This window comes from Citrus sinensis, chromosome 6 (assembly GCF_022201045.2).
Source record: "Citrus sinensis cultivar Valencia sweet orange chromosome 6, DVS_A1.0, whole genome shotgun sequence".
NCBI lineage: Eukaryota > Viridiplantae > Streptophyta > Magnoliopsida > Sapindales > Rutaceae > Citrus > Citrus sinensis.
This window is the reverse complement of record NC_068561.1, coordinates 24,404,204-24,507,404: the sequence shown is the minus strand read 5'-3', so window position 1 is coordinate 24,507,404 and position 103,201 is coordinate 24,404,204. Positions and strand designations below refer to the sequence as shown.

Genomic DNA, 103,201 nt, shown 5'->3' with positions numbered 1-103,201 from the left:
TTAAAACAGTGTTTATAGCTTTATTTTTATCTATTTCAAACTATCTAGAAACATGAAAATGCAAGATTTGGATTAAATAGGTCAACACTCGTGGATTAAATAGGTCAATTCAATTGTTTTTAATTTGTATTTGTTGTTGTTATCACAAGGGTACCCTAGTTATTATAATGTGGTTTTAGGACTTATTTAATATTAATGGAAAAATATAGGTTAATTGAGAAAATTAAAAAACTTTGGGTATCTGAAAGTTATACCCACTTTAGTAATTGCTTCTCTTCCAAGGAAACGAAAAAGGGCAATCGGCCTTTGGCCAAGTGCTGAGCTGTAAGAATTCAATTCCTCCTTTAATTGAAGAATAATTAAATAGAAGCAATCTTTTTCATATCCTATTAAATATTTCCCAAATATTATTGATGATAGAAAATCTTAGAGCTGGCAAAATGGGTCATCGGGTCGTGTTCGTGTCGTGTCAGTTTCGTGTCGTGTCAAATTTAGGTCGATCCAAATCCGACCCATTTAATAATCGTGTCAAAATATTGAGACCCAAACCCGATACAGAAAAATAATCGGGTTACCCAATAACTCGTTTAATATCTATATATTGAACAAAAGTTACATCAAATATTTACACACTATCATGCATACATACATACATGCATAATTTATCGATATTATAAAATATACATATCTACCAATATATTACACATGTACACTATTGAGGTTTTAATTTTATATATATATATATATAATATTATATATCAATATTATAAAATATACATGTCTATCAATTTTTACACATTTACACTATTGAAGCTCTAAATGTATGTAAAATTTTATAAATAAAACATTGTGTTTATATTCACCCTTTTAAAGAATAAAAAAAAGAAAACCATCTCTAATATTTGAGTTTTAATTATAAGAATATGTAAATTATTTTAAAATAGAAAATATAATCGGGTCATTGATCGGGTAAATGGGTCAAGAATTTTAACCCAAACCCGACACGGAAAAAAATCATGTTGACCCGGACCCGACCCATTTAATAATCGTGTTAAATTTGACGACCCATACCCATTTATTTATGTCGTGTTCGTGTCGAGTAATCGGGTCGTGTCAAATTTTGCCAGCTCTAGAAAATCTGAGTCATTTACAAAATATAAATGGAATAAATATCCCTCTATTATTAGCGAGAGTAGAAAAATTAGACAGTGCTTATTAAGATTTAATATAAACTAGTTCTAATAATAATCTGATTATAAATATCAATAGTCATTTAATGTACTATCAGTAGTTATCTAATTGTAAAGTATTAAAAAAAATTAATATCTCAAAAAAAGGGGAAAGAAAAAGAGATTCTCCTTGTCTCTTTTTCTTTAGATTTTTTTAATATTTTTTGCTCCTTTAATTAACCATAAAGTAAGATAAAAATAAATGTAATTATTTATTATTTATTTTTAGGATTAATTTGATAAATTAAATTTTTATTGTTTATTTTTAGGATTAATTTGATAAATTAATTTTTATAAATAATTATTAGTAAGATCATTGTAAATTTATCAAACATTGCTTATAGTAAGGCTATCATTGTAAAAATAATGGAAATATAAAGACATGAGTGTCTCATATTAAACAGTAAAAGTGTTTTTAGGTATTTTTAAAAATATAAAAACTAAATAAGCACTTAACCCAAAATATGTAGATTAAACAAACATTTATCCTAACAGTCATATAACTAATAAAATAAGATAAACAAAGTAAAGTTGTTCGAACTGAAAAGATAGAAAAATAAAAATTATAACTAATATATATATATATGGTAAGAAATTTGAATGCTAAACTTATTAAAGAATGGATATTAATTAATCTAACTGGCATAATCCCTCGTGAGTATAAGAGTTTAAATTATTGGTTGACAGCAAGCATACTGTATTGGATTATATTTTAACTTAAATGTGATATGGGGCCTTACGCTTACATAAATGACCCCTTTCATTGTTCTTATAAATTGGCATTCATCGTTATTCTTATAAAACTTCAGTTCAACAAAAATTACAGTTAAGGCTAATTAATAATTGAGAACATGATTATTTGGATCCACCAAACTATTTATTAAATTCATCTTAAAAGTAAATTTTAATTATTAAGATATTCTTAAAATAAATTACAATTTAGACATTAAAATGTAGTTTTAAAATAAAATTACTCCTTAAACCCATTTTACATTCAACTTTATGTTATTTTTCTTAAACCCTAAATTGATACTCTTTATTGATTTCCCTTGGCTTTCTCGTCAATATTAAACTCGAGGAAGACAAAGGAAGAATCAATTGAAGGAAATACTGGAGACTTTTCAGATTGAAATACTAGATATTGGATTTTATTTTCATTAATACCAAAGTTTTTTTGGCAGACATCTAATTATGTTCCTAGCACAGCCGCTTTGAGTAGCATATACATCCAACTTCCAAATAAAAGACAGTGATATAATTATCACTTCTTTCCCAAAATCAAGTAGTAGACGACTTGACTAGGGCTCTCCCTTTCTACCGTTATTAGCTGCTCCAGCCATTTTGCTTTGGCTTTGCTTACCGCACTTTGCAACTTTTGCTCCAAAATATATAATTGAGAGCATTGTTTATATTCTGTATAATCTTTTAGTTTTCAATTTAATAAATCTAATCATTTTTTTATTTTAAATGAATTTAATGAGTAAAAATATATATATTTATAATAATTGGGTTCAATAAGAGTACATTGGGCGTTTAGGTAGGTTTGTTAAGTAAAATTTAAAATTTCAAAACTTAACGGTGGGTTTATTTACTAAATGGGTGTAGCGAGTAATTTAGTGTGTTCAAATAACCTCACACAAGAATTAAACACACTTAATTTTTTTGGACAAATTACTTGTATTCATAATTAATCTTCCCTTTTCTAATTTTCTATATGTCACTTCCTATCTTACCAAAATAGATTGCAATCTATTGTTATTTTCCTATTTGACTAAATTTTTTTCACTTAAAATTACTTTCAAATTATAAATAAAAATATGTATAATTTAAGTCAATGATTGACATTCATAAATTTATCACTTAGAAAAAATTTTAATTTGTGTGTAGGATAATAATAAAATTAACAAAAAAAAAAGAAAAATAGTAGATTATTATTTTAAGTTTTAACACTAAAAATAAAAATAAATTAAAAACTAAAAGAGTATATTAAAAAAGAGAGGATATTTTCTGAAATAAAATAAATGTAACTGGAGACTGGAGAGGGATTTGATGAAGTGACCAGCGGGGTGCCAATAGCCCAACACCTAGAAAAATATATTAGCCCAAAATTGAGTGTGTTTGAAAATAAACAATAGTCTACTGTCTGTTGTAAAAAAGTTGTAAAAAATGTACCAACGCCAAGGAGCCGCCCATCTGTATTATCCTACGCCCCCCCGTGTCTGAAAAAAAAAAAGAAAAAGTTAAAACACAATACACCCCCCCACTACATTGAAAATAATTTGTTTATTTTTGTGGGGACTATTGTACAAAAAGTGGGGTGAAATTATTAGCACCACTCATAAAAAACCTAGGGGTAAGAAAAGCCAAAAATGGGGGCGAACCAGCTCACCAATCACAAGTAATTCCACAATGCAGACGACAAACAAGACGTAGAACTTTAAAAGTAAGATATTACTCGTTAATTGTTACAGAGACTAACAATCTTTACAATTATAATTATTTTAAAAAAGAAATGTACAAAAATACAAGTGATGGTAGTATTTAAGTTTCAACTACTGTAGATCACTCATCGATTAGATTATTAATTTTACAGTTCGTAAAATTACTTATTTATCATCCAATAAATGCGTTCTCAATTTTAATAGTAATTATAACAATAATTACGATTATAACTACAACTATTAATTACAAATAAAATTATAGTTATGATTATAATAAAATAACAAGATAATAAACTTCGGCCATATAAACATCCCCGTTAAGCCATAACATTGTGCAATCCACAAACTTAAAAAAAAAAAATCATATTTGTTAAATATAAAATTCAATTTTCAGGTTCCAATTTGGTATTTTTTTCCCTCAAAACCAGAGCTGATTAAGGAAAAAAATTAACTATTTTTTTATATTGAAGCAGTGCCATGCGACATGATTTAACAGAATGTGATAAAAAAAATTTTTTAAAAAGGCTAAATTTTGTAAGATAATTTTTAAAAAATTCATAAATAAATGAAGGACTGGACTGAGAATTTTGGTACCTATGCAATTTTGTTTTACTTTTTTGTTCTATTCTTATCAGTTCTTTAGATTTCAGTACCAAACCAAACCAAATCTAAATTTTTGGTTTCGCCTAATACCAAACCAAATCGAGCAGTTGCCCACATCTAATTAGCATTTAGCCGCCAGCTTCATTATTACTAATAACAATAACATCTACAACAACACCAATAACAACGACAATAATAAATTAAAAATATCGTAATTGGCTGACGAGTTCAAGATGACCTGTTGTTTATGGGTATAAAGACAAACGACAAGCCTTGATTAAACAGAACAAATGGCGGATGATGCCCCTCTCCTCCTTATTTGTACAACCAACATGCCTAAATAGTATGTGTCGCTACATACACTGATGAACCGCGGTTTACATTTTGATCATAAACCACTCGTCCATATGTTGTCGTCTTTTTTGGTTCCATAAAAACGACTTATCGTTTGTGTTGTTGAATTCCTTGTGATTTGAATTAAAGTAACAGATTGCTCATTTTCTAACAGTTATGTGGAATAACAATCTTTACAATTGTAATTGTTAAAAAAAAATACACAAAAAATACAAGTGATCGCAGCATTTGAGTTCCAACTATTGTGGGTAACTCATCTATTGGATTATGAATGTTAGAATTTATAAAATTACTTATTTATTATCCAACAGATGCCTTAAATTAATTATAAGAATAATTACAATTACAACTACATCTATTAGTTACGATTAAAACTAAAACTATAATTATAGTAAAATAATAAGATAATAAATTTGGCCATATAAACAATCTATTGTACCATAACATTGTAAAACTAAAATCAGCAAACTTCAAAAAAAAAAAAATCATATTTGTGGAATTTGAAATTTGATATTTTGGTTCTGGTTCAGTATCTTTTTCTTTAAAACTAGAACTGAATCGGAAAAGCTATTAACATTTTTTAATATTAAAATAGTGCCAGGCGGCATGATTTAACAGGATGTGAGAAAATTAAAAAAAAGAAGAAAAAGTTAGATTTTGCAAGATAATTTTAAAAAATAATAATTAAAAAAAAAACTATTTGAAGGACTTGGAACGAGAGTTTTAGTTCCAGTTTGAATTTTTTTTTTTTTACTCTACTCTTATCGGTTCTTTAAAACTCCAGTACCTTTGTGTTTTAAAATTTTGATAATTTACCAATAAATGGATAATTAAAAAATAATTTCTTTTTCGGTGAGTCTATTATAACTATCAAAATAATCACTAAATCCACCGTTCAAAGGATTTTATTATTATTATTATTATTATTACTAAGACGTCCCATAAATATATTACAATTGTAGAAATGATAATGTGGTTAAATAACCAAAAAAATTAACGCTTCCCATCTTGATTTCGTTTATATTGTTCTCTTGGTTTGTTCAATGGGTACTAATTGGATCATGTTCAATGGGTACTGAATTAATTAGAATCCCAAAAAATAACAACTTAAAGCATGTTCTTTGTCAATGAAAGAAGGAAAGTGCAACAGGAACAACAATTGTTTGCTTGCTTGACCTGGCCTTGCTGCTAAGTTTAAAGATGATACAATTTGAATTTTATTTCTCACGTGCTACTGGAATAAAGATTGAAGGTAGTTGAAATTATGTAAAATGTTCTTCGTAACCCAATTTCTTATTTATCGGGTGGGTTTTTGGGTCATGATTTCTATATACATGTTTGAGAATATAATAGTGTAAATATATGGCAGAGAAAGATTTTGTTATTTGGTGTGATTTATAAAAATACATTCAAAGCTTAATGGGGCAAGAAACAACGATGGAAAAAAAAAAAATGAATATGAGAGTGAAACCTTTAACATTTGTAATGGTGGAGACAGATTCATAAATAATCGTAGAGAAATAGAAAAGATGATGAAGCCATGAAAAAAAATTTGTATAAATTATAATAGTTTTATTCAATAAGGGTATATAATAAGTATTAAGATATAGGTTTGTTAAGTAAAATATAAAATTTCAAATTCTGATGATGGATTTATTAAGTAACTGAGTATAATGAATATCTTAATGGGTTCAAATAACCCCATTCAATTTTTTGTTTTTTTTTTAAGTCAACAAGGATTTCAACCCACCTCGCACCTTTTGCACGGCCTTTGAAAGCGAATATGCTAAAATGTAAATCAGTGGGGGTGACAATGGTATTTGAATTTAATTTGTTTTCAAGAAGAAACAATGGGATCCAAGGTCCACGATTTTCTTTTTCCTTTATAAAGAGTTAAGATCTATAAGTGCAAAAGTTTTGTCCACAACAAACGGATAATCAAATTATATTGTAATAATTTCATTATTGAGTGCGTTTTACATAGATATAGCATTTTTTTTTTTATATTGAATGAGTAGTGTACAAATATCAGAAAGGATACAATATCCTTACCATACTTTGTCGAGTTATTCTTGAATTAAAGCATACAATTAAATCAAAGCTTAATTAGTTTGATTTCATTTTTCAAATCCTTTCTCAAATTCAAGATTCCGATAGTGGGTTCAGCAGAGCACCAAGAAAGAACACAGCATTTGATGTCTCTTCCCTGATCATGAACATTAATGGATGATCTGCAACAAAGCTTGGAATTGGATACCTTGCACATTGCGCTACCGCTATAACAGCATTGCTCGCAGCAGCTTCAGTGCTTTCTTCATTAACTTCAATAAAAACCTTATGGTACATTTTCGCACGAAATGTCCCTCTGAAGGATCGACCATTTCTGTAATCTCATTAACATCCTTGAAAGGAAGATCCAATCCCAGTTCTTTCATTGTTTCTGAAGCTTCAAACTCAAATGAAAACTTGAATTTCGTAATCCAAAAATCACGCGGGTCCTCATATTGTAACTTGAATCGCTGATTGAAGAATCCGGGACTGGACTTAAACCTATTTTCAAATTCTTCAGGTCATGGAATGTATCTGGGAGAAAAAAGTACATGGCAAATTGCCTGCTACCATTTTGGTATGGAATTTTCAGGATTTTGTGCCATCGAAGGCGACGTAAAGATGGGGTTGCAGGTTCCTGGCTAGTCATGAAGGGAACTTGAATAGTTTGGCCATTGAGGAGATGGAAATGTTTGTGTTCAGTTCTCTGAGGCATCAAATTTTTTAGCCAAGCTTCTTTGAAGTACAGTGCATTTGCAAGAATGAGAGAGTTTTTTTTCCTCTCTTCCTTTAAGACAGTCTCGTGGGAGCAAATTTTTATCAGCCCTTTGGTTGACTTCTTGGCCCATGAATTAATTTCATCTATCACTTGATCAGTCCACAGGAATAAGAGCATGAAATGAAATTTAATTATCAGAGACTACACTAATTATTCTATATAAAGCTTGAAAGATGGCCAGAGATGAGAGACTTATACAGTAAGAAGTCAAATGAAGATGCAGTCTTCATTACAACTAATATATTCCTTTTAATTATTAAATATTACGAGGCATGCATCATTAGCCAATATAATGTGCAAAAGTCAAAAGGAAATGAAATAGCAATACCTTATTCACGAAGTGCTATGGCTTTGTACACTTCGTTGACAATCTCTTCAAAAGAAGACTTCAGTTTGAGACCTTCCTTAATCCAAACACCACTGATAAAGGACAAGATCGGACCTCCGCTGAGTTTCTTGAAGGTAGAATTTACACTTTAGTATTTTAATTGAAGGTGCTTGACTAAGACATGTGTGTGTGTGTGTATTGGAAGTCACTTGGAAACATGATTACCATTACTAACTTGCTAAGTAAGTATGATCTCGTATGATCTTTTTATTTTTAAAATGTACATCGTCTGTTTCGTAATGGAGCAAGGGGCTCACATGGAAATATAAGGTTCAGTCTAGTCCAGTCTAAACTACCACATGGACTGGATTAGAAAAATGTTTAGATCCTATAAGAGGAATCCAGTGTAGTTCTAAATACTGCAAGTTCTTACAAGAAAAGCTAGCAATCCTCTTTGGAAAGGGACGTCTTCAGAATCAGAACATGCGTGGGTGGGTGATTAGCTGGTCCCCGGCACTACTGCTTCACTTTCAAATGACCCATTAACTTAATTCCTCAACATACTTTCTAATAAAGCGATAATTGCTTTGCAAATTTTAAGCTTTGAAGGTGGTAAAATTAGTATTTTCTCCTGATTTCAATACTCTGCTGCTTTTAATTAAGAATTTTTTTACCACGTGTATTAATCTAGGTATATGATTGAGATTTATCTCTTTTAAATGTTGACCTTGAAATTTACTCGGAAGAATCTCATATCAGGAGGGATCCTGGGCTAAAACTGAAACATTAGCACTAGCTTAATTACTATAAGCAGAGACCTTAATCTTATCTCCCCGGATTATAATGCTGCAATTAAAAAGCCCACATAATGTGACCACAATCAAATTACAATGACAATAATGAAGGAAGAATTTACAGGGAAAGCCTGTCAGATGACTAGAACTCCACTTTATTCTAAAGTAAAATACTCCCGTGTCCTACTTTTTTTCAAAATATTATAGGAAACAGGCACAGAACATAACGCCATAAAAAGCCTTAAAAATGGGAAATTTGAATGGTTTATTAGAGAAATTATACATGGACAGACATAGGATTCAATCAAGGAGAAGGATTCTTCGGAGAAGAAGATGCTGGAGGAATTCCAGGGGAGAGAGGCGGGAATGGAGGCAGAGGAAATGGAAATGGTGGCGGTGGAGTTAGTCCTGGAACTGGTGGCAAAGGAATCAATGGAGATGGCGGTGGCAGCAGAGGGTTTGGTGGAAAGAGCGGCGGCGGCTGTAAGGGGTTCGGTGGAAAGAGCGGCGGCGGTGGAGTTAGTCCTGGAACTGGTGGCAAAGGAATCAATGGAGATGGCGGCGGCTGTAAGGGGTTCGGTGGAAAGAGCGGCGGCGGCTGTAAGGGGTTGGGTGGAAAAAGCGGCGGCGGCTGTAAGGGGTTCGGAGGCAAAACCGGAGAAGGCGGCTGGAGCGGGTTCGGAGGAAGGATTGATATCGGGGGCAGAAAAGGGATTGGGGGCAATGGAGGAATATCGAAAAGTCTAGGTGGACCTAGCTTCTCTTCTGATAGTTTTGTTTCCCTGGAAATTTCCTCAGGTTTTTTTTCGGGAGTCTTTCCAGGCATTGGAGGAAGGAATGGGAGTCCTGGAAGAGATGGCAGAGGTGGAAGTTGAGGCAATGCTGGCAGTCGTGGTAGCTGAGGCATTGAAGGAAACTCCGGCATTGTTGGATCTTGAATTGGAGGTGGAAATGTTGACGGGCTATCAAATGGAGGAAGTGAAGCTTCCTCCGAGTTTAAGGATGTAGAATTTTCCAGGCTTGGTTTTTGGTTGCATAGGTTTGGTTGCTTTAGTGGCTTGAAGGTGAAAAATCCTGCTGAAAATATGTGAATCCCCTGCTTTCTTGATTTCAGGTGAAGTGAAGATGAAGTTGCTGTTGATGCCACACCACAATAAGGCTCACTGCTGTTGATTAATTTCACCGAACATCGGTTGATTTTCTTGACATGTTTGCTAACTGAGAAAGGCAAATCAACTTTGAACTCTCCATGCTCATCAGTCTTCACTTCTTGGCGGAAACTTGGTTTTGAAGTCTCATCTTTGCATTCTACAGCAACAGAAGCGCCTGGAGACAAACACCATCAAAATTTCAGCCCACAAGAACAAAAGAGAAACACACAAAACTGTAAAAAGAATAAAAAAAAAATGTGTAAATGAACCTGAAATGAAGTGGCTGGCCTTTGAGAAATTATCCTGGAAGCATGTGTCGCAGTACACAGTACCAACGACAACAGCAGATGGATGCCTCTTCTCATGATGATTGCTTTCAGCCTCCAGGTTACCAATTATGAAACTGAGAAAGAATATTAAGTAAAACCAAGACATTTTCATTCTTCACTCTCGGCTCTGAGAAAGGTTGAGCATACATACAAGTTTCTTTTTATAAGTAGCCTAATATAAGCTTTTCTCCAGCTATGAGAGAAATAATTATTAACCCTTTAAATTGTTTTGGCCTCTTGAGGTAACAACAAGCTTATAATGAAGCTGTATTTATAGCCAGACAAACTGAAGGGCTCTTCAAGGTATTCATGCAAAAACCAGTCAACTGCAAATAGAAAAATTAGGAGCCGTGAATTTTAGGTTTACTTGTTAATTATCACGCCAAACAGCTCAAAAAGAATTGATAGGTAAATTTGGAGACTCAGCAGTCATATTATTACAATATGCTTTTGTCTTTGATTTTGGTTTTACATTTCTTGAGTTTGTTCCTTTGTTGGTATCCAATTAGCAGTGGGGGATCGTTGGGTCCTGTTGGTTCACGAGACGTGTAGAGTAGCCACATATTTCATGTGTCCAAGAGGCTATGACGACTAAGATAGAAACAAATTTTGAGAATGTGTTTGTTTGCTTGCCGAGGCCTGAGGATTTGTTGCTTTTCTCATTGTAAAAACTTGATTTATTGTCATATTTTCATTCTATCATTATGCAAATTAGCTATTTATTGACATAATTTCTAAAAACTATAGCGTCCTCCTCAATATATATATATAGAGAGAAGGTTGTTCCAATCCGGAATTGTCTGGGAGGGAGGCTGCTGGCCTTTGGATCCAAAGGCCACCTGTGGTTGCACATGATGGTTCCACCATGTGCAGCCAACCGAAAAAAACAAAAAAAGGAATTTGGGGCCGTTGGATCCCGAATGCTATTCCAAATCAGGAGTCCCAAATTAGAACATCACTCACATACATACAAATATACATATATGTTATTTTTCTAGTGCGATCTCCTCTCTCTCTTTTTTTAATTAATTTATTTATATGAATATATTTTTAAACTGTGTAGTTTAAGAAAGTTAAATTTTTAATGTTGTTAAACTGTATAATTTTATAGTGCATTAAAAAATAACTCTATTAAATCGTACGACTTAACCGCATGTCTACATTAAAAAAATATGAGAATGACCGCATTTGAGAATGATTTTATATATATACATATAATAAAACGAATGGGATTTTAAAGAACTTTCATGGTCTTAAATATAGAAATTAATAAAGGGGTATTATCTATCTAAAGTGTTGCTAACAAATAATTAAAGTTACATAATTTATTGATGTTCTAGAATACGCAACAAGAAGAATCTTCGACACATTCTTTTTTCCCCCTAATTAACAACTTCTGAGGACCAGAATTTTGAAGGTAATTTAATATTTCTTGTTCTTTTTCTTTTCTTTTTCCGTGTACACATTTGATGACCTATTGCCAATTAAGTTGGCAACTAGAGTCATGGGATTCGGATTTCCGGAAAGTTATTGTTTGACGATACAGCTAAAACGATTTAATTAGCATTTTCACATGATTTTGCTGAGTCCCTCCATTCCCGTAACTTTCCTAAATCACAATTATTGGTCTGACTCAGTCAAGATTTCATCACTTTCACTACACAATGTGATCATCTTGCATATATCATCATGACCGCTTGGAATGTGATATGATAACATATATATGGTCTAGAGCAAGTCCTTTCGTTTAGGTCATTAAGACAATGGCATTGCCCTTTTTTCCACATTTGAAAGCGTAGCCTTCCCCTTACTGATGGGGGAGGGCAAAAAGTTAACTCGATTGGTCTCAAGTATATGCGACTCAATTTAACACAATCTAGTTGAGATTCGCAGAGGTTGAGAGTATTTCGGCTGATTAATTTATCCGGAAATGCTGTTCATTTTCTCTGTTTGTGGAAACAAACAAGACCGTGGAACAAACCAATGGAATTGCCTAGAATAAATTTTTGCCTCATCAATCATGCTCTTATCTTGTTAGTGACAAAAATGTTCATTAAATTATTTTATTTTTGGTTCATATTTATCCATCTCCTCCATCAAGACCGACACAGTTTGTTTAATTAGTTCCTATCGGAATTGCCACCTTGTCTTTTAATGCACCGATTGATTCCGAAAATATTAGAAAAAGACGAAGGAGAAAAGACAACTCCAACATTAAGTTTGCTTCGGTCGATTAAAATCGTAATCTGTTAAGTTAATCGATTATTTTATTACAACAACCCAAATTCTCAAAAGTTGTAATTTGTTTTTGATTTTTAGGAAATACATGTACTTCAATTATTACTTCTGCTAATTTTTTTTTCCTAATTTTAACGTGAACAAAATTCAAACCTATATCTCTTATATCAAGTTTTTAAACTAATCAAGTACTCGCAGTCTTTGTAACCGCTTGGGCTTAGCCTAAGTGACTAGAGCAATTCCCTCACAAATGTGAGGGAAGGGGTTCGAGCCTCCGCAAACGCATTGCATGGGCTTAATTTAAATGTCCTTTCTTTGAGCTACAGAGCTTGAATGAAGGCATTCTTTCTCCTAGGAGGGGAGTTGACGTCCCTCGAATATTTGAGAGGGTTAAAAAATCTGAGCGGTGCCATATCAGCTTTGATGTCAACATGTCTCAGTATATATCTATATGATTGTACATATCAGTTATATTCTCATATAATATGAGTTGTAATTTGAGCAATAGTCTCATGTCACAAAAAAAAAAAAGTACTCGCAGTCTTTGTGGACAATCCAATATAGTTGTTCAATCATAGATCTTGTGATCTCCTTAGGCGAAATGAACTAAAATAATCTTGAATTTTTGGACCTCTGATTTAAATGAGGTGAACGTGATGGTGAAAGAATTGATGTTTCCTTTTGTAATCTTATTTTTTACGTAACGCATCATTTTCTTCACGGGTGCTACACAGACAGACATGTCATGTGATGATTTTACACGTGTCTATCAATAATATGTCTAATGCTGAATCAACTGCAATTGTTACTATCAAAAAAAGGAAAAGAAAAGAAAAGAAAACAATTGTTGAATTGTATGTGCCAAATTAAACCGCATAATTTTATGGCTTCATACGACACAGAAAGTGACTTATACGGGCATTTACGTTTTAGCAAGCATTTACGACGGTCGAGATCACTGTAGTTTAAAAAGATTTTAAGACGATTCACCTCAGCGCCATCGTTATTCATTACAAGTTTACTCACAGCAATCTCAACCATCTGTTGTGCCCAAGGTCTAATTCTAGTGATAAGAAATGATTTTTTTTCTTTTAAATTTTGGTTTCAAGTTTAATCTCACTAGTGTGCATCCGTGCGTCAATAATTTTTTTTTAAAAAAGTCTCATTTAAGATTAAAACAGGCTGGACCCAAAAATTTAGTTTACATGGAATAATTTAATAATGAATTTATTCAATATAAGGAACCACAATTTCAACTCATGGGGCATCTCAATTTAGTTCACGAGGGCAGTGGCACAGTTAAATTCTCCAAGTCAACGACTCATTTGATATTGAGGTGCTATGATTGTTTTTAAAAATAATGTATTACAATCTGTTAACATTAACAATAAAAAATTTACTGATACTCAAATAATTGGAAGAAAATCTTCGTAGCAATTATTGACAGCTGTACAATTTTATGCAATATCAGCAAAAGTGGGAGAATTTTCAATTTTTTTTTTTTTTTGAAAAGAAGAAATTTCGTTCTAGTGGAGGGATAGCGATAGAGATAGAGATAGATTTATTGGAAAGGAAGGTAATGAGCGTAATCCTTCAAAAAATGGTTAAAGCCAAAGGGTAAAAAAGAGGACAATTTATGAAAACAAAAACAAAAGCATGCAACCAAAAGAATACAAAGGAAACACTGCACCAAACCAACAGGACCTGTAACTCGAAAAATCCCAAGCATCATCTCACAAGAACCGCTTCGTGGTTTCATCTGGAGAGAACTAGCTGGTCAAGCACCATGCGAAATCATCGCAATAAATCTGCTACAACATTTTTTTTTTGTCTGAATATATGCCTACGTAAAACAGAAACTTGTTAGGGACATTTTTATATACGCTTTCATTCAATCCTGAGATTTCGCAAACTTCAGGGAGGGCAAAAGAATCACTCTCCAACCATATACATATTCGTATGCAGCCTCTATCAAAGGCGTTTTAATTTAGTGGCTAGAATCAGTCATTGCCGTGATTTTCGTACAATAAGCCAGCGATCTTAGCATAAAAATATGATAAACTTTTATGTAAGGGGTAAGGTACGTAGACTGAGAGCTTTTTCCATGGCTAAAGAGCATTGGTTCAGGACTTGGCTAATATTGAGAGAATTGGCAGTCTTTAACAAGAAGCTTTCAGTATATTACGTAGCGACCAGGCTGTCACGGGATGAGTGTAATGCGCAACAAATTCGTGCGGCACTTTTCAAACTAGCTAAGAAAGAACGCTTTTGCGAAAATGTTAGAGAGAAGAGAGAGCAATATGGCCAAATATAATTTTATTACTCACAAAAAGAGAAAATACAAGAGAGTTTTTTATTGTTAATGTCTGGTCCTATCAACATCAACATAACATAACTTTTGAGGAATAACAGACGAGGAACGGTGCAGTTGCAAAATTAAGCGAGCAAGAAGGAAATAAGACTGGCTTCTAACTAAAAATGTGAACAAAATGATCGAAAATTGTCCATGCAAAAAAAAAAAAAAAAAAAATTGTTATAGATTATCCATGTGGATATGCAAGTTTAAAAAAAAAGAAAGAAAGTATGTAACACAATCCTTAAATAAAATTCTTATTGAAGTTAACTGTTAACACACATGCTTATTAAGCAACATTAACTACAATTTTGTATAATGATTTAAGTTTTTCTCTTTATATGGAGAAAAGGTGGTGCGCCCGTCCACTAAAAGCTTGTCATTTAACATATGTGATGGATCTCACAATAAGATCCACAAATTAAATAATGTAATCTAATATATTTTTAAATGAGATATTATCATTTTTCCACCAAAGGTATTCTGACACATCATGTCAGTACCACGATTTGGTAAAACCATCAGTTTACCACCAAACGTTTAAACTATTAGCATTTTCCCATCATTCCGTTAAAACTCAGTTAATATGCAACGTAAAATTCATAAAAGGTCAATTTTACCTCTGGAGCGTAAAAGACGATTTTGCCCTTTAAGAAAGAAGAACAACAAATGATGATTTAATTACAAAATTCATAAAAGGTTAATTACATGATCTTTTAAAAAGATCAATTTTACAAAAGTCATAAAGGGTAATTTTTGCCCTCTAAGAAGGAAGAACATCGAATGATGATTTAATTACAAAATTCATAAAAGGTTAATTACATGGTCTTTTAAAAGGTCAATTTTACAAAATTCATAAAGGGTAATTTTTGCCCTTTAAGAAGAAAGAACAGCAAATGATGATTTAATTACAAAATTCATAAAAGGTTAATTATATGGTCTTTTACGCTCCAGGGGTAAAATTGACCTTTTATAAATTTTTCGTTACATATTGACCGAGTTTTAACGGAATGATAGGAAAATACTAACAGTTTAAACGTTTGATGATAAATTGATGGTTTTACCAAACCGTAATACTGACATGATGTGTCAGAATACTTTTAATGGAAAAATGATAATATTCCTCTTTAAATTAAAAATTTATGGATTCTACTATGAGACTTATTGAACTTACCACATAAAAAGTTCTTAATAGGCGGATGCACCACCTCGTGCCCCAGATAAGTTTCTCTCATTTATATGAGTTTTGGCAAAACTCATAGATGTAGAAATATCTAGTCCCACGATTATATGATCAAATTTATGCAATGGGTAAGTAAAGAAATGACCATCTTCTTTCCGAGGACCAATGCTGCAAAGCAGGGCTAAAATGCGCTAAGATCATCCTGGAATCAAGTAATTGCAGAATCGGAGCAAAGTCAACACTTCCTGGAACATTGTAGAGACTGATGGAAGCCTATTTTGATAATGCATAGTCCATCAGCTCTTGAAACGTTCCATTTTCTAGTGGCCCAATTGATTTGTCCACACCACGTGCTCGGCGGTTTACTGAGCCGAGAGATTCTTCAAAGGCTAAACAGCACTGGTTCAGAACTTGGTTATTGGGAGAAATGGCAGTCTTTTTAACAAGAAGTTCCCAGTATATCGCGTGGTGACCTGGAGTTGTCTTTGTATCCGCATATAGCTTGTGTCTTCCACGAAGTGGTGTTGAATTCAAGTAGCTGTTGTGAGGTATCCTGGACTGCGCTTTGTAATTCAGCTTCGTCCGTTTTGTTAAATTGAATGCTAAGTAACACGTTCTTTCTTCCGACAAAATGGAACTGCGGATTTGAGTTGTAGAACCCAGTGACCAGGAGGATGTCACCAACTCTGTATCTATACAAGCCCGATTAAGTGGTGTCATCGATTGCCTAGCTAGTTTGACATCATCAAGGTCAACCAGCTTTGGCGGCTGGGAGTCAGAGTCAGGTTCTTGAGGAAGAATCTCGAAATAGGAAACCTCCGATGGCTTGCACATTGGATTAAGATTTAGGCCAAACCAAGATTCTGGCGAGCCGTCCATGACAGACGCAAATGGTAACCCGCCGCTATAATAATCAAGCGGAGGAATATACTGTGCCATACTTCCGGTGACAATAACGTCAAGATAGTTGGTGTTTGGTCAAATTCTTGTAATGGTTCCTCCCCAATTTTCCGTTGAACAATCCGTTTTTATAAATTCGGCAAGTTCCGGTCCAGGCTTCAGAATCTTGGCCATGCAGTCCCTGATTGAACGCTCTGTGATTTTCTGATTCAGTGTGTCGGTTTCAATATCGTTAACTAGAACTTGCCAGTGATGCTGGAGAAATCTGCATAGCTCTAGCATTAAACCAGAAGCGAAGATAGCTCCAAGAGCGAGAACCTGTTGGCATTCCAACAGGTCGCAAAACATTTTTGTATACATGCTTTGAAACGAGTCAATGCAAAGAAAGGCTTCATTTGGGCTTTAAGTGGTTACTTTTGTAGTATCCGGTGAGCACCGGGCGCGCCAAGACGCTACCTGGGGTTCTTGTTTCGTGTCTCACGAACAAGAAGTATAGGCCTTGGCACATGACTGTTCTATCAAATAAAATAAAAACACACCCTTTCTTTAAATAAGAAACAAATATATGCATTTGCATGCTCATAGATATCAACATACACGTACATAGAGCACATCAAATATTACTAACAGGAATCGCACACTATCCCGACTTTCTTCAGTTGTAGGTACAATTTGGTTCCCAAGCAGAAGTCCCTGAACTGCAAATTTTTACAGGAATTATAAAACTTTTTCCGAGATTGTCCATTTTACTACTTATCATTTTTAAGCTTTTTTATTTCATTATGGCTACAAATTAATCGAGTTGAATACACACACACACACACAATACACATCCTATAAAGAATTCAGAAATGGGATGAGCACACAAGATTGGAGAACAATCCCCATTATCTATGCAATGAATTTCAGGCTTAAGATCCTCATAAGTAATCACCGGGAAGTTTCAATTTTAACGTCTCTCTATCAGTATCTCCATCGAGTTTGTACCGTTCGAGGTTGAGCCTCAACCTCGGCGTTTTTGGTCAAGATTTTGGCCAAAACCTTCTCTTGAACTGCTGCAACATTTCTTGTCATTTCCTCGATGAATTGTAAACATTTTGTGTCATTTTCAAATGCTGGCGGGTTAAGTGGGAATGAATGAGTAGAATCAAATGCCATTTCAAGAGACGCAAGAGAGACATTTATAGAGATGCTTATGAATTATTAAACTTGTCGAGGTTTTGATCGATTCAAGATCAATAAAGAACTTGGAATCTTGAACTGATCTTTCGAGATCAAACACTGATACAAGCTACACAAGGATTGAAAACAGACACAAGCTAGACAATTTGCAGGAAAATTTGAGGAACTTTATTCATCACTAACTATCACACAGTACTTGACCAGCCAATATGCAAAGAGGAGAATCATTTCTTTACATCCAAACGAACAAGGTACACAATGAGGTAAAAGCAAAACGGAATGGCCTTTGTTTTTAGTACATGTTAACTCAACTCAACCTGTTGGCTGTATGTGATTCAATTATTGCTGGCTTGTAATAATAATGATTAAAATATCATCCTTGTCCGCCGCATAATGAATTGACAGTTGGGTGGGAAAAAGGGAGAAACGTTATAATTAATCCAAGTACAGCGTATGGTTGAGCAGTAGAAATAAATTGATCGAACATCCTTGCATTAAATTCATTAACCTCATTCTGATAATGAACACTTTGCCTTTTCAAGGGAGGGAGATTATCTAATTCGAACGCCAAAAAAACCCTTAACATCCGGAGCAGAAAGCTTAGCAGGTTGGATTAGAGAGAATTCAACAAATATATTAAATAAATAATATTCAGAAGACACAGAAAGTGTTATTGTTACTGTTGCTGAAGCTGAACATCAATCTGCCTTTCAGTTTTGTCAAACAAAATAGAATCAAACTACAGACAGAAAGCCTATATGTAGTCATTTCACAAGACCTTTTCAGCTGCTGAAATCAAACCCCCAACACGAAAACAGTGTAGAAGAAACGAACTCATGGCCCCAAGGACTATAACTGACTTATGATACAAGATCATTTGGAAGCAATAATCATTCTATACAACAAAATTAGTATGGCAAAGATGGATGGGTCTGGTTGCACTCGATGGTATCCCACTTCCCAAACCTGCAAACTGAATTGAAGACACATCCTCAGCAGCTGCTCTACACTGCTGCGAGCCATTTAGTCCGTATTTGTTGTTTTCTTTATTTTTTTTTCTTTTTGTATGCACAAGAAAGTGGTATGGATTTTCTAGGCAAAGACGGTACTTGAGAAACATTCTGTCATGCTTAATGCAATGAAGACACCTTTCAGAGGAGCTCCTTATCGTAAAATGCAAGAAGTTGCTTCACATGATTATGCCAAGCAGCAACATTTTGCCCATCAACTGTAACCCAGTCAACAACAGTAGATGCTGGTTGCTCCCACCACTCATCGAGCTGAAAATTAGATAAAAAGGAAAAGATCAAGGTTAAACATCATCAGTACAAAAAAAAAAGAAATTCTAACATTGCTCATATTAGTACGTCCAATATTAAAGTGATAACTGATTCTACATTTTAGATCTAGCTGACACTCACCAAACCCCTAACATATTTGCAATCTTCCAAGCTTTTCTGAGCATTCAAAACAGCAGTCTTTAGTTCAGGCAACCATTTCTCCATGACAAGTTTTTCTTGCTCATCAGCCAAATTCAAACAGTAATTAGTTGTCCTGCAAGGTGAAATAAAGATGTATAATAATCTTATCAAATTCTTTTACATGACATTCAAATCTGTTTGTGGTTTAGAATGCACATCTGTTTCTGTCTATGAAAATTTCAGACTTGGATGTACAATCGTGTGTGGGAAAAAACAAGAAACGAATACACGTCTTAACATGAAAGGCAGAAACCAAATTAAAGAACAGAGATTAACATAGAACACGAACCTATTGCCAACCTTTCCATAAAAGAAAAGTAGATTGGACAAGGTTTTATGGTCAAAATTGCTTATTGACACTTTTTTTTAAATCATATTGACTTTAATGAAGGCAAACAAACAACTCGATAAAATTTAATCAATCTTCATAGTCTTTAAATAATTAAGTAAAACCATCTCCAGGATAAATCAAGATGCTTTATCATCAAAATTACCTTTCATACTCTTGTTGAGCACGGTATGCATGATTTAACAAAGTATGACCACTTTCAACAAGATCCTGTCGTATATGGACCAAGTTGATAGCCTTAGCCAAGTCCTCCAACACACTAGCTTCAGAACCACGAAGTTTTAAGCAAAATTCCAGGGACTCTAACACAGATGCTAAGCCAGCATCTGAACCCTCCAATCCTGTAATTATAAATTCCAAGTCATATAGTGGACATTGAAAAAATAATAATAATAATAAGAAGAAGAAGAAGAAGAAGAAGAAGAAATCCACTTAAAATCTTAGGAAGCAAAAATATTAGATAAAAACACTCCTATATATAACTTAAAGCAATCTAAGCAACTCTAATGCAGGAAGAGTGCTCAGCTTAGTGAACTAAAACTGACCAGCTGGATACTGAAGAGCAGCTGAAATACGGCATATAGATGGAATGGCTGATGGATCTCGAGCACCAGCTCTTGCAGTCAATATAGAGGCATTCTTTTCTGCTGCAGCAATAGCTTCAGGTCCTGTAGATCCAGTAGCACCCATGGCCTCCAAAAGTGCCTGATAGGAAATTAAAGGAAACATGAGGTCAATATAGGGAAGCAGACTTGACATGCAGAAATTTAATATTTGAATCAGGGTGTGCAAATGAGTGCTCAATGAGGTCTTTGCAGTTTCGACATTATCAACAAAATGAAATGCCGATACAGCAAAGAAATTACTGAAATGAACAAAAAAAGGACAGAATTTGCAGCCTTCTAGTGAAGTCTGATAGCCAATACAAGTAAAATGTCCCTAGAGAGAACAATTATTCAGGAAATATTTAGATCGCTTAATCAATGAAACAATCAAAACCTTTTATCCAGTTAAATTAAAAGGAAAGAGGAAGCTGTAGCTACTTACTACAGTCAGCAATCAATCAAGATCAAGCCAATAGGTTATACAGTTGTCATCTTACAAACCTGTGGGGTTGATGGTAGCATGTGGAGGCTATTGTCAGGACTTCTGTAAAAGGCAGAAACTTCATTATCAATTAAATCTTTTGCACTATTTGAAATGTCCACAACAACAGTGCATGCTGGAATGATGGTGCTTGATGCATACTCCCTAGCAGCTAAAGGCTGCTGACTCCAAAATGCAGCAGCATCCTAGAAGGACATTGATACCATAAAATAAGTGTCGTTTACATACAAATTAAGAAAACAAGGGGAACAAAAGAAATGACAGACAAGCACCAATAACAAGAAGATTAAAATGATATCCATCACATCACTGGATATATTAAAAATATGTGCTGACCATATTAGCCTTAAGTAAGGCAGTATATATTGTCTCAAGTTCAGATCTGCGGGAATCAAACTCTTCAATCTTCTTCCACTTTTTTTTCAGCGAATCCTCAGCTTCTTTCCTCTCAGCACATAATTTATTCAAGCGTTGTATTTCAGACATCACAGTATTCAGGCTAGCCCTCAATCCAGCAGCTTCTCGCTCCTTGGACCAAACATCCAACTACACAGAAAAGGAGAAGAAAATAGTCAAGTCACAAATTCAACATGCACACAACAGCCAACAACCATCAGATGGACTTTCAAAGGCTTGAACTTTTAAGTATGAGATGGATGAGACGAAAATTATATGCACGAGCTCCTAAGATCAGCTGATTGGAAGAAAAGCTGTCATAAATCATTAACAACAAAACTTTACAAATGAAGAAGATTAACAATCTTCAGATGAATAGATAGCATTGATTGCACAAAAGTTAGTCTATGATGCAACTCAATGCATGAAAAATTTACCTGGAACTGTGAAAAATTTACCTGGAACTGCCTAAGATTGCCAACATTCTGCGATGTGGCTCCAACAAGCGAGTGTGATGAAATCGCATCCCCATTTCCATGTAAGCGTTTTATAAGCTTCTGACACAAGTTCTTAGCCTCTGCAGCTTTATTGACTGCATCTTCAGTAGCCAAAAATTGCTGAACATGTGCTTTCTAAAGACAATATATACTAGATCAATTTAACAACCCCACAAAGATAAAAGCCAAGCAATGATAAAAGCATAAGGAGTGAAAGACATGCTGAAAAAGTTAAACCCAAGAAGACCACCCAACTAGTATCCATTCAGGAATTCAGGTTAACATACAACAGTTTGGCTCCAATTACTCCTTAACCACATTGACATTAGCAACTGTAATGGCCTTAAAGGGGTAAAAGAAAATATGAACTTCACAATGTAGAAACATGACAAGTAGAGTATTCAACTCCAAGTATCAAACAGAAGAGATCAATCGCATGATGGTCAATGAGACTTTACAAAGAGTAGAAGATATATTGGCTATTCAATTGCTACTCTTGAAAAAGAATAATACCTGTCTTTCAAGAAGCTGATTCTGAGTTCCTCTAGAAGGTGCATCCACTCCTATCTTCCCATTACCATAAAGTTGATAGTTCAATGGAGAGGTTGCATCAGAAGAAGAAACATCCATTACTGTGTTGTTCTCATACTTGTACCTAACAAAGAAATTAAGAATAGTCAATTTCACCCCCCTCCCCCCGAAAAAAAAAAGAAGAAGAGTACTTTTGAAGAGTAAAATTGCAAATAAATTAGCGAAACAAGTTAACCATCTAGGAAGGAAAAACAGTTACATAAACAAATTCTCACACAAGATTTCCTATTAACTGCACAGTAATGAGATATATCTTCAGGTTGGATAATTCCTACGACTTAAGGTAGGGCAAGATTACATCACAGTCCATTTAAATAAAATAAATAACTACTAAACAAATGCAGAATATGATCAAACAAAGACAGAAACCAATGGAAGTTCTATTTTTTGTGCAAGCTACTGCAAGTTTTGATAGAACGAATGAGATGAAGCCTAATTTTCAGAAGGTGGCACTGAGAGTAGCAGAAGTAAGTATGACAAGAGATGAGTGGAATCATACCTTAAGGTTTCTGCATCTGCCCTAACATCAATTTTCTCAATTTCTCTGGAAATCAGAGTTTTCAGCCGTAAAGTGTATGCAGTGATCGCCTGGAGCAACTGGGGAGGGTTCTTCAGGCAATTGACAATAACAGTTCTAACCTCGTCAGGTATTTCACCCTCAAAATCAAAACCCAGCTTCATTGCTTCTAATTGAGGATTCAAATGAATACCATTTCCTTCATAAGCTGGAAATGAAAAGCGTACTTTATCAATGATATATGCTGCAAGAGATTCGCACGCCTTGCGAATATTTCTTTCCCGAGTTGTTTCAATAAGAATGACATCATCGGCAGATTTAGTGCCTTTAACAGTTGAATAAACAGCTTCCTTCTCACTATTTGCAGTGAAGCTGCTTGCCACTTCAACAGAAGAATCGACACTCGCCCTTTGAGCGTCCCTTGCTTGATTAACGTATTGGCGAAGACGTTTATGATACTCAGCAAATATTTTTGCTGCTTCATCAGACTGTTCATCATAAGCTTCCAACACCACCTGTTTATGCCTGCAGTATAAGAAGGCATACATCAATACAATTCACAATACAAAAACTGGGCTACATAACATTCTTGCAGAAATTAGATCTCTTAAATAACTTTTAGCTAACAGGAAATGAAGGGATTTTTGGTTTATCAAATTATGTGTATGACTATCCAAACTGGTTATCCTCTTCTAAGGGGTTAATAGCTCATGAAAATTAATTCATACAAACTCTTTTTGTCTGGTTTTCACAAGTTGGCATTCAGTCTCAAGTCATAAACCTAAATCCAAGCAACAACTGCCATACTTACCCAAAAAATGCAACTGAATTCACATCCCAACCGTGTGAACTTTCTTTGGCAAAACTAACTATGAGAAACTAATATAATATACTAAGATTCAATCACCCTACATGCCCCAAGTTGGAGTAAAGCTAAAACAAGTTTGAAGAACCTCAATAACTCTTCAGGTACTAACAGACAAAAACCAATAAAACACATTTCTATTAACCAAACATAATTAGAAGAACCATTTTGAGAGAAAACAACAGAAAACATAACATCAACCATGAAAGCAATAAGCAAACAACTTTTGCATAGAATGCTTGAAGTCCAACAAACCTATAATTTGCACGCTCATCAAGCATTCTCTTCCTCTCAGCTTCCTCCCTTGAAATCTCCAACATTCTAGCCCTCAAATCCTTCCTTTGCCTCCTCACAATGTGCCTCAACCTCTCAACTTCTTTTGCTGCCATTTCTCTCTCATTCAATGCCGCCTCTCTACTCTCACTCCCACTCGCGCTCTCGCCCAAACCCTTATCCTTCCTCCTCCCTCCCCTACGACTCTTACTCTCCTCTTTCCCCAAATTCACCAAATTGCCACTCTCCCCACCACCACTACTACCATGTACCATTATATTTTTCCTTATACTCTCCACTGTTTTCTCTGATTTCACTCTCTTTAACAAAAACCCCCAAATGGGTATCATATTTCCTCGACAAATCTTTCGAATTGTATCCGCATTCGGCGCGTTTGCTTTCATACTCGTCGAACTGTAGGACCCCAGTGGTCGGTACCCCATTTCCTTCTGAAGCCACTCGAGTATGGCCTCTGGTTGCACTGCCGACGAGCTCGACGAGCTCTGCATTGTTTTAAAACCCCAACAGACGAAATGCGCGATCTTTTTGTCCTTCTATTTTCTGAAAACCCTGAATTTGGAAGCTGAAGTTCTCATTGTGGAAGAATCTGGTGGTTGGGCTTTCAATTGCGAATCCCTAATTCGTAAATCTGAAGAGAGAAAATGTTGAACCCAAGAATTAGCGAGAGAGAGGGAGAGATGAAGCAGTCGCAGATCTGATAATTTGGCCGGCGAACGAGGGAGGACAAGACGACGACGTAATGATTTTGTTAAAAAAAAAAAAAGAAAGAAAAAGCAAATTCAAAAAAAAATGGAGGTCCCGCTCACAGAAACATTGATAATTTGATTGATTAAATTTTGGATAAATATCATGCAATATTTTATAATAATATTACGTCATATGTACACTGGTTTATTTTATCAACCATGCGAGCATATTGCACATCGATATAATTGAAGCATCAATGTTGATCTTTATGTAATTTAGTAAACTTGAGGCCTAATAAGTTTTTTAGGCCCTTCATCCCCACTGGCGTACCCATAAGATCAAATAACTAGGAATTAAATAATCTGACATAAAATATATAAAAAAAATTATAATTTCAACTTATTGTTTTTCTAATATTAGTAGTATTTTTTTCTTATATGTCTTAAGAAATTAAAACTCTAAGAAGACAGTCTATTATGTTTTTTTCTTTTTAGATAACATATTTTAGTTTGATGGATTTTTTATATTATAATAATTTAAGAATCTCAATAGATAAATCTCGAATCTCGATCGATTGTTATAATAGATGAATAATATATAACAGTTGCGAAGATCTCTAACATTACTCTTAACATTAAATTGGGTTTTTTTTTTTTGGTTAAATCATATCAAATATCGAATTAGATCCAAGGCCTCATATTTAATGCATACAGCTAGGGTTTGATATTTAAATTATGCGATTGGACTAATAAATTATAAATAGACGAGATTTGTGTAATTTTAAAATAATTTTTTACTTAAATTTACTGTATTTAATCAGTTTAAGGGGGTAAATTTGTGATTTCGAGTATGTAGATAGAGAATGTCTTATGAATTTTTAGACACCTTTCTTTATCTGTTAATGACTCCACCATCATTTATGTATCTTAAAATTTAGACTCGAATGATTAATTAAAGAAAAGAGCTCGTAAACTGCATGACCAATCCTTTGGATACGGATAGATAATCATTTGATTTTTTGCTTGAAAGGTTGGTTTATTTTGATATAATTCAATTTTGCTAGCATTTCTCCGTAAGGCAAGCAATCGATTTCAATTAATGAAAAATGCGGAATGTAATTTATAAAAGCATAACATGAGTTAGTAACTAAATAGCCTTAAAGCAAACATACAAACTAATTGATGTTGATGGGGCCCATAACCATTCCACCAAACGATGTCTGACCAAGATTACCACCAATCACTTTACTGAAAGGTGTAAGCCCACGTCACATACTAGCTTCTCACTGAAGCCATCGTTTAATATTTTATATTAAGATTAATCATTTTTTCCCCCTCCTATTTAGGTCTTGTGGGTGCTTTCCTATTGAATTAATGGCGACTTATTTTAATTTTATAATCGCTTTTCTCAAATTAAATTTTTACTAGTCTTAATATTCTTTAACATCACACATTGGAGTACAAGTTTCATAATAAATACACAATAACTCTGGTTGAAAATTGAAGCTCCACCTAATCTCAACCATCCATCTGAACAACTAGACAAGAGATATGAAAATAATAATAATAAATAAATAAATTGGTTTTAAAAAAAAATGTTAGAATTTACGTTCGAGGGCACGGTTAAAGTATAAATGCCATTAGAATTTAACCCCATTACACATAATGAGTAAACGGCGCAATTTGGCCGACCAAAGGATCCACTTTGTCTATTAAATAGGGAGACTAACTTTGACGACGAAGGCTTTGATGGAAAAAGCCAACCGCATGGTCCATAAACACAAATCACAATACACAATGGTCACCACTCACCAACCACTTAGAATCTGAAAAATATGAATTAAAAAAAGAAAAAAAAAGAAAATTTCATTATTTAAAACCAAAAAAAAAAAGAAAAACACAGACGTAGGCCAGAAAATTTGGATTCTATAACTTTTTTAATTCTCACCCATTTGAGCGCGGTGGAATTACTTTTATTATATATTTATTTTTTGGAGTGGAAGTGAAGAATTTGCATTCATTTAATTTGAGTGTTTACTTATATATTTTAAAGGAGGAGTGAGAATTTCATTTTATAGGCCCTATCTATTTTTGCAGTGGGGAATGAGATTCTCACTTTCACGAGGGAGGTAGGAGTGAGAATTTTTTTTTAATTCTTTTTTTATTAAATTTAATAAAATAAAATTTTCATATTCATTTTAATAATATTATTATATTATTTCAAAATTACATTTATTAAAAATAATAATAGTAAACTTATTTAAATATAATATTATTATATTTATTTAAAAATAATACTTTATATTGATTCTGAGTTAAAATTAGTTAAAAAGAATATTATTATATTCATAGAGAATTAATAATATCACTATATATTATCGTTATTTGAAAATATAATAATATTATATTTATTTAATATTAATAATCAATAATAACAAATAATTTATTCTAAAAAATATTAATTTCGTACTATATTATTTATAATAATATTTTATTTGTGTTGCTCTTAGTAATAATTTTTAATTTACATAATTAAGAATATTAATAATAATTATTAATTTACAAATATACCAAAGTATATATTTTATTTTTCAAATATATTGTTTATTGATTTTGTAATTAAAAACTATAATTCTTTAAATTAGGATAAAATTATAATTTGAAACCATTTACTTATAGTTTAAGACAAAGTAAACATATGAATTAGGTTCTGATTATGATTTTATACTTCCATTTCAATGTAAATAAACAATTTACTCTCATTTTCATTTCACGCTCACAATCTCAAGATTTCCACACATAATTTCCACATCAATAGAAAATATAAACGCTGCATTTGTTTCTAGACGTTTAATTTGACTTTACCAAACCTATCTATCTTATAAAGAAAAAAAAAAAAATTCTTACCCATTCCAAAATTAAGTACCTCAAAACTCCGTATAGAAACAAACAACATCCCACTGTAATTTTATTACAAATGTCAACACATCTGTCATGGAAAGTATAAACTTGTTCAAATTGATCAAATCAAGTCAATGCACAAAGCCAAAATTTCATTTTCTATCCACAGACACACAAAGCATAATATAATAATTTTACTAAACTTATTATGATAAAGGCCACCGTCATCTGGTCTCTTATCTTGTGTTTATTGCATCCTTCATAATTTTTTACCTTTACATAATATTTAAAAGGAGTAAAAAAAAAATTATCACTAAAAAAAAAAACACATAATTGGTACCATACAACACAAATTTAACGCAACCTTTATAATATCATAATAGCATGATAAAATAAAATAAAATAAGATAAAAAAAGTCATGTAAAAAGATTAATATTTATATTGATATTATAATTATTAATTTATCGAGATATCTTTTGATATTATTCATGTAAACCTAATTAAAAATCTGGTCGGCATATTTTGGTAAAATTCATTTAACTCGATTAAAAAAAATTGCCATAAAAATGAGGAAGAGGCTTTGAAACAAGGTGTATTACATTAAAAAAAAAAAAAGAGGAGAAAAAGAAAAAAGAAGTAACACTTGTTGTATAAATAAAATTTATTAGATTAATAAATACAATAAAAATAATAAAGTTGGATTGATTCCATCACCCAACCAAAGCGAAATTCAAAGGGGAGGCTACAGGGAAAGGGGGTAGCGTCACTTCAATTTATGAAGCATTGAATTGAGATGATTCTTAGCTTTTCTCGCCGAACAATCCAACATAAATTTCAGATTTTTGATCATCCCTCTTGAGACCCAGCTCCCTGCCTGCATAGCTTGCTCTTAGTGTTAGGTTCTCCGTTTCTGTCTCTGTGCCCACAAACCAAAAAAAAAAAAAAACAATAAAAAACAAAAAAGTTTTTTATTTTTCTCTGTCAAGGTATTTCTTTGCTCTCTCTCTCTTTAAATTTTATTTGTCTTCGAATTTGTTGATTTTAGATGGGGAGTTTTTATTTTGTTTGATAGATTATGGGGCTATCGCAACTGGATATCCTTTATTTTTTTGGATAATCTTATTTACTGGGTTTTTTTTTTTTTCACTAAGAACTTTTTGATGATTGATGTGGGGTTTTTTTTTTCCCTTTTTGTAAAATATATATATTTTTTCTTTTGATGGGTTTTTCGTTTAGGGCGATTGTGAATTTGTAAGGGTAATCCGTCTGCGATGGATACTTTGTCAGTGTTGAATTTTAGCTCGTGATCACAATAGGAAAGAAACTTTTTTCTACTCTTGAAGATAGGTATTGAAAGGAAGAAAATTTGTCACTTTCATGCCAAAAATTGTAAATTTTGGACAAGTGATTTTTTTTTCTTGAATAAAAATTTGTTATTGCGACAGGGAATCTTTCATTCTTTTTGCATTAATTTAGGATGTAAGGTATGGCGACATCCTTTGACTAGTATGAGATTTTTTTTTTCTTCTCAAAAGTTAACCTTTGAATGCTGATTAATGAAGAAATGTAAGTTTAGATTGCATTAGTTTGCACTTTTAGCTGCATGGGCATTTGTTATTTAAGTTCATGAATTTCTTTTGAGAATAGTTTGTCGCATGCTTTTCCTTTCTCTTATTCAACATGGTTGTTTAATGTGATTTTCTTGTATATTCCAGGTGAATATACCACAAAATTATTAGTGCAGTTACGAAGCTAGTTCAGCATTTGTTAACAAGGGAGGGAGGGTTCTAGTTCGCGGAGCCAGTGAGACTTCTGCGAGCTCAGTGTCCTCTCTCATTGTATATATTGTTATATACTAATTGCTTCAAGAATTCTTTCTTGATGCATATGCTCAGTGGGGCTTGATCTTGCCAATGAGATTGGACTATCGCCGTTGCGGGTAGAAAGGAAGATATTAAAGTTTACAACAATGGGTTCTGTTTGCTGCTGTTTTCATGTGGAGGATTTTGAGGATTATATGAATCCAAACAGTTCTGTATATAGGAATTGCATGTGTCTCAGCTGCTTTATTCAGCATGTTTTAAATGTGGTATGTCTCATGCATCTTTTACTTAGTCTCGTTTTTCGTTTAAGATTTACTTTCTTCAATGTCGGTTTAACAGTTTGTTACAAACTTATGTTGCCATAATGGGCCTATTGTTGAAACTGTCAAGAGTTCTTTCCCATGTGTGAATATATGCGAACTAGACTACTAGTGATTAATACTTTTTTCTGTAAGTTGGTTCCATGTGACTATTCTCTGAAGATCTTACTCTATCAATGTTTGTGAGGACATATGACTATGTTTTTGGAGTGACTGAAGACCTGTTTATAATTCAGTTCTGATTACTCAGTTCAGGCACATTTAGTGCAAGTGTCTTTTGGATTTCATTGCAAAACTTTCTAGATCAGTATGATTATTTTCGCCAAGGTGCTTGTATTTTGTAAGCAAGGATGACACGCACAAATAGAGAATGAGCAAATTAGTTTGTGAAAATTTGAATTATGTATTGTAAAGATTATTCATGAAAGTTTAATATCCATCATTCCCCTGGATGATGTTCCTAAATTTCACTTCTCTTATTTCTTTTTTAATTGTCTGTAGTATACCTCATTATTCCGAAGAGGGGATGTGCATTCTGTCCCTTCATCCATACAGGGGGCAGCATCAATGACTTCTACTGCTTCCCTTGACAATTCTCTCTCTGATATGTACCGATCTCCTCCGAGACCCTTGCCTTATGATGCTGATCCTAGATATTTCCGCTTGCAACATGAAGGATTGGTTTCAAGGCGTGAGAAGGGTTCAAGCCAATTCCATGAGGAGTCAGAACCTCTAAGAAGTGACAATGATGTGGAATCGGAATCTTTTAGTGCAGGAGACAAGTGGAATGATTCATCCTGTGAAGATGGATCGAAAGAACAACGTTCTAAATCCTCAGTTACGCTTTCATCGGCAAAATCAACAGCTGGATTTGCGTATATTTATTCTCCATCAGAAGATGAAGATGTCTGTCCAACATGTCTTGAAGGTACATTTTGAGTGCAGTTTTATGCTTTTTTTATCGCATAGGTAACTTTGTATAGCATGTAAATAACTAGATTTTCCCAGGTTCACTGGGAGTCTGGGCCTTGACATGCTGCCAGACTATTTTGGTGACTTCCTTCTTGTCTGAGTACAAATGACTCTAAATTATGCAAAAAGTTAATTTTAATGATTGACAAGCTATTGTAAAATGAGTCCATATAGCGTACTGGTTTCAGTTAATTTGAGTAACTTAATTGTACCTTTTTATATGCAGAATATACGCCAGAGAACCCCAAAATAGTGACAAAATGTTCTCACCATTTCCACCTTGGTTGTATTTATGAATGGATGGAGAGAAGTGAAAACTGCCCTGTCTGTGGCAAGGTAATCAATCCCTTGTGCTTTGTTTCTGAATCCTTGAGGCTGTTCGTATTGTTCATGATAATAATTTATTTTGGTTTCTTATTATGAGATTGGGATCTATGCACTGCATAAAGCTCTAAACTTCATTCGAACAATGTTTTTCTTCCTTTGTTATTCAAAAGCATCCCAATTCAGGTTATTGTTGTTTGTTTACCTTTTTTGCATGGTTTAGTGTCAACTGATGTGTTAATATTTTGAATTGGCGAGGAACATCTTATTTTTAAGTTTCATTTTGTTTGAATTGAGGTGTAGCTATATAGAACTGTCTGTCCTTTTTATGACACTGAAGCCCTGCTTTGGTGAATAATGGAGAAATTTGATCTATGTTGTTGTTTATTCAAGTCAATTGCCTTTCTTTCCATGTTCCTCTCCCTTTGTCCTTTTTTTTTATCTTTTCAACAGCACTCACAAAAGTGTAGCCTTTTGGTTTATGTGATTTTATTTTCTAATCTTTAAGATTCAAAATCTGGAGATTAATTTCTTCATTTTTTTTTTAGCTTTGCTGAATTCTTTGGCATTTGGCATTGCAGTCTATTGCTAAATAATTTAACTGATGTTATTGGAAAACCAGAAGTATTTACTATTAGTTTTTCAGTTCCTACTTCCTAGCGGGTTTTGACTTCAGTATCTTATATCTGGAGATGAAGAATATTAAGAGAAAATGTGTTGAAACATTCAAATGATATTCATATTTCTTAGTGGCATAAAATGTTTTGTTATCTAAAGGTATTGTCTAGGGCACAAAAAAGACGTTAAAATAGTTCTAAGGATTTTTTAAGTGACCTTGCATTCAGTTGTTATGAACTAAAGTTTGTGTCAGTTTCTTAAAATGGTAAGCTTGCTAGAGGTCTCTCTTTAAACTTCCATCATTTGCTTTGTAACTGGGGAATGCAAGAAAGTCAATATTGTCACAGTTTCTTCTAGTATTGTTTGGCTAGTTATGAATCTACTACTCATTCTGTTTACTAAAACATGGGATTAAGGTTTCTGGCCCTGCCATTTTATCATTTTTTAGTATCTAATTGCGACAACATTGCATTTAGTTAAGCAGAAGTGGCAAGGTTTACTTCTAAAGCTTTCTTCATTAGAATGAACCATATTATCCTGTACCTTTTTCTCTGATTATTTTTACTAAAATTTCATCTCGTTGACCTTTTCGTAGGTGATGGTTTTTGATGAAACGACTTGATCTTTCAAAGGTTTTGTTCGTGGATGGAACCAGCAACAACTGAAGGAAGAATGTTTAAATCAAAAGAGACCTGTAAATCCATTTGTGAATATGAAGTCATTTGTGTCGGCTACAGTAAATACAAAAAGTGTCATTCAAATCATTGATGATTTTCCCCTTGTGTTACTGAAAATCTGGCTTTAGCCTCCAGAAAAATAGCATTTTACATTGAAGTGTGAGTGGAATGAAGAGAAACATGATTTTAGTTGTGGTATATTTGTCTTTCCTGTGTCTTACATGACTCAGATCTCATGGAAAAAAGTAAAAATAATGTTTATGAAGCCGAGTAGTCTAGCAGATTAGCAATGCATACCATATCACAAATGATTAGACCCCCCAATCAACAAGCCTTAACTTTTATTTCATCTGAACATTTGTTATATAATTTACAAACCAGTTTCAAGGTATTAGAACACGCTAGCATAATAAGAGAGATTATGGTTTTAAGCCGACAATCCACAAAAGCAGAAGCATCCTTATTGAAGACTGAACATAGAAGCTTCATGCTGCAAGTAATTTCAGTTAGCAGCAACTTGAAAAGCTCTTAGGAAAACCTCCGGGGGTTGACCACCGCTCAACTCATGCTTTCCATTAAGCTGCCAAAAGAAGATTTTCTCAGAGAATGGAACTGTGTAATTCAACTAAAAATTTAGTTGATATATTTAATCTTTCACTTACCACAAAATGAGGAACGCCTGAAATGTTTGCCGAGTAGTTCTTCAGCTCCTCATGAACCTAAATTGAAGCATAATTAGCAGGTTCAGTTCAATTTAGTAGCATCAGATGACTTCTAGTACTCTAGAATTGCTGATGGACGAAAAGAGGATGGGCTAAAACCAAAGGAGCAGAAAAGAAGAAAAAGAAAAATTACCTCACTCAATCCATTGTTGGGTTCGTCAAGAAATTCTGCTGCCCCTTCCACCCCAACCTTCCTAGCGCATTCAACAAGAAATTCTCTGCATCCAATCATGACTGTTACTGACCATTGTTGTGAAATGTAATGATGCAGCACTTCATCACCAAAGCACAGTTCAGTCACGAGTCCCCACTCAATTGAAGATTGATAGCAAGCTTGTTTCAGTTTTCAATCTTGTTCTTCTTTTCCTTAGGTTAAAGTTGATATGAGTGACATACACTTACAATTGCTTACAACTTATTGTAACTAACTGTGCTACCATAAATAGCAATTATAGCAGGCAAAACAAATCAGCTAATGTTGTTGTGTTTTTCATTTTAGGTGAGTGAGTTCATGATTTATATTCACTAGAGACGGGAAAAAAAAAAAAAAAAAACTCGTCCAATGAGAAGTAAGCACACTTGTCACCAATGTATTTCCCCTGGGTGAAGTATCCAAGGAACAATTCCTCCGCAAGATTGTGTTGCTTGTCAAGACCCTGCTGCCCAGCGAGATATAATAGCCTGTGGCTATCTAGTGTATTTCCTCTGTGCATATCAAAGAAAATGTTAGTGGCATCTCTATTGAATAGCTCTTCTAAAGCTTGCTAGTGTTCCACAAATCAGTTTATATATGAATAATAGGACAAATACTTCAAACTTACGTCAGTCCGGACATGTTATATTCCAACCCAAGACCCCTAAAAACCTGCAAATTTCAGAGCGAAAAATAAGAAATAAACCATCCAAATCAAATGATATACATCGCCATTGGAAATGATTCCAAGAGTGATTATGAAAACCTCAGTCATTCGAGCTATGATCCCTTGATTTTGAGATCCAAACTTATTCTCATAAAAATCTTTCTTGTTAACCCCTTCCTTAGGTGCAGAAGGATTCAGGAAAAAAGGATGCCATCTAATCTGCAAAATTAGCCCCAGAATAAATCAGACCACAAACACTGAATAGAGGATGTGTGGGTGTCCATGTGAGAGAGAGAATGGAATGAACCTCAAAATCATATTGATCCTTAGAAGAAGCTATAGCTTTGTCCAAATTCCTTTTTCCCACGAAACACCATGGGCATACAGTATCCGAACTGACATCAATTCGAACAAGCTTTTTCCCAGCACTGCTACCTACCGACTGAGCCATGATTCTTATGTATCTGTTACCTTTCTAAAATGTCAGTAGTAACATCAAGCACAAAATCAAACGATATAAAATTGTTTTCCCCAAATTATATATCCCCAAAGCGTCAATACCCAAAAAAAATCTTATTCACCAAACAACACAAAAATAGAAAATTGTAGAGTGATTTTACACCATTCATGAATAACTGAAAAACTAATTCATAAAAATTGAACAGAAACATGTGGTTAATTAATCTTACAAGAATGTTAATCAATCACCTATCTTTCTACAGCACATATCAATTGAAGGATTCTCATAAACTAAAGCCAAACAACATGTTTTAAATTTAACCCTTTTTAATTCCAATGCAAAATAGAAACTAAACCAAAAATTTTAAAAATAAAATTGAAAGGCTTATTAAAATTTGCAAGTTAAAAAGAACATACCTGGATGAACAAGCAGGGATCTTGTGACAGAGATGAAAGCCATAGCCGGTTTTAAAATTTTTATATTTGTAAAATGAAACGAAGGTTGGTGAAAGGTTGACCGTTGACAGTTGAGAGTTAGCAAGATGCTGCTACCCACCTACGCACATAGACAAATTTACCCAAATAAACTTTTTGAAAAATTGTATTGAAAACGTTTTATAATTTATAATTGAGCAATAATTTACAATTTTTTTTAGAAGAGAAATAATTTAAATTAGATTATCAATTACAGTCTTTCATAAAACTGCTTGCAAATGAAAACAAGAAGAATTTTAGTTTAAAAAATCAACAAACTTGTTTGAAAATCATTTTTGAAAATAAATTAACAAAAAACAATCATATTATTGTCATACTCTAATTATAAACTTATATTGGCATTATTTTGAATTGAGCAGTTTATATATTTCCTTTAACAAGTAACATAATAATAATTTAGGTTTAATCTCCCCTATTCACACAAGAAAAAATTGAATTTTATACATAAAGATAATTTTATTTAAATATTTTTTAAAACTATTATTATTTGCATTAAATATTCATACTGATTGGTAGCACAATTTAGAGGGAATCACAAAAAATAAAATAAAAAATTTTCACATACTCTGTTTTTCAACTTCTAGATAATTCTCTCTCAAGTGGAAGAAAACTTCCAGGTAATTTTATTATGAAAAATAAATTAATTATTCTTGTGAAGGGTAGTCTCGTCATGGAAAATTGATTGGTGAGTGGGGGCAGTCATTTATATTCACCGACATAATGCCCGCCTCAAAACTCCCACGTTCACGGAACAACAGAAATACGTTTGCTTTCAAATATTTTCTTCACTTTCACTCAATTTCCAAGAATCCAACTCCATAAAGTAATAATAATAATAATAATAATAATAAACAAACCCAGATTCCATTTCATTTTCATTGCTTCAAATTCAGGTGAAAGTTGTTTGTTTTTTGTTCATGGATGTGCTGATATCTAAATTTTATTAAATTAAACTTTATAATTTGTTTTATTTTGCCTTTCCGATTGGCGTAAACAGGGATTGATGGTTTGACTTTGAGGTTGCAAAATTTCTTTTCTTTTGCATTTTTTTCTCCACTTTCCTGGCAACCAAACAGATATAATTTCGCAAATCTTGAACCACGATTCTAGATTTCTGCTGCATTTCTGCTCTAAATTTGCTCATAGCTCTTTAGTTTGATTATTTCGTGATTTCAATTGTTCAAAAAAAGGAAAAAAAAATTGAAGACAGTAGCTCTTTAGTTTGATTATTTCGTGATTTCAATTGTTCAAAAAAAGGAAAAAAAAATTGAAGACAGTTCAGCTACAATTTAGTTCTAATTTTCTGGGTAAACATTGAAATTATCATTTGATTTTATTGGTCTTATCGCTCTTGTTGGTTGATTGTGCTATAGGTGTATATATTGAAAATGGATATCAATGAAATTATTGGCGAAACAGCCCGTCCTGTGGATAATATACCAGCAAAGAGTGCAATTTATGTGTGGGGATATAACCACAGTGGCCAGACCGGTAGAAAGGGGCGAGAGCGCCAATTGAGGATTCCAAAACAGCTCCCTCCTGAGCTCTTTGGGTGCCCAGCTGGTGCTAATTCCCGTTGGTTGGACATTGCGTGTGGTCATGAGCACACTGCTGCTGTGGCCTCAGATGGGACACTTTTCACTTGGGGTTTGTCCCTCTACAAATCCCTTCTTACATAATATGTTATGTATTAAATGTCTGTTTGCTTATGTTGTGTGGGCTTCCTCTATTGTGGTTGCAAAGCTTTTACCCTTTTTACTCTGATCATGACAGTAACTGGCTTAAAATTTCTTGGGAATATGTTATTGCTGCTGCCATGGATTTGGATGGGCACTTTCCTCTCAGGGTTTCTTTGTGTTGTTTGATAATCTTTTATGTTGAGTTGTTATTGCCATTTATATCCTGTCATGGATACGACTTGATTAAGGATCATTTCTCTAATTATTATTAATTACTCTGTTCTGGATTGTTAACAGTTGGCTTTTGAGATACTATTTGTTATGGTAATAGTTGTAAGAAGCAGAACTGTCAGCAGTATGCTTCCTAGTGTTCCTTTTTCTTTTATTGCATATGCAAACAAGCACATTTATGTATCTGTCCAGGTGCTAATGAATTTGGTCAACTGGGCGACGGCACCGAGGAGGGTAGGAAACACCCTGAGAAAGTAAAGCAATTGCAATCAGAGTTTGTGAAATCAATATCTTGTGGAGTACATTGCACCGCCGCTATTGCAGAACCTCGTGAAAATGATGGAACCATCTCAACAAGTAGACTTTGGGTTTGGGGTCAAAATCAGGTTGTGAGGTTTATTTTACTGAATCTTTATGTCTTCTCAATTTTTCTGTAGGATAATGTTGGATGGAAAATTCTTGTAATTGTTCAACTTTTGCTGTTGATTTTATAGTCAAAGGAGTGGTGTAAAGGCAGAAAATACATGTAGACTTAGGATAGTCTGATGGTAGAGATCGAACTTGAGATCAATCACAAGAAAACAAAATCTTGTGAGTGTTTTTATGGCCATCAAAGTAACCTGAGAAGAAGTAGAAGAAGGAAGAGAAGAATGAAGATGAGGATCTAGGCATCGCTACTTGATTCTTTTAGTAATTGTAGCTACCAGTTCTTGAAATACACCCTTTTCTAGATTTGCATCATACCATTCAAGTGAGAGCTTAAGAAACCTGTTAAGAGTTTTGGGAGACTTCTTATTGTCCATATCACACAAACTTTAGGCTACCAAACAGGAAGAAAAGCCATATAAAGATCACATGTAGAAAACCAATCGGTCGTCTAATCAAAATTGAGGAACATGAGCTGTTTGTTTGTGAATTCCTGAAAATTTGGAAGCTATCTAAGTCCTTCCCTAAAAATTTAGAAGTTTAAAAAAAGGAATCAGAGGCATCCGCTTTTGACTGGGTGAACCTAAATATGATCCTTATATTAAACTAAGAACATCTTTCCGTGGCTCCACTTAAGCTTATTTTGAATCTAGAAAATGTTTATGGATGTTCACTTTTTAATATTGTTTTGGGCTTCTTTTTCCTAGCATGGAGTATTAAATAATACTTTCTATTGATATTTCTTGTGCTGATTCTTTTGACAGGGATCAAATTTTCCTCGTTTGTTTTGGGGAGCCTTTACTCCGAATACGGTATGTGATGGATTCTGGTATTGAGCTTTGGTTGATGATAACCTACTTGAATGTTGAGGTTAAGACAGGAGGATTGAAATGTAACATCTAATGCACTCTGAAAAAATAGAAATTGTAATAGCTTCAATTCTAATTACCAAGTTTTATGGGTTTAGGCCAGTTTCATGAGGTTTTTGATTTGTTGGTTCTCATCAAAGACAAGAAACAGAAAAAGGAAAATCCTTAAAATAGCTCTTTTAAGTTTTGTTCTGGCAATATGATACGGTTGTTTGTTCTTAATTGAATGTACATTTGCGGTTGCTTCTTGATTTTTCTGTTGTTTATTTGGTTTTTTATTTGACCTCCACTGTGTAGAGGCAATCAGGATTCTGCTTTCTATTTTATTGCAGATTATCCGTCAAGTGTCCTGTGGTTCAGTTCATGTAGTGGCTTTATCAGAATGTGGCTTACTACAAGCTTGGGGTAGGTTTCGTCTAATATTCAAAACTTGTAACTGCCTCGAAAAAACTTTCATTGTAAAAATTAAATTGTAATTCAGCTATAACCTGTTCTCGTAAACACCTATCTGCAGATGATGTTTATGTTTATTCAGTACTCATAATAAGTAGATTGTATGATTCAGGAAAGGAAACTTGAGGACTCATTTTGGAGATGATATTTGTGCTTATGCACTTCTATTAATTCATATATTATATGCTCTAGGAGAGGATACTAAAGGAATTTTACTTGATTCTTTTGGTCTAATCAGTGTCTTATTGATCTTTCTATAAATCAGGCTACAACGAATATGGCCAGCTTGGCAGGGGTATCACTTGTGAAGGTTTACAGGGGCCTCGCGTAATAAAGGGTTATGCTAAATTCCTTGATGAAGCTCCTGAGCTCGAGAAGATCACTCAAGTGTCATGCGGGGAGTACCACTCAGCAGCTGTATCTGAAAATGGCGAGGTGTAAGTTATCTGAAGGATTTATAACATGAAGATAAGTTCAACATTTAGGCATGACAATTGTGGTTATCCGCATGGCACACAAGTAAATGTTTTTGAAGGTTTGGGAAAATCTTCTTATGGGAATCTCACATCTCATTGGGAGACTGGATGCAACAGAAATGGAATGCATTTGGATATGCAAGTCTCTGTCCCACATAGCTTCGTCATTCAATGGAAGCATGCATATCCATAAATCGTAACTATTTGAAGGAATTAGTATATATGCCACTAACTTTTTATTTCTTTTCCAAGTCTGAAAGCTTTTAATTTTTTTCATTGTTTATGGTTATTTCTGGATAAGACTCTTAACTAGTTATTAAAGTTTATACTTCTATTGATGCTATTTAGTTTAGGTAGTCAAGTCTCGTGTTGAAAACAAGAGGTTTAGGGTTCGAACACTACTCAAATGGGTGAGAAAGAGATTGGATTGCCAGTAGGCTAAAAAGGGGGGTAAAAAAAAGGAAGTTTATATTTCTAAGATTCATTTAATATTATAGTTTTACTAATTTGCCTGGGTGAGATTTAGTTATAAAATTCACTTGCCTACTTTCGATCCAACAGGGTCTGATTAGTCATTAGAGATCGATAATGTTATCTATAAACTATGTATGTCGTGATGGTATTCTAGTTTAGCAAGTAGTTTCTAATTCAAACTAGGTCTTTGTATCATTGTTATACCAATTCCGTTCTAGGTTTAACATTCATTAAACTGCTTAGCATTTGGAATGGTGGTATTCTAGTCCAACAATCTGTTCTTGCATAAGCTATGCGCAAAAATGATTGTGGTTATTTCTTTAACAAAATTTCTATTCGTTGGGTATAAATCTCAGAAATATTTTCATCACTGATGAAAATCTGTTCTGGAACCTGCAGCTATACCTGGGGGCTGGGGAGTGTGGGTCAACTTGGACACTGTTCCCTTCAGTCTGGGGATAAAGAGTTACTGCCAAGGCGAGTGGTTGCACTTGATGGAATCTTTATAAAGGATGTTGCATGCGGTGGTGTACACACTTGTGCCCTAACTTCTAAAGGAGCTCTTTATGCTTGGGGTGGTTGTCAAGCAGGGCAGTTGGGCCTTGGCCCGCAAACTAGATCCTTTTCATTCATCCCCAATGAATCTGATACTTATTTTCGTAATATCCCTATTTTGGTAGTGCCAAACGGTGTGCAACTTGTTGCTTGTGGACACTCTCACACGCTTGTTTATATGAGGGACGGAAAAATCCATGGATGGGGTTACAACAGCTACGGTCAGGCAGCTAATGAGAAATCTACGTATGCTTGGTATCCATCACCGGTTGATTGGTATGCTACTTTCTAATTATTGTTCTTAACATTTGCAAAATAATTTAAACCTTCATATTGATGCAAGTGCGTCATTGCAGGTGTGTTGGGGAAGTGCGGAAACTAGCAGCCGGTGGCGGCCATTCAGCTGTGTTGACTGATGCATGTTCCTTAAAAGAATTGTGCGAATTTAGGCTTGCAGAGAGCGTTACTTTATCAAATGCTTCTGAGATTGAGGATGTTGCATCCCGGACAGGATCAGAGGCTTTGGCGCGCCTTTGTGAGAGACTGAGGTATTAACTTATGAGGCTGTGGTTTCTATCTGACGTCTGCACCACGCCGGTGATTAGTTTATGGGCCCTTGCCTAATGAATCTTATGCATGTACAGGGAGCACTTACTTCATGGCGACGAATTTGATTGTGATGATGACACTAGGAATGGGAACGACTGAAACACAACTGAACTGGATTTGAAGATCATTGAATTGATTGTTCGTTCACATCTTCATTTTTAACAACCTGATTAGGACTGTAAAGCTTATAATCATATTTATTCAAACGACGAAGGAAAATCCTTTCTAATTAACCACTATCAAGTACATTTGATCACCTACTTAGGAATCTGGAAATGACAGTTAAAACAGGAACTTTATCTATGATGGTTAATGCGAATTATATGCAATTTTAATTTGGACATTAACATTTCTCAAGGTTTTATACCAAGCATAGTTTATTTTTTATGCTTTCATACCCGACGTCTAGATCAATGTACTAACTGATAACCCAAGACTCTGTGTCGACTCAAGACCATGGGCTGTGCCGGCTAGGCCTAGTTAATTTCTCTAATGGCTAGTCCATCGGTACAGTTGTTGCATGTAAGTACTATTCATAGACCAGTGTGCATGTTAAGAGATGTTATTATATAATTGTGTTTGAATGTTACATTCATCTCATTTATATAATATATATAGAGAGGCTGGCTGACGCCTTACACTGTTGTACGTAGCATTAGGGATCAAATTGCTTCTCTTATGTAAGCTAACCAAAATCACCAATGCACACTTGATGATCCGTACTAATTATTTGTTGCAGATGATCCATAATGCTTCTTAATTGTTCTCTCTATTGTTCATGAGTGATTTACATGGTCATGCATCCACCAAGGTACAACTGTGCTCCTCATATTCTGCCTAGTTTGATTCTCATCGGGCTCATCAATTACGCTTCCTCTCATCATCACCTGGATATTGCCCCTGCATTTATAGTGACCATCATTTTAAAATTCTGCATTTTCTGATGTATGATATGCATTATAAATTTGTGCGCGCGTGCACGTACACGCGCTTTATTTCTTTGTGTGTGCCTGAGACCGAGAGTGAAATATCAGGAAGTAAAATACCCAATAGTCAGAGAAGGAAATGTTGGCATGAGGGGTGATGAGTTTTGTGCCATCTGGTTCTGCTGCTCAGTCAGTGTCCTCTCTTTTTCCTTGAGCTGTAATTGTGCCTCGAAATAATTAATTTGATCCGTCATGTCATTAGATGAAATTTTGATCTTCAAAACGCAACATAAATTAATTTGTAGTGAAAATAGGTACTACCTTCTTTGCAAGCATGTTGTTTTGATCCTGCAATGCCCTCTCCTGTAACAAACTTTATTTGTTATTATGTTCATTGTTGTACAGGATACTGTCAGAGATTGTATTGTTTATTGTAGTAAAACACAAGGAGCTACAATGAGCTCACCCTTTTTTGTAGATCAGAAATTGATTCATGTGTCAGTTGGTTCTGCATATATAAAATATTGTACCCAGAAAGATAATGTCAAATATATGGTGTATGTTCAACACAATACGAAGACATAAAAATGTTGAAGAGCATTGCATTGAATCTTCACCTTTCTATTTCGAAGGCGCTTAAGAGAAGTATCAATTTGCTGCTCCAAATACTGAAGCTCTCGAAGGCTTAGTGGTTCCAGGTCTCCTCCCATGAAGTTCCTGCATATACCACATCATTCTGTTTTACATAATTTCATTAAGAAAATTTTCTTAAAAGAATTTCTATCTACAATCTTGTTCATATGAAGTGGGGTTGGTTACCTTATATTTTTTTCCAATACTTCAATCCTACTCTTGAGATTGGGGTATTCCAGAGACCAGCATCCCTATGCAGCATTCGAAAAAGTTAATTTTCAAAATATAACTTGTTTACCATCAATTCTTGATGTCGCTTCCCAAAAAACAAAATGTAATACTATAGACATTTGTTTACCATTAAGTTTTACTCAAACTAGTTCATGAATAAGGTTGTTTGAAAACTATTCTAAAAATTGTGGGATTATCTCCCAAAAACCTCCATTACAAGTACAATAAAGAAGAAGTCTCCCTCGAAAAGAATGGAGCATGTACACGTACAATATATATGTAAACTTGTAAACATGGTTTCACATATTTGGAGATTAAAGTGAAGATTAGATGCTGCAATAGTACCTGGAGTTCAGCGTCATTTGTAACAAGCTGTTGTTCCACATATGCATTTCTCTCATACCGTTCTAGGATCCTCTCCATGCTGTCACAGAGAAAACGTTATAAACATTACACAACAATTACTCACCTGAAAAGGAACCTGAGTTTTCGATTTTATAGATTCTGGAAAGAAATTGATAAATGGCGAAAATAAAATTTAAAATCTAATTAAAGTACTTATTAGATACTTAATAGCTCAATATGTAAATAGAGAATTTTCAATAGTCTCAGTGTTGTAGTAATACATCTAAATATTTTATTAGAACCACAAAGTCAATGCACACGTGACAAAAATTTGTTAATAGAAGAATTGCGCTGCATCAAAGAATTACAAGGAAAAAAAAGGAGAGGAAAAAAAAAAGAAAAGAAAAAGAAATCTTATAACTCTACGATAAGAATCATCACAAGATCGTCAAAATTAGTGAGATATATTTACAGGAATAAGAAATATCCAAATCTTCTAACTCAATCAAAGATTATTAATTAGCCATATCTTGTTTTGTAAAACACCCGCACACAGACATATATATCATAACCCAAAACCATGAAAAGATTTCTTTCCATTTTTTCTTTGATTTTTGTGTGTAATAGATCAACCATAATGCTTCAACAAAATAGTGAAATTTATTACTTTCCCACATTGCATTTTCTTCACTCCAGATGTATGAGATAAGTACCTCTTTGGTGAAGCAAATAACTAAACAAGAATGTAAAGATAACTGATATCCAGGCATTGCAATAGCAAGTATTATAATAAGAAGCAGGTTTATAGTGTAATGTTGAATAATCATCTAAATCCAGAGATCATACATTACCAATAGGAAGGAACAATGATCTAAAGATATAATAATCATTCACTTTGAGCAAAGAAGCCCTTTTACCAACCCCATATATTCTGCAAATGTGCATGGCAGCATGTGTATATATATATATATATCTTTGCCTAAATTTCTCAATATTGAGTCCTATAGCATAAGCTAGTTGTTGTACATTTATATAAAAGATCACATTTTTCTCAGCAATATAGTAATATAATTATATAAATTTTTGTACAAATTGATGTGATATAGTTCAATTGGTTGGATTAAATAGTTCTTGGACCACATTATTTATTTTTGTTATTTTGTATTTTCATCTACCAATGAATTTAGGCTATATCAATTTGTGCAAAACAATTTTGTATAAGAGTTTGTACCTCTATCATCACTCAAATTATTATACATCAAATTTTCAGGATTGAAAAGGGTTTTAAAGTAATTTTTTATTTTTTTCTTTATTTATTCTTTCATTTTAATCCAACATTCGAAATTTGAAGTTAAAAGTAGTATATACTATAACAATTCTACTCAGCTACGCTTAAGACATTCACTTATAATAAATGAATGGTAAAAATTAAATTTTAATTTAGATCATAAGATCGTAATTCCTACCATTACAATCTCATGCGTGTACGTACATAGACAAAAGTAAAAAAAAAATGCACACTTGCATACATTTAAGGAAGAATAATGATAGATTTATATATTTTTGTACATACTTACTTTTAACAAGTTGACGTCACATAAATACATTAGTGAGATAAAAATATAAAATAATAAAAGTAAATCATGTTGGTCAGGAGTTATTTTATCCAACCAATGTATTTATGTCACATCAATTTATACAAGAGTTTACACTTATACTATTACTCTTCAAGGCACAAAATCTAAAATTCTAAGTTATTTGACAAGAGCTCAAAAATATTACTTAAAATCAAATCTAGGAGGCCCTCTTAAGTAGGATACATACGTTTCAAAACCAAAATGAGACTTAAGAATACTTAGTTATAGGAAACCTTAAATTTGATACCTTTTGCTGCCTATTTATTTGGAAATTAATTAGTGAATTTCAATTCAACATTCCAAGTTAAGTCTTAAAAATTAACATAATGAGAGATTGTGCACAAAATTAAGTGGCGGTGAAAGACTATGATGGAAATTACAAAAGTAGGATCATTATATGATGGTTGAAAATTATGACCTGCAAAGGCCTGAATAGGAAGGAAAGCTTTTTATAAATTAACTGAACATAAGATGTGTTTAAAAGGGATAAAGATTCAGTGCTGAACTGAGTTTTTACTGAGCACTGAATCAATAGTTGTTAGGTAAGAGAAATAAAAAAAAATAAAAACTCAAAATAAATTTTGATCATTAATTCCATACTCAGCAAAAAAAAAAAACTTCAGCACTGAATCCTAATTCATTTAAAAGATCTTTATAGCTAATGATAAAACTTTTGTTGTCATAGAAAATTAAGACATTTAGAAAATTAAGACATTATATTATGAGAGAATTAATTTCAATCAGTACATATCACTATCCCCAAATAGTAAAGAATGTCGAACAATACAAACCTAACTAAATTGGTGAAGGCATATAGAAAATTAAGAAAAATCATTGTTTCATAACTAATTAAAATACTTAGATAATTTTGACATACATAATTAAAAAAATCTTCAGTATTTTTGGTGTGTTGCGCTTCCTCCATTTAATTTTTGTTACATGTACATTTACTTTTTATGATTACACGTGGTAATATAACAAGAACTGAGAGAAGGAGGATAAACCACAATTATCCCAAGGTTTTCTCCTCCTATCTATGGAGCTAAGCTACCAACTGCCCTAAGTCCGAAGTTGACTTTTTCAAAAATATGGCAGCACCTCTTGGTGGAAAATCTTTATAGATATCCTGCCACATTATCATTGTGAGAGGCATTATACTTGATTTCACAAATATCAATAGATTCCACAATCCTAGGTCATAGACCAGTAGCAGATTTCTTGACACATGCCCCTTCTGCCTAAGAGAAAATTTAAAGGAATCCAATTTCATCAAATCCCATATATAACACAAAGCTCCATGATCGATCCTACCATATTGTTCTATGCAATCAATCAGGTGGTTAACCAAGTATCTAGCTCAAAACAAAGCACTGATACACCTCTACAATTGCAAGTAAAAGTACTCAATGAAGCTATAAAAAAAAAAAAAAAAACACTGCAAATGTGTAGTGACTAGTGACATTGGCATGAAACATCATGAACATTGGCATATAGGAAAGGACATATCAAGAATGATACCAGAAGTTTGTTCTATGTTTTATTTTTGTTTGTATATGTTTCTGTTTGAGAGTCAAGAGAGATACACAAAGAAAATTCAAAAAGCTCAAACTTTAAAATATATAGTCGAAAATATGATGAATTTTGTGTAATGCAATGCCTGAACAGTAACCTAATAACTAAATGGCCAAAATGGGGAAAAGGGCAAAAAAAAAAAAAAAAACCCGAAAACACACATACATACACACACAAAGCGAAAACATGCAACAAGAACAATAAAGATTGAGTAGAGTGTTAGAATTCATTAGAAACCTTGATTCAGTAGAGTACTCATAAAGTTTCCCTTTTGTTGAGAAGACAATCAAAGCAACCTCAGCATCACATAACACAGAGATCTCATGAGCTTTCTTCAACAAACCAGCTCTTCTCTTGGAGAAAGTTACTTGCCTGCTAATCTTGTTCTCGATCCGCTTCAACTGAACCCTACCTCTGCCCATTTTGATCTTTTTGATATTTTCTTTTTCTTTTAAAGGAGAAAAGAAAATCTAAAAAAAGATCAAAAAAAGAAAGAAACCCTAATCCTGCTTCGCCTCAAGCTCTTTCTTATTGTAGGTTAACGAAGGTAAGTGAGAAAGAGAATGAAGTTATGAGTGATATGTGCATAAAAATGGAAAATTATTAGTGGGTTTCCATTTTTGTGTTTATGGAAGTGTTTTTGCTGTTGTATGAAGCAAAAGCTATTTGTGTTTGTGTATATATGGGGAAATGAAAATTATAAGATGAATTAATGAGGAAACGCATTTTTATTTTTTATTTTTTTAAAATTCTTATGCTATGAACAGTGTGATGAGTGGAAACTGGAAAGTGGTTTAGGTAAACCAGGTGGTATTTCGAGTTATGTGTTGTCGAGTTGTGATGGGTGGAATCGTCCAAATAGTAGTTAATGTCTCAGATAGAGCCGCAGATTTTGTGGTGGGATTTAAATCCGTACATAAACCTGCAGTCAAGCACTAGTGGGGCCAATTAGGGTCTTCAATGTCTGTCTGGTTATGGTGATTGGTGATTGGTGATTGGTGACGGGTGACGGCTCCTCATGCTATTGGCCTTAGCTAAGCAACTCGTTCTGTGTTGAGCAGATCGTGTTTGCATGACTAGACATTTTTCATACGAGAAAAAATGGCAAACAATGGTCGAATTACGATGGTGTAGGCTGTTGGGTCTTTATCCATGCCTAAAATATAATTACATTACTTATTTTTTAAAAATATTTTGTTCAAATCTACTCATATTTATTCTTAAAAATGTGAAAGCCTCCTACAACCGATGATCAATTGTTCTGGTCCAACATATTTCAGTACGGTACTTGAGTCCTACATGCGTGACATATATGATGTATTATTAGTCAAGTTTGAGCGTCTTAATTCAACCGATTAATATTTTAAAAAAGGATCAAAATTACTTTAAATATGTAAAAAAATAAAATCGTTTCTCATTAATACACATGAGGAAATCAATATATTTTCAATAAGAATGTAAAAAGAGATTACCATCCATGCCAACTAGGAGTATTTAGAATCCAATCCAATCCGCTCAATTCGTCTGATCCTAAAAAATTCGATCTGTAGATTGGTAGATTGAATTAGATAGGAAATTGAAAAAGCGTAGTTAATGAATTGAATATAGATTTACTTCTACAAATCCGTAAAAATCCGTAAATCTGAAAAAAAAAATAAAAAACACTTATTTAATTAAAAAATAAACCTTGTAAATGTGGCATTAGTGCTTACTAATAAATAAATAAATTAAAATATAGTTACATTAACACCATATTATATCTTATTCAATAATAATATAAAATATAAAATAATTAAATAAACAAATATAGATTCCTAAACAATTAATTTTCATGTATCTAAATAAATGAGATTTTTTTCTTTTCGGGGTGCTATATTTTGAAATTTTGAATGTATGTTCTAGTTTTTTAAACAATTAATTTATTTAAATCGTATTCAGTTTTGAATTTGGTCAGTAGCAAAATTATTTATATATTAATTGTTTTATTTTATGTGGATTGGATGGAATTAAAAATTCTTAATCTATAAAACAAATCTGTGAAATGGTGGATTAAATATGGATTTGGTCAAATCCGCATCCGATCCACAGACATATAGACTGAATTTGGATTGAATTTTCGTCAATCCGTGGATTCGATTGGATTAAAAATTTATAATCTGCAAAATCGTGGATAAGATATGGATTGATGTCCAATTTACAAAATTCAATCCACGAACACCCCTAATGCCAACTAATGGGGTGGTTTCCTAGACACATATTCATCTATTTTAGAATACATAAGTGATTATCAAATAAATATTAAGAGTTCTTGTAATTTAGGATTTATGAGTGGGCTAGATTCAAATGGGTGTAACTTGGAAGTTAAGGTCATTTGATAATGATTTGAGTTGTTAAGAATTTGTGTGCAATATGTGCATGCATATTAGTGATTGTGTATCATTATTAAGATATAATTGTTTTTATATTCTTATTTAGCAATTACTCACATTTTAAAATGAATTAAATTAAAAACCGTCGGTCATTACCTTGAATTCTGCTCATGAGAAATTAAAATCAAGCAAAAAATCTTAGCACGGATCTTAACTATAAAATTAGAATGGGAGATTTTCTTTGTCTTGACATGTTTAATTACAGCTTACGACATTTTGGTTTCATCCATGCAAGTCGTGTTTAATTATAGATAAACAACAGTTTATCACAAACAGCCATGATTTCATATAAAAATTTTGAGCTGAATTAGTTTGACAAAACCAGACGTCCATTTTGGTCCCCTTTTTCCATTATTGGACCAGCATGACAAAGCTTTGTGATGGTGATTCATATGATGCATTAATTTATTATTTAAATTAAAGGTAAAATCAAACCTAAAAACAAGAATAAAAATAAAATAATTAAAACATCATAATCATGAAAATGAAGTACCAATGGTTATCCTAGCTTTCATACGATTAAGGAACGGCTAGCTTCACTTGAGCTGACAATTATTAAACGTGTTTGTGGAATACTTCTATTTATTGCTTTTTGAATTTTCGGAGGTGTGCAAAGATTTATTTAATATATACCGGTTGTTCAGTTTCATCTTTAGTTATATAATACAAGGCAGATTTCACGGATATAATTAAAAAAGGATGCATGATATGTGTCGATCGACCTTCCAAATCACTAACGTGTGGAATACGAATTAAAAAAAAAAAGAACCATATAAGTGAAAGTTTAACTCGATCCTATCCACATAAATCACAATCACTTTATATAAATATATCGAAATTTTTCTTGTAAGAAAATCTTGTAGTTTATAAGATGATGATTAACTTTCACAATGCTGTGAAACTTTTTAAATGTTGTAAATATAATTTCACAATATTGTCAAATTTGTTACAACACTATAAATGTATTTTTTCACATTTTTTACAATGCTATAAAAGGTTCCACAACATTGTAAAAGTTGTTTAGCAATTTTTTAAAATAAAAAATTTCCTTACAAGGAGCTCTCTCCACCCTCCCATGTATGTGTGCGTGCGCGCACGAATGTATATAGTTGATACTTCAAAGAAAAGATTAAAAAAAAATTATTTAGTTTATAATCTAATTGATATGACATCTTTTATGTTATTTGTTGATTGAGTGATGTTAATTATTAATAATAAAGTACATTAACGATGTATGGATGACAACAAGTAATTGACGATGTACACATCATCTGAGATGCAAAAGTAAATATCCTAAATGAGTAGGTATATGAATTGTGAAGGCAAACAAATCTTATATATTAAATGGAATGGAGATGGGTGGATCTTTCCTTTTTTTTTTTTTTTCTTTTAAGGAAAAAAAAAATCATTCGTTTTCCTTTTGAAATAATAAAGAAATGATGAATTCAAGATGGGATCCCAACATCCACAAGATGGAATTCCAAATCAATTTAAGAGATGCAATTTGATAACGGGTTATCAAATATATTCACAAAATCATCAAAATCTGCAAATGAAACCTTGTAATAATAAATCCAATAAATTTATATCAAAATAGGTTGCTGGCCAAAATGATTTATTTCTTATATATAGGATCGAAATTTAGGGATGGCAAAAATTCCCACGGGGACGGGTACCCTTGGGGATTTTTCCCATTCGGGGAGGGTACGGGGATAATTTCATACCCAATTTCTTATTCGGGGAGGGGACGGGAAAATTTTTTTACCCAATTTCTTATTCGGGGAGGGGACGGGGATGAGGTGGAATCCCCATCCCCTACCCATTTCCCCATTTTAATTTTTAATTTAATTTATTTTTTTTAAATTACTAGTAAATAAATTATAAAATTATAAATATTTGTAAAAATAAAAAATATCAAAATATTTATATTATTAAACTTTTAGGCCTAATTAACTAATTAAAGTCCTAAATTTTTATTTAGGACATTAAAAAGAGCGAGTAGATTCTATTAACCCAAAATTTTTTAATTTTAATATTCTTTAAATATTTTAAACTTAAATCTATTTTTTATTTATTTTTAGATGTTATAATTGCCCACAGCGAATCACAATTTTAATATCTACTCTAATCTAATCTAATCTAATATTTGCTATTAATTTGCTCCGATTTAACTATTGTGTTTATAGTCCACATTTATAAAGTGCCCACACCACCATTGAAAAAGTTAATTTTGAATCTAAATTCGATTTTATTTGTAACAATTTTGTATTAGACTATTAATTTGTTCATGATAGTTTGTAAAAGAAGTTTGTATCCTTTGCATTCTACGTTACTTACTAATTTAATGTATGTGACTTTTGTAATGGATATTAATGTAAGATATATTTCGAACTTTACTTTTATTTGAATTTTTTATTTTAATATGATTAACTCAAAATCTAAAATAAAAAAATGTATTAGTTATTCGGGGATCGGGGACCCTCGGGGATCCCCTGTTATTATTCGGGGAGAGGATGAGGATTCTCTCAAGTAATTCTAACGGGGACGGGAAGAGGATGGGGACATACGTAAAATATCGGGGATAGGTACAAGGAAATTGGTCCCCTCCTCTCCCCTCTCCATTGCCATCCCTAATCGAAATCAATTTTGTTAGCAGCTTCTATTGGAAAATGGACACACCCCATGTGTTTTATTAAATAATGGTTACGGCAATGAAGCATATAATTCAGTGGTCCATCCTAGTACTATAGAAATTATATATGATTTATTTTTGGTTAACGGGATGTTTAGTGGCTTATATATACAACGTTATTTAAGCTGCAGAAGCTTATTTTATGGTGGTCCCCAAATTACTGCCAAGCAAATTTATATTTTATCAATTCTATTTTGTACCTTCTATCCCCAAAAATAATTAAGTTCACGGGGACCATAATATATCATTTGGCTTTATTGTACTAGATTATTATCTAAATTAAGCTCACAATGGGGACCATTTTATGAGCGCTCAGTGACCCCCTTATTTTTCTTATTTTTCTTTTTATAAAATAAAAGATAGAAAAATTGGGCTGGGGTAAAGTTGTTTAATCGTTTTTATCAAATTTTCTTGATTATTGTGCATAGGTACGAAATTTTTTATTCTCATAAGGGATGTGCTTCTCGAAAACAAGATAACGTTTAAACTCTTGATCCCACCTTATTTTGTTCGTAAAAGAAGGGAATTTCTTTATTAATGTTGCTAATGGAAAGACAAAAACAACTTATCCAACCACGTCTGGCACCTTTAAATACTAACTAAAATTTTGAAATAATATAAAATATCCATATAGAATATGTAAATATGTAAAATCTAAGTCCAAAGGAGACATTCAACTCAAAAATTGTAATCCCTAGTTCTCTTAGGTTTCTCTTTGTGATCTACACTATATTTGTATTTTAACCTTTTCTATTCTTGGCCTATTGGCATTCACAAAGGTTAGTATGCATATATAATGGAATTCATATTGGTGAAGTAATCAAGAAGTTATTAGCGCGTATTAAAGTTCAAAGTGTGATTGAGGGTATTGCATTGATCTAGGTAACAAAGTGAAAATACTACTGTATCTATAGAGAACATAAAACAAATATTATTGGCACTAAAAATGGCCGGGTCGCTCTATGCATAAACCTCTTCAATAAAGATTTTTGGCTCATTAGAACTCCCACGAACTTTTAAAGATTATTATCACATATATATTGCTGTTCATCTATAATTATTCTCTATTTTATTTTTGTCATATATATATATATATATATTCTTGATATGGGAGATAAAATTTATAAAATTTCGAAATATCAATATCCCACGTTGCTAAGAAAGTGAGTACAAACCAAATATGGCATGGTGGCATGGCAAGCTCTTTAAGTAGAGATCCACGCACTCTAAACCAAACCAAAAGAGGAGCCCATTCTTAAGCTCTCAGTTTTATTCAATTTTCTTCATCCTTTATTTCCTTTGTACCGTTGAGGTTTATTATGCTTAGAGTATAGCCATTGATAGTAGTCATTTTATCCTAGATATCAAACCCGTCTTAGTTTGATCTTCTTGCACCAGGTTATCAACCCTTGGTTTCAAGGATAGCGCTATCAGATCTTTAATTATTTTCCTCTTTGTTGTTGTTCGCTGCTTGAGTCCCCTCTTTGGTGTATTACTCATATTTCTAACATATGTATGTTTTTGTTCTCTATCTCTCAACCAAACATAATAATAAGCACATTTAATTACCAGAAAATTAATACGATGCTCTTGCTTGCATCAAACTTTTACAATGTAATATTCATTTCTCTCTAATATCTTCTCTTTAAGCACCGATAAAGAATCTTCAATTTGGAGGGGCATAATTATCCTCCGTTTTTTAAGCATGATTAAGAAATGAGGAAATACGGTTTTAGATCCTTTCTTTTTGTACGAGATATTATGCATCACACGATTGAAATGGAAAGATTCCAGGCCAAGTTGCACCCAATTGATCATTGAAAAAGTGACGGTGAATAAAACTAGCTATAGTGTAGAAAGAAAAGAAAAGAAAAGAAAAGAAAGATTCTTCACGTACGTTCTTAAGAAATAATTGAGGCTAAATAACTAGCACTTTTTATAAGATGATGATTCGGGTCTATCACCAACCAGTACTGACTATGCCAGAAATTTATACATATATACAATTAAGTTTAATTATGTCCATCTGCAGTTCATGTTCTGGAAATTCTTACTTTTTTGACAAAAGAAAAAACAAAATAAAATAAATCCTCTTGAGGTAATGATTATGCTTATGCATGTTTATTTATTTCATTAATGCAACAATTAATTTTGTAGAACGTGTATTTCTTTTAAGATACAGAAGCAATTCATGTCTGTCTGTTTCTGTGCTTTAGATGCCATTGCCATGCCCGTTGCACTTTTATATATAAAAACATGCACATCTTTATTCTTCATAGCCCTAGTTAGTGGTTAATTCGAAAGTGCTTATACAAAGGAATTTTGTGCGAGGAACATTTTTTAAGTGCTTGCAGTCAATGAAAATAAAAAATAAATTATTAGCAAAAATGGCAATAATCAATTCTCAATGCATTTGTTCTCTGGAATCTTCAATCAAAAAAATCATATACAGTAATGACTCTTGCAAACTTAAAAGATTGAAAAATTAAAAAAAAAACGTTTCAAAATCAATAGCAATTAACGAAGAAGACATAAATTTTACTGCTGCTGATTTGATGGCGCTAACGAACATAATACAAATATGCAATTGTGTGGCGCAAATGGACTGATTAAATTCCCAGTCATAGCCAACTGAAATTAACTAAAAATAGAAAGGCATTTTCTCTGTTCTTGCTTTAGGTACGATGAGCCAAATGAGGCACATGAAAGTGAAATTTCAAAGCTCTTTCTTTAAAAAAAAATAAAAAAAATTGAAATGTGCTTTTTTTTTTCAATCATAAACATTCGGAATATTACTTACATTGGGACTTAAGGTCATACCTTAATAATCGTTTACTAATCAGTAATCGGAAATGGACAAAATTATGATGGACTGAAACTGTAATGGGCTAAAATTAGAATGAGAAATGAGAATCATAATATATTATTTATTTTACCTATTTGAATGTAAATTAGATTGAACTGTATTGTTATTAATGTATTTATTTTGTCTTATATTCGAAATGAATTGTTCTAAGTTATTAAAATAATCTTAATTGATTATTGTTATTATTTATCATAATAATTATGATTTTTATTATTCATAACAACAACAACAATACTACTAATAATAATGATTATTAATATTGATAAAATTATTATTATTATTATTATTATTATTATTATTATTATTATTATTATTATTATTATTATTATTATTATTATTATTATTACTACTACTACTACTACTATGATCATTATTATTGTTATTATTATTTTTACTATACTACAGAAAACTTAAGAATAATAACAATAATAATAATATAATATAATAATATTATAATTAAGGACAAATTTAGAATTATAAAATTTGGATGAGGGTAAAATGAGGAGTTTAAGGAATGAAAACTTTCATAGGAAATAAGTTCTCGGTCCTTAATCCAAAAAAATACGTGGACTCCACATATTTCATTCCTATTCTCACTTCTAATTTATCAAGTAAATATTATCAATGATTTTCAGTCCAATTTCGGATTCTCCAATTCAGAAAATAAAACGCACAATAAATGTTGGGGGCATGAGTTCTCATCATTGTGCTTACGACTTGCATATTTTTATACTATCAAATTTGGATCATTTAGCCCGAAACCTACCCAAGGGCTGCACGGAATTTAATGGGCCTAGTAGTTCTTATTTTCTTCCATAGATTTTCATGGGTTCACTTATGTTCTTCAAATTAATTGCAATTTGTTTCGTGCATGTATAATAGTATTTCATAGGGACTCAAATAAAAATATAAAAAAAGAAAAAGAAAAAAAAATGTTGCTCGCGTTGACAAATAATAAAAAATTATTGAAATCAAGAAATATCAGTGCCATCAATTAACCTTCGCAAATCTTTATAAATATAGAAAGTACTCTTGACCCAAATAGGTTATCACTATCAAAATCTTTTTCATAAGTCTCTCATGACAGTCCTAATTTCCTATCATAGGAGAGGTCTACATTCGGTAGTTTTCAAATTCTAATAAGATTACATTCTGTTGGCCATTATGGCATTTAATAATGTATACGTGGAAGAAAACCCTGTGGCAAAAACCATTGAGATTATGACATATAAATTTGCCTAGCATTGTAACTATTACATTGTGCGCAAATGATATAAATATGTTTAACGTCAGTTAATTGGTTATTTTAGTTAGGATTGCTTATTTGATCTAAGATCACAGACTTTGTTAAAATTGGAAAACCTATTAGACCAAATGGTGTAATAGTATAATAGTATTATAATATTGCATAATATGGTGTAATAATTTTTTTCGAACTTTAACAAAGTTTAGAATTCTTGACTGAAAATTTTCTAGTTTAGTTAGTTAGTTATCATGCATATATGGCAATATTTATCGTCTTTATTTAATAAAAATGTGAGGTGGAACAATAAAAAAAAGAAATAAAGGAATAAATTGAAATTTAACCAAATTTATGCATGATTGGTTATAGTCCAATTCACAAAGATTACACATGCTTGTTACCTATCAGAAAAACCTACATTAGTAGGCATGTACAATTTAATGAATCTGAGTTTCCATTTCCTCAACTCTTTCCTTTTCACAAGTCTATGCTTCTGCATCTCTTATTTCACAGTCTTGTAATTCTATCATAGTTGTTCCTAATATGTCAATCATTCAAGACAGCAGCTCTGCATATATATTCTTCTATCAATACTTTTGTTTCAAGTGTAGGAACTAATTCAAATATCTTACTTTCACCTTCTGTTCTTATTCAACATACTACATCACCTGCTCAACACACCCCAAACACATCCTTTACAGCAGCTCAACCTACTCCACCTCAACAATCACCTCCACATGCTAAAACATTCATTCAATGGTTGCAAAGTCTAAAGCTGGTGTGTTTAAGCCTAAGACCTATTTAATTGTTTCTCAAGACCTTGAACTAGCATCTGTCAAAATGTTTTACATGATCTAAAATGGAAAGAAGCAATGCAGGCTGCGTTTGATGCTTTACAAGAAAATCAAACCTAGGTTTTGGTTTCTAAAGAAGCTGCACATAAAATTATTGGTAATAAATGGGTGTTCAGAATCAAGTATAACCTTAATAGTAGCATATCCAAGTACAGAGCTAAACTTGTTGCCAAGGGTTTTCATCAGACTTCAGGTGTAGATTTCTTTGAAACTTTAGTCCAATTGTTAAGCCCTGCGAAATCAGAGTAATCTTAATCTTATAGTGTCTTTACAACATTCTCAAATTCTTTAGATCTCAGTATATGTATATATGCTTATAATCAACAAATACAAAATAATAATCATTCTTTATTTTCTCCGTTTTCTCATATTTTCTCGGCATCCAAACACTATAATTTCAGTTCTTAACTATATATACATAATATAAGCAAAACTGAAGCACCATCCACTCCGAAATTAACCAAAATGAAGTCGACAGCCACCGTGTACTTGCTCTTCTTCTTCTTCTCCTTATTCCTCCGTCATATTAACACTTCATCCTCCATATCAATATCATCATCATCATCATCGCTTTCAGTTGTCCCGAAAGAAGCCTTTCCCACAAGATCCGGTTACCTGCCGGTAAGCCCCGCAACGGGCTCAGCCATCTTTTATGCTTTTTATGAAGCGCAAACACCCACTTCACCCCTCTCCCAAACCCCGCTTCTCCTTTGGCTCCAGGGTGGCCCTGGCTGCTCTTCCATGCTGGGTAATTTTCTTGAAGTTGGTCCTTGGCGTGTTACCCACAGGCCTAACACCACCCAACAACAACTTGCCCTTGAACCCAATTTGGGTTCTTGGAACCGCATTTTTGGCATTGTTTTTCTCGACAATCCCATTGGAACTGGTCTTAGTTTTGTTGTCACTAATGATGAAATACCAAGAAATCAATCTTCCGTTGCTAAGCACCTTTTCGCTGCCATTAATGGGTTTATTGATTCGGACCCTTTGTTTAAGAACCGACCAATTTATGTCACTGGAGAGAGTTATGCAGGAAAGTACATTCCTTCAATTGGTTATCACATATTGAAGCAAAATAAGCGTGTGCCAGTGTCAAAAAGAGAGAAATTGCATGGTGTTGCTATAGGTAATGGGTTAACAGACCCTGTAAGTCAAGTTGCTGTTCATGCTCTGAATGCATACTTTATAGGTTTGATCAATGGCAGGCAAAGAGTTGAATTGGAGAAAGCTCAACGGAAGGCAATCAGGCTAGTTAAAATGGGGAGTTGGAGTAAGGCAACCAATGCAAGAAATGGGGTCTTGAATTTGTTGCAAAACACGACAGGTCTAGCCGAATTGTTTGATTTCACTAGAAAAGATCCTTATGCAACTAGTTTGGTGACTAGTCTTTTGAGGATGGACGAGGTTAAAAAGGCCTTTGGAGCTAAAGACACTATAACTTTTGATGTCTGTAGTAATGTTTTTATGAAAGCATTGCATGAAGATCTGATGAAAAGTGTCAAATTCATGGTAGAGTTCTTGGTGAAAAACACCAAGGATTTGTTGTACCAAGGGATTAAGATCTGAGGGATGGTGTAGCCTCAACTGAGTCTTGGATGAATACATTGAAGTGGGAAGGCATTGAGAGTTTCCTGATGGCTGAGAGGAAAGCTTGGAGAGTCAAGCAAGCGCTTGCTGGGTATGTGCAGAAATTTGGCAACTTAAGCAACGCTGTTGTTTTGGGTGCTGGCCATCTCATGCCAGCAGACCAGCCACTGATTTCTCAGACAATGATTGAAGATTGGGTTCTTGACAAGGGTTTGTTTGCAAATCGTAAAGAGAATTGAAGCCTTTGATTTAATATTAATGTTATGTATCTATTCCACTGAATTAACTTTGATGCTTTACTTACAATTGTTATATGCCATTAGCAAATGCCGCCCCCATCTCTTGAAGGCTGTTCTTAATAAATCTCTTTCTTTCTTCTCAGACGCAGTAGCTTTCCTTGATTCAGTTTCACTTTATATCCTGTGAACTCCTTATGTGTATAAGTATTATTGGCGTGAAAGGTACTGTGGTAATACAAAATGACTATTTTTCCAAGAGATTTCTCTATGTAACTCTGGCTGCAAATGCAATCCTTCAGCATAATTTCTCTGAACAAGATCCTTGTCACTTATAGACTTTTGTACAAGAAATTAAATTATGATAAAAACTATCAAGTACTCACTGCATATAAATGACATCAAGAAATGCTCAATTCTCAGAAAAGATCAAAATATAAACATAATCAGGTCTCATAAATAAGTTTGCAGATAAATATCAGTGGCTTACAAAGCCTTAATTAAGGTCCCAGGATCCTCCACAATTGATCAGTCACTGCTGCCATTTATGTTAATATGGGATTACACATATGCTCTTGAAATCATTTACATATTTCCAAACATCAAGAAGCATCAATTTCACCCTGCTGCCACCTGCCGATACCACAAAACTCTCACAGCATCCATCCTGGGATGAAACCACTCACTTGTTGAGCATGACTTGTTGCAGTCATCTGGTCTGAACATGAAGGATTATATCTGCACACAAGAACAAATCAAAGAAATTTTATTTATAAAAAAAAAAATTGGCAGCAGATTAATGAGCACTGAGAGTGAGTATATAATTAAATTTACCCAATTTGCAAAGTAGGATTGCATTCAATAGGCTGGAATAGTCCTTGAGTTTGAGCATGCTGAGGATTATAACCTAGTTGCTGCTCACCGCCTTCCCAAGAAGGTCGAAGCTGAGTCTTTGCATTGATTTCATCCAACTGCCAGGATAATTTTTTAAAGCATTACTGAAATTTATTGTAAGCAAATTTGCTTTATGTATAAATCAGATTAGATGGCATGGGTATATCACGTCACCATTTCTCCAATTTACAATTATGTCACACAGAAAAAGCAATCTAGCTAATCATAAAAATAGCTAATGAGAATTAAGAGAGCAATACAATGTTACCTTTATTGTCAAAGCTCTGTTAGTATCTAGTAACAATTGTTCCTGAAATGGCATATTTAGTTAGTTTTTTTATAGGGGCACACAAATGTGAATCATTGACAATTAATTTATTTCAAATTCTTGTACCTTGTTTTGAAGATCAGAAAGCTGATCAAGCATATACTGTGTCTGCACAAAATTTTGCATACATCACAAAATAAAACATACAATGTAAAAAGCTCAATGAGTTTTGATACCCAACAGACCGAAATTTCTACCTTGTAACAGTTGTATGTTTATACATGTTGCAATTTTTTCATCATTGGACACAAATCTTTTAATATACTTTTCCATATATACTCAACACTTAAGTTTTAGTGTTTTACTTTACACATTTCAATATTTCTATATCACACCTTCAACTTGAGAAATTATTTGCCTCCAAAAGTTTCCAGTCCAAAGGATTGTAATATCATAATATGCTAGCTCTTACGTTGTGGCAATAAAAACTACCAACATTTGTAATATCATAAAGATGTAGCTAAGATTATTATGAGCTACGTCGTAGAGGTGAACACCCAAAAAAGAAAAAAAAAAAGTTCACATGATTCGTGTCACATAAATTTATTATTATTATTATTGGAGGAGAATGTTAAATTTAGTTAATGTTCCTTCGGACTATGTTTGTGTCAATGTTTGGGGATGTGTGTGTACAGAAATAAAAATCGTCAAAATTACATGCAAGTTGTTCATGGTATTTGAGACCAATTACCAATCATACGTATAAAACTTGGCATTTACAAAAAATATGGTATTTATGATTTATATTTTTCTTACCATGAAAAAATAGTACCACAATGCAAGTCTAGTAATAATATGGGGAGAATCTTCATTATTTTTGCTGCTAGAACGTGAAGCAAGATAGAGTTTTATAGAAATTTTTAAATAAATTTGGCGGATCGAGATTAATTTTATCCTAGAAGTTCAGAATAAATCATATGAGGAATTGAGGATCTTAATTCAATCTCTTAGAACATATACATAAAAAAAAAAAAAAATCACCTCCATACTCCAGTCATATTTTTACAGGACTGACCTACTCATGGAGTATATATAATCCAGTAATATTTATATGAACTTTTAATTATTTTCTTGCTTCATGAAAATTGAGTTAATTACCTTGGTGGAGCGAACATGCTTCAAGGATGACTCTAGCTGACGCTCAAGCTGCTCCAGTTCCTTTGAGTTGAGAGGCCCCAAATCCTCTCCAAGAAGATTCCTGCAGGCACCCCCAAAACAAAATTCATTCTCACAAATCAGAATATTTCAGAAACATTTATATATGTTTAAATCTTGAGAAAATGAGAAGGAAAAAATAATGATCATAGGCAATCAATCATTGAGGTTATAGATATCTATGTGTGTATATGTACCTCTGAGTTCGCTGCAAGGACTCAAATCTTGTTTTCAGTTTCAAGTACTCCCGGTAGCTGCTCTGTTACATGGTAATTTTAGAAGTGTAAATCACAAAACTCGGAAATGTGTGTGTCAGGAAAGATTGAAATTAATGAGCAGAAAACTAACATATATATACGGTTGTGACATGTATATTATACTGTGTATTTGATGTGAAAAATTTTATCATCATATGGCATCTATTAAATCACATTACAGTAAATGTGGCTGTTAACTAGTTCAATTAATAAAATTTCTGCAAGTGGTACTAGAGGTTTTGTGTTTGAAACCTGCTCACATAGATAGAAGAGAATTTAGTAGTATTCGTGCATGTTAAAATATTTATACATATATAAATTTCACATCATATCAAATACTAAAGAATCTATTTGGAATTAAAGTGTCATAGCTTTTTACTCACAAATACTAAGAAATGGAATCATTATATAGCAATTATAAAATACAAATAGCCCCTAAGTGCCACTATATAGTTTGATATCATGATGCAAAATTATTCTATCAGTAATGCTACTTGCTAAACATCACAAAATTTATTTAAAAAGTCGTATCACACAAATGAAGTGAAACTATGCACTGTATTTGTCTCCATAATAATTATCATTATAGCTAAGTGGTGGTATACCTCGAGCTCCTTTGCTGGCTTATTGACTTCCACTGCACCGTAGCTGCATTTCTGGTACCTTTCAAGGGTCTTGAGCATGCTAAAAACAAAGACAAAAATAGACCAATTTTAATTTACCGAAAATTACTTAAGTCATAAATTAATTAGTGAGTCCCTCCTTCTAGAGGAAAATAAATTAAACAACAGCTAATAATAGTTCTTTTTAAAGCAGAACATAAGAAAGCCTGTAGACATATATATCATCATTTTACAACAGATATATCTGCTTTTTGTTTTTTGGGTTGGTGGTTTATAAATATTGTGATTCTATTTTCAACACTCAAACCAACAATTTTTGTTTACATTCCAAGAATAAGAAAAAGTGCATGCATGCAGGAGTTTGAGACAGAGTGCATAGAAATCAAATACATCTAGCAGCTGCCTCTCCCTGTGATCACTCAAATTTATAAGATTGTGAACTTCAAAAGAGTGGGAAAAAGAATTAAGGTAAGACAAAAATAAGACGAAAGGAGTATATACATATATATGTATACGGCAGAAAAAGAATCGAAAAAAAAAATCAAGACTATTATCACTTAATAATTAATATGAAAAGATCTTAATTTGATGAGATGCTGATGATCCAAAAAGAGGGAATAAAATTTGTCTGACCCTTTGGTAATAGTTTCATTCTATTTTATTTTATTAAAAAAATAATAATTTAAAAGTTCCTTGATTGAAAGATGTACCAAGTTGGATTCTAGACTTAAAAGGTGTAGTAACTATCCCATGGAAGTCTGATATTTTTGTAGGCATCAGAAAAGATGTACAAGGCCATGATTTCAGGCTTTTGAGCAAAATGCCCTCTGTCTCTCTCTCTGTCTCTCTCTTCACTGTCTCTCTCAAGATCGACAAAATTGAGCTAGTAGTTAGCTTATTATTTGGCAGGATATAAATATATTCAATCAGAGTTTATATAAATATAAACAAAATTCAAAACCCAGATTTCTTAGAATGAGTGAAAAATCAAGTTAATTTTGAAAAGAAACCTCTTCTTTTTAAAAAAAGATGAAACAAGTAAGTACTAGAGCTATGTGTTGCGTGGGAATAAAATTAAGACGTATCAATTTAATTGCAAAAGAAAAATAAAATAAAATATGACAAAGGCCATAAGATGATGAATGAAAGAAAACAGGTAGTAAGTTTAATTGAGAACTTGCTTTACATGAATCACACATAGTATTTTAGCAGATCACAAGAAAACTTGATGATGAACCCCAAAAAAAAAAAAAAAAAAATATTGATCATCACCGCACAAGCAAAACGAAAATAAAATCATAAGCTAGTAAGAGCGCAAAATTCTGATTTCATCAAACTAACCAAATTAACATCCCAAAATAAAATATTTTTCATTTCAGAAACAAATAAAATATAAATTAAAAAAAAAAAACTTGTGAGAGTATAAGGAGCTTGTTTTATTTCTATGAAATTAAAAAAAAAAAAAAATCTAAAACTGTTGAACAAAAATCTACCAAAAAAGAACAAACAAACAGATCTAACACATCAACAAAGAGAAATTAAACACATATACATACGTACACACACATATATACATATATACACGCGCACAGAAACAGAAGAAAAAAAGGGAAGAAATAAAGAAAATACCTAGAGCTGCTACAAAACTCGTAGAGCTTGCCACGATTAGAGAAGATGATGAGAGCCACCTCAGCATCACAGAGAACAGAAAGCTCATAAGCTTTCTTCAACAACCCATTTCTTCTCTTAGCAAACGTCACTTGCCTGTTTATCTTGTTCTCTATTCTCTTCAACTCAACCCTCCCTCTTCCCATATCCTCTATTTTCCTCTCACCTAGCTACACTTTCTTTCTTTCCCCCTTTTTTTTTTAAAAAAAAAAAAAATTAATTTTTCTTGTTCTTCTTACAAGTTAATTCTCTCCTTATGTTGGGAAGAAGCTCAGCTTTCTTTCTAAGAGTCAGTACTCAGTTGCATCCAATTATGTGAAAGATATAAGATTGTATTGGACACTTGGAAACCCTAGAGAGAGAAAAAAAAAAACCAAAAATAATATTTTTTTTTTTTAAAAAAAAAAGAGATTTGAAGAGAAACCTTTTTAAGTGAATTGTGTTTGTTTTTCGTGCTTTGTATTTTGATCTTACACTATAAATGAAATCGAAAATGAAATAATGAGAGAGAGTTTAGGGTTGTTGCTCTTTCCAGTTTTGTATAACTTGCTCTCATTCCACTGTTTTTCCCGTTTCGTAACACCTCTATTCCCCCACTCGCTTCTTACCAAAGCCCGTGTCCTCAAACTCTTTCGTTATTTATTCAGATTAAAAAGTGGAGCATGTCAGTCAAACAATGAATGAAAATTTTACCAACATTGTCTAAATTTAGAGCTAGTTTATAAATTACGTCCTTAATTAAGTAAGAAATATGGTAGATTAACTGCGGTTGTTTATTGCAATTGAAGATGTTGATTGATATACTCTTGTGTCATATTCTAGAAAAGATAATGTCTGTTGCTATAAATATCATTTATCGATCTAATCAATTAAAATTATCTTGTGCAGTGTTATTATTATCCAAAATGCACTATTTCACTACTTTACCTTATTATTATTTTAATTTAAAAGTATATCTATTCATACTTCTTTTGAATAAATTTTTAAGTTGGTTTTCATATGAATTTATTTGAAATTTTAATCAACACTCTTAATATTTTGTAGAGAAGAATTACCATTTACCATGATATTATTATTATTATTATTATACTAATCTGATTAAGAAATGGTAAAGAGCTATTTTTATAAATTTGACCGCAAGCCATTTGGTAAAATTTTCCATGAGAATGGACGGTGGAAAGGCACGAAGAACTAGCGCGTGGGGAAAAAAATTTGAAGTCTGTAAATTTTAGTGTCAGTTTCTAGTTATCTCCAGAAAAGTCAGAGCGCTGACACCAACCTTAAAATAGATCTATGGACGTGTCGACTGTACATTGGCCCCATATCTCTATCATGCAATTTTTTTTTAATTTTTTAATTATTTATTTTCTGACCAATTTTCTTTAAATTGCTTTCTGATTATATTTCCTTTGCTCTAGCTGTGATGCCCCTCCAAAATTGTCTAAAATACATAGTTTCATTTTCAACTACATGTACTAATTTTCAAACAGTAATTTCGAAATAAGATTAAGAAAAATTTGGATGTATATATGAATACGAGTATGTGTATAATTATGCTTAAGTCGACCCATAATTAAATCAAATTCAGATACTTTTATGGCAAAAATGTCCAAATTCCATTTTTTTTCCAATAAAGTGTTAACATTAATTTTTTTATTTTGGGTTTTATAATTTTAATTACCACAGATAATCAGATATGGTCGAACTCATCATCGATCAATCAAAATTATCGAGGGTGAAACAATAAAAGATGAAAAAGTTGAAAGTTAACAAAGATTTTTAAAGTGAAGGGGTTTTTGAAACATGATGGGATAAATTATTTATTTCGAAAAATAAAAATGAATTTTTTATTTAGACTGATCATCTCATTTTTTGTTGGTGTCCTATCACGTAATCACTTATTAAATTATCATTATGAAGCATAATAAGCATTCTGAGTTTTACCATCATACACTGATACACATTGTTCGACAGAGAAGAAAATTAAGTCCTCCTACTATCTTTTTACTCCTGGAATCTTTTTATCATGAACATAGAATTTATACTTTACTTGTGATCCATGATAAATTAATAACAATTAAAACGTGAAACATTGCATTATAAGAGCAGTTCTCTCGCCAGATTATTTTCACCAAAATAATTAACAAAATTATTTTTTTTTTCTATACACTAATCTTGGACAAATTAAGCATAATAAACCTCATTATCACGCTTGTTCAGTTGTTCTCTACCTTGAAAATTTTATCCAAAGTGGAACTCCAAGATTATTCTTCATGTGTGGTGTCGAGACCCACAGAACATTGAACATGCCATTTTATCTCAAAGTGTATGATGAAGGGCCACTTGCCTTTAACTTTGATCAATTTAGAACAAATTTTCATTCAAGAATATATCCTTTTTATTTTCTTTTTCCTTTGAGAATGTTATAATTATACACTTATATCATGCACATCTCTCTCTGCATGAAATGAAATTTTAATTTTTTTTGCTTGAGAAAATATAAAATTGCGATTGACATTTAATAAAAAAAACAATGACACCACGTTACATTAAAGATTAGTTAATTTTGATTATTAACAAACAAACGATCCTAATGAATGATGTTTAATTAGAAGAAGAAGAAGCTAGGACGTTATTTTCAATTCGCCTTGTTGTTTTGTGGACTCGCAATGGTTGCATACACTAGGTTTTTATAGTGCCAAAATTAGGCAACCTTTTTCTATTGGAGGAAAAGGCATCTTTTATAAAAATCAAGGGGACTACATGGCTAAATTAAATGTAGGTAATCCTTCTATAGACCATTAAAGTGGCAATTTATTTTCAACTAAACCTTGGCCACAAAAAGAAACCAGCTTTTGTTTCTTTTCTCTTAGTGGCTTAAAGACAATTGAACAAAGAGAATGCGTATGCATCCTCCCATTTTGTGAATGCCACATGTAAAAGAAGTCATCATGCATTTGTACCCATGTTGATCAAGAACACATATTCCACTCTAAAATTACTGAAACTACCAACTCATTGGTACAAAATTAAAAACAAAACGTCTAAATTAAGAATTGTGCATTCAACTAAAATTAGCTGGTTAAATTGTGCTCAAATGAAAGAAAAAGAATACAAGAACCTTAGATTCTTGCAAATAAGTAAATAAATAAAACGTGCTAACTAATGTTTATATTTGGTATTTCATGCATTAATAATCTTAAAACTTTCTCTTGAAACCAAATGAAAGATATGATGACTTAGGATCTGTTTGGGTGTTTGGGTCTGTTTTTTAAATGCTCAAAAGTAATTTTAGAAATCTAAGAATCAATTTTGGTGTTTGGTAAATTTTTATAAAATTCACTTTTGTTAACTCTCATCCTATAGAAGATTCTAAAAAATAGAGGAGAAGTAGTTTTTTACCAATCAATTAATGAATGCCACATCATTTGAGATAATTTTTTTGGATAAAAAATTTGAGATGGGTGGCACTACTCAATCTAATTTTGAGAATCAACTTTATACTTAATATAATTTCATATATATTATTAAAATCTAGAATTATTCTTATTTAATTAAGAAATAAAATCAATAAATTTGAAGAGATTATTAGTACATTTTATATTGAGATAACAAAAAAATAATAGATACAAATATTTATTTTAACTATCAATTATCATATATATACATTTTTATAAATGTGTAAATAAATATTTTTAACATTACGTTTATTTTAATAATAGATATTCTTACAGCATTTTAATAGTAAAATTTACCAAACACATACATCTACTTTCAAAACTCACAATACTTTTAAAAATAAATTTTATTAAACTTCTCAATTAATTCTCTTTACAGTTAATTATTTTTACAACATAATTAATAGAAACTATTTTAAAAATTAATATATTATTAAACTAGCCCTTATTACGGTTTATAAATGAAGAAAGAAAAGTTTGGTAAATTATTATTATTGTTGTTGTTATTATTATTTTGTTTAGGGAGGAGAAGAAAAAGAAAAAGCTAAAGCCAAAAGGTAAATTGATGAACCAACAAATAAACTGATGTCAAATTGGACACGTGTTTCCACGACAACTCAATCTGCAGTTGCGTAATAGTATCTTATCTCTCTGCTCTAGAAAAAAAAAAGCAGTCTCCAACGACGGTCACATAGCTATGAATAACAGACTTTAAGGACACGCGTCGAGTTCCTGTAAGCTTTGACATGGGACGTCCACCATTTGTCAGTGAGGTACATTGTTACCGCCGGATAAATCTGAACAGTTACCCCATGGACACGTGCCCTGATATGACAATGGGAGCACGCCTCATTTTAATTTGCGATGTGTGACATTTGTCTGACGCGTGATGAATAAAGCTTGTGGCACTGTACAAAACTTTTGGTAAACGCCCAGGCACTGGACAGCCGGGCAGAGCCGCAGAGTGAGGCTTTAAAGCATTTTTGGAATTACCTATTTGCCCTTTTGGGTCTAGCTTTTGCTTTTTACTAGATATTTTCCCCCCCCTCGTGTACGGCAAGTAGATGAGCGACCCAAATGAATGATGAATCCATCGAAAGGCATATTCTTTAGTTGGGCCCTAACATTTTTGAGATACGACTACCAAAATTTTATCAAGCGTGCGTGGTCGTGCAAGTTATTATGTTCGATGAGTCACAAGTCACGATCTTATTAGATGGTGTCCCACAACCTAGCCAATAAAATCGTAACACATGACTTGTCGTATAAAATAATTTATAAGATAGTGTGCACCTGATCACTACTCCTACTCTTATGATTAAAGACTAGAGAAACATATTTATTCCACTCATATTAATTAAAAAAATATATTCTCGTTTGACTACTTTAAGAATGATACTGTATCAAACAATTATACGAAGTATTATATTCTATCATTTTATCATTATATCATTACAAAATTTATCATTTTATAATATTACTGTTAGTGTTGTTAGTTGATCAGTCAGTTAACTAATAAAATCTTAATTTTTCCCCTAAAAAAAAATACACAAATAGAGTTATCAAATATTATTTTCATAGGTTTACATGGATTATTTTTAGCTACTTTCTATTTTGAATTATAATATTGTAATATTTTGTGTGTTATTTTTTTTTTCAAAGAAAATTCTTATAAAGAGCAAAATTAATATCTTATTAATCGACTAATTGGTCAACTAACAGTGCTAATGAAAATGTAATAAAATGATAGGTTTTGTAAAAATATAATAATAAAATGACAGATCACCATATTTCCTTTAGTCATTTAATATATTGCAATTCTTAAAGTGGTCAAATGATAATAACCCATCAAAACAAAATCTTATAGAAATATATTTATTCTTATTTCACCGACATTGGTTCAACCGGCCGTAATTATACCTATTGTTATTTATTGAGGCTTTTTTAAAAAATATATGGTGACTTTAATGAAATAATTAATTGTCAAATATAAAGTGAGTGATCAACATTAGCTGTTAAATAGAAGGACGGAGATTTTCCAAAACCTTTAACGGAGAGCAGTGGGCTTTCAGAATTAAGCTAACTAAACATTCTCTTAACTGGGAGTAGAGCTAGAGAAAGGAATTAAATTCTTTGAAGACTCATGATTTGTACAGTTTTGGGTCAGCATCAGAAATCTTTAAAGAAAGATGATGAGCGACAATACTACACAATTAGGATGCCCACGCAAACCACAGAAATGATTCATCATCAACTTTGGAGAGTTTTGGTCAAACTTGGTCTTGCTGCACTTGTTTGCTACTTGTTCTTCAAACATTGATGAATTTATTAACATTTTTTTCTTTTTGAGTTCATATTGCAATTGACTATGCGCAGTTTTTAACTGCTTCAAGAATTGGAAAGGGACTTCCACTAAACATCATTAATAACAAATAAGCATTACCGACATATTATAAATTGGAACAACTTAAATTAAAAGATTCATGAATTATGCAACTATTACATATTACTTTTCTGATCTGTGAGAGTATATCCGTCGTGTGAACAAAAAGATATGTACCATGATAGCTTCATATCGAATGATCTCGAAGGTAGGACAAGCAGTGTTCCAATTGTCTGAATAAATTAAACTTGGGGCTTATTAGAGCAAGCAGGGCAGCAGAAGTGGCCTCTACCCTTGCATTTGGAGCATCCAATTGATTTCATTTGTGATTCAGCGCCATCAAGTGGTGGATACAGTTCGTCCATGATACTAAAACCGAACAGTCCATTTGATTTGATTAGTCCCATTCCTTTACACCTCGAGCATGCAATCATCCCGACATCACCACACTTCTTGCACATACCCAAGGAACTGCATTTCAAGGAGTTGTACATGTAGCATACAGATATCAGATATGCATATTGAAAAAGAGTAGTGAAAGTGAAATAACTTTCTCCTCCATTCATTACACTTTAAATCACTAGTTGGTGATTTCATGATACAGTTAAGAAATCCTACCAGCCTCATAATTCAGGAAACTTTAACCCTCAATCAAGGATACGGCAACAAAAGAAGTCTTGATAAATGGCATCTATCATTCACAAAATTTAGCTAGATGCAGGATAGTTATAACTTCAGAAACTAATACTTGGGAAAGCTTGCGTTTCTTGAGGCTTCAAAAACATGATTAGCTGCTGAGGTGGGGATAAAAATAAATCGGTTTCTACACTGAAATTAATTAATGTGAAATTCTATTTTTCCAATTCCTGTAAGTGGAATTGAAGTTGAACCTGACAAAACCTCTTATCCTAACAATCCAACCTTCTGTTATTCTAATCTCCTACTTTTCAAACCCATAATGATTCACAAAATCAGCCCTCTTCCAGTGTCTAATAATTCCAAAAGAGATTGGAAATCCAGAGAATCTAGTCACAAATAGTTTGTATTTACATTCAATATGGTTAAGCTATTAGCCGCAAATCCATTCATTCATCCCGTAATCAGAGGAGACACGAAAAATTCTGCATTTACATTCACAGTGTATATTAGTTTAGTTACACATACTTCAGTTCAGTTGTTCATTAGCTTAGGTTCAATCTCCAGACAGAACAATCAATAGTTAATGTAGAAACAAAAATGCCTGGAAAATTTTATTATTTGTAAAAGTACCAAAAGACAGCAGCATATCAGCTGAATCCACAATACCCAACAATGCTCCATAACAGAGCAGGCACCTCAGCTCTCCACAGAAAACAAAATTGCACTCCTTCAGCCTAATACTTTTTTTCATATCAAGACAAAAGACCTCTTCATCAGATCAATTATCTAAAGTCGCAATGAATTAGTGCTTAAATTCATGTACCAAATCCAAAAACAACTACGAAGAAAAAAATTTAAAGGATACGTAGAAAATAAGGCAAATAACATCCGGCAACAATGACAACTTATTTCTAAAACTACTAGGAAAAAATCAAATTTGATTGAAACCCAACATCATGAGTGACCACATAACATCTCAAGGAGACATGCATGATATTTCCTTGTTACTTAGTTCGTGAATACATAATGGGTTCAAAGTTTATCACCTTCTTTGAGAAGCAGAAAAGAAAGCATCAAGCTTAGGTGCAGCAATAGTGGCACATAGAAGCACAGTGCCCACACCAAATCCTGCGACTTCACTTGCTGTTAAACCCTCCATTGCTTAATTATTTTGCTCAACCAACCACCAATGATACAGAGTAACAACCTTATCTACTAGAATTAGCTTATGCAACATAATTATAAATATTTTACGCCAAAAACACATGGCCTAATGACTCAGCTGGTTAGAGCGCTGCACTAATAGCGCGGAGGCCGCGGGTTCGAGACGCCTGCACGGGCCGCTTTGAATTTTACCAGTTCTATTTTGGATGATAACAACTAGATCCTTATTTTCTTTTTCTTTTTTTAGGTGGAAAGAAAATTATGCGTTTGTATCACATAGATCCCTGACATTTATCAATTTGATGCTTATAACATTGAATTTTGACCCTCACAGTAAATGTGTATGTGTCACCAAATTTAATACGATTAGTAAATAGAGCAGGTTTGAGTGGATACAACTTTTTCCTGTGTTGCATTAGGATTAAAGTTTTTTACCTATTTACTCAATCAATGACACAATTATATTTTTTATTTTAAATTAATTTGTAGGTTCTTATTATTAAAACTTAAATATTAGACATAATTTTCTCTTTTCATTTTTTTTCTTTGTAAGGATAAACATATACATTGTGTTTCCTTTGTAAAATTTTGTACATGTTTAGAAATTCAATAGTATAAATATGTTAAATATTGGTAGATATATATATATATATATATATATATATAATTAAAACTTCAATAGTATAAATGCATAATATTTTGGTGGATATGTACATTTTATAATATCAATAAATTATATGCGCGCAGGGCGCTTACTGTAAATTTGTTTAAAAATATAGATATTAAGCTGGTTATTGGATAATTTGTTTATTTTCTGTGTCAGGTTAGGATTTCAATATTTTGATATGATTATTAAATGAGTTGTGTTTGGATCGACCAAAATTTAATTCAATACGAAATTGACACAACACGAATACAACCGCCGATGACCCGTCTTGTCAACTCTACTGACAACAATAGAAAAGACTCTTACTATATATAATATGTCATTAGTTCTTTTTAATTATTTTCTTAATCATCAGCCAAGCAAGGACAAGAATTTAGTTTACCAATTAACTTTTATAAGATTATCTTACCGAACCCATTTGGGAAAGGAAATTGTGAATTAAATATGTTTTTTTTTTAAATGCTGAAAAGCTTAGCACTTAGGACTACGATGGAAAAAAATTCCTAGACACGCAGAAGCATATAATCAATCAACTAGAATCGGAAGCTATTGGGTAAATATCCTCATATTCCCCACTTAACTTAGAATGTGAAAAGCCAAAAAAATAATACAATGTTGTAATTAATTCTAAAGAGTTAGAGTAGATCGAGGACAAATTTTAACGAAACTATTAATGAACAATCGAACAACTTTATGAAACGGAGGTAACCTCTTTCATTAATAAAAGTTTACATCAAATTATTGACTTCCTTACACAAATAATGTCACATGTAGATATGATAACTGATGAAACTTAAACATATATAAGTAGTTAAAGAACCACGTTATCACAATTCACACATGTTTCTTTTCCTTTGGATATGCAACCAAATCAAAATCCTTCTTGAAAAATGTACCCTCCATTGCAGAAGTTGCTTGAATCCCCTCCAAGAGCAAAAGTTGCGGCCTGATTTTGCTGCACGGCGGCAGCCATCTTGTTGCAGTTAGTGCTTGCGTCAACACGGCCGTTTGTGTCATCGAATGTCCACAGGCCACCCCACAACCCTAATTCATCTATCACTGCAGGCTGATGATGATCGGACGGCCAAGATGCAATATCTTGATACATAGTTGGCCAGCTCTGATTCTCCATAGCCATCGCCGGTTGCATGAAAGCCATCTGCTTCTCATGCTCTGCAGTACTCATCGTTTTCTCATCATTGGATGAAACCCTATTCATATTATCTTCATGTTGCTGCTGCTGCTTTTGCTGTTGTTGCTTTTGTTTCAAAAGTAGAGCCTTTCGCTTTTCTTGCTTCTGAGAAGATTTTTCCTTCTTGAAATGGGTCCTCCAATAATTCTTTATCTCATTGTCTGTTCTCCCTGGCAAGTATCTAGCAATAGTCGACCATCTGTATTCATGCATATAATTAATTAGACTAAGCCTAATCACCATAAAATTAAACTATATTACACCAATTTATTATTATTGTTGTTTCGTTTTGTGTGTGTACTTTTGTATTTGTATATTTATTGTAGAGAGAATAAAGAGACAGATGCATTACTTGTTACCCCACAAAGCATGCAATTCAATAATGATGCCTTCCTCTTGAGGTGTTAGTTGGCCTCTTTTGAGACCAGGCCTCAAATAATTCACCCATCTCAGCCTGCAGCTCTTTCCACTCCTATTCAAACCTAAGAACATATGCACGCGTACATACGAATAAAATTAAATCACTGAACAAAGTAAAAGTTGCTAGCTAGCCATATACATATATAATAACGTATGATTCTTAATTAGTTAATTAAAGCATGTCAAGAGTAAAGTCAGGTCTCCACTCAATTAGTAATGCTTTCTTATAACTATTAAAATTCTGATTAATTACCTGCAGACCGGGCCACGGAACTCCATCTTCCTTCTCCAAGCAAATTGACATGTTCGGTAAGCAACTTATCTTCTTCAGGAGTCCAAGGACCCTTTCTCCATCCTTGTTCTGTAGTTGCTCCCCAACCCATCATTCTCATCATTCTTTCACTTTCTTTTAGTTAAGTACTTGTGCAATTATTGTCTCCAAAATATGTGGCACAAAACTCAACAATAGCTTCCCCTTATATATTCTTCTTATCAATCAGTATCCATCACTTCAAGGCTAGCTTTTGTATATTAATCACCAAGATGATGATCTCACTAGCTAGCACTACATGTACAAGATTTTTGAATCAAACTTTGATTTAGCAGCTCCTTTGGTAAAAATTAATCCCACCTCTAGAATTATCACACGCGTTACTTCATGGTGCTCACCACCTCACTTCGATTTGTTATCTAGCCAATCACAATCCAACATTTGGATCTTATCTAAATTCTTTGAACCGTACCGCATGTTATCAGCAGCAATATTCCGACAGTAGGATTCCGTAACACAACGAAAACCGCATTATACTGATTACTAAGTAAAAAAATATACTTGATTCAGTCGAAAAGAAGCAAGTTGGGTTTTTGATGTTTCCTTGAAAATGGCTTTGCTTCCAATCGTTATGGACCATCTGTTGGCTTAAAAAACCCTAGTCACATGCTTTAGAAATATTTTAATCTTATTGATGCTTAATTAATTAGCATAAAGAAGGTTCTCGGAGTCCAATTAGAGTAATGGGGTATTAGAATATGATATAAAAGCTGGCTAGCTGGGCAACACGTGGCCTTAGGATTATTTGATATTAGCATTTTTAGAATGTTGGGGCATTGTTTAATTGGAGAAACTCATTTGTTTAATGCTCGTAATGACTATTTATAGGTATGATGGTAACACAAATTACCTATATTCATTCGTACTTAATAAAGGATATCAAAAAGATATGAGAGAGTGATCCACGATCTTGTAAAAGAACATAGATCTCAGTGTGTGAGATCACTAATGCTTGATTTGATTGTGCGAAAAAGAAATAGGAGAGAGATTGAGAGAGCTTTTGAGTCTACTCTTGCGGAGTTCCCCTTCAAAGTAGACTATGTGGGGGCGAAGTAATTAGGTGGGTGTAAAGCATGTGGATTATTGTTACTAATCCTCCATTCTTTTAATTTAATTATTCAATCAACATCTAGGATTTGAAGAAAGAAAGAATTATCCAGATGTCTTGATATTAGTTAGTGAGGGTTTCATAAAGGGTTTGCACAAGCATAACTAAGAAATCCTCCAAGATATTCATCTCTTTAATTAATAGATATTCTTAGAGCTTCTAGATGAAATTAGCCGATAAATATGCTTGTGCATGCGCAAATATGAAAAGACAGTAAATTATTCCTGGTATATATAGGGGAATTTTTGGTGTACTTGGCTTGTGGATCATGCCTGTTTTCTAGAGGAATTTTTTTTAATGATTTTTTTTTTTGTAATAATTTTGTGTAAATGGAAATGTCGTAATCTACAGTCGTTTAAATGGATGTATTCATGTTGTTAACCTTTTTCTTGGGACCTTTTAGGGGGATATTGTTGGACAATGAGATAACAGGCAAAAAAAAAAAAAAGGCAACGAGAATAAGAAAGCAAGAAGTGTTAAGGCAAGATGTGGGATACTTTGATTTGCATTGTTACAAGGAGTGCAGAGGATCTAATGATAGTCTTCTAAACTTTTTGATGAATGCTTCTGGCATGCATGCCTTTTTCCTCAAAATTTTCTTACTTGTAAGTCTGCAGAAAGAGCTCTAGAAATGAAAAAAAAACAATGGCTCTATGCCCTTATTTGAATGCGAGGCCTAGTTTAAGATAGTTAGTGAATAGGTGCTTTACAACTACAACCCGATAAGCAATCAAAGTTACATGAAAGAATCAGGAACTAGTAGTTAGGTTAGAGGTGAAATGCATATTACAGGGAACTAGAAAACGTGTTAATTTGTTATCATAAAGTGAATATCCAATTTAAGAAGATAATGACTGGATTTTGAATTCAATTTCACTTTGTTTTAGAATTATGTATTATATCTCGCGAATATGATATCAGTGCAAAATGTATAAGTAATGGGATTTGAATTTATGTTAATGCATATATACTAGCCATGACGATGATGAATTCCAAACAGATTTTGGTATTTAACAAGTAATTAAGAGGTCTAGCAATGAATTAATAAAAAAGTAATTCAATATAACATTGGTACAAAGAAATTAAGTTATATATAACAACTATTTCAATGAGAATGATTATAATTATATCTAAGGTTTGATCGAACAAACGGGCAAGAACAGCAAAAGCTAATCTTAATTTAGAAACTCCATCAACTCATAAAAATGTTTCATTTTTTTTAATAGATCAGCCTCGTAGATCTTGTCAAATCAACGCTCATTATTTAAAATGTTCTTGCACTTATAAAAAAAAAAATGTTCTTGCACAACGACCGGATTAAAATCACATGTGCAAGTGCCAACCTACCTAAACAAACTGACTTGCAGAAGTGAGTTGAAACATCATCATGAGGCTAAAATCACACACGCAACTTAACCTAGCTTTCCAAAACAAAGTTGAAATTTAATATATGGTTAATTAGAAGTCCAAGACTACACTGTAAAAGGAATATTCCCATATTCATGAACTCACCAGGTGGGGGTTCTCAACTTCTCATCATTCAATTCAAAAGGTACCCTCATGGGTAAGCAAAGCTGATAAGGCAAATTCAGCAAAGCATCAATAACCAAAGTCAAGCCATAATCTTTCAGTCTTTCTCTTTCACGTGAGTATTTGGAGAGATTTTAATTAATTATTTGCAAATCTGCACTGCGTCCTCAATTAATTAACATATAACAGTAGAGAATTTGATTTCGTCATCCAAAATCCATATTTTTCTTGTTTTTCTAGATTCATTTTCAAGCAAGGGTGGCTTTAAACATAGATAAACAAGGCAGTCGCTTAGGGTCTCATATGTTAGGAAAGCCCTATTGTGGCCACCTAATCCTTATATGTTAGAAGATTCTTTTTTATTTCTTTATATACTCAAATTATTTTTTTTAACTTACTTATAATAAGGAAGCCTTTTTGTTAGGCTCTCTTTAATTGATAATTATATTACAATTAAAATTTTTACACAAATTTTATATTTGATAACTTTAATGTTAAAAAGTTATAATTAATAGTACTAACTATTAATTCATTGTTTTTTTCCAAGAAAAATATTAAAAAATTCTTCACTGTTTAAAAAAACCTTAATTATTTAACATTATAAAATTTCTTACTCTCTTCTCTATAAAAAAAAATATTGCATTTATTTTTTTACTTTTGAAGTTTAAAAAAAAAAGTTTCTTGAAATAATAGTCTTAGGGAATTTTTTAAAAAAATCTTCTTGATTACTTTTTTTATTTGAAATTTCTTATCAACTTATTGATTGTTAATATTCAATATATAGTTAAAAATTGATTAAATTTTAATTTTTTTTAATGTTTCGTTGGGTGTTAAAGCAATTAAATGAGAGGAGGCTTCATAAAAAAATTTCACCTGAAACCCCTAATACTCTAGAGCCGGCCCTACTTTCAAGAGGCGTGATTGGTTGAATAAAATATATATTATTTCATGTATGTAACAGGGCGGCACTAAAACATGTTAGAAATTTTCACAAAAGGGACAGCATTTTGCATATGTCCAAGAAGCAAATAGGATATTGTTTTGTGCTATGTAGTTGTTTGTTTCTTCAAACTCATCATCAAAGTAAAGAAATTAAGTTTGTTTTTTTCTGAAAAAAATAAATAATAAAATAGAATATCACAATATTTATTAAAATGTTGATTTTATAAACACATAATTTAATGTTTATGTTAATAATACAACAAGGTTTTGAGAGTGTGTTACTTGAATTTCTCTGTGTGTAAAATATCGATCAGTCGCATAGGATTTTGGGGTTTAGAATATATGGATTTGTTTTAAGTTTCTTTGGGTTGGGCTTTTTGTTTTCACTTCATCACTGGGCTGGCTAGTGACGTTTTCTCCAGGGCTTTCCTGCACTACATGTTCAGATTCAGAAAAGAAAATATGTATTAAGACAATGAATATGTTGATGGAACGTAGATTAGAAAAGTCCACAAAAATGAAATGTGTTTTAATTTCGGATGCATAAAAGAGACCCTCATAGTCATGGCCTCCACGTCGTACTCTCATGTGGATTCCAAGCTTTCTTGTGCAGATAACAGCTGCTTGGACATGGGACTTATGCAAAAGCACGAAGATCGAATTAGGCTTTGGCAGTGAAGCCGTGAAGGCACCAAATATTTGAAATTTTGAGCCGTAGAATTTAAGATTGAAGAAAATGAAGACATAATTTTTTAGGTATAAAAGGAGGAGGAAGGAATGGAGACGTCGAAATTGAAAGAACAACATTGGATTATGGGCCAGTTTGGTAATGCTGCAGCTTTTAAAATAATTGTTGTTAGCTGTGTTGTAGAAATAATCAGCTGTGAAGAGAATCAATTAAGTGTTTGGTAAATTTTATTTTCAAAAGTACTGTGAATTTTGAAAGCAGTTATGGGTGTTTGGTAAATCTTATTGTTAAACTGCTGTAAGAAAATAAATGACTAAAATGTACATAATGTAGGATGAAATTTACTTATACATATAAAAATGCTGTAAGAAAATAAATTTACTTGCACTAGAGAAGTTTTGATAAAACACAAAATATGAAGAAATAGGGTAAACGAAAGGTGTGCATTAATTATAATAAAAAAAAATTAAAATATTGATTTTATTTCCAATTTAAATAAGGATAATTTCGGGTTTAAGTAATAAGTGTAAAGATATTTATGGAATTATATTAAAGAATAAAATTGATTCTTAAAATCAGTTGTAGGAGGAGTTGATTTTGGCAAAAGTGATTTTGATTTTTTTTTACTAAACACCAAAATTAATTTTTGGATTTTGTAAAATCACTTTTAACCCTCCCAAAAAGCAATCTCAAACGGGACTATAAAAGAAATAAGTGCTTTTCTAATTAATGAGTTGGCACATTTACCGCACTGTAAAACGCGTGTCATCCAGTGAAGCAGCGAGTGCAAATTTTAAGATGATCTAAAATATATTTCTCCCATATGATCAAGGATATTTTGATAGTTTCACAAGTAACATTTAGTGATAAAATAAGATATATATTTTGGGTGAATTTTTTTTTCCCCCTCAATAAGAAAATAATCATTTCATTCATTGATATGAGAAAAAAGACACGTTACATCGGCTGGGAAGTCATCCAACCATATGATTGATTCACAGCCTCTCAAAGCTCTTTTAGTAAAAGAAAAAGAGTAAGCAGAGTCATTACAAGAACTTATCACTGACACTAGTGAAACTATGAAGTTGCTTGAAGACCTTTTTTTTTTTTTTTTCAGTTTTCTTTTGTTCAAGAATTGAAATTTTGAATTGTCTTATATAAAGAGTTATGAATTTGATAAGTAGCACGTATTTGGCTTTTTAATACTTATTTCGGGTAAAATGTAATAATAACTTGAGCTCAAGAGGTTGAGAGTAAATCTTTAATTTTGTTCATCACCCACCTCAATTTTCTATATTGAATCCTATCCAATGATTTGAAAAAAGTAGAGACAAAAAGAATATTGAAATCCCTCCTGCAGTTGGTGTTTGGTGGATGATTGTTACTTCTAATTTTTTATTTTTTCTTTTTTTAAATCAGTGCATTGTCCCGCAGGAAACATACATAATCACATCAGGGGAATTAAGATTAGCAGACCAAATATAAAAGCTCCGGAACTTCGTTTTGTAAAACATTGCTTTCTCTGCAGATTGAATTATTATCGATCATGGTGTACACACACACACACACACACACACACACACACACACACACACACACACACACACACACACACACATATATATATATATATATATATTATTCTTATTATATGTGCATAGCATTTTATATCTAACTTCGGTGAAAAAGTCGTAACATTTTTATTATGTGTGATGGGCATATATTATAATATGACTGTGTCTCATTTTATAGCATTTAACATTGCACTTTTTTTTTCCTTTTTTTAGGAGAAAAAAACATTAGAAAATAGAAATCAAACTCGTTTCCCACTCTTATAAACAGTGGCGGATTTAGAAAAATAATTTACCGGGGGCTAAATTAAATAACAGCAAAATGTAAAAATTGAAACTTAAATATATAAAATTTTTGGCAACTCACTTACTATTGTTCTCTACGCGATTTCATATTCTGAAAATATTGTGCAATAGACTCAGTATCAATACTATTAAATCCATCTTTTTTTCTACACAAACAATCAAATTATCATTCATCCATTCATCTCCTATCCGATTCCGAAGTTCATTCTTCACAAATTTCATTGCTCAAAATTATATATATGAGTACTTATGTAAAAATAAATTAATTACAATTGAAAAAATTAATTTACTAATAGTTATAAACAAAATCACTAAAAAAAGAAATTGTAAAGACTAGAATTAGTCACTTGAACAATTACAATTTATATAGAGATGTGTTGACATGTGAACAAAAAATAAAATACGAAATTCTTAACTTAATTTGAAAAAAAAAACCGAAAAGAATATGTTTATTCTCACTGCGATTATGAGAATAAAGAACAGAACTGATGCCTGCAGCTTCCTATTTTCTTCAAGACAATCCCTAATTACGAGTTTGACAATCACGGTTCAGTTTTGGAATTATAAATATTTTGGGTTGTGGGCTTTATTTTTTTAAGTAAAATTATTACTTTATAATTATTAAAATAATAGTTTAAATTTTAAAGAATGAGATTATCTAATAATTTTTACAGGGATTATTTTTAATTTTTAATTTTCTTTTAAACAAAAAAAAATTTCAGTGGGGGCTTGAGCCCCACCCTACTTATAAAATCATATATATAAATAAGATTCAAATTTCAAATCTTTTATATTATTTCAAGAAATTCAATTAGTTAGATTTCTTAATAATTAGGCTGACATCAAACATCAGATTATTGCAACTAGTTAACAATAGTACATTAGTGACCAACAACAACACTGCACATATGAATTTGTGATACAACTCTTATCAATTAATATCAAAACTGTCATATGATTTATCACAATAACGAGGTATATATCAAAACTGTCATATGTACTACGTATAGCATTATTTCTAGAAAAGATACTAATCTAATTATAACATTCTCATTCAATGATTTTTATAATCCACCCATTATTGTCCGTCGTTAATTTCACATATTGATCTAGGGAACATTCTTTCACAATTTTCACTTCAAACCCGGAACTAATTCAACAATCGGATTGAATCAACCCGAATCCTATTTGAGCTTACTACCGGTATATGTAATATACTTTTTTCACACAAGAAGATCCGACCCAAAACCAACCAGCAACTATCAACAATTTCCCGTGCACTTTACTAAAATAAACCTGTATTTTCTAACGTGTACCGGGGTGAGATATTAGGGTTTAACAAAATCCTCAACTTCGGAGTTGGAGAATTCAAATAAACGAATAATAGGGTTTCTGCATACATTAAAGCTATTGTATATAAATAGATACAATTCTCATGTTTTATCAACTTGTTGCTTTCAGTTACTGGAGCTCTGAAACATAGGAAGGATCTTTTTTTTTTATTAACAAGAAGCAAAGCAAAGCAAAGCTAGGGTTTTTGTTCTTCTTCTTGCTATCTGTATCTTCAGTTAGAGATTTGCAAATAAGAGAGGGGGAAAAGGAAGAGCCTCAGAAGCTGAAAGTGCATGAAACAGAAGAGTTAAGAGGAGGGGCAATGGAGGATCTTAATGATTATACAATTATCAAGGAAGGAGAAGCCGAGATTCTCATGCACGCTAAAAATGAAGTATTTTACAATAAAACCCAGGTGAAAAAATATTTTCTTTTAGCCGTTTTTCATTCAAATTATTGATTTTGTTGTAATGTTTAATTTTTTTTTTTTTCGATAGGTTTGTGCTTAACGTTGTGTTTTCTAATTGGAGGTTAGATTTATATTTCAATGCCTGATGGGCACTTTGATTGGAAACTATCGATCGCTTAATACTTATATTACAATCATTGAATTGAATTTTTGATGGGTCATGTCTTTAAGCAGGAATTGCAGAGCTTAGGTCATTAGTTTCTAAGAAACCTTTGGTAGAATAAAGAAATCAAAATTTAAAATTCTAGAATTTGCGTAATTGAGCTATACACTTTGGTTTTGAACCTTTGGAAATTGTTTTAATTGAGCTATGCTTTCTTATTCAAATCTCACTAGCGGAAATTGTTTTAAAATCCAGAGGGAATGAATTCACTTTCGCGGAAACTACTGTGTAGGTGCTCTGTCTAAAATAGGAAGCTTTAGAAAAATTTATAGAAGAATTGATCTGTCAATAATATTGGTAATTCAAGAAGGGACATAGAATTCCTTCATCCACCCAAAACTAGTCTTTTCATGGGTCTCCTCATTCTTTGTGCATCTTGTAGTAGTAAAGGAATTTGCGCTTCTTATTGTCACATCAAAATTTATTTTTCTTTTATATAATGGGTTTCTCTTTCATTTCACTGAATCAAGTATCCCTCCTTTACTATAATCTAATGTCATTTTTTTTATATAGCACTGATTCTTCTCCCTGTTTATATTTGAACGTGCGTCGGTCAATTGTTGATCTTTTAATTATAACTTTTGTGATTTTCTTTTGTCATCAGGTTAACAACAGGGACATATCAATTGCTGTCATGAGGACATTTATATCTAAACGCAATCAGGAGCATGAAGCAATGTTGTCTAAAAGAACAACATCTGCTCCAAAGGTGTCAGAGAAGGATGGTGAGGAAGAAGCGCCTGATGAGTCCGTAGTTAATGAAAATTCAAATGGTGAAATTGAAAGGCCTGCTGAGATATCTCAAGATGAACCATGTTGCATATCAGAAGAAGCAGTCAAGCCCACTGAGAGAAATGTGCTAAGGCAACTGAAGCCACCAAGAGTTCTTGAGGTTTCTCTATGATCTTTTTCTGCTCTCATAAATAAGTTTTCAGTGTTTCATTTATTGCACTTCTGAACTTTTAGTACTAAAACATTTTTTTTCTATTTTTATTTTAATTCTGTCGTAGGCCTTATCAGCTTCTGGGTTAAGAGCTCTAAGATATGCTCGTGAAGTAGAAGGAATTGGTCAAGTTGTGGCCTTAGACAATGATAAAGGTCGCTATCAATCGTGCGTGTGATGTATTAGATGCAACTTCTGTTTGATTTTTTCCTTGTTTTATTTTGTTCTTAGCTCAAAATGAGCACATTGTTGCACAAAATGACTGAATAAAGTATATCTGATTGTGGTTCCAATTCAGTTATGAGTTCATTTACGATTTCACGTAATATTATGCTGACTCTTTTACTTGCTTTGCAGCTTCAGTTGAAGCTTGCAGGAGAAATATAAAGTTCAATGGTTCAGTGGCATGTTCAAAGGTGGAGTCACATCTTGCAGATGCTCGTGTATATATGCTTACCCATCCCAAAGAATTTGATGTGGTATGCGTTTGCTAGTATAAGTACAGAATATTTACATGTATAGTCGAGTCAGTTTCTCAGACACATTTGCTTTACATCAGTTGCACTGAAAAATGATCAAGGAAAAGGTTTTGCACCATGAAAGCATAAAGCCCAAAGCATAAAGCCATTGGGCTTTTTTAATGTGTATTGCAATCCAAGTTGGAAACTGTGATTATTAATAGTTTTCCCTCTGTCAATGTTGATAACATTATTCAGAGTGATTTATATGTATACTCTTTCTTGATTATGCTGTTGCAGGTTGATCTTGATCCTTATGGTTCTCCTTCCGTGTTTCTGGACTCTGCTATTCAATCTGTTGCTGATGGAGGCATGTTGATGTGTACAGCAACAGACATGGCTGTGCTTTGTGGGGGTAATGGGGAGGTTTGCTATTCCAAGTAAGATCATATGCTCCTTACCTTTGCTGAAAATGTATTTTTGGATTTGTTGACTTATGTTTTAACTCACTGTGGAATTAGATATGGTTCCTATCCGTTGAGGGGGAAATATTGCCATGAAATGGCTTTGAGGATTCTCCTGGCATGCATTGAGGTACTGTCCTGTCCTTGAGAAATCTAATACAGAATAGATAAACTAGTGGCTGTGCTTCTTCTGGGATAAAGAAGTGAAACCAAAACTGTGTTGGACTTCGTTTCCTGCAATTTATTTGTGAATTTGGCTACTTAATGGACCGAACTATTTGAATTATTCTGTAATTTTTCATTAAAAAATATTTTAACTCGGTATAATTGCTTTTCTCTTTGTAAACGCAGAGCCATGCAAATCGTTACAAGCGATACATTGAACCTGTGTTATCTGTCCAGATGGACTTTTACGTTCGAGTTTTTGTTCGTATATACACGTAGGTGGCCTGGTTATATTGATTGAAATTGGGCTATCTATGATTAGTATGCTTATCAACACAAAATAGTACTGACAAATCATGTTGTCCAAAAACCGAATTTATTGGATGCAGTTCTGCAAGTGCAATGAAAAGTACTCCCCTCAAGCTCTCATATGTATACCAGTGCATTGGTTGTGATTCTTTCCATCTACAGCCCGTTGGGAGGACTGCCTCCAACAAGGTCTGTTGACTTTTCTATCTGACATATATTTGTCATTGACAGAAAAATTAATTCATGGTTTGAAACTATGCATTCTTGCAATGTTTCAGAGATGGGAACTAAGAAATAAGTAGTATAGAAAATATTAAAGGTCATCCTAGTAGGCCATGGGCAAATTTGGTGTTCAAGGGTAGATCTGTGATTGTATGATTCAGTAATCGCTTTGTTTTCTTGTTTTTGGCAATTTCTATTTGTGCATTGTTTTGATATTGCATCTGTGTCCTGATCTCCTGTCCATCTTCAGAATAACAGTGTAAGATATCTACCGGGGTTCGGTCCTGTTGTTCCTCAATTGTGCAGTGACTGTGGGAAAAAATTCAATATGGGGGGGCCTATATGGTCTGGTCGCATCCATGATCAGGAATGGGTAAATTCCATCCTAGGTGAAGTGAAGTCTATGAAGGACCGGTATCCTGCCTATGATCGCATCTCTGCTGTATTGACAACAATTTCGGAGGTGTGTTGCTTGTTTCCTCACAGGTTTTACTTTTTATGCATGTACATAGACCCCATTAATAAATCTCTCCTTGTTAAAATCTTTCTTTCCTGTGAAGTTAATCTGTCAATGCCTTTTCCATGTTCTCATTTTGACCCGATGCAGGAATTGCCTGACGTTCCTCTCTTTTTGAGTCTGCACAACCTCTGTTCAACATTAAAATGCACTTCCCCTTCGGCAGTAATGTTCCGATCTGCTGTGATCAATGCAGGATATCGTGTTTCTGGAACCCACGTGAATCCATTAGGGCTCAAGACCGATGCACCCATGGGTGTCATATGGGACATAATGCGTTGCTGGGTAAGGATTCCCATTGAATCCTCACTTCTTTCCTTTGAGGCTCCAGAGCAGCTTGTTCTCTTGACTAATATCTTGATGTATACAGAAATAAACATTATGTTTATGAGCTTGGTGTCATACAGAAATAGTTTATGCTAGGTGATGTGAAGTGGCGAGAAATTGTGTACTGTATTTCATATGGTTTCTTGTCAATGTAGGTCAAAAATCATCCAGTCAAAGCTCAACTGCCTGATCAGCCAGGAAGTGTAATACTAGCAAGGGAACCAACTCTTCAAGTACGTTTTTCCTAAGTGGCTGTTCTGATTGATGCCATAATGATTTTTCAGTTTTAGTTGTGTATGCTCAATCTGTTCTCACTATGCATGCACATGTCCATGGAAATGCATGCAGAGGCATGTCATCGCATGCACTCGCACATTGGCATAGGGCTGAAAATTATGCTTGGCTTGTGGCCATGAATTCTTTTGCCTCATGATTTCATACTTTTGGGCAGGCCAATTTTGCTCGAGCTGTTGCGTCTCTCAGCAAGGCACAAGCCAAGAAGGTTGCTCGCTTCCTTCCGAATCCTGAAAAGCACTGGGGTCCTAAACCCAGAGCTGGTCGTCAAATCACAAGCAAACACATCTCTCTTCTAGGTGCAGAGGCTGTCAATGGACATCTTAGCCTTGAAGATGGTGAAGAGCCTGATGCCAAGCGTCAGAAGACGGAGGACACCACTCAGAAGACTGAGGATGCCACCCCAAGTTCATGAAATAAATATCTTTCTCAATATTTTTTTTTCCTCAATTTTTTTCACTCCACCTTAGCTGCTCCACAGCTCGCTTTAGTCTCCCGCATGTATTTGAAAATTTTGTCTAATTCTTTATTGAGGAGGAGAAGAGCCAGTATCCAACACTTTGGAGGGTGCCGTCTTAAAATAACCTTGCAGAAATCAGAACGCTATTCTGAAGTCAAGCAACTCCGTCTAGAGGCAAATTTTGGTAGTTTTGAGCTTTTGAATGTTTATTGTAAGATGCTATTTATTTGAAGTTAGTTTCTAGTTTGTCGACTTCGTTTTTGGTTTTAGTTTTACCTCATGGTATGTACGAATATTAATTTATTAATGATTAGATATTTAAAGCTATTTTATTTATAATAGCAATTTAATAAATATAATTTGTACATTATCAATCTAATATTTATTTATTAATTCATTGAATTATGTAAATAATATTAATTTGAGTTTGTTTATAACCAACTAATGGGTGGTTTGCTAATTTGTAGTAAGTTTAGAGAGGAATATAGAGAATGAAATCTATGGCCTCTTACCTATGACAAGTCATCTATAAGTTTATCATATGGTTGACATGTTCATTTTACTACAGCTTACAGCTTAAAAATTGGATGACTGTCATTTACAATTCATCATATATACGAGATGTCGTAAATGTATAATGAATTTGTATGACACGATGGTTCATAGTTTCCGCACACAGATCACAAGTCTCTTTATTAACTGATTAATTATTTAAAGAAAATTAATGAACGTTTAATAATTTTACGCCTAATATGGGATTGGACCAGACTTTTGGCAACGTATTTCAAGTGTCAGATATGCATATCACAAAAGTTTAAGACAGAAAAATATCTCCTGGAAAATTGAAAGCAAAATCAACCACATGTTTTATTCCTATAAGTTCAGAGCACGAAGTAAATAAATAAAATTACACTGACCAATCTGTAAAATCCAAATGTCGGACCAAATTGGGTGCCAAAAAGTGCATAAAACTTTGTAAAAATACAGCAGCTAATGACTATAAATTACTCCCTAACATGAAGGAAAATATTGTCGTCCCCAGTTAATCAAAAGTTTCTCTACTTAGGCTTTGCCATTGGCCACTGCAGCTCCAGCTGGGTTAAGCTCATCCCACGCTTCAATCCAGGTCACCATGGCATCTGCCAACTTGTCGAAGTAGGGATCTACTTTGCTAAGCTTTTCCTTGACCTGTTTCGACAGTTCAATGTAGCACTCTTGCACAGTAGTGCACTCTTTTGGAAGTGTCACGGCTTGGAAGAATGGGATGATATCTTCCTGCCAGAAGATGCCCTTGTACTCTTTCTTTAGGTTCACAAACGGGTTGCTTGCTTTGCTGTGGAAGATATAAGGCAGACCAGTCTTTACTCCCAAATTCAAATGGTCACATATCACCTGTACAATCGTTATTAGATGCATGTTAGTAAAATGGCCTTAGAACATTAGGGAAGCATTTCAGATTGGTTGGGGGGGGGGGGGGGGGGGGGGGTTGGGGGGGGGCCTTGGGGGGGGAAATGAAGAATGCAACAAACCTTGGTGCACCAGCCAGCCCACATATCATCATAACGTCCAATTGGCTGACCGTCGCCCATGAGGCCAAAATACATTGCAGGGCCAATCAAGTGACGGTCAAATGCCAAATTCATACCACACATGGGGAAGAGAGTGCCCTTAGGAATGGTCAAAACCATATCCACATACCTGATTAATTATAAGCATGACAATCATAAAAAGTAAGATTCAAAGTTTAACTAAAAAGTAAGATTCAAAGTTTTCTAGTTTATGAAGTCAATCACATACCTAGTGTTCCTCTCCCGTGGCTTCACAAGCTGTGTAGGTGCATCATAGTCCGGAATGTTGAGCCAGAGGCCATGAGAAACAGCAGTTGGGACACCCTCGCGGAGACTGAAAGGGTATCCACGGACAAAATCTGCACCCTCTCTGAAGGGATCATACAGAGTGTTGAAGAAAAGGGGAGTTGAAGGGGAGAGAATGTTCTTGATGTGCTGCTCGAGCGCATTGATTGGTTTTCCAGATGGATCCTTACCAACCTATGCATCATAAATAAATTAATCAATCTGGAAAAGGAAAAGGAAGATCCCTTGATTCTATATCAGATAGCTTGGAGAACCAGAGCAAATATTTTAGAACTTCACACAGAAGGCATTACAATCATTAACATTGTTAAATTGTGACAAGATACATAGATTTATCAGTTTGTCTCAGTTTCTGACAATCCAAAGTAATCACATTGGTTCATTACACTCAGATATAGTATATAATTTATAACATTTGTTAGGATAGATTTTTCAGACACGATAATATGAAATTTCAAATTAAAGAGTTGCAATTGGAATGAGATAATGCCTGCCAAACAAATATCACTTACAGGAGAATATTACCATAATATGCCATACACAAAGTTGTTAAAAAACGCTTGACATGGAAAGATTACTTGAGTTTTCTAATTTGGAACAAATATACAAAGCAATTAAATACAAACAGGCATATATATCATAAAGGCAAAAATCTAATCAAGATGGCATCGAAATCAAAGAGCAAATGCACCCGTGAACCCCCAAAAAAAAAATCAGTTTTGATTTAAAATTTCAATTCATTCATATTCATAAAAGGATAGTGGACTTAAATCCAAAACAGAATTTTACTAGGTTACAAATTAAAGTAAACATACATATGATCTCATGATTTGCTACAGAAATCAAAATTTTCCATCGCTTAAATGAATAAAATATACAAATATAACAAAATCAAATTACCCAACAAGCCAAACGATCCAAATTACAAGCAAAACAGACAACCCAGATGCAAAAACAACAAAAAAGGAGAAAACTTACAAAGCAATCATCATCAATGGTGAAAATATACTTCTTTTTGGAGACCATGTAGCCAAAACACCTACAAGCAGAATCCTTGAAGGAAATGCAAGAGGCCTTGGGACCCAAAATCCTGTTAATATCATTACGATTGTACAACTCATAGTCAAAACCATCAGGAACATTGATGGTCTTAGAAGGATCACCATCTTGAACAATGATCAAATGATAAGGCTCAAAAAAGGGCCTCCACATCTCCAAGAAATCAAGATTCCTGATGGTGGGTATCACAATATCAAGCTCATCTTTCAACAAAGGGATTCCCCTTGGCATTGCTGCTGTTTCTTCCGGAGTTGCATTCTCTGTTACTTTTTTGTAATCCATTGCTGCTGTTTCAAAAGACCTGAGACTGTTTGTGTCTGTGAAGATGTGTTGTATTTATAAGATAAAAGTAAAACAGCGGTGACACGCGCGAAGCAAGAAGTGCGGCACCGGTGGTGGGTTGATGAAGAGACGTGTCTGAGTTTTGTTGGCAATGAGAGAAGACTTGTTCTGTTCAATCACATCACCGTAGTTTATGGGGAAACTGAAGACTTTTTTTTTTTTTGTGGCCCTTTTCCATAATAAATGGAGTCTTTTTAGGGTTTTGTTTTTATTTGGTATTTTTTGCTCTTTTAAGTTATTAATTTAATTTGTGGACTAAAATAGTTAGGGAAAGAATTTAGGCCGCCAGTTGTCACACCATTCTTAAACCTTTGAATTAAGACATTTTCAACGGCTGAAACTAAATCTTGATAGGGAATGTGAGAGATTTGTTGGTATGAGACATTTGAATTAATGCATTTAAAAATTTTATTTTGGGTACTTGTGAGTTTTATATAGAATGTGGACAGCTGATATTCATTCCTTATTAGTGGATCTCGATTAAATGTTTTGCTTGATACTACACGATTTTTCAATAACTAAAATTTTATTGAGAAAAATACTTAATTCAAACTCATTAATTTTTTAATAAATTTCCTTTAGTTTTGAAAGCAAATTAAGAATAGTATTGAAATTGAAAATATCTAAGATGACAATGACGTGAAATTCAAGCGGAACAAGTGATTTGAGATGGCGCAATTTAAATCATTTTCTTAAAGGGAGCTCTTATGTTACAATTAATGTAACATACACACTCAATAACAACCACACAAATGATGGACCCATACAATTTGTGTGGTTATTGTTGAGTGTGTATGTTACATTAATTGTAACATAGCATTTGCCTTTCTTAAAATATTTTGAGAAGTTAAATTTGGAAGCATTAAGGGAAAAAAAAAGAAAAAAGTGGTAGATATCTTATGAAGAAAAGTGGTAGACATTGTCAATGAATCTGCCCACCTTTATATTCTTTCCATGGAATTTGACCAGCTCTAAGCTTTTAAAAAGCCTTTAATTATGTAATACGTTAAAGAGTGTGCTTAGGATGAAAACATCATTTTAATAAGAATCATTAATTAGAAAGATTTCATGTTATGGCGATAATTTTTTTTTAATTTAATTTTTAAAAAAATTACCAATCTTCACCAAGACCCATGTGACGGGAAACTTCTCTATTTGGCAGGATGAAAATCAAAATTTAGGATTTGTAATCACTAACCATTATCTACGAACAACATATTAATAAATTCATATTCTCCTTTTATCATGGTCTACGTCCGCCGAGTTTGGCAGGCTGTGATTGGCCATTTTTGTTTGCTTATATTATTTTTTATATATATAAAAGAAAAAAACATATTTATGCGAACAATGGGATTCGAACCCGGAGATCAAGCCTATTTTTTTACCCCTTCCTTTGAGAACTACTAGACACTTGTTTAAGTATTCAATATTAAGCTCTCGCCCTTGATTCTTATCGAGCAATCCGAGTCATTTGATTATTTAAGTCTCAGTTTAGTTTGAGTCATAACAGATGTATCATTTATTTATTAGATAGTAATTAAGTAATTCTTTAAGTTATAAAATTCATCATTTAATAGATGAGAGACATATGACATTAGAATTTAAATTCGGATACAAATATTGAAATCCTTAATATTTTTTATTTTTATCACATATTAACATAAATTGAAATAACTTATTGAAACTTCAATCATCCAAAATAAAATAAAAAAGTCTAAATTTTTATTAAAAAAAAAAAAAAGGTGAGAGAGAGGTTACAGAATTGGGGTGTATAAGAGAGAGGCAACGAGGGCAGCGGGATGCAAATTCCCGCTCCTTAAGTTCTCTCCGTACACTTCTCTCGTCCCCATCTTTTTCTCTGTCTCTGTCTTTTCTCGACAAGCAGTGGGAATTTCTCGAGACGAGGAATGGGCCAAGGGCTCATAAATAACATTTAGGTCCCTGATACTTATGATTCCTCAAGTGAAAAACTGAAAACCCTCTCTTTTTCATACATGTGATCGGAGTTCTCCACCACAACTCACAAATAAAGTCTCAAAGTCACAAGTGGCTTGGGTCGACACACCTTTGGACCTATGGATTGTGAGACTTGGGCTATGCCCAGTGTCGATTTCAACCGTAAAGTGGGTACACTGAACTAAGCCAAAACACAATCAGTTCGCTTATCATAATTCATCAGAAGTACTTATTAGTATTATCATAAGACAGCCTTGTTGTTAAGCAATATTTGTCAATTGCTTCCAAGGTGTTTTGCTTCATTAACAGAGCCTAAATACCTAATCTTTTAGATATTCAAGCCCTCAAAAGTCAGAATGCAAAACTGCTGTACTATAAATCAAAGCATGAAATTCATTGCAAAGGCCAGAACTATTAATCGAGTAATGATACTTCTCCCACCAATAAATCTCCAGTTAAATCCACCAAAGCAAGAAATTGACAAAATCAAAATTACTACATAGGAGGCTTGCCAATAGCAAGCAAGCTTTTTACTTTGGGTTAAGTTTTAACCTAGGGAGCAAATGCAAGCCAAAAATCATCACAGTCATGCCAAACATGACATATTTTGAGTTCTTGAGTCTGCTCAAAATTGGAGCCCCGATTAAGTTAATGTTGAGATTAAATAATAAAAAAAAAAAACATATAAGCCTTTCATAACCACTTGTGTTGGCTTGTACCGTTATAAATTTGGAAACATTCTAAGAGTGAGCAGGTTTCATAATTCTACATCCATATATAATTCATTTTTTTCATACGTAAGAATGTGGAATTAAGTGTAGATAGTGATAAGATAAAAGAGGAGAATTTTTAAAAATTGTTGATCATGCCTCTTGATTTTTTGAAAGGAATTCAACATTAGGATCAATGATTTTAATAGTCGGGTTTACATTATTTATTTTAAGCTAATTGATTTTCCTACCAGTAAAGTCTTTGAACAGTATTTTCTGAGAATAGAAGAGAACTTTAGTAAAATTTATATTGGGGATGTGATAAAGGTAAAATGATTAGAGGTTCCAAGAATTGTTACTTTAATGTCTATCATTCTAAAGTGAAATTCACACCCGCACAAGATTAGCCGCTGAGCGCCTCTCATTTTCGCATAAATCAGCCTTCGTGCGTGCACTGCATGCATATGTTGTGTGTCTATTGTGCGCTTGCTTACTTGACTTGGCTTGGCACTCACTCACTCATTGTGCATTCACACGTGCCTGTCTATCATGCATGGGCGAGCTTGCACGTCTCTTGTTCTTACTTGGCCTTGGCACTTCCAACAATGTGCGCCCACCCCTTGGCCTTGCTCAACCCGAACATCCTTGTTGCCATGCCACACACCCATGTCCCAACTTACTTGCCTCGTGCTTCTCCTTGTACCATCGCGTGCGTAGGTCCATCGCATACACACGTCACTAAATTCTTTCTTAGGTTAGGATTTAATGTACTTTAGACTTACCTTATCAAAACTTGGTCTAATGTATATATATATATATATATATATATACACATACACACACAACGTAGTTAATTCTACATATACTAGTTGCGACACAGAATCCATATATCACCAAGTAATAGACCAATGGCTATCATATATTTAATAAAAATATTGATTCAAGTAATAATTCTCGTCTAAATGGTAACAATCTATTTAAAACAATAATTAATTTTGGATTACCCTATCTCGTGAATTGACCACCCTCTTTATTTTTAAAAATCTCAATTTACTCCAATTTTTGTTAAGAGGATAAGAAAAAAAATAACTTCAACTCACCCCTTTTCCCTTGTTTTTTTGAATAAAAACGAAGGTAACTTGAGGTTTCTAGAGAGCGGTTTCAAAATTATCAATTCACAAGGTGTAATTCCTTAAAAACAACAAAAACGTGCATTGGGCTTTGTTAATGAAGCAATTTTCCAACTCTAATCGTTATACTGGGCTGGGCTTTGTTATGGAATTGTGACAGCAAACCACATGCAAAAAGCTCGCTTTTTAACAAGCACCTTCATCGAGAACAAAATTCATGAATGAATTTAATGAAGTTACAGGCAGTTGATCTTTTTTGCAGGTAGTGGGTCAAATATCAAAAACCCATTCTGCGGAACCAAAAATTGTTACAAAATATTTTTGAATTTCAACCAATAATATAGCCGCAGCAAATGGAAACACTCGATGTATTTTCTCTAAAATCTGTTAGAACATTATATAGTACAAAATTAAATCCTTAAACCCCTTTGATACGTCACATCCTCTTGTCTATATACACAAATAATAAGTTGGTTAATAGTGATCAGTTAGCTGCTGAAACCCTAATGTGCAATCCATTTGGTGCTTCAACTCTTGGAAACTTCATTAGCTTATCTCCCCCAACTTCCTCCCAGCTGCAAGCAATACAAATCAAAATTTTTATCAGCTGAGCTCAAAGAAAGCAGATTAGCAGGGGCTAAAGTGAATCAACTTTCGGTGTCATCTTTTTTACCGATATCTAGTTACAAAATAGTGAAGGAAAGTTGAAATTTCGGCTATCCCAAGTTCCTTTCCCGGACACTGCCTTGTGCCTCCTCCGAATATGAATAAATAGTTTTGATTCTCTAAACTCTTGTCCTGTATTTACCAACAAAGCTTACTTAATCACTTGCGAAAAAGCTTAATCATGAATTAACATGAGCAAGTAACAATGAATGAACAGGCACGAACCAGCCATCTCCATGGATTGAAGGCCAATGGATCGGGGTATATATACGGGTCATAGTTAATCTCTCTTGTATAAACATATATTCTCCATCCTTCTGGGATGACAAATCCTGGAAGAAAAAAAAAAAAAAAAGGAAAGCTGTGATTAACCACTACTGATTCACTGATAAACGTGGGAAGATAAAGAACAAATACAATACGAAAACAAATTGTTGATTAATTATAATACTTGATGTAAGCATGTGTCCCACCAACTTGCCCAAACCATTGAAAGATCAAGTGGTAAAAACATTCTTTTCTTCAAAAAGCGTCAAATCTTTTCAAAAATCATTTAAACAAGACATGGGGTATCAAGGCAATGGTCCAGCGAAAGATTATTGGTAGGTGTGGCATGTACATCATGATAGGGTGAGGTGTGGTCCACTGAGGAAGATGATCTCATATCATATCCATCGATAACTACATGCCGTATAATTTTTATTTTTATTTTATTTTTTTAAATTGCAGCTACCCTCAAGGCAGCTTCTTGAGCATCAAAAAGACTGAAAGGAGCTGTAATCTAAAAGAAATAGTATAATATTTCTTCAGCTCACCATTGAGCTCCATTTCTTTAGTAGTTTTTCTCAAAACCCCATTAACGATTGTAGCTAATCTTGAGGTCTCAAATATCACCTGCACGTATATAAACAAGCTGAGTTATTAACTTAACCAACTTCATAACATAACCTGAACTTTTAAGTTACATGCTTTAATTCTTACCGCACGAGTAAATCTCATTGATTTAAGATCATTCCATTCAATTGGATCCTCTGGCCTTCTCTTTTCTCTAATTGCCAAATGTTCTTTCTGCAAAAATAATTCAACGAAATCAACCAACTCCACTCGTAAAAACACAAAACATTAAACATTTTCAATATCACAAATGAATCTTTTAAACTTACTCGAAGCTCTTCAAGGACTTTTGGATGATCATGTAGATACTTAACCGCCATCATTGAAGTTGTCGATACCGTTTCGTAACCAGAATATAAGATAGTGATTATTTGATCAATTATCTCATCATCAGTTAGTTTATATTTGTTTTCATCCTTGTTCATTAGGCAACCAAGCATGTCTAGTTGGGTTTCTTCAGAAGCTCTTCTGTCCTCTAACAGTTTTCTCAACATTCTTAAAATATTTTTCCTTGCCTGTTACATGTAAAAAAGAGGAAAAAAGAAAAAAAAATCACAATTATAGCATTTGCAAACAAAAATTACACGAGAAAGAGGGACGTAAAATGAAGAAATATCAATCATACTTGTAACCCTTGTCGATATTTTGTTCCGGGAAGATCTATAGGCAGTGCCAAGGTTCCCGAAACCAACTTAAAGAACTCAGGCATGAAACTTTGAGATATTAAGCCAGATTCCTTGGTAGCAATTTGCTTAAGTGAAGATAAAAGTGCCATCTACATAAAAGTAACATAAAAAATGAGGATCAAAACAGAACAAAACAGAGCAAACACTTAATCAAATTGCATGATGATTAAACAAACCTCTTTGGTTTTATCTTGTATGTTGATGATTTTGTTATCCCAATCACTTAGATGGGTTCTCATGAAAGCATCAATTTTTGGCAAGAGCTGGTCTCTGATCATAGTGGGACTAATGAGGGCAAGCAATGCTCCTCTCATGTGCTTGTGACTAGTCCCATGAACAGCTGCAATGTTGCATTTGCCTAATATATCACTCATTGATTGTGGGTAGCCAGGAACAAGCCCTTTTGCTTCATTCATTAAAATGTATCTGTTCATCTCTGGATCCATTGAAATAATTGCTGGGCATCCTAGAAAATGAGTCTTGAAAAAGTTGCCATACCTGTTATTGGAGAACAAAGTTCAAAAGACTATGTTACAGAAGTTATATCATCCATAAGGAAGCAGCTTAATCATAAGCACTTGAGGGGAAGCAGGAACCCGAGAAACAATAAGCAAACAGAAGATTAATCACCTGGCTCTTTGGTTTTTCATGAAGTTGGGGCCTTGCTTAAGAAACTCAGTGGTTTCACCAATGATTGGCCAGCCCATTGTACCAGGAGGGAGGCCTTTCTTTCTATATCTAACTTCATTCCATCTAAGCAAAGCAGTACAGGAAGTACAAAGCATCAAGACGAAACCAACAACCACCATGAAAATAGCCATTAAAGCTCCCAAGGCAAGAAGCAAACAGAGCTGAAAGCTCAACTACGCACACAGATAAAGAAACTGTAATTGTTATATGGGCTTGTTCTAGTTCAGAGTTTAGCCAGAATTGTGCACATTTATAGGCATTTGAACTCCGTGCAGAGAGAGAGAGAATGGCCACATAGTTCCAAACCATGCGCCCTACTTGGAAGGGACCCTAATCTACAGGTAGCAGTAGTAAAAGCTTACTCGGAATTCTAAGTAAGCGGTGCTACGTAGAAAAAGATTTATTCGAAATCAAATAACACCCACTACGTAAATTTTAAAATAATATAATAAACTCCCATAAATATAGTGAAAAATTATACATTGTCTAAATGAATCCATATCCTATGCCACATTATGAGAAATTTGTACGATAAATCTAGAAATATTTAATATTATTCTTTGTCAAAGTCTAGTATTGTTAATTATTATCATTAGTGGAATGTTTTGAATTTGGGATCTTAAAGATCATCACAATTTAATACATGATTGTATTAAAGATAAATCAACTACCCAACGCAGTATTCAAGGTTATTAGTAATGAATGTTAATTTGGTAATTAAATAGGAGTATTTACAGCAAGAATTTATTGTTTAAGAAAGGAAAGAGATTGGTGTTTACAAGAAAATGATGATTTGGGTATTATTTGATTAAGTGGGGAAAGGAGAGACTAGAGAGCTAATTTATAATTGAGTTTAAAAAAAGTGAAGGCACCCACATGCGGAGCACCCCATTGGACCCAATAGCAAAAAAGGCAAAATACATTGCGAGCCCCGGAGCTTCACATGTCTGTCAAACAAGATCTGCTAAACTCATTCATGGAATTACATAAATTCACTACACGACGACGGTCTTGGCTTACCATGTGAATAAGTGAAGTGAGAGAGTGAGTTTTTGGCTTAACACCAAATCTGAAAGTTTGAATTGAATCTTAGGCTGCCCATTTCCAGCTCTTTGGTAGCTGTGGACTGTGGTTCCTAGAAGACCATGAGACTGTTCTATTGAGCATTGACTTTTTGAACTGTCCATCTACATGGCGCAATCTTGAATAGTGTTTCACTATCTGATTAATGGTTCGCACACCAATATTCTACCTGTTAAGACTTAAACAGTATTTGATTTGCAATTTTATACCACCAATCTTAGCATCTTACAATTTTTTTTCAATAAAATATGTGATAGTGATATAACGAAGCCAGTACAGACATTATTAACGCGTAAATCATCACATCTCAAATCCGCAAATTTGTTGCACACCCTTGCTAAAGAATGAGATAAAGGGAGTTTGTTTTTTCTCCTTGCTAATTAATTTCAAAAGGGGTACAATGATTAATTGGTGGAGCTTTGTAGGAGAATGAGATAAAACACTTAGTTTCCCACAAATCACATCAATTGACTTAACAAGATATGAGGATTTGTAGCTTTGCTATTGGCATGCTTTGTCAGCTGCTTATGATAAAACATTTTATCTTTTTGCCACTCTGATTAAGGGAGGAAAAAAAATTGCCATAACACAGCAAGATCTCCACCGCCCTTCACCAAAAATATTTGCTTTATATCCCGAAATTTGCGGGCCATATACGGGATTGATCACGTTGTTATTCTAAACTGGCGGCTTAGGCTATAAAGAAACTAGATTTTGAATTGTTACTGATATTTAAATAGTAAAAGGCAAACAAGTAAGTCGTTGCAAATTATAATTTTACTGTGTATATCAGTCTAAATGTTAGATTGGTCAAAACTGACCGGATTTACTTTTGAACTTTCAAAAAAAAAAAAATCTTTCCTCATTAAAAGTACTGGAGATCTTGGAACCATTGCAATTTTTTATTAATTATACCAAATCAACTTTTCTATAAATTATAACACAAAATTTTGTATCTTAAATAAGAAACAGTATACCATGAGATTAAGGATAAAATAAAGACATAATAGGCTTCAAGAAGGAGGATCAAAATTCAAAATGACATATTTACTATTTTTGGTTCAAATATAGAAAAATTTGCATCCATGTTCAAATATTATTTCCCATATTGAATTTTTGAGTGCTTTATTATTTAGAAGCCATTAATAGTTCTTTAAAGATGAAACTACAACTATATTGGCATGCGTGCAAACGATGGTCCTAAGATGGTCCTTGGATATTTAAAATCAAACCAGTAAAGCAAACAAATACAAGTTAATGCAATCTGCTCTCTGGTAATTAAAGATCCAACGTGGTGGTAACATACAAATTAAATGAGCTAGGTTTAATTATATGTTCTACAAGCTCTAACATTATTATTGTCATTCCATTAAAACGGGAAATTAGATGAAAATAGCATAGGGTACAAATGGATAAATTTTGTTTATATTCGTGAATAGGTAAAGTAAACCATTCATCATCAAAATTATCAATTATAAAAATTGGACCACACTATGCCCAACTGAACTATGCAACCCAATTCCTAAGAGGGTTGGCAATGGGACGGGATGGGATTGGATTTACCAATCCCAGTCCCATCCCATATATGCAAATGGGATGAAAAAACGTCCAAATCCCATCCTTATATTTTTTTTGGGACAAAAATATGTCCCAATCCCGTCCCAAAAGAGACGGGATCCGGCGGAATCCCATCTCAATTGGAAAAATTTCCATTCTTAATCGGTAATGAGACAGGATGGGATGGAATTTGTCAATCCCACTCCCGTCCCGCATATGTAATTGGGATAAAAAAATGGCTCAATCCCGTCCCTAAATTTTTTTATGGGATAAAAATATGTCCCAATCCCGTCCCAAATGGGATGGAATCCCGCAGGATCCCATTCCATCAAGAAAAATTGCCATCCCTATTCCTAACTAACCTAACTAATAAACATTTATATTTCACTTGTTTTGGACCATTAATTGGACCATCATCCAATTGACCACTTTCTTTTTCAGTAATATTAAAAATTGATGTCAATATGTCATCCCGTATGATGAAATTTTTAATATGCTTTTTGTTGGGAGATATTAAGTGTATGTCACAATTCAATTTTATTCTTTTTCTAAATAACCTTGAATTAAAATAGACCCAAAAAAATTGAACACTAAATATGTATGTAAATGGGATAGTTTAAGAACTATACACAAACAATAAAAAAATACGCGTGCTCTTAACATTTACATTGAAAATTTTAGTCTCTTTCTTCTGTTCATACAATCATTTAATAAAATTTTGTCACATAATTTATATGCTTTTGAAATATAATATGATAATATATGGATGTACTATGTATTGCCACAAGAATGATCGTCATGAATGGTCACAAAACTTGTGTCCTCGGTTGTGGGGTTTATTGCATCAAACATGCAAATTGCTCGTATCTTTTGGGCATCTCCGTGCAGTAGGTGTACACGCTCACCCATCGATGGGTCTAATCAAGATGCTTAATGGCTTGCTCACATCGGTTGTACTCATTCATTCATATAACCATTGCCCTCAATCCCATGGTTTCAATCGGTCGATCAATTTGCTATTGACTTTTGTTGAATTTGATACCTTGTCTTGATGTGGCACTAAAGTTGGATTGGATGGTGACTTGAAGTAAAGTGTGGATCCATGGGGAGATCCTTAGAAAGGGATTTGACACTAAAGATGCAATTCCCTTTTCTCAGACCATCAAAAGTTCCAAAAAGGTTTAATTTTTTTTAACACTAATATATATATATATATTGTATAATAACAATTTTCTAATACAAATATCCGAAGGTTTTGAATCATAGAAATATGTAAGGCACTTGAATTGGTTGAGATGTTAAATTCGAGTGCATTTCAATATATTTTTAAAGTAAATGAATATTATAATTAAAAAATATATATGGTGTTTACATTTAAGAATACTTGTTCGAACGAACGAATGTCAATGATTAATGGGGTTAACTCATTAAATTTGCAAAGTTGCGAGATGGACTTGCAATGGAAATATAGACATATGAATTGGCAATTTGGAATTGGTGTCTCGTTGGATACACAAGCATATGACAAATGGCAAAATAAGCACCTATTAGTCTTTCAATATTATTTGTCAAGTAATCTTACAAAAATATTGATTTAACACGACATACATATAGAAACAATTATTTGGAACAAGTAGTGCCGACACGGTAAGCTGTTTCTATGACAACTCATCCAATGACATGGAAGAGGATGACATTGATCATTTTATAAAACAATATATAAAAATAGTTTATAAAACAATGAAGAAAGGGGATGAAAAGGAAGATGGAAGATAGAGATCTATAAAGATGTAACATTCAATGATTTAAGTTTAGGGGCCATCGCATCATTTGGCATAAGAGAGAGGGAATGTCTACTGTCTACTCACATAGCAGCGAAATTTAAGTTAACACCCTTTTGCTTTATTTTCATTTTTCATTCGTCCACTCAATCAATTCGATATTAATATCATAAATTTATTTATTATTTGTTTAATTTATTATGTGATAAAGTTGTGATGTACAATTAAAACGTCTTGGTTGCACGAGGGCCTCCTTTTTGTAGTTTTGTGCTTTTTCTGCTACGATTTTGGTGCCTCTCACTCTTCTTCCTCACCATTATTTCCTTCTAATTATTGACACCGCTGTTTCTCTCTCTTTATGCACACGTGTGGTTCATGCACGTATGACTATGAAATTAGGTTGATTTGAATTTGTATGAATGTTCAGATAATCTGGGATTTGTATAGTTTTTTTTTATGAAAACGATGGGTGTAAATAGTTGTAAAGACAAGGATTTTGTTGTTAAATATCGGAGAAAATCATTTAACACAAAAAAAGAGAGTTCATAATAAGTGACGATTCGATGCTCTTATTTACCTAAAGAACTCATTTTTCTTCATTATTGTTAGATAGTCATTATTTTAATTTTCATCATAACTAAAATAACATGTTACTTCTTTTGCTTAGAACTATAAATTCTCATTATCAGAGATTAGTTAACGACAACATCATCAAAATACTTTTTAAATGAGATTTTAATATTTATGTAAAGAGTCATATCAATAAAAAATAATTTTAAAAAATCTCTTCAAATTAGTTTTTTAAAATAAAATTGTTCTTCTTTCATTAAAAAATCTATTGATGATGTTCCTATTTAAAAAATCTTTTGAAACTTTTAATTAGTATAACATTATTTTATATCTCATTATTCTTGGAGAGAGAAAAGTATTGTAATTATTGTTATTTTATTTTTCGCTCTTTTATCTATCATATGACTGAATATATAAGTATTTAAAAAATTAAATTAAAAAAATCTACTGATGATGTTCTTTGAACTTTTATTAAGTAATTTTCATATACTAAAATTACCATAAAACCTATAATAAGTACATGGATTGCGGTCAAGGTTCAAGAGTCTCATAAAAATAAGTTAAATCTACCCTTACATACTTTAAAATAAAAAAGTCTTAAACAAAAACTCGAACCCTACCCAAAAAAAGGAAGAACAAATACACAAGTGGTATTCTGTTCTCTACTATTTTTTTATGAAAAAAAATAATAAAAAAAAAGAAAACTAGAACAGGAGGCAGAAATCAAGGCTGTCTTGAGATTAGCAATCTGAGTTGCCCATTGCCAACTTCAAAAAGAAAAACAAATGAGAAAAGAAAAATGGAAATTTGTAAATGATGTGTGTGCAGAGCAGAATCAGATCTACAAAGAAGTGCGCAGAAAGAGGAGATTAAAGAATGTCAGATGATTTGTCTGATTGTGTATGTCTCCATGCACACCCATCTTTATCCCCATAATAATAATCATCATTTTTGTGTGCACGTGTGGGTTCCTCATGTACACGTGCATCTGTTTTTATTCACTGAAATTGATTGACTTGTCGTCTCTTTGGCCTCTTTCCAATTGCTTTGATATTTCTCACCTCCCCTAATCTTTGTCTCTTTGTTAACTGTCACCTCCATTCTTTGGTCCCATGCTCTCTCTCTCTCTCTCTCTAACCCTAAAAGAAGAGAGAAATTAAAAATTCGCATTCACTCTCATTCACTTCTTGCACACCCTTTTTATAGTTTTTGTGGACAGTTTGGCTACGGAATATGTTGTAGGGTTTTTGTAGTTATCTAAGACAATTTAGATTAGTCCAACTACGATAAGATATGATTTGTTCTTTCTATATCATCAATGGGATAAGAGCTTTTAAAATGGAACAAGAGTTAAGTCTCAAAATCAAATTCCTATTTATATTGACACTAATCATATCATAATTGGCTCGTGTTTTTAACATTATGCTTGATTAGTCTCCTATATTATCAGTAGCTAGTAGTCATGATGTGAAGGATTGCAGCCAGGATTGAATTTAATGAGTGAACTATAGTTTGTCATATCTTCGGCAACAGGATTGGATCAAGCCTCAAGGGTGATGCTTAGGTTCAATTGTTACAAATAAATTTGTTTGTTTCATTAAATCAAGGTGATGCATGCATTTTTATTCAAGGCTTACGTTCAATAATCATCATCTCTTAGGTCATAATTTTGATTTGGTTTGTTAGTTATTGTGACTATACATACATACATACATACATATATATATATATATATATATATATATAGACACACACACACATACCTGGATCATATGCACCTGTAAAGCTAATTAAAAAAGCTAGATTAAATTAATAATTTGAACCCACAACAAAAGCTTGACTTTTGATCGGCTCAATGAAGATTACTTATTGAGTCTGTCACTTCGCTTGGCTCCGTAAAATGCAAGCCTTGGTCAAACTATTGGTTCGCTAATCGAGATGAAAAGAACTCGATCGTTTGAAAGAGAGTTGTTATTTCATAACTCTGTGTCAATTGCATTGTTAAATATTTCCCACTTCGAAAGAACCCACAGAACAGAAATACCACTTTATTTAATTATTTTGTTTTTTGTTGTTTTGAATAGGAAAGTGAGTTTTTTTTTTTTTTTTGAAAAGAATAGGAAAGTGAGTTAATACTTGGTATATTCAATTCAAATTTTTGTACCAAATACGACGGTGAAGGTCATGTGTGCTGCTTGCACAGAATTGGACTTAATAGTTATTGCTCTGGCTCAAATTTACTTCTTAACAACTTTTCCAACCATATTTACCAGCTATTAATTGATGTTAATATAGAATAATAGAAGTTAATGTTTCTGACTCTTTTTCCCTTACAAAGATGGTTTGGCTATGTTAGGGAATGGTATCAATTGTTGTGAAATCCATACAGCTGTTGTTAACATTATGTTTTCAAATTTTGTAGATTTTTGTTACAAAATAGACTTTTTTTTTTGGGTTACAAGATGGCTTGAATTCGTTTGTGCGGACTCGTTTTGAGTTGTAAACTATGTGTTACGGAATTTCGATTCCAGTATTGAAGCTCCTCTACTCCAAGATGTCGTCAAAGTCTCTCCATCTCATCATCCAAAAAACTAGCAATTGGAATAAATTAAGATAACATAAAATAGCCAGAAGAAAGATTGACATGCAAATATGAATATTATTCTAATAATTAAGATTGAGACTATCAACAGAAATTAAACAACGGTGTTCGCATTTGCCCCAAGTGTGTGCTTCCAACCACCATTTTGCAAAAGATTCTTAGCTTTTTAGAAGATGGCTCCACTCCCCATGTGTTAAAAGGTCCCCCCATTCAATTGCAATTTGTTTGATGATGGTTGATGCTTAAGTGCTTGTCTCTGCTGTT

The 103,201-nt window shown here is 33.0% G+C and overlaps 13 protein-coding genes and 2 pseudogenes across 18 annotated transcripts; 4 read left to right on the top strand and 11 right to left on the bottom strand.

Moving 5' to 3' along the window:
- Window positions 1-6,592: 6,592 nt before the first annotated feature.
- Window positions 6,593-8,457, bottom strand: LOC102629108 (serpin-Z1B-like). Its single transcript, XM_052443813.1, has 2 exons — window positions 7,061-8,457; window positions 6,593-7,017 (listed from the first exon to the last, which is right to left on the bottom strand). The coding sequence occupies exons 1-2, from the start codon at window positions 7,569-7,571 to the stop codon at window positions 6,770-6,772; spliced, it is 759 nt and encodes a 252-aa protein (XP_052299773.1). The 5' UTR covers window positions 7,572-8,457; the 3' UTR covers window positions 6,593-6,769.
- A 152-nt stretch (window positions 8,458-8,609) lies between these two features.
- On the bottom strand, window positions 8,610-10,407 carry LOC102617583 (proline-rich extensin-like protein EPR1). The gene is made up of 2 exons (XM_052443300.1): window positions 9,997-10,407; window positions 8,610-9,902 (listed from the first exon to the last, which is right to left on the bottom strand). Exons 1-2 carry the CDS (start codon window positions 10,166-10,168, stop codon window positions 8,881-8,883), a joined length of 1,194 nt encoding a protein of 397 aa, XP_052299260.1. The 5' UTR covers window positions 10,169-10,407; the 3' UTR covers window positions 8,610-8,880.
- Window positions 10,408-15,926: 5,519 nt separating this feature from the next.
- LOC102628849 (probable indole-3-acetic acid-amido synthetase GH3.1) lies at window positions 15,927-17,888 on the bottom strand (annotated as a pseudogene).
- A 637-nt stretch (window positions 17,889-18,525) lies between these two features.
- Window positions 18,526-24,817, bottom strand: LOC102617297 (AUGMIN subunit 5). Its single transcript, XM_006482375.4, has 10 exons — window positions 23,971-24,817; window positions 22,833-23,375; window positions 22,256-22,397; window positions 21,704-21,877; window positions 21,186-21,395; window positions 20,849-21,034; window positions 20,288-20,447; window positions 19,888-20,083; window positions 19,334-19,466; window positions 18,526-19,192 (listed from the first exon to the last, which is right to left on the bottom strand). Exons 1-10 carry the CDS (start codon window positions 24,495-24,497, stop codon window positions 19,064-19,066), a joined length of 2,400 nt encoding a protein of 799 aa, XP_006482438.1. The 5' UTR covers window positions 24,498-24,817; the 3' UTR covers window positions 18,526-19,063.
- Window positions 24,818-28,204: 3,387 nt separating this feature from the next.
- Window positions 28,205-32,912, top strand: LOC102616991 (E3 ubiquitin-protein ligase At3g02290). Its single transcript, XM_006482374.3, has 5 exons — window positions 28,205-28,583; window positions 29,313-29,686; window positions 30,242-30,668; window positions 30,939-31,048; window positions 32,250-32,912. The coding sequence occupies exons 2-5, from the start codon at window positions 29,567-29,569 to the stop codon at window positions 32,274-32,276; spliced, it is 684 nt and encodes a 227-aa protein (XP_006482437.1). The 5' UTR covers window positions 28,205-28,583; window positions 29,313-29,566; the 3' UTR covers window positions 32,277-32,912.
- LOC102616311 (uncharacterized) lies at window positions 32,643-34,946 on the bottom strand. 3 transcript variants are annotated; one of them, XM_006482372.3, is made up of 8 exons: window positions 34,790-34,946; window positions 34,221-34,377; window positions 34,013-34,132; window positions 33,875-33,918; window positions 33,633-33,758; window positions 33,187-33,271; window positions 32,994-33,050; window positions 32,643-32,911 (listed from the first exon to the last, which is right to left on the bottom strand). In XM_006482372.3, exons 2-8 carry the CDS (start codon window positions 34,362-34,364, stop codon window positions 32,834-32,836), a joined length of 654 nt encoding a protein of 217 aa, XP_006482435.1. In that variant the 5' UTR covers window positions 34,365-34,377; window positions 34,790-34,946; the 3' UTR covers window positions 32,643-32,833. The 3 variants fall into 3 exon arrangements, with proteins under 3 accessions (XP_006482435.1, XP_006482436.1, XP_006482434.1); XM_006482373.4 differs by having other exon boundaries at window positions 34,221-34,388; window positions 34,790-34,940; XM_006482371.4 differs by having other exon boundaries at window positions 34,221-34,384; window positions 34,790-34,938.
- Window positions 34,947-35,593: 647 nt separating this feature from the next.
- Window positions 35,594-40,986, top strand: LOC102616029 (ultraviolet-B receptor UVR8). 2 transcript variants are annotated; one of them, XM_006482370.4, is made up of 9 exons: window positions 35,594-35,760; window positions 36,241-36,514; window positions 36,970-37,163; window positions 37,968-38,015; window positions 38,405-38,477; window positions 38,791-38,962; window positions 39,875-40,306; window positions 40,387-40,578; window positions 40,675-40,986. In XM_006482370.4, the coding sequence occupies exons 2-9, from the start codon at window positions 36,256-36,258 to the stop codon at window positions 40,736-40,738; spliced, it is 1,434 nt and encodes a 477-aa protein (XP_006482433.1). In that variant the 5' UTR covers window positions 35,594-35,760; window positions 36,241-36,255; the 3' UTR covers window positions 40,739-40,986. The 2 variants fall into 2 exon arrangements, with proteins under 2 accessions (XP_006482433.1, XP_024955602.1); XM_025099834.2 differs by lacking the exon at window positions 35,594-35,760 and adding an exon at window positions 35,864-35,886.
- Window positions 40,987-41,185: 199 nt separating this feature from the next.
- LOC102615519 (truncated transcription factor CAULIFLOWER A) lies at window positions 41,186-46,666 on the bottom strand. 2 transcript variants are annotated; one of them, XM_052443299.1, is made up of 8 exons: window positions 46,221-46,666; window positions 42,775-42,853; window positions 42,385-42,449; window positions 42,183-42,282; window positions 42,032-42,073; window positions 41,887-41,928; window positions 41,686-41,792; window positions 41,186-41,539 (listed from the first exon to the last, which is right to left on the bottom strand). In XM_052443299.1, exons 1-8 carry the CDS (start codon window positions 46,403-46,405, stop codon window positions 41,416-41,418), a joined length of 744 nt encoding a protein of 247 aa, XP_052299259.1. In that variant the 5' UTR covers window positions 46,406-46,666; the 3' UTR covers window positions 41,186-41,415. The 2 variants fall into 2 exon arrangements, with proteins under 2 accessions (XP_052299259.1, XP_006482432.1); XM_006482369.4 differs by having other exon boundaries at window positions 41,686-41,780; window positions 46,221-46,663.
- Window positions 46,667-56,532: 9,866 nt separating this feature from the next.
- On the top strand, window positions 56,533-58,065 carry LOC102628552 (serine carboxypeptidase-like 50; annotated as a pseudogene).
- Window positions 58,066-58,327: 262 nt separating this feature from the next.
- On the bottom strand, window positions 58,328-63,327 carry LOC102615242 (agamous-like MADS-box protein MADS2). The gene is made up of 8 exons (XM_006482367.3): window positions 62,777-63,327; window positions 61,130-61,208; window positions 60,465-60,526; window positions 60,211-60,310; window positions 59,179-59,220; window positions 59,053-59,094; window positions 58,725-58,861; window positions 58,328-58,628 (listed from the first exon to the last, which is right to left on the bottom strand). The coding sequence occupies exons 1-8, from the start codon at window positions 62,959-62,961 to the stop codon at window positions 58,544-58,546; spliced, it is 732 nt and encodes a 243-aa protein (XP_006482430.1). The 5' UTR covers window positions 62,962-63,327; the 3' UTR covers window positions 58,328-58,543.
- A 5,368-nt stretch (window positions 63,328-68,695) lies between these two features.
- Window positions 68,696-70,523, bottom strand: LOC102614744 (uncharacterized). 2 transcript variants are annotated; one of them, XM_015531578.3, is made up of 3 exons: window positions 70,342-70,523; window positions 69,926-70,035; window positions 68,982-69,127 (listed from the first exon to the last, which is right to left on the bottom strand). In XM_015531578.3, exons 1-3 carry the CDS (start codon window positions 70,452-70,454, stop codon window positions 69,087-69,089), a joined length of 264 nt encoding a protein of 87 aa, XP_015387064.1. In that variant the 5' UTR covers window positions 70,455-70,523; the 3' UTR covers window positions 68,982-69,086. The 2 variants fall into 2 exon arrangements, with proteins under 2 accessions (XP_006482429.1, XP_015387064.1); XM_006482366.4 differs by lacking the exon at window positions 69,926-70,035 and having other exon boundaries at window positions 68,696-69,127; window positions 70,342-70,506.
- A 1,289-nt stretch (window positions 70,524-71,812) lies between these two features.
- LOC102628257 (MYB-like transcription factor EOBII) lies at window positions 71,813-73,172 on the bottom strand. Its single transcript, XM_006482589.4, has 3 exons — window positions 72,992-73,172; window positions 72,671-72,800; window positions 71,813-72,517 (listed from the first exon to the last, which is right to left on the bottom strand). Exons 1-3 carry the CDS (start codon window positions 73,131-73,133, stop codon window positions 71,998-72,000), a joined length of 792 nt encoding a protein of 263 aa, XP_006482652.2. The 5' UTR covers window positions 73,134-73,172; the 3' UTR covers window positions 71,813-71,997.
- Window positions 73,173-80,517: 7,345 nt separating this feature from the next.
- Window positions 80,518-85,696, top strand: LOC102614460 (probable tRNA (guanine(26)-N(2))-dimethyltransferase 2). The gene is made up of 12 exons (XM_006482365.4): window positions 80,518-80,961; window positions 81,783-82,070; window positions 82,189-82,276; window positions 82,479-82,600; window positions 82,880-83,019; window positions 83,101-83,173; window positions 83,395-83,483; window positions 83,598-83,706; window positions 83,990-84,202; window positions 84,347-84,541; window positions 84,739-84,816; window positions 85,035-85,696. Exons 1-12 carry the CDS (start codon window positions 80,869-80,871, stop codon window positions 85,290-85,292), a joined length of 1,746 nt encoding a protein of 581 aa, XP_006482428.1. The 5' UTR covers window positions 80,518-80,868; the 3' UTR covers window positions 85,293-85,696.
- Window positions 85,697-86,179: 483 nt separating this feature from the next.
- LOC102614175 (UDP-arabinopyranose mutase 1) lies at window positions 86,180-88,757 on the bottom strand. Its single transcript, XM_052443693.1, has 4 exons — window positions 88,190-88,757; window positions 87,135-87,385; window positions 86,867-87,035; window positions 86,180-86,729 (listed from the first exon to the last, which is right to left on the bottom strand). Exons 1-4 carry the CDS (start codon window positions 88,550-88,552, stop codon window positions 86,400-86,402), a joined length of 1,113 nt encoding a protein of 370 aa, XP_052299653.1. The 5' UTR covers window positions 88,553-88,757; the 3' UTR covers window positions 86,180-86,399.
- A 3,833-nt stretch (window positions 88,758-92,590) lies between these two features.
- On the bottom strand, window positions 92,591-95,682 carry LOC102613870 (cytochrome P450 85A). Its single transcript, XM_006482363.4, has 9 exons — window positions 95,285-95,682; window positions 94,831-95,152; window positions 94,594-94,743; window positions 94,238-94,483; window positions 94,056-94,142; window positions 93,890-93,968; window positions 93,300-93,406; window positions 93,082-93,206; window positions 92,591-92,983 (listed from the first exon to the last, which is right to left on the bottom strand). The coding sequence occupies exons 1-9, from the start codon at window positions 95,473-95,475 to the stop codon at window positions 92,893-92,895; spliced, it is 1,398 nt and encodes a 465-aa protein (XP_006482426.1). The 5' UTR covers window positions 95,476-95,682; the 3' UTR covers window positions 92,591-92,892.
- Between the last annotated feature and the right edge of the window lie 7,519 nt (window positions 95,683-103,201).

Coding starts and splice junctions, on each gene's coding strand:
- LOC102617583 (XM_052443300.1), bottom strand. CDS start 10,168: ATGAAAATGTCTTGGTTTTACTTAATATTCTTTCTCAGTTTCATAATT. Junction 9,903..9,996: donor GGCCAGCCACTTCATTTCAG/GTTCATTTACAC, acceptor GTTTGTCTCCAG/GCGCTTCTGTTGCTGTAGAA.
- LOC102616029 (XM_006482370.4), top strand. CDS start 36,256: ATGGATATCAATGAAATTATTGGCGAAACAGCCCGTCCTGTGGATAAT. Junction 38,478..38,790: donor TGGCTTACTACAAGCTTGGG/GTAGGTTTCGTC, acceptor TCTATAAATCAG/GCTACAACGAATATGGCCAG. Junction 40,307..40,386: donor TATCCATCACCGGTTGATTG/GTATGCTACTTT, acceptor GCGTCATTGCAG/GTGTGTTGGGGAAGTGCGGA.
- LOC102616991 (XM_006482374.3), top strand. CDS start 29,567: ATGGGTTCTGTTTGCTGCTGTTTTCATGTGGAGGATTTTGAGGATTAT. Junction 29,687..30,241: donor TTCAGCATGTTTTAAATGTG/GTATGTCTCATG, acceptor AATTGTCTGTAG/TATACCTCATTATTCCGAAG. Junction 31,049..32,249: donor ACTGCCCTGTCTGTGGCAAG/GTAATCAATCCC, acceptor ACCTTTTCGTAG/GTGATGGTTTTTGATGAAAC.
- LOC102629108 (XM_052443813.1), bottom strand. CDS start 7,571: ATGCTCTTATTCCTGTGGACTGATCAAGTGATAGATGAAATTAATTCA. Junction 7,018..7,060: donor TTTGAAGCTTCAGAAACAAT/GAAAGAACTGGG, acceptor GATGTTAATGAG/ATTACAGAAATGGTCGATCC.
- LOC102614175 (XM_052443693.1), bottom strand. CDS start 88,552: ATGGATTACAAAAAAGTAACAGAGAATGCAACTCCGGAAGAAACAGCA. Junction 87,386..88,189: donor CCATTGATGATGATTGCTTT/GTAAGTTTTCTC, acceptor TATGATGCATAG/GTTGGTAAGGATCCATCTGG. Junction 86,730..86,866: donor GGGCTGGCTGGTGCACCAAG/GTTTGTTGCATT, acceptor ACGATTGTACAG/GTGATATGTGACCATTTGAA.
- LOC102628257 (XM_006482589.4), bottom strand. CDS start 73,133: ATGATGAGAATGATGGGTTGGGGAGCAACTACAGAACAAGGATGGAGA. Junction 72,801..72,991: donor TTCCGTGGCCCGGTCTGCAG/GTAATTAATCAG, acceptor ATATGTTCTTAG/GTTTGAATAGGAGTGGAAAG. Junction 72,518..72,670: donor CATGCTTTGTGGGGTAACAA/GTAATGCATCTG, acceptor GCATGAATACAG/ATGGTCGACTATTGCTAGAT.
- LOC102616311 (XM_006482371.4), bottom strand. CDS start 34,832: ATGGCTTTCATCTCTGTCACAAGATCCCTGCTTGTTCATCCAG. Junction 34,133..34,220: donor AGGATCAATATGATTTTGAG/GTTCATTCCATT, acceptor CTAATTTTGCAG/ATTAGATGGCATCCTTTTTT. Junction 33,051..33,186: donor CCAACAATGGATTGAGTGAG/GTAATTTTTCTT, acceptor GCTTCAATTTAG/GTTCATGAGGAGCTGAAGAA.
- LOC102615519 (XM_052443299.1), bottom strand. CDS start 46,405: ATGGGCAGAGGTAGGGTTCAGTTGAAGCGGATCGAGAACAAGATTAGC. Junction 42,450..42,774: donor CAAATGACGCTGAACTCCAG/GTACTATTGCAG, acceptor AATGCTGCATAG/GGATGCTGGTCTCTGGAATA. Junction 41,929..42,031: donor TTTCTGATCTACAAAAAAGG/GTGAGCTCATTG, acceptor AGTTTGTTACAG/GAGAGGGCATTGCAGGATCA.
- LOC102613870 (XM_006482363.4), bottom strand. CDS start 95,475: ATGGCTATTTTCATGGTGGTTGTTGGTTTCGTCTTGATGCTTTGTACT. Junction 93,407..93,889: donor TAAAGAAATGGAGCTCAATG/GTGAGCTGAAGA, acceptor TTTTTCTTCCAG/GATTTGTCATCCCAGAAGGA. Junction 92,984..93,081: donor TATTTTGTAACTAGATATCG/GTAAAAAAGATG, acceptor TATTGCTTGCAG/CTGGGAGGAAGTTGGGGGAG.
- LOC102617297 (XM_006482375.4), bottom strand. CDS start 24,497: ATGCAGAGCTCGTCGAGCTCGTCGGCAGTGCAACCAGAGGCCATACTC. Junction 21,035..21,185: donor CCTTACTTAAGGCTAATATG/GTCAGCACATAT, acceptor ATGTCCTTCTAG/GATGCTGCTGCATTTTGGAG. Junction 19,193..19,333: donor GCAAATATGTTAGGGGTTTG/GTGAGTGTCAGC, acceptor TCTAATTTTCAG/CTCGATGAGTGGTGGGAGCA.
- LOC102614744 (XM_006482366.4), bottom strand. CDS start 70,454: ATGGAGGGTTTAACAGCAAGTGAAGTCGCAGGATTTGGTGTGGGCACT. Junction 69,128..70,341: donor TTTTCTGCTTCTCAAAGAAG/GTGATAAACTTT, acceptor CTTGAAATGCAG/TTCCTTGGGTATGTGCAAGA.
- LOC102615242 (XM_006482367.3), bottom strand. CDS start 62,961: ATGGGAAGAGGGAGGGTTGAGTTGAAGAGAATAGAGAACAAGATAAAC. Junction 60,527..61,129: donor AGCCAGCAAAGGAGCTCGAG/GTATACCACCAC, acceptor ACCATGTAACAG/AGCAGCTACCGGGAGTACTT. Junction 58,862..59,052: donor ACAGAGCTTTGACAATAAAG/GTAACATTGTAT, acceptor TTATCCTGGCAG/TTGGATGAAATCAATGCAAA.
- LOC102614460 (XM_006482365.4), top strand. CDS start 80,869: ATGGAGGATCTTAATGATTATACAATTATCAAGGAAGGAGAAGCCGAG. Junction 80,962..81,782: donor TATTTTACAATAAAACCCAG/GTGAAAAAATAT, acceptor TTTTGTCATCAG/GTTAACAACAGGGACATATC. Junction 84,203..84,346: donor TATTGACAACAATTTCGGAG/GTGTGTTGCTTG, acceptor GACCCGATGCAG/GAATTGCCTGACGTTCCTCT.